At 37.0% G+C, this 122,519-nt stretch overlaps 1 protein-coding gene across 2 annotated transcripts; it reads right to left on the bottom strand.

Moving 5' to 3' along the window:
- Positions 1–33,163: 33,163 nt before the first annotated feature.
- LOC148122125 (complement factor H-like) lies at positions 33,164–116,106 on the bottom strand. 2 transcript variants are annotated; one of them, XM_087906449.1, is made up of 15 exons: positions 115,948–116,105; positions 81,998–82,168; positions 80,062–80,235; positions 73,957–74,151; positions 73,401–73,577; positions 48,692–48,874; positions 47,324–47,500; positions 43,529–43,702; positions 42,591–42,773; positions 42,328–42,507; positions 40,257–40,433; positions 37,505–37,684; positions 37,108–37,317; positions 36,349–36,525; positions 33,164–35,620 (listed from the first exon to the last, which is right to left on the bottom strand). In XM_087906449.1, the coding sequence occupies exons 1-15, from the start codon at positions 116,018–116,020 to the stop codon at positions 35,394–35,396; spliced, it is 2,658 nt and encodes an 885-aa protein (XP_087762575.1). In that variant the 5' UTR covers positions 116,021–116,105; the 3' UTR covers positions 33,164–35,393. The 2 variants fall into 2 exon arrangements, with proteins under 2 accessions (XP_087762575.1, XP_087762576.1); XM_087906450.1 differs by lacking the exons at positions 80,062–80,235; positions 81,998–82,168 and having other exon boundaries at positions 115,948–116,106.
- Positions 116,107–122,519: the final 6,413 nt, after the last annotated feature.

The following is a 122,519-nucleotide window of genomic DNA, read 5'->3' as shown; positions in this document are numbered from 1 at the left end:
TATATAGATCCTCCTGGAAATTGGAAGCAAACAAGATTGCAGCCCAAATGTTGTGACCATGGGTGTGGGGACAGGGGTGGAAGTGAGGGTGAAGTTTGGGGAAAGGGGAGAGGGGAAGAGGGAAGGGAGAAGCAAAGGACTGACAACAGCTTGGAGGAGTGGAAGAGTGGAGATAGACGAAGGGTGGATATAGGAGCAGAGAAGAAGATACCTACATTAATTGATCCATTTTAGGGTTGGCAAGAGACTTGGCTCTAGAGGGGACCCCAGGTTTCAATGGTGATGTCCCTAGTTAGGTCCTTGGACAGCAGAGGAGAGAATGCCTGAACTGTCCTTGCCCCACTATCACGCTGATGATTATCTCTAATATCACCATAGAATCTTCATCTGGCGAATGATGAGATAGAGACAGAGATTCTTTTTAATACAGGCAGCTAGATGCTGATGCAATTCAAGCACATTGCCTTTCTCCCAAAACCATAGGTTTCTATGGTTACCAACACAGTGTTCCCAGGCACTGGAAATATTCACAGTTATGCCCCTCTGAGATGCAAGGAGCCTCCTTGTCAAATCCACTGGTTTTTGTGATTCTGTGAAATGCATGTTTGGTAACTGTATATAAACTGGAACCTATGTGGGATGGGGAGAATGATGGGAGAACAAGAGACATCCAGAAAGCATTGGAAAGGGCATAAAAAATAAATGAGACTTGATAAAAAAGGGACTTATGTGAGTTAATTACTTTCATTTTTACCCTCTGCCCCTGTTAGATTTTCACCTGTTGTGATGATCCTTCTGAAGCCTGAGAGGTTTAGTGGGTTTATTCCCAACATTAACTTTGATACCTTCTAACTAAGAGGTGTCGCTTCTTCAAATTTAATCTTTATTAATTTTTATGTTATCTATAACTTTTCTTCTCCTGTGGAAACAAAAGCAAAACTCCTTCCTCAATGTAGCACATGTCCTGTTTTCCATTCTGAGGTCAGTACATCTTTTTAGTATATTCCCTTATTTAATTCCATTGTTTTTTCTACTATCCAATGTCTCTTTGCAGCTCTTATTTCTTTCTCCTTAGCATTTATTAACTAAAGTTAATAAAGCATTTTTCAATATATTTCTGTGGGTCTTTATCATCCCTTTCTGTTTATTTAACATATCCATTCGAGTTTTACTTGAACTGCCTTCCCTGAAGGATTGTGTGGCATACCTATAACACGCTTTATATTGTAATATGCAAAAATGGTTTCATTTTCTTTTGACATATACTGGAGTTTTGTCTGTCTTTATTTGTACAGGCATACCACGATGTCTATAATGTCTAGCAGATATGAAATTACCAAATCAGCCTTTTTTTAACTCAAAGAAGTTGCCTTAAAAACTTGAAATGGTGTGGTGTACATATTGTAGATTTTACTATTTTATAAAATGAAGCACTCCATCTGCTACATTTCAATCTTTTGTGTACTCTTTAGGTTGCTTTCTGCAGATATTGTTTTTTTGTTGTATTGCATTACATTCTGCTGGAGGACATGATAAACCCTTATGGGATTAAATGTCTGTTATATATATGGGATGATGCTGATTCGTGATAACATTTTGCAACTGAATAAATTATTGAGTCAAGTATAAATTCAGTGGTTTCAATATGAGAAACAACTCTTCTGCATATTGTGAATCAGTACTATATTGTGAGATTTTTCAAAATGTCTTAGTACCATGACATATAATTCTGACTTTTGGACAGAATCATAAGGAATTTGGTCCCCTTTACTTAAATTTTCTAATTTATAGCCTCCTTTTCCTGATTCCTTTGCATCAGCATAGAATGTAGGGGCTCCAGTTATTAGTGTGTCCCATACAATTCAAGAAAGGATCCAATTAGTTCTTTTTAGAAGTTGAATTACCTTGCTCTTGTGATATTTGCAGCTAATCTTAACAAAAAAAATTACTACAAACCTTTTAAAGGGTTCATTTCTGCTAATAATTTGTAAATTTTGTCATTATTTAAAGGTACTATAATTTCTGCTGTGTCTATTTCTGCTAATTGACAATGTCTCAATTTTCCTTTTAGAATTAACTCAAGAGAATTTAATTTTTACTCAGCTTATGTGGTAAAAAGATGCATTTGAAGAAAATATCTTCCCTCTTCATTAAAATTCCTTTAGGGTAATGTTTGGAGGGTAATATGACCAAAATTTTTCTTAAGGTTCAGAGCCACATGATCCACACGTGTCTTTTGCAATTTCTCTTCCATTAAAATCAATTCTTCCTCAGTTTCAGCTGATAATTCCCTAACACTATTGAATTCCTTGTCACCATCTAAGGTTATTTTTTTTAAAATTAATTGTATCATCAGGAAATATCCCAATAGTGTGCTGTGGAAGGGAAATGTCTTTTGGCAATCTTTAGAAGTCAATAAGTGTCTGTAATCATTTTCCCTTAATTTGAATCTTTTAAGGTTTAAATTTTTGTAAGCCTATTTTATAACCTAATTGGTTAAAAGAATCTCCTCTTTGTATTTTTCATGAGCAATTTGTAATCTCCAACAATGCAAAAGTTTCTTTAATTCTTCAAACATTCTAAAGTATTTACATTTGTTTCAGATAGTAAAATGTCACCCATGTAATAGCAATCTTTAGATTCAGGAAATTGTTCAGATATCATTTCCAATGTCTGACTTAGAAAATATTGGCACAAGGTAGGCCTATTTAACATTCCTTGTGGGAGAATCTTTCAGTGATATGTCTGAGAATTATTATAAGTAAGCACTCGGAAGACAAATCTTTTTCTATCCTTTTCTTGTAAAGGTATAGTTAAGAAACAATCCTTATATCAATAACTATGAGGCCATCCTTTAGGTAATAAGAAAGGGAAAGAAATTCTAGACTGTAAAGCGTCCATTGACTGAATCACCTTATTAATAACTCTTAGATCTGTTACCATTCTCCATTTTCCAGGTTTCTTTTTAACAACAAGTATATGAGAATTCCAAGGGTTTGTTGATTCTTCAAAATGCTGAGGATTTAGTTGCTCCTTTACCAGCTCTTCTAAATCCTGCAGTTTCTCTATTGTTAAAGACCATTTCATAACCTGTATAGGTTTGTCTGTCAACCATCTTAAAGTTAGGACTGCTGGTGCCTTTAAAATATCAACAGCTGTTATGCCTTTTTCTTGTACACCAACCTGAATGGTTGGTGACTCTTTATAATCTATTGCAATATTTTTCCCAGAAACAAATGTTAATTTATGGTTTGTTTTTAAGATTGGAGGACTATTGATCTGAGTATTTTATTGCTGTAACAAAGCATGTCCTCACAAATTCTTTGCTATTTTAGCTACCTCCAGTTTTAATATTTCTCTCTGTTCATCTGGCCCTATGCATTTGATCCATCCCATGCTCTGCTTTACCGGAGATGAAGTTCCAGTGCCTAAAAATTGAAGATTTACATCCTAAAGATGACAATTTTTAATGCCAATATTCCAATGAAATTATTGTTACATTTACACTTGTGTCTACCTGAACTTCAATGACAATGCCATTTATTCATATTTTTAATTTTGGTCTTTGTTCATTTATGGTAGGTTGCCAAAATTCTCATTTTATGGTTTCTCTTGATTTTTTTTCTATATTGCTTTTATATTTTCCAGAACAGTATGGTTTTTACAATAGGCATTAGGTTATTTAAATACCCTTGGAAGGAGTTTGCTTTAAGATGACAAAAAATGACTGAAATGAATTTGACATAGGTGTCTGAAAGGCAACTCACTTAGTCTCCTCATGGCAAAAGATTACCTTGAATATTCCTCATTGAGCTAAATTTATTAGTTCAATGCCTGCCTTTACCACACCTACCACAGAATCCAGAAGGGAAAGATGTTTTGAATGGAATTTTCTTAGAAAAAAATGAATTCTTTCTAGAAACTCCTTGTCTACAATGCCTTTATTTTAATTTTATTAATATTGTTGTTGTTGTTATTGTTATTTTTTTCTTTTCAAAGTTTATTAAAATATAAAATTTTCCATTTTCACCCCTCCTCCCAACACCCTCCCACTCCCCCCTCTCCCTCTCCTCCTCCCTCTCCATCCCTAAGAGCAGTCAGGGTTTTCTGCCCTGTGGGTAGTTCAAGTTCCTCTCCGCTCCCTCCAGGACCAGTCAAATGAAGTCAATCTTTTATTATTTTTTAAAAAGAGCTTTTCTTTTATAAATTTGTTTATCACCTATGCAGTGATGTGTGTGCATTTACACCTGCAGGCCATAAGAGGGCATCAGATATCATTGCAGATGGTTGTGAGCCACTTTGTGTTGCTGGGAATAGAATTAAGGATGACTGGTAGAGCAGTCTGGGCTCTTAACTGCTGAATAATCTCCTGAAGTCAATCTTTATAAGAAATCTGTAAAAGGTTCCTTTTGGTCATAAGGACCAAAAGCTATAGTATAGCTATAGTATAGCTATAGTAAAGTACTCAATTTTCTTTCCTATTTCTCTAGTTCTGTACCAATCATTCAAAGCTGCTACATGGCAGCTGTGTGGTCATCACATACAGTCTGCCTTTTAATAGTGGCATAATCTTCTTCTCCTCCAAGAATTTGACCTTGGGGATGTTCTTGAAGTCTGCCAAGAGGCCCTGCTCCCATGCTGAGGGGATCTAGAGAGGAAGAGATGGGAAGGCGCCAATGCAAGAATTCCTCCAACATCCTGAAAAGCAACATGATAACAGCAGAATCCAGTGAACATGCAACAGGAAGACTTGAACATCTAATCCCAGAAGAAGTAGAAGAAATTGACGTTAAACGTAACATGAAAATGATGGAGACTCTTAAACAGGAAGGGGAAAACTCCCTTGAAGAAATGGAAGAGAAGACAGACAAAAAGTTAGAAGAAATTAATAAATCCCTCAAAGAAACCCAAGAAAACCAAGGAAAAGCAATCAAACAGGTAAAGGTAACAGTTCAAGACTTGAAGACCAAAATGGAGGTAATAAAGAAAACACAAACCGAGGGATGGCTGGATGTGGAAAATCTGGGTAAATGAACAGGAACTACAGAGACAACAGAATACAAGAGGTAGAAGAAAGAATCTCAGGAGCTAAAGATACTATAGAGGAAATAGACTCATTGATTAAAGAAAAGAGCAAATCCAACAAATTCTTAACAGAAAACATCCAGGAAATCTGGGAAACCATGAAAAGACCAAACCTAAGAATAATAGGGGTAGAAGAAGGAGAAGGATTCCAGCTCAAAGGCCCAGACAATATATTCAATAAAATTATAGAAGAAAACATTTTCAACCTAAAAAAGGATATTCCTATGAAGGTACAAGAAGCTTACAGAACACCAAATAGACTGGATCAAAGAAAATAAAAATCCCCTCGTCATATAATATACAAAACACAAAACATCAAGAATAAAGAAAGAATCTAAAAGCTGCAAAAGAACAAGGTCAAGTAACATATACAGGTAAACCTATCAGAATTACACTTGACTTCTCTATGGAAACCATGAAAAGCAGAAGGTTTTGGATAGATGAGCTACAGACACTAAGAGACCATAGATGCAAGCCCAGATTACTATACCTAGAAATGTTTTCTTTCACCATCGATGTAGAAAAACGAGATATTCCATGACAAAAACAGATTTAAACAATATGTATCCACAAACCCAGCCTTACAGAAAGTACTAGAAGAAAAACCTCAACCAAAGGAAGGCAACAATACCCACAATAGCACAGACATCTGACAACTTTCCACCAGCATGACTTAAAGAAAGGAAACACACAAACACTACTACCACCAAAAAACAAAAAAACAAAAAAACCTGGAGTTAGCAATCACTGGTCATTAATATCACTTAATATCAATGGACCCAATTCGCCTATAAAAAGGCACAGGTTAAGAGAATGGATACAAAAACAGGATCAAACATTCTGCTCTTTATAAAAAAGACACCAAAACCTCAAAGACAGATACTACCTCAGAGTAAAGAGTTGGGAAAAGGTTTTCCAATAAAATGGACCTAAGAAACAAGTGGGTGTGTCTATCCTAATATCTAACAAAAATTGATTTCAAACTAACATCAATCAGAAGAAATGGAGGACACTCTATTTTTTTTTATTTATTAAAAATTTCCTCCTCCTCCCCTCCTCTCATTTCACTCCCACTCTCCCACTCTCCTCCCCACTTCCTTTCAGTCCTAAGAGAAGTCTAGATGCCCTGCCCTATGGGAAGTTGAAGGCCCTTCCCTCTTCATCCATCTAGAATTGTGTGCATCCATACAGACTAGGCTCCAAAAAGCCAGTACATGCAGTAGAATCAAATCACATTGCCATTATTATTGGTTTCTCTGTCAGCCCCCATTGTCAGACACATTCAGAGAGTCCGGTTTGATCACATTCTCGTTCAGTCCCAGTCCAGCTGGCCTTGGTGAGCTCCCATTAGATCAGTCACACCATCTCAGCAGGTGGATGTACCCTTCGTGGTCCTGACTTCCTTGCTCATGTTCTCTCTCTTTCTGCTCTTCATCTGGACCTTGGGAGCTTAGTCCAGTGCTCCAATGTCAGTCTCTGTCTCTATGCCCATCCATCGCCGAATGAAGGTTCTATGATGATATTCAAGATATTCATCAGTGTAGAAATGGGACAAGGACAGTCAATAGCAATAAGACAATGTAAAGAGATCAAGAGGATTCAAATTGGAAAGGAAGAAGTCAAACTTTCGTTAATTGCAGATGATATGATTGTGTACAAAAGTGACCCCAAAAACTCTACCAAAGAACTCCTACAGCTGATAAATACCATCAATTATGTGGCAGGATACAAGATCAACCCAAAATATCAGTAGCCCTCCTATACATAAAGGATAAAGAAGTGGAGACGGAAATCAGAGAAACATCACCTTTTATGATTGCAACAAATAGCATAAAGTATCTTGGGATAACACTATCCAAGGAAGTGAAAGATCTATTTGACAAGAACTTTAATATTAATCCACAAACCTATGAACACCTGATTTTGACAAAGAAGGTAAAATTATGCAATGTAAGAAAGAAAACATTTTTAACAAATGGTACTGGCATAACTGGTTGTCAACCTGTAGAAGAATAAAAATAGATCCAACCCACTGAATGGGAGCAGATCATCACCAACCCCACATCAGGCAAAGGTCTGATCTCCACAATGTATAAAGAACTCAAGAAAATAGACTTTAAAATTCTAATTAACCCAATTAAAAAATGGGTTACTGAACTGAACAGAGAATTCTCAACAGAAGGAGTTCAAATGGCCAAGAGACAATTAATGTCATGTTGAAATTCATTAGTAATCAGGGAAATGCAAATCAAAACAACTTTGAGATACCATTTTACACCTGTCAGAATGGCTAAAATCAAAAACACCAATGATAGCCTTTGCTGGAGAGGATGTGGAATAAGAGGAGGAACACTCATCCATTGTTGGTGGGAATGCAAACTTGTGCAACCACTTTGGAAATCAGTGTGGAGGTTTCTCAGAGAATTGGGAGTCAACTTACCTCAGGATCCAGCAATACCACTCTTGGGAATTTCTCAAGTGCCAGGTTTCTTGTTATCCCAGAAATGGCTCCCTTAATCAGAATCTTTCTCTTTGCTCCATTCTCTGTCCTTCCTCCATCTTTACTATCCCACTCCCTCAAGTTCTCCTCACGGTCCTGTTCTTCCCCTTTCCCTGTCTGCTATTTCTTCTTCCCCACCCCTATGCTCCCAGTTTTGTCAGGTGATTTTGTCTATTCGGTCTTCCCAGATGGAAATATGTATGTTCTTCTTAGAGTTCACCTTATTACTTAGCTTCTCTAGGATCATGAACTATAGGCTCAATATCCTTTGCTTTAGAGCTAGTATCTACTTATGAGCGAGTACACACCATTTTCATCTTTCTGGGTATGGGTTGCCTCACTCAGGATTTTTTTTCTAGCTCAATCCTTTTGCTTGCAAATTTAAAGATGTCTTTGCTTCTTTTTAAACAATGAGTAGTACGTAAATTTGTAAATGTACCACATTTTCGTTATCCATTCTTCAGTTGAAGGGCTTGCAGGTTGTTTCCAGGTTCTAACTATTACAAACAATGCTGCTATAAACATAATTGAACAAAACTCCTTGTAGTATGACTGAGCATATTTTGCATATGTGCCCAAGAGTGGTATTGCTGGGTCCTGGGGTAGATTGATTCTCTGTTTTGTGTATAACCACCATATTTATTTCCAGAGTTGTTGTACAAATTTGCATTCCCACCAGCAGTAGAGGAACGTTCTCCTTAGTCCAAATCCTCTACAGCATGACTATCATTGGTGTTTTTATCTTAGCCATTCTGAATAGTGTAAGATTTTATCTCAAAGTTTTTTTTTATTTGCATTTAACTGATAGCTAAGGATGTTGAACAACTCCTTAAGTGTTTTTCAGCCATTTGAGATTCTTCTGTTGAGAATATTCTTCTTAGAACTGTACCTCATTTTTTAATTGGATTACTTAGTATTTTGTTATCTCATTTATTGAGATCTTTATTTATTTTGGAGATAAATCCTCTCTCTGATATGGGGTTGGTAAAGATATTTTCCCATTCAGAAGGTTACCTTTTTGTCTTATTGACTGTGTACTTTGCTTTACAGATGCATCTCAGTTTCAGGAGGTCCCATTTATTTGTTGCTTTCAGTATATGTGGTGTTATATTTAGGAGGTGGTCTCCTGTGCACATGAGATGAAGACTGCTTCCCTCTTTCTTTTCTGTCAGGTTCAGTGTGGTCAGATTTATATTGAGGGCTTTAATCCATTTAGACTGGAGTTTTTTGTATGGGGACAGACCAAGTTATGGCAGCACCATCTGTCAAAGATATTTCTTTTTTCCATTGTATAATTTTAGATTCTTTGTCAAAAATCAGGTGTTAATAATTTTGTGGGTTAATATCAGGATCTTTGATTCAATTCCATTGGTCTACCTGTCTCTTTTTATGCCAATACCAAGTTGTTTTCATTACTGTAGATCTACATTAGAGCTTCATGTGAGGAATGGTGTTGCCTATAGTTATTGTACCTTTTTTTTTTTTTGCTGTCCTGGGATTTTTGTTTTTCCATATGAAGCTGAGTATTGTTTTTTCAAGGTCTGTGAAGAATTGTGTTAGGATTTTGATGGGGATTGTATTGAATCTATACATTGCTTTTCGTAGGATTGTCATTTTTTATGTTGATCCTACCTATTCAAGGGAATGAGAGATCTTTCCATTTCCTAATATCATCTTAAATTTCTTTCTTCAAAGACTTAGGGTTCTTGATACGCAGATCTTTCATTTCTTTGGTAAATGTTACCCCAAGATATTTTAATTATTTATGGCTATTTTGAAGGGTGATGTTTCTCTGATTTCTTTCTCAGCTTCTTTATCATTTGTATATAGCAGGGCTACTGATATTTTTGAGTTGTGTATCATGTCACATTACTGATGGTATTTATCAACTGTAGGAGTTCCCTATTAGAGTTTTTGGGGTCACTTATGTTTACTATTATATCATCTGCAAGTAGTGAAAGTTTGACTTTTCCTTTCCAATTTGAATTCCCCTGTTCTCTTTTTGTAGTCTTAATTTTTAGCCAGAATTTCAAGAACTATGGTGAATAGAAATAGAGTGAGTGAGCAACATTTTCTTGTTGCCAATTTTAGTAGAATCGTTTTGAGTTTCTCTCCATTTAATGGGGTGTTGGCTTTCAGTTTGTTTTATATTGCTTTTATTATCTTTAGATATGTTACTTATATCCCTGATCTCTCCAAGGCCTTTATCATGAAGGAGTGTTGCATTTATTCAAATACCAATTCTGCATCTAATGAGACGATTATAAGTTTTTTCTTTCATTGTACACACACACACACACACACACACACACACACACACACACACACACATATATATATATATATATATATATATATATCAATGGATTTTCATATGTAGAACCATCCCTGCATCTCTGGAATGAAGCCAACTTGATCATGCTGGATGATTTTTTTGATGGATTCTTGGATTCAATAGGCAATTTATTGAGTATTTTTGCATCAGTGTTCATGATTGGGATTGGTCTGCAATTCTCTTCCTTGTTTGAGTATTTGTGTGGTTTTGCTATCAGGGTACTGTAGTCTCGTTAAAAGTGTTTGTCAATGTTCTTTCTGTTTTTGTTAAGTGGAACAGTTTGATGAATGCTGTGGGACAATGGTCTTGTACTCTATAAGGATTTTTTAGTTGTACTGGTTTAATAAAATATTGATTGGCCAGTACCCAGGCAGGAAGTATAGTAAAGGTTCAGTCTGCAGTCATCACCAGACACAGAGGAAGCAAGATGAGAATGCCTCACTGATAAAGATACCAACATATGGGGCTAACACAGACAAGAATTATGGGCTAACTTAAGATGTAAGAGTTAACTAGAAGCCTGAGATAATAGGATAAAGAGTTTATAATTAATGTAAGCCTCTGTGTGCTTCTTTGGGACTATACAGCTGTGGGATCAGGAGGGACAGAAACCTCTTCTATAAGTTTTGATAGACTTCTGCACTGAAACCATTGAGTCCTGGGTTTTTTCTTTTTCTTTTTTCTTTTGCTAGGGTGCACGACTGCTTCTATTTCCTTACTGGGTATAGGTCTATTTAAATTATTCACCTGGTCTTGATTTAATTTGGTTTGTGGTACCTGTCCAGAAAATTGTCCATTTCTTTTACATTTTCCAATTCTTTGGAGTAGAGGTTATTGGAGTATGACCTAATGAGACTCTGGATTTCCTCAATGTCTGTTCTTATGTTTCCATTTTTATTTCTGATTTTTCTAATTTGGATGTTGTCTCTCTGCCTTTTGATTAGTTTGGATAAGGGTTTGTATATTACGTTGATTTCTCAAAAAATTAGCTCTTTGTTTTATTGATTCTTTGTATTGTTTTCCTTGCTTCTATTTTGTTGAGTTCAGCCCTCAATTTAATTATTTCATGCCATCTGCTCCTCCTTGATATGTGTGCTTCTTTTTATTCCAGAGTTTGGAGGTGTGCTGTTAAGTCACTAGTGTTAGTTTTCTCCACTTTGTTTATGTAGGCACTTAGTGCTCTGAACTTTCCTCTTAGGACCTCTTTCGTAGTGTCCCATAGGTTTTTGTATGTTTTGCCTTAATTTTCCTTGAACTCTAGGAAGTCTTTAATTTCTTTCCTTGTTTCTTCCTTGACCCACGTGTGGTTCTATAGACACTGTTCAATTTCTATGAATTTGTAGGTTTTCTGTGATTAGTGTTGTTTTTACCTTCTAACTTTAAACCATGGTGGTCCATTAAGATACAGAGGTTTACTCCAATTAATTTGTATCTGTTGACATTTGCTGTGTTACAGAGGATGTGGTTAATTTTTCAGAAGGTTCCATGAGGTGCCGAGAAGAAGGTATATTCGTATGTGTTTGGGTGGAATGCTCTGTAGATGTCAGTTAAGTCCATTTGTGTCATGACATCTCTGAGTTGTTTTATTTCTCCGTTAAGTTTCTGTCTGATTGACCTGTCTATTGTAGAGAATGGGATATTGAAGTCTCCTACTATTAGCATGTGGGTTTGATGTGCGATTTTAGCTTTAGTAATATTTTTCTTAAGTATGTGGGTATTCTTGTATTTGGGGCATCAATATTCAGGAATGAGAATTCTTCTGGATGGATATTTCCAATTATGATTATATAGTGTCCTTCTCCATCACTTCTGTTTGATTTTAAAATGAAATCTATTTTGGTTACTTATTAGAATAGCCATATCTGTTTGTTTCTTAGGTCCATTTGTCTGGAAAAACTTTTTCCACACCCTTTACTCTGAGGTGATGACTGTCTGTGTGGTTGAGGTGTATTTCTTGTATACAGCAGAAGGATGGCTCCCACAAAGCCAGTACATGCAGAAGAATCAAAACCCAGTGCCATTGTCCTTGACTCCTCAGTCAGCCTCCATGTCAACCACAATCAGAGAGTCCGGTCTGATCTCATGCTCGTTCAGTCCCAGTCCAGCTGGCCTTGGTGAGCTCTCATTCGATCAGTCCCCTTGTATCAGCGGGTGAATGCACCCTTCGCGGTCCTGACTTCCAGTGCTCCAATGTGGGTCTCCGTCTCTGTCTCCATCCATCGTCAGATGAAGGCCCCCTCTGATTTTGCTTTCCTTGCTCACGATCTCCCTCCCTCTGCTTCTCTGGAATATTTTGTTTTCTCCGTTGATAGTGAACAATAGCTTGGCTGGGTATAGTAGTCTGGGCTTACATCCATGGTTTTATTTTTTGAACCCGAATTGTATTACTTATATTGTTGTATTGTTTGTTTTATCTTGGTTTTCAAAACTCTTTCAAAAGAGTTTCAAAAAACTCTTTCAGGTTTTTTTCAAGCATATTTATCAATGCTATATTTTTAAAACTATTTCATTCTCTCTCTCTCTCTCTCTCTCTCTCTCTCTCTCTGTGTGTGTGTGTGTGTGTGTGTGTGATCTATGCACACATATGTGCCAGAGAGGGGCATCAGATCTGGAGCAAGTAACAAAGGTGGTTTTGAACCTCCTTTTGTGAGTGTGATGAAGAAAACTGAAAGAACAGCACATTCTCTTAATTGCTGACATATCTTCCAGCCCTATAATCTGTAAATTGAATTCATTTTTATTGTGTCATCTAACTGGCATTCTCAATGAGCATTAGTATGGGAGTACTCACTATGCAGGAGACATGCATATCATCTTGATTTTTTATGTTTGTATTTTTTGTGTTTGGACCTGGGAACTGGAGTTACATTGGTAATTAGATCCTTTGGTAAGGATATCTGGCTCATTTTTGTCTGGTGGGCATTTGGATCTGCATTTTCTGTTACCTCATCTTTAAAGGTAACGGAAGAGCTGGATGGTGCTTCTAGACCATTCTTGGAGTTACTCAGTGTTTATGCTCAATTGTTGTATCAGAAGAGGTCTGATATCAAATAGTGCAAGGTAAAGCTTCTCTTTACGTATATGTCTGTGTAGAAAGAAAGTAGTCACTGCCTCCTACTCTTACTTGAGCCTGTGCCTACACTGTGCACGATGTCACATTTTAGGTCATTTCCTATGTGCCTCAATCATTTGGTGTCTGGCAGACACTGTTCTTTTGGTTCATCCATCCTGCCTGGTTCTTAAAATCATAACCTTCCACTCCTCTGTATAGTCTCCTGAGCCCTGTTGCTAGTGGCTTGATGAAGACACTCCATTGAGGATTAAGTGTTACAAAATCTCTAAGATTCTGCTCATTGTCCAGTTGTAGATCTCTCTTTAGTCTCTATCTACTACAAAAGAAAGCCTCTCTTATTGTACTTCAGGAAGACACTGAACTGAGGGCAGAGCAGGATGCTCTTTGGAGTCATTTTAATCCTGAGAGAGGGAAGTGGGCATGGACTCTCCCTCCTAAACAATATGTTATCTAAAGCTGATACCTTTTGCAAAGGAAATCTTTGTTTTCTTCAATGGAGTCTCTTAGAGTATACTAACCACACTTAAATTAAACTTTATGTCCAGTAGTAAATGGCCAACTAAACCAAACTCAATGGTATTTTTTTCTAAGACTTTTGGTCTCATATTTATTTGTGTCTTTTTCCCATTTGGCCTTTTACCTTTATATATGGTTTCTCTATTCTCTGTGTTTTTTTCGGGGGGGGGGGTTATGTGTGTGTGTGAATGTATGCATGCTTGTATGTAAATATGAATGTATGTATGTGCTTCTTATATTTTTATTTCTTATATTGTATATATATATATATATATATATATATATATATATATATAATTCCTGCTTCTTTGTTTATTGCTTGTTTACTTTCTAAAGAGAAAGAGATAGAAATTGCATGGAGTTTGGTTGGTAGAGGTGTGTGAGGATGTGGTAGAAGTTGGGGTAGAGCAAATCAGGATCAGGATATAATTTATCAAAATATATTTTCAATTAAACAAACCAAGGATCCCAGTACAGCTACTGAGAGATTCAAGAAAGAAGGTGTGAATGATCATTGGGACACAAGAGTTCAGATGACACTGTCAGTGTCTCAGGAGGTAGGAGGAGGGTGAGTAGCATGCTCATTTGTGTGTACCAGGGGCTCAAATGCAAGTCCTCATGCAGTCAGTGTTGTGAAATGCTACCATACATGTAGATCTTTAGATGACAGGTGTTTTGGATTGGGATAAGGTGGCAATAAATACCAAATGACTTTTAAAGACTATTTTCTTTGTGTAGCACATGATCTATCCTTGAAAATGTTTTATATGTTCTTGCAAAGGATGTGTGCATTACTTTTGTTAGCCAGCATACTATCTGCATATCTGACAGATTCACTCAATTAATTTTATTATTAATATGAAGTGTGTCACTTTGATTTTATATGGCTGTGAAGTAAAACAATTTTGAAATTCAAACAAATTTGTCTAACATATCCTTGAAATCTAATGTTGTATTGTATTTCTGCTTATCTGTTCAATCGACATTTAAAATAGCAGTAAAGAAAAATGCAGTGGGTACCATACCCATTTTTACTTCTTCTGCCAGGTATATACACATGTTTCTTATATTAAGTTAGTTAAACACTTATCAAATTGATATATGTATTGGTTTTTATCATTACACAATGACCTTCATTTTCCTTTATTAGCTTTCTAAGTTCTATTTTGTCTGATGTGAGTCACATTCTGTCTTTTGACTCCTATGTCCATGCACTGTATATTTTTATTCCTCTGCTATGTCTTAATGTGGTTACTCCACAACTTTTAAATGTGTTCTTCATATCATCTCCATGATGATAAGGATAATGGATTTTACTGGTGATTGGATTGGTAGGTTCTTTTCTCACTACTGGGATTACTTCTATTGTAAAGAAACCAGTGTTTCATTGCCAAGATGCTGCCAGGAAGAAGCAGCGAGGAATGAAAAGGCAAGCCAGACACCAAATCTTATGTTATCATCTTAGATATGCTGTCCTTTAGATTCTAAAGTTTAGAGCTTTACAATGTGAGTGCTTTTTAAAGTTAACACCTGTGGCTTATGGTAACAGTAGTGCTGAAAGACAATTATCTTCACTAGTGTTAAACACAATTACTTTCGTGTATTATTTTTATTAGTAAGCATTTCCTTGATATTTGAATAATTGGTCCGGCATCTCTCCAAATAATGAAATAGAAAGGTATAAGATGATATGTTTAATTTTTACCTTGCTATTTATACCTATACTTTCATCTTAAAGATCCTGAACAATTGAATTATACATCCTTTTCTTAAAATAGCTGATTTTTATGATTCTAAACCTATTATGATAGTGATAGAGGTACTGAAATATAAACATTAATACTCTTCAGTTTACACTGGAATTTCATCCTAACTAGCCAAGTTACACTGAAAATTTTGTCAGTTTCAATCCATTGAAATAAGCAATGTTATATTTATCATAAGAAACCAATATGGAGCTTTTGAAATGTTGCCTGGTTACCTTGACCAAGAGGCACTATGGTGAGTTAATACCACCCATTTTCACAGTGTCATATTACATACATAGAGAGAGCTCAGAAATAAAAATAAAATCCTAGCAGTATTTGCTGAATAATTATCATCTTTTCACTGTCATGAACTTAATATGTACATCCACTGTAAACTAGAAACTGTTTTCTTTTTCTTTTGATTTTTCGAGACAGGTTTACTCTGTGTAACAACCCTAGATGTCCTGGAACTAGCTCTTGTAGACCAGACTGGCCTCAAATTCAGAGATCCACCTACCCCTCCCTCCCAAGTGCTGGGATTTAAGGTATGTGTCTCCACAACCAGATAGAAATTGTCATTAAAGATATTGAATAAAAACTCTTAACACTATACCCTCTTAAGATAAATACAGGTTTTTAAAAATAAATTTGACTGTATTTATTGTTATTTTCTTTCATTAATTTGGGCATAAAGCATGGACTTATTGCATCTTTTTCAGTTATACAGACTTTTTATAGGTTTATATCACTGACAGAATTCTATACCCAGTTAAATTTTAACTCCTTTGTATAATTGCTTGAATATTTCAATGTGTCAAATGAATGTGTTCAAAAATTCATACACAAAAAGTTTCTAAGATTTGTTTATTAATATAAAAGTAGTGTGCAGAAATTACTTATACTCATAAGTAATATTAAATGTGACAGTTTGATTATTACATATTTGTGAGAGAATACTAATTTTTAAGATGGAACAATATGCTTTCTTTTCAACATGAATCAAAACCTTTGATCAAAATGTATTGAGAAAGATTGGAAAGCTTTTAAAAAGTTATAGTTACAAATAGACACAGAAGTAATTGCATTTATTTTCTTGCCATTGGCTATTGTGCTACAACACAACACATTTTGTTTTTAAGGCACATAGGAGTTTTTAATGCACTGTTTTGCATTTCTGGCAGTTGTTTCTCAGGCTCCAAATTAATCACTGTATATCAACAGTAGTTTATACTTATGAGAAGAAATGAGTTAAACAGTACTTCAACCATAAATTGAAACTGGGTTAGTAATATGCATGAATATTTCTCAACAAAGGTTCATTCATCCAAAATACCCAGAACGTTTTATACAACTGGGATAGTTGATTCGACCATCAATGCACCTTGTACGAAGTGAAGGTGATTTATTTGCCACATTATATCCATATATACATAAAAATTCTACATATTCCCCTGATTTGAAATAGAGTTTTTGTTTATCTATCCATTTGAAAGTTATGTTATGTCTTTCCATGGTCTCTTCTGATATTACACATGGATCTGAAAAAAATCACCCAAAGTTTATTAATACATACACTTACAGATACTCCAGCCCAATTCTTCAATGTTTTAAAATCTTGTTTTAAACTATGACATAGAATTAGTTCATATTGGATAGCAAATGGTGTCAAACAATGTTTTTAATGAGATAATTAGATTTCAACAGAAAGCATTCCTAATGTCAATGAAAGAAGACACTTAGAATTCAGTAATGCAAGTTTGTTTGCATTTATTTAGGTTTTGGGCAAAGGCAAAAATTTAAACTTAGACCTGTACATGATATTCAGACCTAACATTCAGTGAGATGAGTATACTGAAATATACTACCCTTACCAAACCAAATCATAATTACTATCATAATATTCAATCACAAAGCTATAACTATGAATAGTGATAATTGTATTATGAATTTGATTTTTATAGTTTTAAAGTTATGTCTACCAAATTACCACATTAGATAAGTGACTAATTTGCTTGGAAAGCATCTCCTGCAACCACCACCTGGGGCCCTGGCCTTCCTTATGTTGCTAGAAAAGCAAGAGGACCTAATATCCAAGTTCATGCTGTCTCCAGCCAATTGTTTAGTGCTACCATCCTGGCTCACAGTGCATCTAATCATACACTACTGTAAAGGCTGGGACTAACTGCTACAGAGTGGTTACCAAATTCTCTGAACCACCCTCCAGTGCAGCATCAGGTCCCATGCCACTGTCCAGTCAGAGTCAAATCCTACTGTTTACTCTCTGCTTACGTTTCCAGGAAAAATAACTCTTGAGAGTAGCAAATTTGCTAAGAAAAGTTTCTGAGAAAACCCGCATCATCTTCTGTGTGCAACCATATGCACTGTAGGAATTTCACACAACAATCACCCTGTACCCTGTGCTGTCTCTACCACCCAACCTGAGCTAATGAGTGTCCAAGTTTCATTATAATTCAGAGAAACAGTGGTTCATGTTGTGCCCAAAGGTGCTAATTATGAATAATCCACTGGTGCTGCAATGAATTAACTCCTGCACTGTAGTTCAAGATACATCTCCTGTACAAAAGTGTTCATCGATGTAGTGCATGAAAAACTGATCAGACAGATGTGCACAGAAAAAAACTACAAGAAATATGAAGAAATTGGGGGGGCAACAAGATCTAAGAATAACAGGGATAGAAGAAGGAAAACTCCAGCTAAAAGGCACAGAAAATACATTCAGCAAGACCACTGAAGAAAACATTCCCAATCTAAATAAGTATATGCCTATGAAGGTACAAGTAGTTACAGAACACTAAATAGGTTGTCCCCAAAAAGATCCTCGTCCATGTAATAATCAAAACACTAAACATACTGAATAAAGAAAGAATACTAAGAGTCACAAAGGAAAAAGGCCAAGTAACAGATAAAGGCAGACCTATCAGCACCATACTTGACTTCTCAGTGGAAACTCTGAAAGCCAGAAAATCCTAGACAAGTGTTCTGTAGACACTTAATGAACATGGATGCAAAACCTGACTATTATGTCCAGCAAAGCTTTCAATCACCATCGATAGAAAAAACAAGATAGTCCATGAAAAAAAAAAGAATTTAAACAAAAACAATACCTATCCACAAACCCAGTCTTAGAGAAAGTAATAGTAGGAAAACTCCATCTCAAGGAAGCTAGTTGAACTCACAAAAACACGGGCAACTTATAGCCTCACACCAGAAAACCCTAAAAAAAGGAACACCCAAACTCCACCACTGAAAAATAACAAGAATTAACTATAATTGGTCATTAATATCTCTTAATATCAATGGACTCAGTTCACCTATAAAAAGACACAGTCTGACAGGATGGATATGAAAGCAGGATCCATCCTTCTTCTGCATATAAGAAACACACCTCAAAGAGAGACATTACCTCAGTGTAAAGGGTTGAGAAAAGATTTTCCAATAAAATGAACCTAAGAAATAATCAGGTGTAGCTATCCTAATATATAACAAGATAGAATTAAAACTAAAATCAATCAGAAGAGATGGAGAAGGACACTTCAACCTTATCATGGAAAAATCCATCAAGATGGAGTCACAATCCTGAACATCTATGCCCCAAATACAAGAGCATGCACATATGTGAAAAAAAATTACTAAAGCTAAAATTACACATCAAATTTTACACATTAATAGTATGAGACATCAGCATCCCATTCTCCACGATTGACAGGTCAACCAGACAGAAACTTAACAGAGAGATAAGAGAACTAACAGATGTCATGACTCAAATGGACTTAACAGACATCTTTAGAACATTCCACCAAAAAAACAAAAGAATATACCTTCTTCTTAGCATCTCATGGAACCTTCTCAAAAACTGACCACATATTAGGTAACAAAGCAAACAGCCACAGGTATAAAAGAAATTAGAATAATCCCCTGTATCTAATCAGATCACAATGAATTAAATTAAAATTAAACAACAACACTACTCACAGAAAGTCTACACACTCATGGAAACTGAACAATACTCAACTGAATCACGCCTGGGTCAAGGAAACAACAATTTTTCACAGACCTTGAAAAAACAATACTCAATACTTCTGTGGACTAGAAAAATCACACAAAAAAGCAAAGCAAAACAAAACAACTGAATAGCCAAAACAATACTGTACAATAAAAGAACTTCCGGAGGCATCACCATCCCTCAAATCAAGCTCTATTATAGAGGTACAGTAATGAAAACAGATTGGTATTGGCATAGAAATAGACAGGTGGACCAATGGAATTTGATCAAACACTCTGATAATAATCCACAAACCTATTAATACCTGATTTTTGAAAAAAATCTAATATTATACAATGGAAAGAAGAAAGATCTTCAACAAATGGTGCTGGCATAACTGGATGTCAACATGTGGAAGAAGGACAATAGATTCATAACTATCATGATGCACAAAATTCCAATACAAATAGATTAAAGACCTCAACATATATCTGACCAAACTGAACCTGATAGAAAAGGAAGTGGGAAGTAGCCTTAAATGCATAGGCACAGGAGAACACTTCCTAAATACAAAACCAGTAGCACAGACACTCAGAGCAACAATAAATAAATGGGACCTGCTAAAACTGATAAAATTCTGTAAAGCAAAGGACACAATCAATAAGACAAAAACACAGGCTATTGACTGGGAAAATATCTTCACCAACCCCACATCAGACAGAGGACTGATTTCCAAAATATATGAAAAATTTAATAACTAGACAACAAAATATAAAATAATTCAATTAAAAGTAAGGTATAGTTCTAAACAGAAAATTCTTAATAGAAGAATCTCAAATGGCCAAAAGACTCATAAGCAAATGTTCAACATCATTAGCCATCAGAAAAATGGAAATCAAAATGACTCTGAGATACCATCTTACCCTAGTCAGAATGGATAGATCAAAAACATGAATGATAGCTTATGTTGGAGAGCATGTGGAGTAAAGGAAAGATTCATCCATTTCAGGTGGGAATGAAAACTTATACAGTCACCTTGGAAATCGGGATAGAAATTTTTTAGAAAATTGGGAATCAACCTAACTCAAGACCCAGCAATAATACTTTGGGGCATATACCCAAAGAATATTCAATCACACTGTAAGGACATTTTCTCATCTATGTTCATAACAACAGTGACCAGAAACTGGAAACAACCTAGATGCCCGTAGCAAGAGAATGAATAAAGAAAATGTGGTACATTTACACATTGAAGCATTATTCAGCAGAAAAAAAAAACTACGACATCTTGAAATTTGCTTGCAAATGAATGAAACTAGAAAAAAAAAGCCAGAGTGAGTTATCCAGTTACAGAAAGATGAGCACAGCATGTACTCACTCACAAGTGGATATTAGACATAAAACAACAGACAACAGGCATATACTTCATGACCCCAGAGAAGCTAGGTAACAAGTAGAACCCTAAGAGAAACATATATAGATGCCCTTGGGAAGGGGAAATAGACAAGATCTGAAGCAAATTAGGAGCATCCGGGTGAGAAATAAAGGGAGGGTGGAAGGGGAGGAAGAGGGGAGAGGAGAACTTGAGGGAACAGTGGTGTGGGAGGTAATTCTGTCTATGTGTTGCTTTGACCAATAGCAAGGTAGAACTTAGCTTGGTAGGGAAAACAAAACTGTATGCAGGGAGAAAGAACGCAGAGTCAAGGAGAATCCATGTATGCTGGATGGAACTTTACCCAGTAAGCCACAGCCACATGGCAATACACAGATTAATGAAGATGGTCTAGTTTAGGATGTAAGACCTAACCAATAAGAAGTTAAAACTAATAGAACAAGCAATGATTTAATTAATATAATTTTTGTGTGGTTATTTCAGGTCTGGGCACCCAGAAAAGAACAAGCAAACTCCTACAACCGAACAGAATAATAAAGATGGGGAAGGACAAAGCAGGAGAGCAAGGAAAGGGATAACTTAATTGAGGGAGGCAATATGGAGCTAGCAAGAAACCTGGCATTAAAGAAATTCCCAGGAATTCACAAGGATGACCCCCAGCTAAGACCCTAAGCAATGGTGGAGAGAGTTCCTGAACTGGTATTGCCCTGTAGTCAGATTGATGATGATATTAAATGTTGTCTTGTGGAACCTTCACCCAGCAACTGATAAAAAAAGATTTAGAGATCCACATCAGGGCACTTGGCTGATCTCCTGAAGTCCAGTTGAAGAGGGGGAGGAGCAATAATATGAACAAAAGGGCCATGTCCCAGATGGAGATATCCATTAGACAGTCAACCTGAGACATAATGGGAGTCCACCAATCTTACCTCACAGTGGGGGAACCAGCATAGGATCAAACGATGCCCTTTGAATATAAGTGACAGATGTATGGGGAAGACAGTGGGTCACTGCTTATTGTATGATGGGGAGGGCCTTGGTCCTGCCTCACAGCATGTGCTAGACTTTGGTGACTTCCTTTGGGATCTTTACCCTCTTCGAGGAGTGGAATGGGAGTAGGGGGAAAGCTAGAGGGTGTGAAAGAGAGGAAGTACAGGGAACTGAGTTTGGCATATGAAATGAGAAAAGATATTTTTTAAAATAATGAATACACAAATAAATAAATAATATTTCTGTAGGAATTCTTAAAAATGGTCCACCAGAATCAACTTTATTGCCTCCTGGGAAAGTAAGAATAATTCAACCCATATATATTAGTAATGTACTGCATTACATCAATGGGATGAATGGTAAGTTAAGAAATCATTTCAACAGAAGCAGGGAAAGCATGTGAGAAACCTTGATGCATCTACAATGTTAAAAGTGACTGAATAGTTTAGCATATAAAAGAGAGTACAGTAGAATCATCAAATGCCATAAAAGTTTCTCGTACTTTTTAAAGTAGATTTTGAGGGGAGGCTATATGGGGTGTGAATTTGGAGGACTAGAAGGAGAGGAAATTATAAGAAAGATATATTGTATGAAACACTATTTTAAATTATGAAAAATGACTATGTGATCAGCAATAAAAATGCATTCATTCTCTCTAATCATATTGCCACAGTATCAGAACTTGAATTATTATAATAATTAATGAGATAAAATATAGAATTATTGAATTAAACGTAAATCATTCTTACTTGAGCACTATATATTTTTATACATGGTAAAAGTTAAATACTTAATCAAAACATGAAAATTGAAAACAAAACTGGTTAGGTAGTTCCTTCATTGTCAGTATACAAAATTGTCAATATTCATTGTCATTATATGAAAATCAGTTCTTTTTATAGACCAATATTTTCTGTCAATTAACAAAGCAACCTCATTATCACTAACATCTAAAACTTAATTTAGCAATGAATTAACAACTGAAGTGCAAGAATTTAACCATAACTATTAGTAAACTGGTAGAAGAATGATGAAAGACAAAAATCGAAAAATTTGCATGTTAAATTTTTAGAAGAATCAGTATCAGTATTAATATTAAAATGTACATCATCCCCATGCCAATTAGCATACTTCTTGAAACTCCAGTGAAATAACAATAAAATTTTCATATAAATGGATGGGAGATTCTAAAACTTCAATGGAAGTACAATAAAATGTGTAGACAGCTAGAACTTAAACAAAAAATCCAGGAGATATCATAATACCTTATTTCAAGATACACCAGAAACCCCTCAGTAGCCAGAGCACTGTGACGCTTGGATGAACAACAAAGTGAATGAGAAAAGAGATTTGAAAAATTGATCTATGTGTCTACAGTTAATTGATCTTAATAGAGTTAAAGTGATAGCATATTCAATAAATGATATAAGAATAATCAATATTCATATGGAGAGAATTAAAATTTGATTCCTATTTCTCCTTCTAGACAAAATCAACCCAAAGTCAATTAAAGACATAGATGTAAGAACAAGATGCTGAATCTACAAGAAAAAACAACAGGAAAACACCTCATTGGGTTTGGACACTTAATGTTTAGATGGGATCCCAAATCACAAGACAAAAAACAAATCTTGATGAATGGAGTTTATCACAATAAAATGCTTGTGTATATCAAAGAACATAATCAATACAATGAAGCAGAGACAGCCTATAGAACTGGAGAAAATTGTTGAGATTTTTGTTGTCAGGGGTCTATAGTTGTTTCCTATCTCAAAAATACAAATGGAATTGAAAATATTTTAAAAACAAAAAAGACCACCAAAACTGGGTAAAATAAAGAGACACTTCTGATAGGAATAGTATACATGTGGGTGAGGGGGGAATAGTTGCTTAGTATTATTAGCTCTCATTTCCCTGACAGATTTCCAATGAGATACTTTATCACCCACGTCTAATGGCATTGCAGAAAGGAACCCTTAAAAATTACAAATGTTCATGAGTTGTAGTGGAAAGGAAACTTGAAATCTATTAATGGGAATATGAGTTTGTATAGCTACTATGGACAATAATATGAAGATTTCACGAGAATCTAAAAATTAATCTTCCATATACTATTGCTATATCCCTCTTTGATATGTACCCAGAGGAAAAGAAACCAGCCTTCTCAACCTGCAAGTATATGTTTATTGCACATTGCCATGATATAGTAACTATGATGGGATAACAGTCTGGATCCCCACCAATTGATGAACTTATAAAGATAACGTAGTATATTTGTATGTCAAATATGGTTCAGACATTATAGATAATTTTTATTAATTTAGTTAGAAAAAGGCATTGGAGGACTTTAAGTGAAATGAGCCAAACACAGGAATACAAGTCCTTCATATTCTTTCCCACACAATGGAAGAAAAACTAAATTTCCTCTAGACTGCCTGACAGTGATTAGTAGAAGTTAGATCGTTTATCTAAGGGAAGGGGAGCTTCCTTGAGGGACATAGACTTAATAACTGCAAGGTGTGTAGAGGTGTGGTATATGAATAAGAATGGCTTCTGTATTGAATGATTTTCTGTGTCAAATAGACACATGACACAAGCTGGAGTCAACAGAGAAGAAGGAGTTTCAGTTGAGGAAAAGCCTCCATGACATCCAGCTGAAAAGCCTTTTCTCAATTAGTGATCAGTGTGGGAGGGACCAGTCCATGGCAGTCCTGGAGTTTATAAAAAGGCAGGCTTAGCAAGCCATGAAAAGTAAGCGAGTGAGCATAACCACTCCGTGGCCTCTACATCAGCTCCTGCCTCCAGGTTCCTGTGCTCACTTTCTTTGATAATAAGTAGAAATATGGAAGTGAAAGCCAAATAAACCCTTTCCTCCCCAACTTGTTTTACTAATGTTGTTTCATCTCAGCAATAGAAACCCTAACTACAGCAGCCTCCACTTACTTATACGTTGCTTATTTTCAGGGAGGTACTGCTTGAATAGGACTGGGTTGTGACTTTGTTGGAGTAGGTGTAACCTTGTTAGAAATGTATCTCTGGGTGTAGGCTTCAAAGTTTCAAAAGACCAAGGCAGGCCCAGTGTCCATAGCATCCTGCTGCCTTCAGAGTCAGATATAGAACTCTCAGCTATTTCCCCACTACAAAATCTGCCTGTGTGCCGCCATCCTCCCCCCACATGATGATAATGATCTAAGCTCTGAAACTGTAAGCACTTCCCGCTTAAATCTGTGAAAGTTCTTTATTAACAGAAAAATATGCATATCATGAAACTGAATCTCCTGTGATTTATAAAAACAAGGTACTTACGTAAACATGTTGGTGGCTCAGACCACTCTCCATTTCTACATGTTATTTTCTTTTTGCCCTTCAGTTGGTACAAGTTCTGGCACTGATATTCGACTGAAGAAAATGGTGCATATTCTTGTAATGGGAAGGAGGTGATGTCACCATTCTCAATAGGTGGAGGAGGCCCGCATTTCTGTGCTGAATCTAAGAAAATAACGTTGGAATATTTGAGACATCAAATCAAAGTACAGGCTTAAACAGAACCAATAAAAACACAGTTCTAAACAAGAGTTTAGTGATTTCTGGCTACAGAAATGATTCCTTGAAGAAATTTCAATCATATAAACTTAAAGTTACAAGTTCTTCCTTCCTTCTTACCTAAAGCACTTACTGAACTAAAGCCTTCCAGTGCTTGTCAATGTCGTAACAGCTTAACATACATATGAAATGTAGACAGGCAAGGTTTCTTTGTTTCAAATACTGGAGTATTTATTGCCCTATATATTTCTAATCTTGATTATCATTTTTCTAAACATATTAATAGACATATTTATAGATAACAATTTAAAGCTTTTAAAGTTACAGAAAGAAAATGAGGCATTTTTGATCCTGGATAGAGGGAAAAAAAGTATAGTTATTTATATGTTATAATTTTGCTAGTTAAAACAGGAATTTAGGGACATAATGTTTTCAGCAGACAACATAGGAAAAGGAATCACATTGAGAAGTCTACTTAAGAGATTCAGGACACAACTAACTTTACAACGCTGTGTTTCCCTTCTATACCACTGATTATCTGGGTGATCACAGGAGAAGACTGAAATCCAGTACTGATATTTTGTTCTGTTGAGTAAGATCGCAACAGGAGCATCATGAAACTGAAATGAATTCCAACATTGTTTAAAAGAAAAAAATGTGCAAGATCAAAAAAATATATTAGTGTGGAGGAAAGTGAAAAAAGTTGACTATAAGCAGCATGTATATGTTTTAGAGCTGATTAAACTCAAACTGTACAAGTCCCATGAAGACCATGCAGATACTTGTATTGAAATTGCTTAAAGAAAAATCCTGAAACACAACTTTATGAAATCAACACCAGCACTGGATGGAGATCCAAAAGAAACTAACTTCCACTCTACCATCATTCAGGTTATAGGAGGTGAAAGAAAATGAGTGTCAGTCTTGAATTCAATGTCCTGTGTTGCTAGTCTTTCGAATTAATAAATTTTACATTATTGAAGGTATCAAATTAAGGAAAGTAAGGAGGATTTATCTCCAACAGAGAATTCCTCTTAAGAAGTAGCAAAATTCATCATAGAAATAAAAATAATTAAAACTTTAGGATAAAAGTAACTTGTAAAATACTAGATGATCTTTCTGCATATAAAATTGTTTTTATGTTTGAGATAAAACCTGTCATTTGAGAATGGTGCTCAAGATATGTAACAGGAAATTCTAAAGGAATCTTTAAGTAAAACATGGAAAATGGGAACCTTAAATAAATTTTAAAGGTAAGTACAGTTCCTAGTTTTTCTTTGGAATATAAAATATTTGCATCAGTAAAGGAAAACTGATGCAACATGAACTCTAATTGTCTTAATAATAAAATCCTGGAGTTGGTATCAGGGTAATGCTAAAGATCAGAGAAGTAAAGGAGCCAGCCATTAGTTCTTATCTCTAAATGCTCTGAATGCAGAAATTTGAGTGGTGGACTGGGAAGTCGAAGTTTCTCTATAGATCTGATGTAAATTTATGCATCAAAAATACAGAGTTCATATTCAATAATGAGTGACTAATAAAGATAATATGGGAAGTTTCCTGAGAAACCGCCACACTGATATCCCCAGTGGCTGCACAAGTTTGCATTCCCACCAAGAATGGATGAGTGTTCCCCTCATTCCACATCCTCTCCAGCATGGGCTATCATTGGTGTTTTTGAGTTTGGCTATTCTGACAGGTGTAAGATGATATCTCAAAGTGGTTTTGATTTGCATTTCCCTGATCGCTAAGGAGGTTGAACATGACCTTAAGTGCCTTTTGGCCATTCGAAGTTCATCTGTTGTGAATTCTCTGTTCAGATCAGTACCCCATTTTTTAATTGGGTTAATTAGAGTTTTAGTGTCTAGTTTCTTGAGTTCTTTGTATATTTTGGAGATCAGACCTTTGTCTGATGAGGGGTTTGTGAAGATCTTCTCCCAGTCGGAAGGTAGCCTTTTTGTCTTACTGACAGTGTCCTTTGCTTTGCAGAAGCTTCTCAGTTTCAGTAGATCCCATTTATTCATTGTTTCTCTTATTGTCTGCGCTCCTGGGGTTCTGCTTAGGAAGTGGTCTCCTGTGCCTATATCTTGTAGGCTACTTCCCACTTTCTCTTCTATCAGGGTCAAAGTGGTCGGATTAATGTTGATGTCTTTAATCCATTTGGACCTGAGTTTTGTGCATGGTGATAGATATGGATCTATTTTCATTCTTCTACAGGTTGACATCCAGTTATGCCAGCACCATTTGTTAAAGATGCTTTCCTTCTTCCTTTGTATACTTTTAGCTCCCTTGTCAAATATCAGGTGTTCATACGTTTGTGGGTTAATACCCGGGTCTTCTATTCGATTCCATAGGTCGACTTCTCTGTTCTTATGCCAATACTAAGCTGTTTTCAATACTGTTGCTCTGTAATAGAGTTTTAAGTCAGGGATGGTAATGCCTCCAGAAGTTCCTTTATTGTATAAGAATGTTTTGGCTATCCTGGATTTTTTGTTGGTATGTATTCACTCATATGTAGATTCTAACCATAATTAAAGGTCTTTGAGCCTATTATTCATGATCATAGAGAAGCTAAATAAGAAGGTGAACCTGATGAAAATCATGTAGCTATCCGCCTGGAGATTGGAAATAGACTAGAGTCCCAGGTAACCTCGGGTGCATGGGGGGGGGGGTGGGAGGGTTGTTGGAAGGAGAGAGGGTTAGAGAGAAGGGAGTAGGGGAGGAATGGGGAAAGCTTGGTGGACTGGAATGGGGGGGAGGAAGGAAGGATGAATATGGGATCAGGGAAAAATATATTTCAACTAAAGGAGTCATTTTAGGGTTTACAGGAGACTTGATTATAATTGGGATCCCAGGTCCAAGGAGAGATCCCCAGATTCTTCTATGGATAGAAGAGAGGGTACCTGAAACGGCCTAGGCCCATAACCATACTGATGAATATTTTGCTTATCACCATAGAACCTTCATCTGGCGATGGATGGAGATAGAGACAGAGACCCACATTGGAACACTGGACTTAACTCCCTAGGTCCAAACGAGAAGCAGAAGGAAAGAGAACATGAGCAAAGAAGGAAAGATCAGAGGGAGACTTCATCCGACGATGGATGGCAATACAGACAGAGACCCACATTGTTGCACCGGACTGAGCCCCCCAAGGTTCAAATGAGGAGCAGAAGGATGAAGAAAATGAAAAAGGAAATAAAGACTGCGAGGGATGCGATCACCCACTGATACAAGGGGACGGATCTAATGAGAGTTTACCAAGGCCAGTTGGACTGGGACTGAACTAGGACGCGATCCAACCAGATTCTCTGAATGTGGCCAGATTCTCTGAATGTGGCTGGTAAGGAGTCTTTCTGAAAAGCCATTGACAATGACACTGGGACTTGTTTCCTCGGCATATACTGGATTTTGCGGATCCAGTCTGTCTAGACACTCACCTTCCTGGACCTGGAGGGAGTGGGGAGGAACTTGAACCTTCCACAGGGCAGGAAACCCTGACTGCTCTTAGGGATGGAGAGGGAGGAGGAGAGGGAGTGGGGGGAGTGGTAGGGTGGTGGGAGGATGGGCAGAAATGGAAACTTTTATAATTTAATAAAATTACTTTCAAAAAAAAAAAACAATGACATCTTGAATTTTGCATGCAAATGGATGGACATAGAAAACGCTTTACTGAGTGAGGTAAGCCAGACCCAAAAAGAGGAATATTGTATGTATTCACTCATAACCGGATTCTAGCCATAATTAAAGGTCTTTGAGCCTATTATTCGTGAACCTAGAGAAGCTAATTAAGAAGGTGAACCTGAAGAAAATCATGTAGTTATCCTCCTGGAGATTGGAAATAGACAAGAGTGCCAGGTATCCTTGGGTGCATGGGGGGTGGGGGGATTGTTGGAAGGGGAGAGGATTAGAGAGAAGGGAGTATGAGAGGAATGGGGACAGCTCGGGGTACTGGGATGGGGGGGAGGGAGGAAGGATGGATATGGGATCAGGGAAGTATATATCTCAACTAAGGGAATCATTTTAGGGTTTACAAGAGGCTTGATTATAAAAGGGATCCCAGTTCCAAGGAGAGATCCCCAGATTGTTCTCTGGACTGAGGAGAGGGTGCCTGAACCGTCCTTGGCCCATAACCATACCGATGAATATTTTGCTTATCACCATAGAACCCTCATGTGGCGATGGATGGAGATAGAGACAGAGACCCACATTGGAACACTTGACTTAACTCCCTAGGTCCAAATAAGAAGCAGAAGGAAAGAGACCGTGAACAAAGAAGGAAAGATCAGAGGGAACCTTCATCCGACGATGGATGGCGATACAGATGGAAACCCACATTGGAGCACTGGACTGAGCCCCCCAAGGTCCAAATGAGGAGCAGTAGGAGGAAGAACCGGAAAAAGGAAACCAGGACTGCGAGGGGTGCATTCACCCACTGATACAAGGGGACGGATCTAAGGAGAGTTCAGAAAGGCCAGTTGGACTGGGACTGAAGGAGCACGTGATCCAACCAGATTCTCTGAATGTGGCCGGATTCTCTGAATGTGGCTGGCACGGGGTCTTTCTGAAAAGCCATTGACAATGACACTCGCACTTTTCCTCTGCATATACTGGAATTTGGGGATCCAGTCTGTTTGTATGCTCACCTTCCTGAACCTGGAGGGAGGGAGGAGGAACTTGAACTTCCCACAGGGCAGGAAACCCTGACTGCTCTTTGGGATGGAGAGGGAGGAGGAGAGGGAGTGGGGGAAGTGGGGGGGGTTAGGAGGAGGGGCAGAAATGGAAACTTTTATAAATTAATAAACTTTGAAAAAAAATGAAATATATAATATTAATTATGGACTCCTCGATGAGATGAAATCCATATCTGACACCGCTTAGGTGACCAAGACCTGAGACTAGATAGAAAGGGACTTAATACTACTGTGAAACCAAATAATACTTTTGTAAAAACAAACAAAATAAAACAAAACTTTAGCAAAAAAAATCATTGATCTTAATAATAAAAACCTGGAAACAGATATTTGGGTTCAAGCTGAATATCACAAAAGCAAAGCAGCCAATCACAAGAAGGCTTTACCTCTACAAAATCTTCATACTGAATAATATAAGAGAATTCTATCATATTCAATCTTATAATCTTCTCTAGTGCTGACATTAAAGGCATGTACTACCCTTGCCCATCCCCCCATGACTAAATAGTGTGGCTGCTGGAATTAAAGATGCATGCCACTACTCTCTGGCCTGTATGGCTGAATAGTGTAGTTAGCTTTGCACTCTGAATTAATAGCAAGCTTTATTTATTAAAACCCAAATAAAATATCACTATATTTTCCATTTTGTCTAAAATAAAATTGACTATAACTAATATAAAAAAAACTTCATACAATAAATATAATAACTATAAATAATATATACAGACAATAAGTATAGCAACAATATCTGGTCCATTTGCATTTAAAAATTTAGAGAAAAAAAACCTCATTAACTATCCTATCTTGGTGAACACAAAGTCTTGTATATAAATTACTTTCAATCAGAACTTACAGTACTATCAAAAACTATCTTTTGATATCTCTCAATCTTATAGACTTTACAATTCTTTAATGAATTTCTTTTCTGAGTCTCATAAACGGGTAACACTCTAACTATAAGTATATAGTCTTCAACTACTTCAGAAACCCAAGAAAGAAATAATATTAGCTGAGTAAGCAGGAAGTACAAGCAAGTGAATTCCCCCCCCCCCAAAAAAATGTGAGAAATGACAGAAACAGCTGGCTGCCTGTACAGTCACCCAAAGATTCTCTGAAACACTGGGGCATCTATCTTTGGTCTACAGGCCAGCATATCCAACAGACATTTCTGTGAAACAGGATATTCTGAAGGGCTGTCCCTCTTTGTCTTGACAAGGCTTGGCAGTCACTATCTTTTGTGTCCTACTTGTCCAATTAGGAGAGTATACTGTCAGTATTGGAGGTGAGGGCATTTTATTGTACAGTGGCTTACTTTGCCACCAAAGAGTTAACTCCATGAGTAGTCTCTTCAATGTCTATTATTTTCTGTGAAGTAGATTGGAGCTATCATGGACAGACATGTCTCATTTATATAAAAAGAAAAGAAACTATCTAGTTAAAACATCTTAAATATCGTATTCTGTCAACCATTTTAAAAGTAAGGCTCTTGGTGTCATTGAAAGAGCACCTGCTGTTATGAACTGTTCTTCTACAACCTGAGTGATCGGTGACTACTCTCTGGAATATCCTATAATATTTTCCCCAGAAGCTTACTTTTATTTTTGATTTGTTTCTTAGATTTGGGAATATTAATCTGAGTAGTTCATTGCTCTAAGAAAACACTTCCCCAAAAATTCATTGCTGTATTAGTCACACATGGCTTTAATTTTCTTCTCTGTCATTCAGCCCTATTCATTCAACCCATCTTGTGTTCTGCTTTTCCTGAGAAAAAGTCCCAACCCCTAAAAGCAGAATATTTTTCTGTTGAGGAGATCAATGTGGATGCAAAAATTCTCGTGAAATTATTGTTACATCCACACCTGTTTCTACCAGACCTTGAATGACAACATTATTTATTTGTATATTTAATTTTGATTGTTGTTCACTTATAGAAGCTTGGCAAAATACTTGCTTTATAATTTCTCCTGAACTTTTTGTTCTCTCCTTTATAGCTGTTTTATTATCCAGAACAGTTTGATTTCTTATTTATGGTTTCTTACAATAGGCATCAATTCCTTTAATTGCTCTGGGAAGGAGTTTTATTTGCAATGTCAGAAAATGCCTGAACCAAATTTGGCATGGAGGTCTGTGAGAGTCCCCTCAAGGAGTTTCTTGATGGCAAAGGATTAGCATGAATGTCTCTTTTTAATCTATATTCATTACTCAAATGCTTGCCTTTGTCACACCTTCTACATAATTCAGCAGGTAAGGACATTCTGAATGGATTATTCTTAGAAAAAAGCAATGTTCTAGGAATACTCTGTTTATAATCCCTTTTAAGGTGACCTTGTTTGCCACAATAATAACACTTGACATTTCGATTTTTCCTAATGGCTTTGGGAATCGCCTCTCCTATCCAAGCCTAGTCATGAAATTCAGTAGTTATTGTATCTTGGATCCATTCTTCCAAAGGTGCTGACCTTGGCTTTAATGACCTGATTACCCTTTTGTATTGAGAATTAGTATTTTCAAAAGCTATATATTCAATTGTTGTTTATCTAGCTTCTGAATTTGGTGTCATTCTATTTATTTCTGACGTTAATCTTTGTAAGAAAAATGTGAGGTCTTCCTTTGGGCCTTGTACAACTTTAGGAAATGACTCAATTTCCTTTCATATTTCTTTGATTCTGTCCTAAGCATTCACAACTGCTGTGTGGCATCATATTAAGATTGAATTACTATAGTAGCATAATCTCTTCTTCAAGAAATTGATCTTGGGAGATCTCCTTACCTGTAGTTTTACTCAATTATTCTATGTTCTTATCCTCTTCTCTGAACCAGGTATCCCATTTTGGATCAGGCACTGAAACAACTTTAGCCAAGTCTATCCAGCCTTTAAGGATAATTCTATTACAAACTAACCTTGAGTTTACCATTTGCTTCAGAAAAGGAGAATACATGCCATATGAGACTATTGCTTCCTTGAATCTCCTTAAACCTAACATTGGCACAGAGACAAATTGACTATCATTTGGCAATTCCTGTAAAGTTACTAGATATATTAAGGATGGTTGATTGAAAACCTTAGGCTGTTCCTCTCTAACCTTATAATGCAATGCTGAAATTGGTACTCCTTTAAATTCCTCTGTCTTATTTGAATATCTTTGTGATCTGTTTTATTAAGCTTTGTTAAAGGCCTGTATCTTGACACTCAAACCAAGCAACTCTTAAATAGCTAAGCCAAGAATTAACAAAATGGCAACAAGGATAAGCAAAATGAGAATTAACAGCATATCAATTTCAGTTAAGTTTGTTATTCCTTCATTTACTTGTTACATTTTTTAAAACCATGCATTATATAGTCATACAGAGACATAACTTTACTGTAAATGTGCTTCCCATTTTCTTAATGTGTAAAAAACTCTCCCTTTTAGATAATTTCTCCCTTAAAAAATTCCTAGTTTTCTCAGCAAACATGCCACTAGTCATGATGAAGATTGTAGGATTATTTTTGCTCCATAGAATAGAAGAGTAAACGTTTGACTGGATTTTAAGATAGCTACCCAATTTGGCTGTAGTCCAAGAAGGGGTTTCAGGGACAGTCCATTAGGAGAGAAGACAGGTAAACCTGGACAATATGGGGGGTGGCCCTGGCCATGTGTAGCTCCAGCTTATGCCGGTGGCTGCAAAGCCACAGGAAAACAACTTTTTCATGAATTTGCATTACAAACATTGGATGCCAGATTATAATTGATTTTCATAATAAAAACCCAGAGATAAATATTGGGGTTCAAGCTGAAGATCAGAAAAGCAATATAGCCAACCACTAGAAGACTCTTACAAAATATTCAGACTGAAAAGAGAGTAAGTTCCTGTCTCGTCCCATCTTCTATTTCTTTCTAGTGCTGGTTTTAAAGGTGTGTACCATTCAGTACACACCCGGTACACAATGAGTGCCTGGCCTCTATGGTTAGCTAGTGTGACTGCTGGGATTAAAGGTATATTCCACCATTTCTTAGCCTGTATGTTTGACTAGTATGGCATGTTTTTCACTCTTATCTTCATGTAAGCTTTACTAAAACACAAATAAAACATTACTACACACAACCCATAGTGACAAAATGACTCCATATATTCTTCTATACTCATAAATCAGTGCCTTACTCAGCTGTCATCAGGGAAGCTTTGCCCTGCAGCAGTTAGGAATAAATACAGAGATTCAAAGACATTATATAGAAACCTTGGAACACTTCAAGGTTTGTCCTGGAGTGTCTCCATCAAATCCCTCCCAATCTGACTCAAGGAATCATGCAGAACAGAAAGTGGAAAAAGTATAAGAAAAAGAAGACATAGAGGATACAAAGAAAAAAATGCCTTCTAAACAAACAAGATTGATACAAACATGAATTCAAACATGCATTCAAAGAAACTGAGGCAGCATTCAAGAGCCTTGATGGGTCTTAAATAGGGTCTTAGATCTAAAAAAAGAAGGTGACATACACCCACATCCTCAACCTAGAAACAATCTCCAAATGATAAGCATTTGTAAATAAAAATTTAGATTTTTGCAAGAAAGTATCACATGAGAAGCAAACTATTCTTAAGGGTAGACTGCATAAAACAAACTCAGGCATCTTTGGATGTTCTTTGTCTATAATGTCCTTCTAGGGATTTTTTTTAAAACTCCATTTTATTTTTATTTTGTTTTTGATATTACTTCATTTTATTTATATTTTCCTTTTCTTTGTTTACCCTACAGGTTCTTTGTATATATTATGCTTTCTAAATTAGTGCATTTATGGGATTCCTGATTGTGTGTTTGAGTAGGGCTTTGGGTTTCTGTCAGTTTCTTGTATTTTCTTCTCTCCTTACCTTGAAATTTTTAATCTCATTTCAACGTGGTTGTTTTGTTTTATTATTTTTCCTCAAAGGCTGTTTCTTTTCTAATGAAATACAAAGGGGGATTTGTGCAGATGGGACAGGAAGTGGGGAGGAACTGGGAGGAATAGATAGAGAAAAAGTCATAATCAGGATATAATATGTGAGAAAATAATCTGTTTTGAACATAAGGGAAACATTGTTTCAAGAACAACATAGATATAAGGAAATGATAATCAAAGAAACTATCCCAATATTCCAACTGATTAAAGAAAATGAGGTATAAACAAGACCTCAGTTGAAAGGAGATTCTTTAACAATCTGTTTACAAATGTTTTCAGCCTACAGCAATGGTTTTCAAACTGAGTTTTCCAGGAATTCCAGAAAGACATAATAATGAAATCAAGATTTCCCCTCTAGTTATTTTTTTCTATGTAAGATCTCTAGAATGAACTCCTCAGTGTTAAATCATATTCATAAACCTAGTCCAGAAATATTGATGATGCTGGCCATGGAAACACACTCTGGAGACCATCACCCTTTTAGTTTAGCCAATGAGTTTTTAACTCCATCATTTTATTTCAAACGTAAGTGAACTTTATCTTGCTTTTAAAAGTTAGCCTTTGCCCAATATTAAATTTTGCTAGACCTTTTCATCAGTCCTCTGAAACTATAATAAATACACATTGAAAGTTCATCAAACTACCTTTGCATACCGGCTCTCCAACCCATAAGCTATTAGCACATGTCACAATGTTGGATCCATTCATATGATACGAAGGTGCACATTTAAATGCCACTTGTTCACCTGACCTATATGATTCTTTTTCATGATCTGTAGGGATGGCATTTTCAAACTTGGGTAAACTGTCACAATCAGTTCCTGAAAGAAAAACAATATGTCTGGTTTTGTCTTCAGGAAATTGTATGATATATAATATATGAAGCAATAGTTAGGTTCATAGAGACAATAAATACTTCAGGTTTCCCATTTGACTTAGTTACGTTAAATTGTTCTAAATTTACTAAAATGAATAATGTAGGAATGACACTGGATACAGAATACTGGTTACAATTATTGAAATATTTTCATTTTTACTTCCTTTTTTCTCTCATAAGAAAATATGATATTACCCCTCTCTATTTCACTCTCCTCTCTCTCTCTCTCTCTCTCTCTGCTCTTCTCTTCTTCTCCTCCCCCTTTCCTTTCATAATTAACTAAATAAATATCCAACTTCACTCTAAAAAATAAAGAAAGTATGATATATTTCTACTTTTTAGGTTCATCAAATGAAAGTTAACTATAGTTATTATTTTATAATTTTACAAAATATGTAGTTGTAGCAGCATTGCTGCTAAAACCATCACTGTAGTGATGAGCCATTAAACAGCGTGTTTGCGAAGTGTAAGGATGATAATAATTCAGAATATATGAAGTCAAAACAAATAATTGGGTTCAAAGTATAAGATTATGTTTTAACTGTACTGTGTTTCTTTGCCAGCAATAGTAAAGCCTTCTAATATGGTAGAATTATAGTTTACTTTCTTATTTGTGCCGCATATAGGTTGAATTAGACAATCTATTAAAAAAGAATAAAAATAAAACTATACTTTTGCAATTTGGTGGTTTGGGCCACTTTCCTTCTAAACATTTAATAAATGCAGGTCCATCAATAATTCCAAAACCTTCAGAACAATTGTATGTCACTTCTTCTCCATGTGGGTAACTGTCTTGTTCATGAGACACAACACCATGAGGAACTGAAGGTGGAGGACCACAAGGAAGTCCTAAAAATAGCACAATGAGAGGAACAGAGTGAAATAATTCCACATTGCACTAATTCAGAATTATAATATGCCAGTTCTTTGCGTAGTGGTACCAGAGGGAAATGTTAACAAGGAAGATGTGTCGTCACAGAAGAGGTGGATAGTGCATCTGAAGTCCACCTTCTGTTGTCTAGCATCTTTTATACTTCTTCAACACCAAGTAAGGACTTAACACAAATCAGGAGTGGCAAAAAGCATTAAAAAGGAAGAATCTCAGGAAACATAACATTTACTATGGAGGGAGGAGATGCTGAAGAGTTTAAAGCCTGATAACAAATAAAACACTACCACTAACATGAGCAGGTGAAGTCAGTAGACTGTGCATCGTATTTAAAAAGAGAAATGAAAGAGTAAAAGTAGATTTTAAAACAATCAATACATTTAACAAAATCAGGAAAGATTGAATTATGCAAATAAAAATTTATGGTAAAATATATAAATGATTATATGTGGCAATCTAAATCATTCATTCTTCTGGTTTCGATGACTGTAGGTTATTGGCAAAGATTCGTTCTAAAGCCAGAATTTTCATTCTATTCTCACCGACACATCGAGGTGGAGCATTCCACTTTCCCATGTTGCAGGTTACCCCATGCTCCTCAGCCATCCTAAATCCATCATCACAAACATAGCTGAGTGTAGTTCCGTGTTCATAACTTCTGGACTCAAATGTATCTCTCCTTTCTTCTGATGATCTGGGTAGATTAATAGATCCATGGTCTATTTCAGGTGGCCGAGAACATGGTATTTTCACTATATGAAGAACAGAAATGAAATAGTGAATAATAGATTAAAAGTTTACATTGGAAAATAAAAACAGTTTGAATTGTGTCTCCACAGTTTTTATGTTAAGCCCTAGTTTTTCAATATCCCCCCCTTCACTTGAGTTCTGTTCAGTATTTAAAGAAAGAATGTTATAAAATAAGGCATAGCTACTGACCAATGCAATGTGGTAATGACTGCCACGTTCCATTTCTGCACACCATCTCTTCTGTATCCTGTATTAGGTAATTGTCTTGACAAAGAATAGACACTTTTTCTCCATCCCTGTATTTCACTGTGGTTTTCAGCACTTGGGCATTTGGAATCTGTGGTGGAGGAGGGCAAAAATCCTCTGATCCTAAAAAAATATTCAAATTCAGAGTTCTTGAGTAAAGATAGTATTTTAAATTATTGCAGCAGTAATTTTAATCAAATGGCAAGTTAATTATGACTATATAATAATTATGTGTATTTTATACTTCTCACCTGGTACAAAAATTTCTTAACTATTCTTGTCTTTCTTTGAATTGTTGTCAGTTTTTTCTTTTAAGAAGCAAATTTGCAGTGTTTCTTAAAACTTATTTCAATTTTTCTAGCCTTTATGATATTTTAAACAAATTATAAGCTGAAATATATTAAATTAAGGTCACATGGAGATTTCTTTGGAGCTGTGTGTGAATTTCTTTGATGTAATATATTGGATAGATTAAAAGTCCTGAGAGAGTGTACTGATGAAAATGATACTTACATTTAATTAGTATACTAGTGACTTTTCTCATGGCTGTAACAAAATGCCTGACAAGAGCAACTTTAGAAAGGAAGGAAGGAAGGGTTTGGCTTAGCTCATCATGTTGTGCAGTCTTGGCAGCCTAAGTGTGGATCAGTTAGTCGTACTCTATCTATTGTCAGGACATGCACAGAATTAATGCAGATGTTTGGCTTCCTTTTTCTTTTCATTTATCCCAAGACCACTGACCATAAAATTATGCCACCTACATTTAGAGTGAATTTTCCCATCTCTGTTTACCTAAACTAGAAATGTTCTCTCAGTTATGCTTAGAAGTGTTTTTCCTAAGTAATATAGATTCTTTCAAGTAAACAATAAGTATTAATCATTACACTTTGATAAACAATTTGACATTGACTCTTGGTCAATGAGAGTATACTGTATGCTCACAAATGTTTCAAAGTTTGTTATTCAAATAGGGTATCCTATTTATTGTGAACTAGTTAGAGATGTGAAATTTGCTGACATGCATCCAGTATAATGAGCAGTTAGTACTGGCATTAACACCCTTTGAAAAGTTTTTTTCTAAGTCACTACAAAGTCAAGACACTTCAGATTCATCTTTCAGATTCATAATGTGACAGTGTGCTTTATTAGTGATTATTAATGATCTTTTTTTCTATTTCTGCTTAAGAAGAGTAGAAGGATGAGAAAGAAATGAATGCTTGTGTAGTAAATATATTTTCCACATTCTTTAAACAACTAGCTAGTTGTATAGTAAAGAAAAACAATTACCACTTTACTTCACATTATGATCAAAATGAATTCAAACATGATAAAAAACTAGAGGCAACTTCAGTGTGGCACGTGCTATCCATTACAATGTGTGCAATAGTTTTGATTTTGAAATGGTATGGAAGTACTTTAAGTGAATTTTAGTCTTTAATAAATAGTTTAAAATATTGAGTGAGGCAGGCATCCTAAACAGCAGAGATAAATACAAACAAGGAAGCAAAATAATGGAGTGAACGCATTGTCCATTTATTTGGAATTGGAGGTATCATATAAGTCATAATTTTCTAAGTTAACAAATTTATTGTTATAAGAATAAATAAATTATTAGATTGATAGTCCACATAATCATACAGAAGTTCATGGTGATTAATCATAGGCATAGGAAGGGCATATCACATTTATTGTGATAAAATAATTAAATATTATGTAACTCTGAGAGTCATGAACAATTAAGACAAGGGTGTAAATTCATATTGATTAACTTTGCTTGTGTGTTTTAAACTACAGGCCACAAACAAATGTGATAGTAATTTCTAAATCATTTTATATATTGAAAAGCCTTTTTCCAGGATATCTTTTATAATACAGTGTATTCCTTCCTATATGACAGGATACCTTATTCCATGAAATCTCAAAACATGGACACATAAACACTAAACACTACCTGCATGATAGCAATACCAGTTGACATGTCAAAGTGGATATGGAAAAATCTTACAAGGCCCTTTCCCTACATCAGAGGTTCTCAACCTGTGGGACACAAACCCTTAGGGGTCAAATGACTCCTTTTCAGGGTATCTTAAGTCCTTCTAAAAACACAGATATTTACATTATGATTCATTACAATATCAATATTACAGTTATGAAATTGCCATAAAAATATTTTATGCTTAGGGGTAAATACAACATGAGCAATTACATTAAAGGGTCATAGCAAATAGAGGATTGAGAAGTACTGCCTTAGGTAAAGAGCTACAGGCAATTAATGTCTATCTAGAATAGGAGAATTAATTTTCTCCAGGGATGTGTGACTCAACAAATACATTATCGAATCTCAATTTCTTAGTCCTAATCATCTATCCATAGGAAAAACAATAAATGCATTCATCAGGCTGAATTTATGTTTAGAAGTTTTTTATTTGTGTGTGTGTATAATGCATATATTTGTGTATATGTATATATATTACAAACACATATGTGATTATGTGTGGAGAAGAGGTCATGGAATTGGACAGGAAGTAGAGGGGACACAGTATGTGTTTGGGTGAAAGGGGCAAGATAGAAATGATTCGGGATTCACATAAGAAATTCTGAATAACAATTACTGTGTTTTAAGAATTCAAAGCTATTATTGCAGGCAAGAAAAGACTAGAATGATCACTAGAAGACAGTAAAAACAAGAGCTTACTTGTACAGTTTGGTTCAGGATCCCATCTTCCATTGATGCAGATTGACTGTTTATATTCCTGCTTTCCTTTGCATTTGTAATTTATCCTTACGTTATGGTTAAATTTATTCTTATTGGAGGGAGTTATTTCCATATCAGTTGAGTATGGTGCTTTACACTTCTCCAGTTGATCTGGTGCTATGTGAAGATAATTCGAGGACAAATTTAAAACAATTACAAGAAGTGAACTGCTATAATAAAATAGTTATATCGTTAATGTACAAATGGAACTATTATTTATACCTATAAACTCTGCCAACCAAAATTCTCTGGTCACCATACAGAGTGTCCTACAGTGATTGAACTAGATTTCATTTCTTTTACAACTCAGATGCAGGTATATGGGTACCAGACAACTGCAACAGCAAAGGAAACAGACATAGGACCAAACTAGTCCTTCTGAGTGTGGGTGAAAGTTGTATGGCTGGGGCAGACTGTGGGGCCACTGGTAGTGGCACCAAGATTTATTCCTACTGCATGTACTGACTTTTTGAGAACGTATTCTCTTTGGATGTAAACCTTGCTCAGCCTAGATAAAGTAGGGAGGGCCTTGAACCTTCCCCAAAGCAATGTGCCTTACCCTCTCTGAGGATTGGATAGGGGTGGGTGGGAGAGTATGTGGAGGGAATGGGAGGAGGGGAGTGAGTGGAAGCCTTGGATTGGTGTGTATAATAAAAAAAGATAGTTTGTTTTCTTTTAAAAATAAATAAAAAATAAGAAAAAAGACTGGTTCACAGGAAGACAAAAATGCTATAAAGGTAAGTGAAGAAAGACCAATAGTCATTGGGACATGTTGGCTGTGTTATTGATTTGTTTCATAAGAATCTATTACGTGTGTAGAGAAAGGTATAGGCATGGAGAAGACTAAGAATGTATAGTGGCAGAATAAAAATGTTTGTTCTATAAGCTTAATGTTGCAGCACAGCTTGTGATAACTGAGGGGTCATATGAAGGTCACTGTAGGCAGACTAACCATCAGAACAAAGCCTCAGAAATCTGAGCACATGATAAAATAGAATTTTGTAACAGAATGGAGAATTGTTTTCAATTTTGATAGGTCTGACTTTTATGACATATTAATTTATTTGTTAAATAGTTTTAAAACAGATATGTAAATAGGTCTTAAAGTACTGAAGGTAGAGATTTAAAGAAATGTGTTTACTTAGCAAAACTCTAATAATTAATTGTAGAATAATTGATTTACATGGCAATATTTTTTTGAGTTGGTCGATGTTCTGCATATGGGGAGCACATGACTAAATAACACAGGTATAAGTACCCTTTACAAAGGATTCCATTTTTCTCTGACACTAACCAACACTTAAAATTCTAATGAACAGTAAATATTGGGTATCAAGGATATTCTGAAGTAATGACCCAGGAACAGTCTAAGTAAATCCTCAGCTTCAGAGAAAAGTGAATGTAGGCGAAAGATACTTTTAGCTACTCGCTAAAGATTCAGTCACCAAAAGAACGACAGTATGTGTGTGTGTGTGGGGGGGCTTATTAGAGAGGGAAGTCACCCATGGGATAATGTTGTCCATCTAACCCTAGACTTTTTGGTTCTATAGCCAATGAGAGGACCGACAGCACCACCCTAGTGACAGTGACTTCAGCTTGCAGCCTGTAGAATAGGTAGAAAATTAATAAAAGTTCTGGAAAAGGAAAGTTTGTTATGGGAGAGTAGGGAATGGCTGCTTTACACACTTGATTTCTTAGTTTTTCAAGCTATGGAAGGAGATTGCCATATAATAATACCTATGCTATTTGTAACATTGTCATTTCTTTTATGTAAATAAAAATTTATAACTAAAAACTAGATTTAACTTAAGGTAAACAACCATTTACAGATTATATTAATACTTTCCATTTATGTATACACACATTAAATTATACACAACAAAAAATTTGGATACATATCATTTAGGACTAAATTGTTCCAAGAAGATTTCTAACTAAAAATATATGGAGAAATAGCACTTGCAAAAATATTATACGTTATGAAGTATCAATCTGATGCACATAACCTTACCAACACACTGAGGAAGCTGGGTCCAGTTTCCACTAATGCATGAAACTGACCCATGTCCAATCATTGTGAAGTTTTCTGTGCAGTTGATGTTCACTTTATCTCCATGATGGTAGGGAGGAACAGAAAATTGGACAAAGCCGTCCTTAAGTTGAGGAATGTCTGAACATGTTTTCCCCTCCTCTGTAGATAGAAGTTTCACAAATATTTATGATTAAGACATCACATGAGAAACAAAAGTCTCTAAGTATTAGCATTTTTATTACCGACACACATCGGCAACGTTGTCCACTTCCCATCAACGCACTGGATTTTATTGGGTCCTTTCAGTAGAAATCTAGGCTTGCAATCATATTCCACCTCTTCACCATGATCATATCTTTCTTTCTTTGTTTCATTGAATTCCCCATTGAGGAGTTCAGGAGGTTGATCACATGATCTCACTTGACCTATTGCAGAATATTTTGTACATATAAATGAAAGTGTCCATCTTGCAGTCTAAAAATCTAGTTAATGAAAAATCTTATAAGAATTTATTCATCATATCACTTTTTATAACTTTTTATTAAATAAATATTATCTATACTAGCTCACATTTCACAGTTGTAACATATCTATTGAAATAGCATTGAAAGTGTATTAAAGGTGGTACAATGTCTGGTAAACCTGAAAGCTTGAAAGTGCATGAAAATTAACTATCAATTGTAGTTTTGTCAATTATAGTGATTTTCACACTCTCAATATTGTTTAACATAAAGTTGTTCATTTGTAAAACATATTGGCACTGTAGAAAGCATATGATTAATGCTTTCTTTTCATTATTTTTTAGTAAATACTATTGAATTAATCAAAATCTGCTTTCATATAATTTAGACATTCTCTATACAATGTGAGGAAATGACTATGTTGCAAAAATATCAGAATAAGAGGTAACATAGACAAAATGAAAGTTATCTTTGTACTATAAGCTATCATGTCTAATGTTTACATACATTTGGAACACATTTTAAGTTAGGGACTAATCTTGTAAGAGATTGTGTGCTGTTAGCTACATAACAAACAGCTTGATCACGGTTGTCTATGGATATGGTTAAGATTATATATACATATAATTACATTTAGATACAATGTAAGATGGAGGAATATTAAGAGAAGGAAACTAAAACTCTCATTTTTATTTACCCAACGTAAAACAGATACTGACCTTTACATGTTGGGAAACTAGGGGACCATCCAAAGTGGTAACATTGCACTGAATCTGGTCCAACTCTGTATCCTCGTTGGCAAGAAAATTTCAGCAAATCTCCAACTTTATATTTGTCTTTCTTGGGTTCAACAAATAAGTATGGTTGTAGAAGGGGAATGTGGCATTCTCTTTCTTGAAATGTAAAATAATTAGAGTGCATATTTAATTGAAAAGTAGTTTTATCTCTCTCATATACACTCACATGAAAACATTAGTAACCCTCTTGCTTATAAAAATGCTGCATATTACATTTTGTATAGCCCCCAAATTCACATTGAAGTCTGAGAAATGTTTGCTGATGTAATATATTTGTTAAAGAATTGAATAATATAGCTTATTTTTACTAGATATGAATTTCTGCAAAGAATTATTAATGTTAAGTTCACAACTACCATAACTACTCCATTCTGACCACACGGAATCATTCTTTTATAGTTGAAACTAATGCTATACCATATATTTATAACATTTTCAAAGTTATTTCAGTCTAATATATTTGAGAAAGTAGAACAGGCAAAATAATTTCTAATGTATTTGAAGTTAGGAAAATAAAATGAGTGTATTTTAAAATATAAAAGAGCATAAGAAACATATACAAAACCTTAACATTAGAAGAGTGTTTGAATATTTACAACACACTAAGTTATTTTGTTGTACTTTCAACTCTTATTACTAACTGTTAGTCATTCTGACTCAAATTAAGAATGTGTAACATTCTCCATTACAGTTAATTTTTTAAAACTTTTTGACATTGTTAATTGTTACAAAAATAAACATTTCTTTTGTTTGAAATCTCCCTAATTTATAAAATTAAAGATTGCAATTTTAAAAGTATGGTTATATATAAAATTCTTACTTTCAAGAATCAAGTGTTAGAATACCATTAGCAACAGAAATTAAATGGAAGCTTTAAAAGTCATATCTAAAGCAAATAACCAAAACCTCACATTGGGCCTGGCAATAGAACACACAAGAATGGCATAAATATTAGAATGTCTGGAAACACTTCCCACATAATTCCTTTAATATTGATTATTTTAGATTAGTAGAGAAAAATCAGCCTTTAGAAAACTCACAGCTATTAAAAGTCTGGGGTCACTCAGATATTCACCATACCCATTAATAAATTCTAATAAGAAGAGGGTTTTTGGTTAGTAACCAGTTACCAAGGGTGTGGAACTAGATTGTGAAAGTCTTGGAGTTTATTGTATGACAGTTCATCCGAGATTAAAATATCTCATCTTGTGGGGAAGCTTCTTTAGCAGGTAGGTAAAGAACTTTAAATAGGTTCAGGAATTCCCTGAAGGTGGGCAGATTCATTAGGCCCCTTACTCCCAAGTAAACAAGCCAAGCTGATGAGTCATTCTCAGACAAGGCAAGTTGCAAAGAAGATACTCAGACAAGCATAGATGCAAAATAGAAGACTTCATAGAGACCATATCAGCTGCCTGGAAGAAGCAAAAACAAGCCCATCTGCCTGGAAGAAGTTTAAATCAACCGAGTCACTTCGAAAACATTTTCCAACCTGTTTAGCTACCTGCAGGCTGTTCAGTGTATTCTACGTTCCATGCTTCTGTGGGTAGTTACCTAGGCTGGGTGGGCCTTGGTGATACAGCTGTCTTTGAGACATTTCTATTCTTATAAGTAACTCTTCACTCATATTTCAGTAATCCCAATAAAACTCATTGGTCATAAAGCTGGGCTTCGGTGGTATCTGTATGTTGATCTGTCATGAACTCCTTATCTGGAATGTCTGCGTGGATGCCTATATAACATCTCCACAGGAAAACTTTTGTCACATTCATCAATAATTTCATAGCTTTTAAAATTTTATATGTGTAATGCTAAGACCAATGCTGAGGTCGAGGGATAATTATTTTCCAAATGAAGTAATTTCTCTTACACTTACATTCTATTTGAGCACTGTATTGTAGAAAGCCTTAATTTCATACTCTTGAACTTTTTATAATCAGAAGGAAATTAATTGTTACCATTTGTTTAGTTTGAATTTTTTATTTGTGGGGAATTAATTGTTTATGATACATCTTCATATGTCTCCTAGACTAATCTCAAATTCAAGATGTTCATGCTTCTACCTCCCAAATTCTTGGATTACAGGTGTATATCACCTTGCCAGGTATAGACATTCTTAATCCCTTATATTTGAGTTGACCCTTGGTACTGCAAATCAAATTTCTAAATTTCTGATGCTATCCTTTCTGAAGGGATTCTGGCCAGCCTAGGCATGGCAAACATGGCTCTGTCAGGCCTTGCCCTTCTATCTGTTCCCTCTGCTTGACTATAAACCATTAGATTGCATTCCTAAACTACCCACCAAGGTCTAGTCCTTTTTTGGCCTCTTCTTCCTTCTGAGGCTGACTACTAAGTTCCAGCTATCAAAGTATCGATGTCCAACAAAAAGCCCCCTTTTGCTTACCTAAATAACAATCCCAAATAAAATTGTACACCTCATCATGAAGTGTTTAAACTTTCCCACTTTCACAACAGAATTAAGGTTTCAGTTCTCACAGAAGGGCAAACGTGTATCTCTTCAAATAAATGGTCATTCATCAACAAATTACATTCTGAGATAAGGGAAAGAGCACAAGGCCTGAGTCAGCCCCACAATATCTCAAGCATAGTTCCTGCCACCCCCTTGAATCTTACCCAAGTATGTCCAAAGATAAAGCCTCAATCAATTAAAAATATACTATTGAGTAACCAATAATGTTTAAGATGACCTAGCTATCTATGAAATTCCTCTATTCATGCCAAAAAGGAGCCAGCACGCTCCTCTCAGCATAATTGCCATTTCAGACAAGTGAATGATTCTGCATGAATTCTGAAACATTAATAATTCTCTTTGCTCTTGCTTACTATTTGAGTCTGGAGTCTTCCTTCAATGTTTCCTCAGACCTTACAATCCTAACAACAGGTTCCCCTTCTACCTTTATAAATCACCATTTTCCCTATGTCTCCTCTCTATCCAGAAGCAGTCCTTTGTCCTGAGCCAATACTTTCCTTTTGCTTTCAATTTTTTTCTCTTCCAAATTGTCCATCTCTTTCCTTTTTATTCTTCAAATCTGAGTGATATAGTTTTATACTTCAAATCAATAATTCTGATACTGGAGACCTAATTTAAATACCTAAAGGCATGTTTATATGATAATGAAACAATTATATGTTAATCATAGATCCTTGATATTCTCAGATCAAAAAAGGAATAATTAGTTTATTTTTGCCTGTTGTTTATTTGTTTATGGAAACAGAGACTCAGCATGTAGCCCAACATGATCTCAAACCTAAAACCTCGTGTTCCAGGCTCATAAGAACCACAAGAATGTGCTATCTATATCTGATGGACACATTATTTAAAAAAAAACAGATTATTAAACTGCTGAGATGGCTCAGTCAGTGAGAGAGCTTACCTCCATGCTCAGTGACAGGAGTTCAATCCCTGGGACTCACATGAGGAAAAGAGAGAGCTGACTCACAAGTTCTCTGACTTTTTCATGTTTAATGTGGTGTGCATATCTCCATTGAGAAGCATAAGCACTCTTTGTAAACATACAGGTTAAACAAATGAATGCAATGAAATACTAAAAACAAACAGGATCATTCTTAGTCCTCAAAAAATGCTTTTCCCAGTTCATATTAAAACAGAAGGAAGATTCTGGGAAGTTCATGTTTTAAGTAATACATAAATAATTATTTTTGCTATGTAAAAAAATATTCAGAAAAAAAAGTACTCACCATAGCATGAGGGTTTCTCAGACCATCCATCAGTTGTACATATTATGGAGCCTTTAGTATCTTTATGTCTATTTTCATATCCAACATGGCATTCATAGTCTAATTCATCATTGATTTTAAACCATGTGCTATTATTTTTAGTCCCAGCATTCTCAAATACAGGCCTATCACAAGACTCTAAAACAAAGTAAAGTAGAAGATTTTATTTTTAATGTGTCAGTGGACAATCTGAGCAATTCCCATGAGAACAAAAGTGGTTCCAGGTTAGTATTTGATAACAATTAAATACTATATAAAAACAACCTTAGAAGACCAACAATAAATCATTATCCTGAAACAGTTATTAAATGAAAATATACTTCTATTAGCTTTTACTGTCTTAGTTAAGTTTTATAAAACTTTATTTTAAAAATAGTTTCTTAGCTTATTTTTCTTATACTTATCAAATATTATAAATAAATAGACAAGTGCAAATGTATTTAGCTTATGAAGTGCAATAATAGTTTGTGAATTAAAATAGTATATTTAGTAGTTTATATGCAACATAGAATCTAGAAAAATAGATTAGTTAAATTTAAACCTTGTGCATTTGTTATATCGTATCTGAGGTATTTTTCTTTCACAAAAAGAAAATCCAAAAAATCTTGCTAATTATAATTTAATTTACATAAATCTTACATGGTAATAATTTTAATTGTTTTATCTTTAAATAGATCTTGTAAAAGTACAATAAATGAAAATTAGAAATTGTGAAAGCAGTAAATATCATAAACCACACTTAACATTTATTTTATGTTAAATAGCTCTTTAAAAAATAGCACTGGCTAGCTTTCTGATAAGTAAGATAAGCTGAATTAATTACTCTTAGAAAACCTCCATTATCTGTGGGTCCTAAAACACCAAGGTTTGGTGCTACTTATAAGCATTTTCTTCTTTCTTTTCAATATCATGATATTTGGAAAGAATTTCCAAGAGGGAGGCCTTCTGAAATTGACTTTAACTGATAATGTCAAATACATACTATAATGTTATCACATATTCTGAGATATAAACATACATACATCTTCACCTAGAAATTTACTTTTATTTCTAGGAACAAAGTCTTTGATATGCAAGGAAGAACATCTTTAAAATGGAGCTGGTCAAAAAACCTTCACTATGTTTGAAAGTATAGGGTATTTTGAAGCATTTAACATGGATATGAGCTGAAACTCTACAATACAAAAATGAGTCCAAAATGAAAAACTAATAGCACATTTTTTTGAAGTTTAAAACTCATCATGAACTAACACCAGCCACTTATAGAAGAATAAAGCTAAACCCTTATACATCACCAGTATAATGGCAGCAATAAAATGAAGTACTCACTGATGCATGAAGGTTGAGCTGACCAACCACTTTGGAGGCAGGTAATTGTTCCTGATGTCTTTCCGTTCGATGTTACAAATCCCTGTTTACATCTATACTGTGTTTTTCTATTTAGATCATATGTAGAATGAGATTCAGAAAGAAACCCATTCTCAATTTCTATATCTGAATATGAGCATGTCTCTAAACAGAAAAGAAGTAAAAAGGTTGAGAGCATGTTATACAATAATGTTTTAAAAATAGTCATTAATCACTTGTACATGGACATTTGAAATAATCAAAATCATTCACATTACTGAAGCAAGGAAAACAAATAAAAGGTTTAAAGATATACCATATATTGTCTGAAATGTTTTCTAACACATCAAGATTTAAATCACTCATAATTCCATCTAAAATGTATTACTTTTTTTGTTCAAGTCTATCCACAATTCTACAGAAAGGCAGAACTATGAACAATAAGTTTTTTTCTTGCAGTTTCTTTAAATCTGAGAATAATTAGCTCTCTTGGGCACCTAGACTTATTTACCCAGCTAGGGTTCCTGAAGTATGGTGAAATTCTTGGAAAATATCTATCTACACAGTTAAAACGGAATCCAGTGCCAAGAATTTGAAATGCCTTTGTAACCTCCTGACTAAAATACAATGGATGAACATTACATTTCTTTTCCTACTTAAAACTCTTGTTTCCTACTTAAAACTCTTGGAAAGTCATTCCAATTTGCTACTAATTAGTTGATATAATCATCAAAATAAAAGGAAAAGCCTTTGATGGTTTATAAATTTTTTTGTGAAAAATATTCTAAAGCAATGATTAATTTTGTGGGCTGATGAAAGTATCTCTCCAACTGAAAGATATCTAAGAAAGAAGCAGTAGTAGACCAAAAATAAATCTGTACAAACTTACAAATACCATAATATATATCCAGGGGAGCCACGTAAATAAAAGTTTGCACAGATGAAAAAAAATAAAATAAAATACAATGGATGTGCATTATTCAAAGAAGATCATGAGAACCAAACAAAAAATTAATCTTCTCATGACATGATGTCCTCTAAGTCTTAAATAACTGGACTTGAAAGCATAAAAGTAAATTTTTAAATTTCACTTTTCTTATCAGTTGAATAATATTTCATTGTGAAATTGTGAAATTTACCAGATAAAAACATATTTCATAAAAATAATAATTAAAGAGAAAATATAAAAGTATATTTCCAGTTACTAGATTTCGTCCCAGAACACATATTTGCTTGCTTATGGATAAGTAGGAAATCAAAGAAGAAAACACTACATGTTTTATATAAATGTCAATAAAAAATTTAGATAATATATTGGGAGATAACAATAAATAGTGCAGAGACAGAAACTTCATCAAACAACTGAAAAACAATAAAGTTTAGAATGCAATGAGGATTAAAATTCAATAAAAGTTTTCACTTTCTTAACTTGGAAAGGAACTAAATACTAACAAAAGCACAAACCCTGAAAACTACAAAAGGTAAACAGATCATGTAGAAGCCAAATGAGAGAAAAGTAATGGAGTTGTGAGCTTTTAAAGAAATGTAATAAAATTGTAAATAAAAGCAAAGAAAAACAGAGTGCAAGATACAAAGAAGCAGTGAGCAAAGAAATATAGTTGAAAACTACCAGTGCCTGCTAGTAGGGCACAAAGAACACTGGAAGAGAATGCCAGAGTAGGTAAAAACTAATGATGTCTATTAGCCTTAACGATTGGCTCTATAAAAGGAGGAGTTATTCAGAAAATCACACAATGAGAATTATCCTGACCAGAAAAAAAATGGATATTTAACTGAATTTAAGAAACAAAGGCCACTGTTCTCAAAGAGATTGGAGTCACTGGACCTGTGGCTTAGAAAAGCAGAGAAGAGAGAAAACATTGAGCAGAAAATAGCAGATCCCTACCACCATTCTCCCTTAGCTTCTCTGGCCAGATGTCAGCACACTACAACAAAGTACAAGACTCTGTGATGCAAGACAGCAGCAGAAAAAAAAAAGGATCGCAAATTTTAAGGTCAAAGGTTCCCAGAATGCCTGCCATGTGCAATATTTAAATTGAAAAAGTGGAACATTTCCTTATGATCACCCAAATTCTTTAATAAGATCCCAGAAGATCCTTTATTGTGTAAGATAGCCAAAACAATCTTATACAATAAAGGAACTTCTGGAGGCATTACCATCCCTGACTTAAAACTCTATTACAGAGCTACAGTATTGAAAACAGCTTGGTATTGGCATAAGAACAGAGAAGTCGACCTAAGGAATCAAATAGAAGACCCGGATACTAAGCCACAAACCTATGAACACCTAATTTTCGACAAGGGAGCTAAAGGTATACAATGGAAGAAGGAAAGCATCTTTAACAAATGGTGCTGGCATAACTGGATGTCAACCTGTAGAAGGATGAAATTAGATCCATACCTATCACCATGCACAAAACTCAGGTCCAAATGGATTAAAGACATCAACATTAATCTGTCCACTTTGAACCTGATAGAAGAGAAAGTGGGAAGTAGTCTACAAGATATAGGCACAGGAGGCCACTTCCTAAGTAGAACCTCAGTAGCACAGACAATAAGAGAAACAATAAATAAATGGGACCTGCTGAAACTGAGAAGCTTCTGTAAAGCAAAGGACACTGTCAGTAAGACAAAAAAGCTACCTTCGGACTGGGAAAAGATCTTCACCAACCCCTCATCAGACAAAGGTTTGATCTCCAAAATATACAAAGCACTCAAGAAACTAGACACTAAAACTCTAAATAACCCAATTAAAAAATGGGGTACTGAACTGAACAGAGAATTCACAACAGATGAACTTCGAATGGCCAGAAGACACTTAAGGTCATGCTCAACCTCCTTAGCGATCAGGGAAATGCAAATCAAAACAACTTTGAGATACCATCTTACACCTGTCAGAATAGCTAAACTCAAAAACACCAATGACAGCCTATGCTGGAGAGGATGTGGAATGAGGGGAACACTCATCCATTGTTTGTGGGAATGCAAACTTGTACAGCCGCTTTGGAAATCAGTGTGGCGGTTTCCCAGGAAACTGGGAGTCAAACTCCCTCAGGACCCAGCAATTCCACTCTTGGGAATATACCCAAGAGATGCCCTATCATACTACAAAAGTATTTGTTCAACTATGTTCATAGCTGCATTATTTGTAATAGCCAGAACCTGGAAACAGCCTAGGTGCCCCTCAATAGAAGAATGGTTAAAAAAGGTGTGGAACATATACACATAAGAGTTTTACTCAGCGGTAAAAAACAATGACATCTTGAATTTTGCCTGCAAATGGATGGAAATAGAAAATGCTTTACTGAGTGAGGTAACCCAGACCCAAAAAGAGGAATATGGTATGTACTCACTCATAAGTGGTTTCTAGCCATAGTTAAAGATCTTTGAGTATATAAATTGTGATCCTAGAGAAACTGAATAAGAAGGTGAACCTGAAGAAAATCATATAGTTATCCTCCTGGATATTAGAAGTAGGCAAGATTGCCAGGCAAACTTGGGTGCACGGGGGTGGGGGGTGGGGGGTGGAAGTTCGGGGAGATGGTTAGGGAGAGGGGAGAAGGGGAAGATCGGGGATGGCTTGGGGGAATGGGAGGGGGGAGGGAGGAAGGATGGTTTTGGGAGCAGGGAAGTTTATATCTCAACTAAGGGAGCCATTTTAGGGTATGCAAGAGACTTGATTCTGGAGGGGTTCCCAGGCCCAAAGAGAGGTCCCCAGATTATACTCTGGGCAGCAGAGGAGAGGGTGCCTGATCTGGCCTTGGCCCATAAACATACTGATGAATATTTTGCATATCACCACAGAACCTTCATATGGCGATGGATGGAGATAGAGACAGAGACCCACATTGGAGCACTGGAAGTGAGGACCGCGAAGGGTGCGTTCACCCACTGATACAAGGGGACTGATCTAATGAGAGCTCACCAGGGCCAGCTGGACTAGGACTGAACGAGCATGAGATCAAACCGGACTCTCTGAATGTGGTTGACATGGGGGCTGAAGAGCCCCCAAGGTCCAAATGAAGACTGAGAAGCCATTGACAATGGCATTGGGTCTTTTTTTTTTAAAGTAATTTTATTAAATTATAAAAGTTTCCATTTACGCCCCTCTTCCCAACACCCTCCCACTCCCCACCCCTCTCCTCCTCCCTCTTTGTCCCTAAGGGCAGTCAGGGTTTCCAGCCCAGTGGGAAGTTCAAGTTCCTCCCCCCTCCCTCCAGGTCCAGAAAGGTGAGTATCCAAACAGACTGGATCCCCCAAATCCAGTATATGCAGAGGAAACTAGTCCCAGTGTCATTGTCAATGGCTTCTCAGAAAGACTCCAGGCCAGCCACATTCAGAGAATCTGGCCACATTCAGAGAATCTGGTTGGATCACGTGCTCGTTCAGTCGCAGTCCAGCTGCCCTTGGTAAACTCTCATTAGATCCGGGCACTGGGTCTTGTTTCATCTGCATGGACTGGCTTTTTGGGACCCTGGCCTGTTTGGATGCTCACCTTCCTGGACCTGGAGTGAGGGGGAAGGAACTTGGATTTCCCACAGAGCAGGAAACCCTGACTGCTCTGGGAAATGGTGAGGGAGGAGGAGAGAGAGTGGGGGGAGTGGGGGGAGCGGGAGGGTATTGGGAGGAGGGGAGGAAGTGGAAAGAGTGTTTTCGGATACTTGAATAAACAAGTCTAACGGAAAAAAAAATCCCAGAAGAGGTTTATTGATATTCTGAACACACTAGCTAGAAAGAAAAAGCTCCCAAGCCTGTCTCAATAAATTTCAAAGGACCAATATGATCAATGAAACTCAGTTTTACTCATGAAGATATCCAATCCTAATTATTAGCAGCAAGTGGTTTTAACAAGGTACTGATTCTTTATTCAAAGATTTTGGTGGTTGTGAAAGAAAATACACTGTGGCAACATCTTATTTCCCCAACAAAAATTCTCAGAAAAGCATTTGGTAATGCTCATCCCTTGGCTCTAAGCATCAATGGATAAATCACACAAACAAATCCACAGGATGCAACAGAGAACATGGAAGAAGCTGGTTGCACTCAACAGACACATTGAAAAGTACAGTAGCCCGATATCAGTTACCTGAGGCTCTCTTAAGATATTAGAAAAAGAAGAAATTAAAGTGGGTAAATGTGTTTGGGAGGGTGTGTCACATCCTAAACTGAAATAATAAAGCAGAAAAGCAAAAGGAATGAAGTTTGTAATATGTTAACACATTCGTACATAAAATAAACTTTACACATTGATACTATAAAAAGACCCATAACTTAGGAACATTTAAACAAATTTCCCAGTGAACAGTAGAGACAGCACAAATTACCAATATCAGCAATGATGGGAATTATATCACATTTTTAAACCTATTTTATTTTATTTTTTTAAAGTAATTTTATTAAATTATAAAAGTTTCCATTTCCGCCCCTCTTCCCAACCCCCTCCCACTCCCCCCACTCCCTCTCCTCCTCCCTCTTCGTCCCTTAGGGCAGTCAGGGTTTCCTGCCCTGTGGGAAGTTCAAGTTCCTCCCCCCTCCCTCCAGGTCCAGGAAGGTGAGTATCCAAACAGACTGGATCCCCAAAATCCAGTATATGCAGAGGAAACAAGTCCCAGCATCATAGTCAATGGCTTTTCAGAAAGACTTCGGGCCAGCCACATTCAGAGAATTCGGCCAAATTTAGAGAATCTGGTTAGATCACGTCCTCGTTCAGTCCCAGTCCAGCTGGCCTTGGTAAACTCTCATTAGATCCGTCCCCTTGAATCAGTGGGTGATAGCATCCCTCGCAGTCCTTATTTCCTTTTTCATTTTCTTCATCCTTCTGCTTTTCATTTGAACCTTGGGGGGCTCAGTCCGGTGCTCCAATGTGGTTCTCCGTCTGTATCGCCATCCTTCGCCAGATGAAGGATCTATGGTGATAAACAAAATATTCATCAGTATGGTTATGGGCCAAGGCCGGTTCAGGCACCGTCTCCTCTGTCCAGAGAACAATCTAGGGATCTCTCCTTGGACCTGGGATCCCATATACAATCAAGTCTCCTGTAAACCCTAAAATGACTCCCTTAGTTGAAATATATTCTTCCCTGATACCATATTCATCCTTTCTCCCTCCCCCCCATCCCGGTCCACCGAGCTTTCCCCATTCCTCCCCTTCTCTCTAACCCTCTCCCCTTCCAACAACCCTCCCACCCCCCCCCATGCACCCGAGGTTACCTGGGACTCTTGTCTCTTTCCTACCTCCTGGCGGATAGCTAAATAATCTTCATCAGGTTCATCTTCTTATTTAGCTTCTCTAGGATCACGAATAATAGGCTCAAAGACCTTTAATTATGGTTAGAATCCATTTATGAGTGAATACATACCGAGTTCCTCTTTTTGGGTCTGGCTTACCTCACTCAGGAAAGCGTTTTCTATTTCCATCGATTTGCATGCAAAATTCAAGATGTCATTGTTTTTTACCGCTGAGTAAAACTCTAATGTGTATATGTTCCACACCTTTTTTAACCATTCTTCTATTGAGGGGCACCTAGGCTGTTTCCAGGTTCTGGCTATTACAAATAGTGCTGCTATGAACATAGTTGAACAAATGCTTTTGTAGTATGTTCGGGCATCTCTAGGGTATATTCCCAAGAGAGGAATTGCTGGGTCCTGAGGGAGGTTGACTCCCAGTTTCCTGAGAAACCGCCACACTGATTTCCACAGTGGCTGTACAAGTTTGCATTCCCACCAACAATGGATGAGTGTTCCCCTCACCCCACATCCTCTCCAGCATAGGCTATCATTGATGTTTTTGAGTTTAGCTATTCTGACAGGTGTAAGATGGTATCTCAAAGTTGTTTTGATTTGCATTTCCCTGATCGCTAAGGAGGTTGAGCATGACCTTAAGTGTCTTCTGGCCATTCGAAGTTCATCTGTTGTGAATTCTCTGTTCAGATCAGTACCCCATTTTTTAATTGGGTTAATTAGAGTTTTAGTGTCTAGTTTCTTGAGTTCTTTGTATATTCTGGAGATCAAACCTTTGTCTGATGAGGGGTTGGTGAAGATCTTCTCCCAGTCAGAAGGTAGCCTTTTTGTCTTACTGACAGTGTCCTTTGCTATACAGAAGCTTCTCAGTTTTAGCAGGTCCCATTTATTCATTGTTTCTCTTATTGTCTGTGCTACTGGGGTCCTACTTAGGAAATGGCCTCCTGTGCCTATGTCTTGTAGACTACTTCCCACTTTCTCTTCTATCAGGTTCAAAGTGGACGGATTGATGTTGATGTCTTTAATCCATTTGGACTTGAGTTTTGTGCATGGTGATAGATCTGGATCTACTTTCATTCTTCTACAGGTTGACATCCAGTTATGCCAACACCATTTGTTAAAGACGCTTTCCTTCTTCCATTGTATACCTTTAGCTCCCTTGTCAAAAATTAGGTGTTCATAGGTTTGAGGGTTAGTATCTGGGTCTTCTATTCGATTCCATAGGTCGACTTCTCTGTTCTTATGCCAATACCAAGCTGTTTTCAATACTGTAGCTCTGTAATAGAGTTTGAAATCAAGGATAGTAATGCCTCCAGAAGTTCCTTTATTGTATAAGATTGTTTTGGCTATCCTGGGTTTTTTGTATTTCCATGTAAAATTGATTATTGTTCTCTCAGGGTCTGTGAAGAAGTTTGATGGGGAATGCATTGAATCTATAGATTGCTTTTGGTACAATTGCCATTTTTACTATGTTGATTCTCCCAATCCAAGAGCAGGGGAGGTCTTTCCATTTTCTGGTATCCTCCTCAATTTCTCTTTTCAAAGGCTTAAAGTTCTTGTCAAATAGGTCTTTCACTTCCTTCGTTTGAGTAACCCCAAGATATTTTATGCTATTTGTGGCTACCGTGAAAGGTGATGTTTCTCTGATTTCCATCTCCGCTTCTTTATCCTTTGTGTATAGGAGGGCCACTGACTTTTTGGAGTTGATCTTGTATCCTGCCACGTTACTAAAGGTGTTTATCAGCTGTAGGAGTTCTTTGGCAGAGTTTTTGGGGTCACTTATGTACACTATCATATCGTCAGCAAATAACGAAAGTTTCACTTCATCCTTTCCAATTCGAATCCCCTTGATCTCCTTATGTTGTCTCATTGCTATTGCTAGAACTTCAAGCACTATATTGAAGAGGTATGGAGAGAGTGGACAGCCTTGTCCTGTTCCTGATTTTAGTGGAAAGGCTTTGAGTTTCTCTCCATTCAATTTGATGTTAGCTGTCGGCTTGCTGTATATTGCTTTTATTATATTTAGGTATGATCCTTGTATCCCCAGTCTCTCCAACACCTTTATCATAAATGGGTGTTGAATTTTGTCAAATGCTTTTTCAGCATCCAACGAAATGATCATATGGTTTTTTTTCTTTCAGTTTATTTATATGATGGATTACATTGATAGATTTGTGTATGTTGAACCAGCCCTGCATCTCTAGGATGAAGCCTACTTGATCATAATGGATAATTTTTCTAATGTGTTCTTGGATTCTGTTTGCCAGTATTTTATTGAGAATTTTCGCATCGATGTTCATGAGTGAGATTGGCCTGTAATTCTCTTTCTTGGTTGTGTCTTTGTGTGGTTTTGGTATTAGGGTGACTGTAGCTTCATAAAAGGAGTTTGGCAGTGACTCTTCTTTTTCTATATTGTGGAATACATTAAGCAGTATAGATATTAGCTCTTCCTGGAAGTTCTCGTAGAATTCTACATTGAAACCATCTGGTCCTGGGCTTTTTTTGGTAGGGAGATTTTTGATAACAGCTTCTAATTCTTCATGACTAACAGGTCTATTTAGATTGTTCACCTGTTCTTGGTTAAACTTTGGTATATGGTACTTATCTAAAAAAATGTCCATTCCTTTTACATTTTCCAACTTTGTGGCATATAAACTTTCATAGTAAGATCTAATGATTCTCTGAATTTCCTCTGTGTCTGTGGTTATATCCTCCTTTTCGTTTCTGATCCTATTAATTTGCAAGTTCTCTCTCTGCTGTTTGATTAGTTTGGATAGGGGTTTGTCAATCTTGTTAATTTTCTCCAAGAACCAGCTTTTTGCTTCATTGATTCTTTGGATTGTTTTCTGTGTTTCTATTTTGTTGATTTCAGCCCTCAGTTTGATTATTTCCAGTCTTCTACTCCTCCTGGGTAAATCAGCTTCTTTTTTTTCTAGAGCTTTCAAGTGTGTTGTTAAGTCTCCAATGTGTGCTTTCTCCGTTTTCTTTAGGTGGGCACTTAGTGCTATGAACTTTCCTCTTAGCACTGCTTTCATTGTGTCCCATAGGTTTGAATACGTTGTGTCTTTGTTTTCATTATATTCAAGGAAGACTTTAATTTCTTTCTTTATTTCTTCCTTCACCCAGGGGTGATTTAGTAGTTGACTGTTCAACTTCCATGAGTTTGTTGGCTTCCTGGGAGTACCATTGTTGTTGAATTCTAATTTTAATCCATGGTGATCTGACAAGACACAGGTGGTTACTAATATTTTTTTGTATCTGTGGAAGTTTGTTTTGTTACCAAGTATGTGGTCAATTTTCCAGAAGGTTCCATGAGCTGCAGAGAAGAAGGTATATTTTCTCCTATTTGGGTGGAGTGTTCTATAGATGTCTGTTAAGTCCATTTGATTCAGTACCTCCAATAAATCTCTTATTTCTCTGTTAGGTTTCTGTCTGATTGACCTGTCCATTGGTGAGAGAGGAGTGTTGAAGTCTCCTACTATTAGTGTGTGTGGTTTGATGACTGCCTTGAGTTCTAGAAGAGTTTCTTTTACATATGTGGGTGCCTTTATATTAGGGGCATAGATATTCAAGATTGAGACTTCTTCCTGATAAATTGTTCCTGTTATGAGTATGAAATGTCCATCTCCATCTCTTCTGATTGATTTTAGTTTGAAGTCGATTTTGTTAGATATTAGAATGACCACACCCGCTTGTTCCTTAGGTCCATTTGCTTGGAAAACCTTCTCCCAACCCTTTACTCTGAGTAGGTGTCTGTCTTTGTGGTTGAGGTGTGTTTCTTGTAAACAGCAGAATGTTGGATCCTGTTTTCGTATTCAATCTCTAAGTCTGTGCCTCTTTATAGGTGAGTTGAGTCCATTGATATTAAGTGATATAAATGACCAGTGATTGATGACTCCGGTCATTTTTTTTTGGGTAGTAGAGTGTATGTGTTTTCCTTCTTTGAGTTGTGCTTGTGAAGGGTCGCTAGATGTCTGAGTTAATGTAGGCAGTGTTGGGAATGTTGGATTCCTTGGGTTGTGATTTTCCTTCTAATATTCTCTGTAAGGCTGGATTAGTAGCTACGTATTGTTTAAATTTGTTTTTATCCTGGAATATTTTGTTTTCTCCGTTGATAGTGAACAATAGCTTGGCTGGGTATAGTAGTCTGGGCTTGCATCCATGGTCTCTTAGTTTCTGCAGTACTTCTATCCAGGACCTTCTGGCTTTCATGGTTTCCATAGAGAAATCTGGTGTAAGTCTGATAGGTTTACCTTTATAAGTTACTTGACCTTTTTCCTTTGCAGCTCTCAATATCCTTTCTTTAGTCTGAATGCTTTGTGTTTTGATTATTATATGACGAGCGGATGTTTTTTTCTGATCCAGTCTATTCGGTGTTCTGTATGCTTCTTGAACCTTCATAGGAATATCGTTCTTTAGGATGGGAAAGTTTTCTTCTATAATTTTGTTGAGTATATTTTCTGGACTTTTGAAATGCAATTTTTCTCCTTCTTCTACTCCTATTATTCTTAGATTTGGTTTTTTTATTGTGTCCCACAGTTCCTGAATGTTTTGTGATGAGAATTTGTTGGATTTGCTGTTTTCTTTGGTCAGAGTGTTTAATTTCTCTATGGTGTCCTCAGAGTCTGAGATTCTTTCTTCTATCTCTTGTATTCTATTGGTTATGCTTGTTTCTGAAGTCTCTGTTCGTTTACCCATATTTTCCATAGCCAGCCGGCCCTAGGTTTGTGATTTCTTCATTGACTCCATTTCAGTTTTCAAATCTTGAACTGTTTCTATTACCTGTTTGATTGTTTTTTCTTGGTTTTCCAGAATTTCATTTACGGATTTACTCATTTCTTCAAACTTTTTGGTATATTTCTCTTCCATTCTTTACTCATTTCCTCAATCTTTTTGTTATACTTATCTTCCATTTCTTTACGGCAGATTTTCACCTCCTGTTTAAGTTCCTCTATTATTTTCATAAAGAAGCGCTTAGAGTCGATTTCTTCTATTTCTTCTGGAGTAGGGTGTTCAATTCTTCTAGTTTTGAGCTCCCTGGATTCTGGAGATGTCATGTTGCCTTTCAGGTTGTTGGAGGAATTCTTGCATTGGCGCCTGCCCATCTCCTCCACTCTGGATGAAACTCTTCAGCACTTTCTGGATAGAACTCCTCAACACTCTCTGGGTAGGACTTCACAGCACTCTCTGGATAGAGCTCCTCAGCCTTCTCTGGGAAGAGCTCCTCAGCAGTGCAACAGGGCTAGCTGGTCTTCCCTGGACCCAGAAGACAAAGGGCCCGCAGCAGTGGGGGGAGTGGAGGGGTCCCTTGGAACACCGAAGACCCTGCCGCAGAAGCTGAGGGGTGAAGGGCTTTGCTCTGTTCCTGGACAGGCAGGCTGCCCAGGCGAGCACCCACTCAGCTCTCTGGGAAGTGCTCCTCAGCAGTGCAACAGGGCTAGCTGGTCTTCCCAGGACCCGGGAGGCAAAGGGCCCGCGGCAGTGGGGGGAGGGAGGGGTTCCTTGGAACACCGAAGACCCCGCTGCAGAAGCTGAGGGGGGGGGCTGTGCTCTGTTCCCGGACAGGCAGGCTGCCCAGGCGAGCACCCACTCACCTCTCTGGGAAGAACTCCTCCTTAAACCTATTTTAAAATACCAATCAGAATATTATGGACATTCATGTCAATTAATTAGACAAAAATTAATGCAGTTTAAAAACCACAGATTATACAACTCACTCAAGAAAAATGTTTAAGATTAATATAATTGCTTCGGTATAAAAAACATGTACCTAAACATTTACAAAATAAAACAGGGCCTTTCTGCTGTATACAACAGAACAATCCTAGAGGAAAGTGAAGGTCTAAATAAATATACTGGTATATTGTAGTCATCAATATAAAAATTAAATTATGCTATATCAATTGTCTCTAATTTCATTCCAGAAAACCTTTTTATGTTCATAAGCAAGATAATGTTAAAAGTCACATGACAAGGGACCATAGGTGTGAAACAATACTTCAAAATGTTCAATGATCCAGATATTTTAAAGCAAATGTAAGCATTACAAAATATGTTAATTAATAGAAATATCACGCTTCTCCAGAACTTTTGTTTAATGTTTGACTATTTTAAATTCAATTGTTCAGAAAGTAGGGTATTGCAGGTTTAATGTTATAAGATATTAAGGCTTATATAATGCAGTAGTCACTAAAGATATTTTTGATGCTGGTAAATATACAAAAACATACAGTGGAAGAGAACAGGGAGTCAGTAACAACACATAGAATGAGTGCATATTTAGCAATTATTAATTTCTATTTCATAGAAGATAATCTTTTTTATTGTTTTATTAAAAATTTCCACCTCCTCCCATTTCCCTCCTCCTCCCACCCTCCTCCTTCCTCTCGCTCTCCAGTCCAAAGAGCAATCAGGGTTCTCAGCCCTGTGGGAAGTCCAAGGTCCTCCCCTCTCCATCCAGGTCTAGGAAGGTGAGCTTCCAAAACAGACTAGGTTCCCACAAAGCCAGTACATGAGGTAGAATCAAAGCCCAGTGCCATTGTCCTTGGCTTCTCAGTCAGCCCTCATTGTCAGCCACGTTCTGAGAGTCCAGTTTAATCACATGCTCCTTCAGTCCCAGTCCAGCTGGCCTTGGTGAGCTCCCATTAGATCAGCCCCACAGTCTAAGTGGGTGGGCGCACCCCTCGCGATCCTGACTTCTTTGCTCATGTTCTCCCTCCTTCTACTCCTCATTTGGACTTTGGGAGCTAAGTCCAGTGCTCCAATGTGGGTCTCTGTCTCTATCTCCATCCATCACCAGATGAAGGCTCTATGGTGATATGCAAGATATTCATCAGTGTGGCTATAGGATTAGGCCAGGTCAGGCGCCCTCTCCTCAGCTGCCCAAGGAACAAGCTGGGAACATCTGCTTGGACAGCTGGGAACACTTCTAGAGTCAAGTCTCTTACCAACCCTAAAATGGATCCCTTAATTAAGATATCTACTTCCCTGCTTCCATATCCACCCTTCCTCCATCCCTACCATCCCATTCCCCCAAGCTCTCCCCAATCCTCCCCTTCTCCCTTCTCTTTCCACATCTCCCTACACCCACCCCACACCCACCCCTGTGCTCCCAACTTTTGCCTGGTAATCTTGTCTACTTCAAATATCCAGGAGGATAACTATATGTTTTTCTTTTGGTTCACCTTCTTATTTAGCTTCTCTAGGATCACGAATTATAGGCTCAACGTCCTTTATTTATGGGTAGAATCTACTTATGAGTGAGTACATACCATATTCATCTTTTGGGGACTGGGTTACCTCACTCAGGAAAGTGTTTTCTATTTCCATCCATTTGCAAGCAAAATTGAAGATGTCATTGTTTTTTACAGCTGAGTAGTACTCTAATGCAAATATATTCCATGTTTTCTTTATGCATTCCTCCATTGAGGGGCATCTAGGTTGTGTCCAGGTTCGGGCTATTACAAATAATGTTGTATGAACATAGATGAACAAATGATTTTTTAGCATGACTGGGCATCTCTTGGGTATATTCCCAAGAGTGGTATTGCTGGATCCTGGGATAGGTTGACCCCGAAAAACCCGGGAAAGCACTAAACTTATTTCCAAAGTGGTTGCACAAGTTTGCATTCCCACCAGCAATGGATGAGTGTTCCCCTTACTCCACATCCTCTACTGCAAAGGCTATCATTGGTGTTTTTGATTTTAGCCATTCAGATAGGTGTAAGATGGCCTCTCAAAGTTGTTTTGATTTGCATTTCCCTGAACGCTAAAGAGGTTGAGCATGACCTTAAGTGTCTTTTGGCCATTTGAACTTCTTCTGTTGAGAATTCTCTGTTCAGTTAGAGTCCCATTTTTAATTGGGTTAATTAGCATTTTAAAGTCTAGTTTCTTGAGTTCTTTATATATTTTAGAGATTAGACCTTTGTCTGATGCGGGGTTGGTGAAGCTCTTCTCCCAAACAGTAGGTTGCCTTTATGTCTTAATGGCAGTGTCCGTTGCTTTACAGAAGCTTCTCAGTTTTAGGAGGTCCCATTTATTCAATGTTGCCCTTATTGCCTATGTTACTGAGGTTATTTGTAGAAAGTGCTCTCCCGTGCCCATGTGTTGTAGACTACTTCCCACTTTCTCTTCTATCAAGTTCAGTATGTTTAGATGAATATTGAGGTCTTTAATCCATTTGGACTTGAGTTTTGTGCATGGTAATAGATATGGATCCACTTTTATTCTTTTACAGGTTGACATCCAGTTATGTCAGCACCATTTGTTGATGATGCTTTCTTTTTTCCATTGTATACTTTTAGCTCCTTTGTCGAAAATCAGATGTTCATAGGTTTGTGGGTTAATATCCGGGTCTTCTATGAGATTCCACAGGTCGACTTCTCTGTTTTTATGCCAGTACCAAGCTGTCTTCATTATTGTAGCTCTCTAATAGAATCTGAAGTCAGGGATGGTAATGCTTCTAGAAGTTTCTTTATTGTATATGATTGTTTTAACTATCCTGGGTTTTTTGTTTTTTCATATAAAGTTGATTATTGTTCTCTCAAGGTCTGTGAAGAATTTTGTTGGGGTTTCAATGGGGATTGCATTGAATTTATAGATTGCCTTTGGTAGAATTGGCACTTTTCTATGTTGATCCTAACCCATCCAAGAGCATGGGACATCCTTCCATTTTCTGGTGTCCTTTTCAATTTCTTTCTTCAATGCCTTAAAGTTTTTCCCAAATAGATCTTTCACTTCCTTGTTTAGAGTTACCCCATGATACTTTATGCTATTTGTCGCTATAGTAAATGGTGAAGTTTCTCTGATTTCTATCCCTGCTTCTCTATGCTTTGTGTATAGGAGTGCTACTGATTTTTTTGAGATAACCTTGTAACCTGCCACATCACTGAAAGTATTTATCAGCAGTAGAAATTCTTAGGTAGAGTTTTTGCGGTCACTAATGTATACTATCATATCATCTTCAAATAACGAAAGTTTGACTTCTTCCTTTCCAATTCGAATCCCCTTGATCTCTTTATGTTGTCTTATTGCTATTGCTAGAACTTCAAGAACTATGTTGAAGAGATATGGTGAGAGTGGACAGTCTTGTATTGTACCTGATTTTAGTGGAATGACTTTGAGTTTCTCTCCATTTAATTTGATATTAGCTGTTGCCTTGCTATATATTGCTTTTATTATATTTAGGTATGATCCTTGTATCCCTAACCTCTCCAAAACCTTTTTCATAAAGGGGTGTTGAATTTTGTCAAATGCTTTTCTGCATCTAATTCAATTATCATATGTTTTTTCTTTCAATTTATTTATATGATGGATTACATTGATAGATTTTTGTATGTTGAACCAGCCGTGCATCTCAGAGAAGAAACCTACTTGATCATAATGGATAATTTTTAAATGTGTTCTTGGATTCTGTTTGCCTAAATTTTATTGAGAATTTTTGCATCAATGTTCATGAGTGAGATTGTTCTGTAATTCTCTTTACGGTTTGGCTCTTTGTGTGGTTTTGGTATCAGGGTGACTGTAGCTTTATAAAAAGAGTTTGACAATAACTCCTCTGTTTCTATTATGTGAAACATATTAAGGAGTATAGGTATCAGCTCTTCTTGGAAGTTCTAATAAAATACTGATTTTTTTGGTTGGGAGGTTTTTTAATGACAGCTTCTATTTCCGCACGACTTATAGGTCCATTTAAATTGTTCAATTGGTCTTGATTTAATTTTGATAAATGGTACTTATATAAAAAGAAGCCCATTTTTTTTTACATTTTCCAGCTTTATGGCATATAAGCTTTTGTAGTAAGACCTAATGATTCTCTGAATTTCCTCAATGTCTGTTGTTATGTCCCCCTTTTCATTTCTGATCTTGTTAATTTTCATGTTCTCTCTCTGCCTTTTGATTAATTTGGATAAAGGTTTGTCAATCTTGTTGACTTTCTCAAAAAACCAGCTCTTTTTTTCCACTGATTCTTTGGATTGTTTTCTGTCTTTCTGTTTTGTTAATTTCAGCCCTCAGCTTGATTATTTCCAGTCTTCTACTCCTTCTGGGTGAGTCTGCTTCTTTTTTTTTCTAAATCTTTCAGCTGTTCTGTTAAGTCTCTAATGTGAGCTTTCTCCTTTTTTTTTAATGTGGGCACTTAGAGCTATGAACTTTCCTCTTGGCACTGCTTTCATAGAGTCCCATTGGTTTGAGTATGTTGTGTCTTTATTTTCATTGAATTCAAGAAAGACTTTAATTTCTTTCTTTATTTCTTCCCTGACCCAGGGGTGATTCAGTAGTTGACTGTTCAGTTTCCTTGAATTTGTAGGCTTTCTGGGGGTAGAATTATTGTTAAATTCTAACTTTATTCTATGGTGATCCGAGAAGACACAGGAGGTTACTAATATTTTTTTTTGTATCTGTGGAAGTTTGCTTGTTACAGAGTATGTGGTCAATTTTCGAGAAGGTTCCATGAGATGCTGAGAAGAAGGTATATTCTTTTCTATTTGGGTGGAATGTTCTATAGATGTCTGTTGTCCATTTGATTCATTACCTCCACTAATTCTCTGTTAGGTTTCTGTCTGATTGAGCTGTTCATTTGTGAGAGAAGAGTGTTGAAGTCTCCTACTATTAGTGTGTGGGGTTTGATGTGTGCCTCGAGTTCTAGTACTGTTTCTTTTACATAAGTGGGTGCTTTTATATTAGCGGCATAGATATTCAGGATTGAAACTTCCTCCAGATGAATTGTTCCTGTTATGAGTATAAAGTGTCCATCTCCATCTCTTCTGATTGATTTTAGTTTGAAGTTGTTTTTGTTAGAAATTAGTATAGCCATACCTGCTTGTTTTTTAGGTCTGTTTGATTGAAAAAAACTTTTCCTGATCCTTTACTCTGAGTAGATAGCTGTCTTTGTGGTTGAGGTGTATTTCTTGTAAACAGTTCAATGTTGAATCCTGTTTTTGCAACCAATCTCTTAGCCTGTGCCTTTTTATAGATGAATTGAGTCCATTGATATTAAGTGATATTTATGACCAGTGGTTGTTAACTCCATTGTTTTTTTTTTTGTGTGGTAGAGTTTGTGTATTTCACTTCTTTGAGTTGTGCTGGCGAAGTGTTGCTAGATGTCTGAGTTTATGTGGGCATTGTTGGATTCCTTGGTTTGTGATTTTCCTTCTATTACTTTTTGTAAGGCTGGATTTGTGGCTACGTATTATTTAAATTTGGTTTTATCCTGGACTATTTTGTTTTCTCCATTGATGGTAAATGAAAGCTTGGCTGGGTATTGGAGTCTGGGCTTGCATCCATGCTCTCTTAGTTTCTGCAGCACATCTATCCAAGACCTTCTGGTTTTCATGGTTTCCATATAGAAGTCAGGTTTAAGTCTGATGGGTTTACCTTTATATGTTACTTGACCTTTTTCCTTTGCAGCTCTTAATATTCTTTCTTTATTCTTTATGCTTTGTGGTTTGATTATTATATGATGAGGGTTTTTTTTTCTATCCAGTCTATTCAGTGTTCTGTATGCTTCTTGTATCTTCATAGGAATATCCTACTTTAGGTTGGGGAAGTTTTCTTCTATAATTTTGTTGACTATATTTTCTGGGCCTTTGATCTGTAATTCTTTTCCTTCTTCTACCCCTATTATCATTAGGCTTGGTCTTTTTATGATGTCCCAGATTTCCTAGATGTTTTGTGATGAGAATTTGTTGGATTTGTTGATTTCTTTGATCAATACGTTTATTTTCTCTATAGTGTCTTCAGCATACTAGATTCTTTCCTCTATCTCTTGTATTCTGTTGGTTATGTTTGTCTCTGTCATCTCTGTTCATTTACCTAGATTTTCCATATCCAGCTGGCCCTTGGTTTGTGTTTTCTTCATTGCCTCCATTTCAGTTTTCAAACCTTGAACTGTTTCCATTATCTGTTTGATTGTTTTTTCTTGTTTTCCTAGGGTATCTTTTAGGGATTTATTCATTTCTTCAAATTTTTTGTCTTTCTTCTCATCCATTTCATTAAGGGATTTTTTCCACATCCTGTTTAAGGGATTCTATCATTTTCATAATGTCTATTTTTTCTACTTCTTCTGGATTAGGGTGTTCAAGTCTTCCTGTTGTAATTTCGTCGGGTTCTGGTGTTATCATGTTGTTTTTCAGATTGTTAGAGGAATTCTTGCATTGGTGCCTGCCAATCTCCTCCTTCAAATGCTCTCTGATGGATCTTCTGGTACAGGATCAGGGCCCCTTGCTGACCAGGAACCTGGCAGGCACAAGGACTAGCTTGCTGCTTGCAAGCATAGTGAAACAAAGAAACTCCTGCCTGGTTGTACTCACCACCCAGTCCACAGAGCCTCAGCCCCAAAACAGGCTGAGTTGGGGGATCTTATGACCTTATAGAAGGAAAGGGGTACCTGGGAGCAAGCTGGGATGGGATAAGAAAAGAAAGGCAGTAGCTGGGGAGAGAATCCCCTACAGAATGACCAGAAAGTTTAGGGGTTTGAGGGTTGTCTGTGTTCCCTTTCCAAGGATTCTGCTGGCAGGTCAGAAACACACTCACCTCTCTGATGGATCTTCTGGTACAGGATCAGGGCCCCTTGCTGGCCAGGGACCTTACAGAAAAAAGGACTAGCTTGCTGTGTGTAGGCTCAGTGAAACAAAGGAACTCTTGCCCTGTTGCACTCACCACCCCGTCCAAGAGCCTCAGGCCCAAAACAGGCTTAAGATAATATTTATCAAATAAAACAGTAACGTTTAGGCATTTAAATGCAAAGTAATAAACTTCAACATTTTTCTCATGCTGATATAATTAACACAAATATTGATCATTTACCTAAAAGTAAAATATGAACTAGAAAAACATCTGCTTTTGACTTAGTCAATGACATTTTGGTTTACAGAAAAAAGAAACAATTATTGAAATTTTCTTGTTTGTTGAAGAGCATTAAAACAAAAACTTACTATCATTGAACAATGGAGCCACCGTTAGTAGTGAGACATTTTGTCTACTACCTTATTGATGCTGGCATTTTGTCTGACGCTAGCTGTTCATTCTGTCAGAGCGAGAGGGTTGGGAATGCTCTAGTGGATGAACACACACAGAATAGCTAAGGGACAGTACACATATGACTTTCTTTAAGAAAAAAAATTGGGTGGGTGGGGACAAGAGGCAGATATGGACGGAGTTTGGGGAGAAAGCTGAATATGGTCAAAATATATTGTGTGGAATACTCAAAGAACTAATAGAAACAAGAATCGTGAAAAGTAAACATTTGTTCTTGAAAGACTTATAGAATGTAAGCAGAGCTGAAAAAGTGAGGAAACATATGGGAAGAGCACTAGCTTACAGAAGGCTAACAGTCACAGTATACTAAGTAGTCTCAAAATTCAGTACAAATAAAACAAACAACAAAGAAAAAGTGGACAACATTTTGAAGAACCATTTTCAGAGAATAAATGCAGATGGCAGATGAGCAGAGAAAGGATGTTTTTCAGCTTTGTTCCCTGAGACCTAAGATGTCACTAAAGGCTTAGATTTCCAGGATATGAAGAAGCTAGTTTCAGAGAGTCTGCAAGTGTTAATATGGAAGTCACAGTTGTAGATAACATACATCTACAAAGGATCCAGCAAATCCATCCTGCAAAGGGAGAAAAGCAAGTAAAGCCCTCTCCAGCTGTAAAGCCTGTAAAACCACAACAATAACTGGCAGAAAAAGATATCATTGCTTTTTAAACATTGTTTTTATTGAGGTAAATATTTTTCTTCAGTTCCATCCCTTCCTCCCCTCTCCCATGATCCCCCATGCTCCCAATATATTCAGGAGATCTTGTTTTTTTTCTACTCCCCATTAATATTAGATACACATATTTCTCTCTTAGAATCCTCTTTGTTGTCTAGGTCCTCTGTGGTTGTGAACTGTAGGCTGGTTTTTCTTTTATTTGTATATAAAAGCCACTTATGAGTGAGTACATATTATATTTGTCTTTCTGGTTCTGGGTATAGCAGCATTATTTTCAATATTCAGAACCTGGAAACAACCTAAATGCCCCTCACCTGAAGAATGGACAAAGAAAATGTAAATTTACACAACAGAGTGCTACCGAGCAGAAAAAAATGACATCTTGAAATCTGCAGGCATGGATGGATCGAGTAAGACATTCTTAATTGTGAAATAGTGAATTTATATATCAGTGGTAACCAATGACTGTATAATTTGGTCTAAGTCCCAATAAATAAGCAAGAATTCATACCTAGTGCAATAAACCTAGACAACTACCCTAGAGGAGAACCTATTATTACCTCTTCACAAACCAGTACTGTTTCTAATGGCATTGTAAATATTTATACTTGTACACACAGATATATGCTGCCCTGACAGGGTTCATGAGAAGTCCCATAAAAGATCAAACACCAGTCACATGTGCAATCATCAAGAGCAGTTATTAAAAATTATCACCATGTAGGCATCTGACCACCTGACAAAGTGACAAATGGCAACCCTGAGAGAAACTTTCAGGCTCCTTTAAATGGAGTTAGGAAAATTACAAGGAGGAGGAATTAGTCTGGGGATTGATTGGTGTATTTTTATAGGTTGGTATAGTATTGATAGGTGGCTCTAATGGTTAGGGACACTCTAACAGCAGGGCAGGGAAAGCTATCTTTAGCAAGCAGATGGTTCTGGGATGCTTGTTGATTAGTTGTCCCTGAATTGTGGTTTTTTTGAGAGCTGTTTGCTCAGCTCCAGCCAGTTCCAGTAAACTGAAACTAAGGTCTGGACTTTGGCAGGGCTACTAGGAACCTGTTACCACACTGGTTTGTCTCCCTAGCCCTCTCACTCCCACCCATTATCAAAGAAGTTTTACTTTTTTTATAGCAAATTGAGATTAAGTAAGAAAAACACAATAGGTCAAAATGCAGAGAACAACTGACTGTGAGTTGAAAATCCCAGTTAATTCATCTTCAAGACAATCAATACACCTAAGACCTAAATATATTATAGAAGAATAAACAGAAAGATTGTGAGTGTCAGAGAACCAGGATGTCTGCTATGAAATAGTGTCTTTTTATATATGACAGGGAAACTACACTCACAAAATCTCAGAAATAAGGTTGTTCAGCACAAGAGAAGTGGACATGCCAATGCATGTGGATTTCAATCACTAGATGAAGAGTTATAGATAATTAATGTCTTCTGGCAGAGGAAAATAAGTTTTCTCTTGGAATGATTCCACCTAATAAGTTATCCCATCTCAAGTGACCAGGCCTAAATATATGTACATTCAAGTATCCCTAAAAGGACTCGGTAGGGTGTGAGTGTGTGCATGTATGTATGTGTGCGTGAACAATTATAGTCAAAAAAAAAGATGAGGTCATGATTTTAGAAGGGAGGAAAGGAGAGGTGTATGTAGGAGAAGAGAGACAATAAAATGATATAAATACAGTACTTGCATATGAGAGATGAATTTTTCAATAAATTAACACATTCCTAACTCTCACCAGAGAAGCTTCTATTGGCAGTTGATTTCATTTAACACAAATATCTACAAGTGACCAATATGCCGAGAATGGAACTGTAATATTCAGTCTTAAATGGGATATCTTTATCACATTCTCTACTGTCAAGTCTCAAAGAATGCTGAAGAAGAAATGACAGGAAGAGCAGAAGACTCAGAAAATGTACATGGCTACCAGGAAGCAGCATTTTTCAGACACAGCAAGGAAGATGAACATATGAATTCTAAATGGTTGTGAGAGCAATCACGAGTTCTTGCATGGAGGGTGGAAGTGATGGGCATAGGATCCCACCCCTAGCAGCTGCTGTCAAAGGGAGAATAAGTTCTCTTTATGAGCATACCCAAGATGAATCAGCCACGCTCCAGTGTAACACCACACGTGCAAGAAAATAGAAACAGCAGAAAGTGTTCTTAGTGTGTTAGAAGAAGTGAGTAGAGGAGGAAGAGTAGAAGTAGGAGGAGGAGGAAGAAGAAAAAGAAACATCATAAATTGTACATCATGGATTGTTTTAGAAAACAAAAGGAGCTGGAGAGGTGGTTCAGCAGCTAAGAACACTGGTTGCTCTTCCAGAGGTCTTAAATTCAATTCTCAGCAACCACATGCAATGGAATCTGATGCCCTCTTCTGGCCTGCAGACATACATTCAGATACAGAACTCATACCCATAAAATAATAATTAAGTATTGAGAAGAAAAGAGGACACAAGTTAGGTGAGTAGTAGAAGGAACACATATCAGAGAAGAGTTGGGGATAAGTGAATATGCTAAAACATTTTATGAAATTTAAAAGACCTATAAAAAGGAAATTCTCAAAAAATTAAAATTTTAAAAATGGTCCTATGTAAGCAAAAGTAATTCGCAAATTTGGGTCTCATTGTGTTAAAGTTACTAAAAATTACTACTAGAAACTTATAAGATGAGTCATGTCATACAAGAAAATCTTAACAAATTTAATAAAGGATCATATTCTAGACATGTAAAGGGTTATAAAATAAATTATAAAACAAAACTTGCAATTAAAATGAAATATTCTTATGTAATTGCTATTTTTAGTTCACTAGGAAGATAAAGTATATATATACACACTTCTAATCTGATATGTTTAGATTATAAAATCTCACTCTCCTGATATTTAGAGAGAAACAAGTCAAATAAAACTTGTTTATTGTTGTTATGGATGCAAAATGTTCCAAACATCCTGAAAATCCACATGCCATATTCTTACAGACTGAATCATGCACGTGTCAAAGTACTTATTTAAGAAATACATTATAAATTTATATTCAATGACTTATCTTTAAATTTCATAAGTGGCTCAAAAGTTGTCAAGATTTTAAAATGGTACAAACAGCTAAATTATTATGTATCTATGTAGAGTTGTCTCCCAACAATAAAATCAGTTACTATACAAGCCATAACATAGAAAAATAACACAGATATTCTACTGAAAATTTATGAAATTGTTTGAAAACATGATACAAAATTATTTTGATATGAAGTGATAGAAACACAATACAGCAGTAACAAAAAGAAAAGTTATTACCTATGTTGGTGGAGTTGAAGACAAAGGGAACATGAGAAATTCCTGACTAGATTAAAACTAGTTCTAGCTTGATGGGGTGGTATTCATATAAGCACAATCATTTCTCAATTTCACTTACCTGAACTCTAAACATATTTGAACTATTCCTGAATAGAAATGATTTTTCACAGATAAGTCCTGTGAAAGTGGACATAGAACTGCCAGTTGTTTTTTTTAGATGTTTATTTGGAGAAAAAAAAAGCTAAAGCAATTTAGCCAAATGGGATATTTTCACAATGAAAAGATGCAGAAATGTGAAAAACCAGAAAATTAATAAAGATCAGCACATTTAACAAAGACCCTAGAAAAATTTGTAAGATTAAACTATGACCAAAACCAGCATGGTAGAAATGCTACCAAATAAGAACTCAGTACAAATTTTAATATTAATTACATAAAATTTTAAATCACAGATGATAAAATTTCTTAAAGATTAAATACATAATGGACAGTATCAAAATATAATGCTAACGAATTTATTCTTCAGCTAAATCGTACAATAGGAGGCAGTTGTCAAACATTCAAAATAAGATTAAACTTTTAAGTATACATTGCATTTATAAATAAGAAGTCTCAATGTGTTTATATAATTATTTCAGAATTGTTATGAAAATTCAAGATAATGTCATTCAAATCTAACCAAGGTTATTTAAAAGAACTTGGGAATCTATATTAAATTAAAGAATAATGCAACTCAGACTGATTTTTAGAATCCTTAATATTGCAGCAAAGTAATTACAAGTGCATTGACTTAAAAATGCATTTGAAAATTGTTGGCTGCAAATTGATTTAGAATTATATTTTTAAAACCAAAATGATAATGAAAGGAATTCAAATCCACATTATTATGATTATCATTTTACAGACATTCATTTTAAAAATAATGTATGACACCACACAGTCACTTACAAGAACATATCACATGAAGTAACCATCAGTACAAACATATTAGCCCAGAAATAGGAGAAAACATGAAAACTAGACAATATATAATACCTCAGAATTCCCTTCAACATCACAAAGGATTCAGAGACAATTATCATTACTTTAAAATTGCAAGTTAATACTTGAATATATGAACTATGTGTGTGGCTATTATCATATTTGTTTAATTTTAAGCTATATTTTGTAATTGTTTTTAGCTAAATGACAAAGTAATTTCAAAGTTAAGAGTACTATAAAGTCAACAAAAGTTTACTGAGTATTTGGTTTTAATGTATGTAGTTGTGTTTGCTTTGATATATACTTATCAGGAATCCTTAGTATTCACTTACACACACTTGAAAAGAAACATTTTGACACAGTTAATATAGATGGCATAGGGAGTCAAGAGCAATATGTGATCTCAGAGCCAATTACTTACTGACACGAATGCATCTGGGTTGAGGAGACCAGCCATTCTCTGTACATGTAACCGTGTCTTGGCCATTAGGAAGACTGTAGCCATGGTAACACTGGATTTTTACAGACTCGTCCTGTCTGTAGGATCTTTCCTGTTGTATAAATTTCCCATTCTCTACTGAACTGGTGTAACATATCTCTAAGGACCACAAATTTAGCATAAATGTTAAATTAAAACAAAAAACACTCATTTATTTTTTAAAATTAAAGTTTATCTTTACAATCAGTAAATAAACATGTATGGCATTCAAAAATAAAACCAAAACCAAATGTATCAAAAAGTAACATTTATCTTAGTTTTTATGAATGAAATCTGAAAGCAAAAAAGGTTTTCTCATATTCTCTATTTTTTATGTCCAATCCATGAAGATCTGCTAATGAAGAACAGGAACTAGTCTTTATGCTCACAGATTCCTCTGTTTCTTGTTTTTGTCATGAGAGACTTAACTGTAATTATGTAGGTGTTGTCTTTCTAGTCTCTGATAGTTAAACATGATTTAATACAGACATTGACTTACTGCGGCATGAAGGTGCAGGCTCCCACCCTTGTACAGTGCAGTAAATGTAGTTCCCGTTTCTCCCTGAAGGAGTCATAAATCCGCTGTTGCAGTAGTAATAAACATATTTTCCTGTCGGTAATGGGAAGTAGGACTGGTGTGCATATGTACCAGATAGATATCCATTTTTGATTTGTGGAAAACCACAAGGTGGAACTTGCAATAAAAACAGAAAGACAGAAAAACACTCATATCAGAGATAAACCACTTGATCAGTGAATTAGTTTCTATTAATTACAATAACTGCAAGTCTAGAGAGTGTTCGGAGAAGGAGATGAATAGGATCCAGACTGCTGAGGAATGTGAGGAGGTCTTTCCTCATGATTTCAGGTTATGCCTGGCATGTCACCAGAGAAGTGGGTCAGGAATATTTATTAATATCCAGTGTAATAACAGCCTATTTATAACTTTTATCAGACCTGAAATCTAATGTGAATATGGATACAGATAGGCCAAACCTGAACAGAATGGAAGACGCACGCCCAAAATAAACTGTCTTGACTTAAGTGACACTGTGCTGTCTGTGTGTTTTGAAGCCATTGAAATCCTTCAAAGCAACCATCTCCAGCGAAGGTTGCATAATTTCCCTATTCTCATGTGAGTTGGACTCAGAATGTAAAGAACTACCATGTCCAACACAACTGTGAGTAAATCATAGATGGGTTCTGGACCCCCACTGGCTCTTTAAACAGTAAATCTAGAAAAAGATAGGTTTCATCAAGCAATCTATGCAAAGAATTATCTGTAAGAAACTGAGGCCTCTTGCCAAAGCCTTGTGAGTGTGACTTGTTGGACATAGGACATATAGTCCAACCAAAGCTCCTGATGACTGAAAGCCATGACAGTCTCTGAGAGCACCACAGTAATACAGACTAGTAGCCAATCGTCTTCAAATATGACACATATAATGGGAAGCCAACAAAATTTTGCTATGAAGCAAATATTTTTGATTGATATTGCTACAGTGCAAATAAATACCTAAAATTAAATCTTATGTCATTCTTTCCCAACAATTTAAAAAGTCTTTGAACATGATTCTTAATTTGAAAAATGTACATATGCATATATACATAAATTTGATTAGCAGTGAATTATGAACTTAATTTTTCTAAAATTTGTTTTTAATATTACCTAAAATCTTAAATATTAATATTACTTAAAACTTAAATGTTACTTAAAAGAAAAACCAGGCCCACTGCCTACAGATCTTCTTTTCTCTCTGTTCCCTAATTACAAACCTACTACTCTCATTCCCAGCTAGAAGGAGGACACCTGTAGCAACCTTTCCCCCCCCTGCTTCCATTCCCTGTAGAACCCACAGAGTTCCTCTTCTAATTTCCCTCCTCTTACTCATTGCTTTGTCCCTGTCTCCTCCCCAAGAGGCACACCCTTCTGACCCAAGTGTTCCTGCCAGGGCAAAAAGTAGACTTGAAGGCAGACCCAAGCCTATCCTGTTCCTGAGATTCAATCCTCTAGTCTTTTCCCCAGCTCTCTAGAAGGAGAAATGCTACTATCTCCCTTTCTTCTCTGACCCCATCAATCCCCACTAGATCACTATGCTCTTCTCTCCCTAATTTTCCTTCCCCAAACTCATCCCAGTATCCCAGCCTCCAATACCAATAAGAACTCACTGGAAACACACCAGTTGAGGAAGACAGGGAGACCAGTAAGCTAACTGAAGACCTTCACCATTCCTCCTTATCTACAAACCAACTCTTCAGTGTCCTCTGCATTGAGACAGAACATCAGCTGCAGCCTTTCTTCCCCTCTGCCTACATCTCCTGTGGCTCTCACAGACTATCCACTTCTAACCTCCTTCTCCCTACTTATTGCTTATTCTCAGTTCACATTCCAGTTGGTACCCTCTGCTATACCACAGGCCTTGCTTGCCAGACAACCAGGAAGGCTGCCTAAAGACTTCATCTTTTCTCTCTTTCCCCACAGATCCAATCCCCCAGGCTCAAGTCCAACTCTGTAGCAGAACACCTGTGGCAGATTTCTATATTATCCCTCAGCTCCATCTCCTGTAGATCCCACAGATCTTCCCCTTCTCTCCTCCTTTCCACACACTTTGCTTTGTCCCAGCCCCCTAAGCCCTGCTAAGCCAAGTTCCCTGTGAACATACCAGCTGAGCAGGCCAGGGTAATCAGCAGAACACAGCCATCACACTCTCCAAAACTCCTTTGAGTAAACAGAAACCAAGGAACAAACCACCCATGCAGCAAAGACAAATACAGAAATCAGAACCTAACTTATAATCATCCTAAAACCAGATGCATAGATGCAAGCATAGAAATACAATTAATAGGCAGGGCAATAAGTCTCCACTAGAGTGGGGTTATCTTATCATGTGAGGCCTTGAATATTCCAACATAGCTGAAACACAAGAAACTGAGCTTAAAATCACCTGTATGAAGATAATAGAGGTCCTTAAGGAAGAAATGAAAAATCCCTCAAATAAATCCAGGGAAACACAAACAATTGGAGGAAATGACTACATACCTTAAGGGATCCAAGAAAACACAAACAGTGGAAGCAAAAAAACAAAACTGCTCAGGAACTGAAAATGGAAATAGAATTAAGAAAATAAAACACAAATGAAGGGAATCCTGGAAATGAAAAATTTAGGAATTTGAAAAGGAACTGTGGAGGAAAGCTTCACTACCAGAATATAAGAGATGCAAAGGAGACTTTCAGGTGTTGAAGGTAGGAAAGAAGAAATGGAAACATCAGTCAAAGAAAATGTTACATCTAAAAAAACTCCTAACACAAAACATGCAAGAAATCTGAGACATTGTAAAAAGACGAAATCTAAAAATAACAGAAGAAGGAGAAAAATCTCACCTCAAAGGCCCAGAAAATATTTTCATCGAAATCAAAGAAGAAAAAGTTTCTGACCAAAAGACAAGGTGCTTATAAATGTACAAGAAGCACACAGAACACCAAATGACTGGACCAGAAGAGAAAGTCCTCTTGCCTCATTATAATCAAAACACTAAATGTACAGAACAAATAAAGAATAAAAAAAAAGGCACAAGGGAAAAAGACCAAGGAATATATAAAGGTAGATCTATTAGAAATACCCTTAATACCCTGACTTCTCAATAGAAACTCTAAATATCTGAAGGGCTTTCATATATGTGCAGCAGTCTCTAAGAAACCACAGGCACCAGTTCAGATTACTATTACCAACAATATTTTCAATCACCACAGTTGGAGAAACTAAGATATTCCATGATAAAAATAAATTGAAACATTATCTACCAAGGAAACCAGACCTACAGAAGGTGCTAAAAGAAGAACTCCAACCCATGACATTAGCTATACTCATGAAAACAGAGGAAATTAATAATCTCAAACCAGCAAAGCCAAAAGAAGGGGAGCGTGTGTGCGTGCGCACACACAAACACACACACACACACACACACACACACACACACCCCTACACTCAAAGAGAAAGAGACCATTAACAATGACAACAAAATAAGAGAAATTAACAGTCATTGGTAATTGATACTTTCAATATCAATGGACTCAATCCCCTCTCCTCAAAAGCCACAGATGAAGAAAATAGACTCAAAATCAGGACCCATTCTTTTGTTTCATGCTAAAAACACACATCAATATCAATGGTCATAACTAGGAGAAATATATTCCAAACAATTGTTCCTAAGAGACAAGCTGGTGTGGCCATTTTAATATCTTACCAACATAGATTTCAAACCAAAATAAATCAAAAGGAATGGAGAAGTACACTACATAGACATCAAAGGAAAATTTTGATGACATTTCAATTCTTGATATTTATGTCCCAAACACAAGCACACTCACTTTTGTAAAAGGAGAACTACTACAGCTGAAATCACATAATGACTGTCACACAGAGAAAATAGAGGGCTTCCATACTCCATTTTCACCAAAGGACAGGTCATGCAGACAAAACCTGAACAGAGAATAACGGACATAGCAGGCATTATAAATCAAATATATCTTACATACTTCCATAATATTTCTCCCAGAGGGTAACTGTGGGGATCCACACGTGTTTGAGATCCGCCATTACAAGATGGCGCTGAGAAGCGTGGTAAACAAGATAAGCAATTCTATTTCTGGCGAGAGTCTTGCCTTAGTTTGCCTAGCAACAGCTTTGCACCAATCCTAGCCTGACTAGTGTCCTGTTAGGGGGGAACATCTTTTCAACCTGCATATAAGCCGCCACTCCTCCCAGCTCGGGGCCCCTCACTTCCAGCTCTCCCTCAACCAAGCAGTCTTCATTAAAAGTGTGATCAGAGAAGAATCCTCGTGTCGGTGGTCTTTCTTCCCCTGCTGGTCAGGGGGCGCGCCACAGGTAACTTCTTCTCAACTACTCATGGAACTTTCTCCAAAATTGGCCACATACTCAGAACCAAAGCAAGACCCAATATATACAAGCAAACTGAAATAACTATATGCACTCTATGATGGATTGAAGCTGAATATAAAAACAGCAGAAACAACAGAAAGCTTATAGACTCATGGAAACAGAACAACTCTGCATTGAATGGTTACTGGTTCATGGCAGAAATAAAGAAAATAAAGACTTCCTAGAATTCCATAAAAATGAATACAGAGCATCCCTAAGTTTATGGGATACAATGACAGCAATGCAAAGGAAGAGTATATAACAGTAAGTGCCTAGAAAAAATTGAGAGATTTCATACTAGCAACTTAACAGCACACCTGAAAGCTACAGAATGAAAAGAAATAAGAACACTCAAGAGGAGTAAACAGCAAAAAAAAAATAATAATCAAACTGAGGGTTAAATTCAATAAAATGAAAACAAAGAGGACATAACCAAGAATCAACCAAAAAAGGAGTTGGTTCTCTGAAAAAATCAGTAAGATAGGAAAACCTTTCTCCAAACTAACTAAAAGTCACACAGAGAATATCCAAATTAACAAAAATCAGAAATGAAAAGGGGATAATAACAATAGACACCAAGAAAATCCATAGAATCATATAGACACATAAAAAAATCTGAACTCTACAAAATTGGAAAATCTCAAAGAAATGGGTAATTTTCACAATAGGTACCTCTTTACCAAAGTTAAATCAAATAAAATAAACAGTTTAAATATGTTTGTAACCATTAAAGAAATAAACACAATTTTTGTGAAATAAAGGAAGGAAAGAAGGAAAGAAGGAAGGAAGGAAGGAAAAAAGGAAGAAAGGTAGAAAGGAAGGAAGGAAGGAAAGACGGACAAAAGGAAGGAAGAAAGGAAGGAAGAAAGAACATATCTAGTGGAATCTGCTATACTTGTAGACCTTATTCAGTCATCATCAGAGAATCTTGATCTGTCAACAAATGGGAACAGATGCAGAGACTCACAGCCAAATATTAGATGGAGAGTCTAAATTTGAGCTCTCCACCAAACCTTCCCCACTGAGCCCAGGGACTAACACAGGTGGAAAGAGTATAAGACCCAGAAGGGATGAAGGACACGAGGAGAACAAGGCCTTCTCTGTCATATAAGCAAGGCTCATATGAGCTCACAGACACTGAATTAGCGGCACAGGGCCTAGGTAGGTCTACAACAGGTCCTCTGTGTATATATTATAGTTATTAGCTTTCAGTTTTTTATGGGAGTCCTGACTGTGACAACAAATGAGTCTTTTACTCTTGTGCATGCTCTTGGAACTCTTTTTTTTTTTTCCCTTTGGGGCTGCGATTTCCAACTTTGACACGATAGTTTTTGCTTCTTCTCAACTATAATTTAATATGTTCGGTTGTTATCTCTTGGAAGCCATTTCTTTTCTAGCGAGAGACAGAAAGGGAGTGGATCTGGTAGTGAGGGAAGTTAGGGAAGAATTAGGATGAGTGGAGGGAGAGGAGTTATCATAATATATTGTTTGAGAAAAGGAAAAAATATTTCAAAAGGAAAAATATAGTGTCATTTAAAATATTACTTACTTTTAAAAGGTTGGACACAGACAAAAAAGTCAAACATTTACTACTTATCTTCATTTGTCCATGTTTAGAAAAATAATTTCAGAATTATGGGGATTAAAGGTGTGCATAAACTTACAGCCACATCTTGGAGCAGGGACCCAGCCAGTATTTGTACACGTTACAACGGTTTCCCAGGTTAAAGGATGAAAGCCATTATTACATGTGTAGCTGATTTGATCACCAGCTCTGTGTTTAATCCTTTTAGGTGTGTAGTCACCATTTGTAATAGAAGGCATTTTGCATGTCATTTCTGAAATGAAACATATATAAATTATGAGGAATCTTTAATTCTCAATTCTCATAAAACTTAATAATAGGAACATTAAATGGCAGATACAATTTACTTGCACTGATAAATGTAAAAATGACATTGAAATGAGCATATCTGCATATGCTTCAAATATCAGTATGACTTCCTCTCTCTCCTCCTGATGTATCTGTGCCTCTCTGATAGTAATTATTCTCTATTGAAACCATCACATATAGTGCTTCATGATTCCATAACTGGCAGTAACTTCATAAACTGGCACACCTTCCTAGACCTGGATGGAGAGGGGAGAGCCTTGGACTTCCCACAGGGCAGGACACCCTGACTTCTCTTAGGACTGGAGAGGGAGGGGGAGAGGATGTGGGGGTAGTGTGAGGGAAATAGGAGGGGGGAGGAGATGGAAATTTTTTTGATGATATGAATGCATTTAATGATACTGAGCACCACAATATAAAAAGGTCTGGGTGTGGAAGCTCACACCTGGGAGTTGAGGTAGGAAGACAAGCAGGTTACAGTGACTGTCAGGCCAACCAAGGTAACATACCCAGACCTTGTCTCAAAAGGCTGTAAAATGATACATTTTGTGTCATGTGTACTTTATTATGATTAAAAACTGAAGTGAAAATGTTACCATAATTATACAGATTACAAATAATATCAGACTAACTTCTCATGAAGACAGGAGATGGAAATTTTTAATAAATAAATAAATTTTTAAAAAAAGCCCACAGACTTAAACTTTTAACATTTGACTTGTAATTGTGTTTGAGAAGTGTTTAAAAGGAAAATTAAATGTAGGGTCTCTCCTCACTCTCTCACTCCCCCTTCTCTCTTTCTCTCTTTCAAAAAAAAAGCAAGCTTAGGAAGTGCAGAAGCACACTTGGGGAACCACACATATTTCTCAGCTTAAAAACAAATGAATGCCAAGGAAGAGATTTTAGTCAAGTGACTAAGTGGTCAGGAGAAACATAAAAGCCTTAGTTTTCAATGCAGTAGTCCTGTCACACTAAATAACATGTAAGAGACTTAAATTCTCTGTATCCTGCACTTAATTCATTTAAGGCTGGGATGATTTTTTTGAAAAGCTTTTCTTAAGTATGAGACAAAGACTTAATATAAAATAACACTTTATGGGTTGTATTTTGATGCTTTAGTGGATAAATGATTTATTTAGGAGGACACCTGGAATTAAATTCATGGAAGAGGTTTAATGCTAGGGTACTACTGCAAATACTACTTCTCTGATAAGAAATCACAAACACCATGAAAATAAATGGTTGGGCTCAATGCCATCAGCTAAACATTGGTCTGTGTGACTATCTGTTGTGGAATATTTCTTTACACTGTGTGAAGCCGTGCTACTGTGATTGGTTTAATAAAGAGATGAATGGCAGGAAGAGATTAGGTGGGACTTCCTGGGACAGAGAGGAGTTTGAGAGTAAGAAAGCAGAAGTTGTCAGCTGAGGTAAAGAGAACATGCAGGAGGAGAGAGAAAAGCTGTGAATCACATGGCCACATGTAGATGAATAGAAATGGGTTAATTCAAGTTATAAGAGCTAATGGGACAAGCCTAAACTTAGACCAAGCTTTCATAATTAATAATAAGTCGTCATGTCATTTTTTATATAAGAGGGAGAGGAGAGTTGGCAGTCCAAAGAAAAGCCTGACTACAGCCCTCATTCTTTTCCACTCATTGGACAACTTCTTAAATATTAAAAGACTTAGAAAATAACAGTAACTTCACCTTTACAAGAAGGCTGAGGACTCCATCCAGAAGCTGTGCAGACGGCATCTCCTCTTTCTTCATACACAAAACCTTGCTGACAATGATACTGATACCTTTCATTCTCCTTGTAAACTGTTTTTGTAGATAGAGCTTTTCCATTTTTAACTTCTGGTGCTGTGCAGGAGATTTCTAAATGCAAGAGAATAATTGTATCATGTTTCCTGTGAATATGGTATGTACTCACTCATAAGTGGTCTAGCCATAGTTAAAGGTCTTTGAGTATATAATTTGTGATCCTAGAGAAGCTGAATAAGAAGGTGAACATGAAGAAAATTATATAGTTATCCTCCTGGATATTAGAAGTAGGCAAGATTGCCAGGCAAACTTGGGTGCATGTGGGATGGGGGCGTGGAAGGACAGGGAGATGGTTAGGGAGAGGGGAGAGAGGGAGCATAGGGGATGGATTGGGGGAATGGGAGGGGGGAGGGAGGAAGGATGGTTATGGGAGCAGGGAAGTTTATATCTCAACTAAGGGAGCCATTTTAGGGTATGCAAGAGACTTGATTCTGGAGGGGTTCCCAGGACCAAGGAGAGGTCCCCAGATTGTACTCTGGGCAGCAGAGGAGAGGGTGCCTGATCTGGTCTTGGCCCATAACCATACTGATGAATATTTTGCATATCACCACAGAACCTTCTTATGGCAATGGATGGAGATAGAGACAGAGACACATATTGGAACACTGGACTTAACTCCCTAGGCCCAAATGAGAAGCAGAGGGAGGGTGATCGTGAGCAAGGAAAGCAAAATCAGAGGGGCCTTCATCTGACGATGGATGGAGATAGAGACGGAGACCCACATTGGAGCACTGAAAGTCAGGACCACGAAGGGTGCGTTCACCCACTGATACAAGGGGACTGATCGAATGAGAGCTCACCAGGGCTAGCTGGACTAGGACTGAATGAGCATGAGATCAAACCAGACTCTCTGAATGTGGTTGACATGGGGGCTGACTGAGCCCCCAATGTCCAAATGAAGACTGAGAAGCCATTGACAATGGTACTGGGTCTTGTTTCGTCTGCATGGACTGGCTTTTTTGGGACCCTGGCCTGTTTGGATGCTCACCTTCCTGGACCTGGAGGGAGGGGGAAGGAACTTGGATTTCCCACAGAGCAGGAAACCCTGACTGCTCTGGGAAATGGTGAGGGAGAAGGAGAGAGAGTGGGGGGAGTGGGGGGAGCGGTAGGGTATTGGGAGGAGGGGAGGAAGTGGAAAGAGTGTTTTCGGATACTTGAATAAACAAGTCTAACGGAAAAAAAAAAGAAAGAAAAAAGAAAAAAAATAGTTTATGAGCTTATTATAGTAAGTACCAGTGAGTTATTGTTAAAATATTATTACTATAATAATGCATGTTTATCCTGAGAATTGTAATTGGTATTGTCTTCATGTTTAAAAATAGTCTTTTGTACTTAATTGTTCACATAATGTATAGGTTCTGAAGTTTATTATAACAGGGAATCAGGTACAAAATAACATATTAGAGTAATCTATTTGAAGAGTACAGAACATACCTATTGGCTTAAGGTGCTGGGGACTATGGGAATATAAAAAGTAGACAACCTAGGAAGGTTTATTTGAAACATAATCCCCTGTGCATAATCTGAACTACATGTTCCAGTATTCTTTTCCTATTGGATGTATAATTCACTATATGAAAAATAGCAAAACAGTCACATATAAAATAAAATGGAATGCAATACAAAAAAAAACTGTTTTTGTAGATAGAGCTTTTCCATTTTTAACTTCTGGTGCTGTGCAGGAGATTTCTAAATGCAAGAGAATAATTGTATCATGTTTCCTGTGAAATGAACTCTGCTGGGCAAGTCAAATTTTCACAAGGATAGTGTTTTTTTTCCTATTAGGTCAATCAGTCAAACCAGGTAACCACACAACAATTGCTTTGACCTGATAGCGTTCCTAATCATGTATCTGCTGTTTCAAACATTAATTTTTGAAAATTAAAAGTGTATTTAATTATTTTTAAATTATGGTAAATTAGCCCTAATGAAATAAATGGCAGTCTATAATAGTTCTCAGATTTTTGTGAAAATGAAAACAGACATAGGCTTGCAGGTTGATATTTTTATTGAATAGTATAGAAAATAACACATCTTCTGATTATTGACAGTAATTTTCAAGACCATGTTTTTCGAGGAAATCAATTAAAGTCACTTTCCATTTGATCTTTGAAAAGTCACAGGCTTCTGCTTTGCTGTCTTCACCATGCATACGACTTTTTTTAAAAAAAACCAAAGAAAGAAGCCTAGAGACATCATCGCCACCATTTGAAACACACTTCCTTTAATATATACCACTCTGACTCTGAGGTACTGGCAACTGGTCTCACAAAACCTGTCCTCCAATGTTTTTATTTATTTTTTTTCTAGTTTGTAACCAAATAAACTTTCAAATGGTCACTTTGAAATATTTCATTCTTTTCCAAATCAAGCTGAGTTATTTAAGACCCCTGTAAACAGTAACTGTTCTGGCCTATGCTCATTCTCTTACTGACTGCTCTCCTCTGTTCAACTGTTAGCAACTTCCTCTAAGAGAAAACATTCTGCCTAGGAGAGAAGCTCCTACAGTAGTGCTGCTCAACCATCCTAATGTTGCAACTTTTTATCACAGTTCTTGACCTTATGGTGACCTCCAACAGTAAAATTATTAGTTTTGCTACTTCATAACAATAATTTGTGACTCTTAAATTTTCATGTTAATATCTGATATGCAGGTGGTCTTGTGACTGCTGTGAAAGGGCCATTTGACTCCCAAACAGGTTATGACCCACAGGTTGAGAACCATTGTTCTAACAGGAAGAAAACCATCCTATTTTCCAAGCAAGTTCATTAACCTCGGGAAGTAAACAATTTAAATGCTTCAGGAAGTCCTTGAAATTGAACACATTGACTAGGCCTCTCTTTCCCCTTGCATACAGAAGCACTAATGACCGCTGTAAATACTTTTGGGTCAGATGAGCTTCTGAGAAAAGCCTCAGATCACTGTGCATTGTGCTCCAGCTTTGTATCTGGGGCAGGCTTTAGATGATGCCACTTATCTTTGAGTCACTTCTTCCCCCGGACCGATAGTAAACTCTTTAGTTCACAAGGTGGACTTTGGTGGTAGATCTGTTGTCAGTTTCCTATCTGGAGTAAGCAGATGTTTGCTTTAATCTCCTCAGTAATGGTGTTATGCATCAACATCCTGTAGTGGAGCTTTTGTAGCAGCTGATGAGGCTCAGGACATCACTGTGCCTTAGACACCTTGCTGTCTTTTCACCTTTGCCCCCTGGCCTTCTGAGATCCTCTATGCTTGCTCTTTTTAAGGTATTTGCATCTGAAAATACCTTACTCTCTCTTGAAAACTAATCTCAAGGATCGAAATTTCTAGGATTCATTAGCCATAGACTTTGAATTATAGGCACATAAATAACACCCATGCAACTGCAATGTGTAGAGTATGTGGCACACTGAATGTACCAATCAACATATCATTATTTTCCTGAAGAATTTGTGTTGTTAGAAAGACTTGTTAGCTCCAAATGTCCTGGAGGAATGAAATGATCTAATTACAATCTCAAAACATAAAGAAAATTAAAAGAGAAGGAAGCATTGCTTTCTTTGGTGTAAGGTAGACAATGCTAAAAATGATGGAACTATTGAAAATGTTAGATAATATTAAAAAATATAGTACAGGTATGGTGTCATGTGCCTATGCTCTCAACACTCATAAGGCAACTTCAAGAAAATTACTGTAAGGTAGAACCTACATGGATTGCATATCAAATTCTGACCAGTCATGACTGTCTTTGTGAGAGGCTGTCTCAAAACCAAAGAAACAAAGAACAAAAAAAAAGAAAGAAAAAGAGAGAAACAAATTCAAAGGAATATTGATTCACAATTTATTATATCAGTTTGCTATAAGTCAAAGTTTTATTTAGTGGATTCAATTCAGATAAATAAAACTAACAGTAAACTTGCAAATATGTGTTTGTGTGTCCATGTGTGTGCGCACATGTGTGTGATATCATTTCTTAACAATATCAATTAAAATTGGATTTAATGTCTTAAAAATTAAAACCTGAAACAAATATATAACACTTTCTAATAATATTAATTAAAATTAGAATGCCATCATAGAGCATGATTGGCAAGATATAGTAAACCTTTGGATTCCGAAACCTTTGTAAAATTCTGCTCTGGAAGAACAGATTCTGCTCTATTCAGCAGAAAAAAAAACCTACAACATCTTGAAATTTGCTTGCAAAAAAATGAAACTAGTAAAAAAAAATCGGGAGTGAGTTAATCCAGTTACATAAAGATGAGCACAGCATGTACTCACTCACAATTGGATATTATATATAAAACAACAGACAACGGTCATATAGTTCATGACCCCAGAGAAGCTAGGTAACAAGTAGAACCCTAAGAGAAACATATATAGATACCCTTGGGAAAGGGAAATAAACAACATCTGAAGTAAATTAGGAGCATCAGGGTGAGAAAGAAAGGGAGGGTGGAAGGGGAGGAGGAGGGGAGAGGAGAACTTGAGGGAACAGCGGTGTGGGAGGTCCTTCTGCCTATGTGTTGCTTTTATTGATTAATGAATAAAGAGACTGTTTTGACCTATAGCAAGTTAAAACTTTGCTTGGTAGGGAAAACAAAACTGTATGCACGGAGAAAGAAGGTAGAGTCAAGGAGAATCCATGTATGCTGGATGCAACTTTATCCAGTAAGCCACAGCCACATGGCAATACACAGATTAATGGAGATGGTCTAGTTTAGGAAGTAAGACCTAACCAATAAGAAGTTAAAACTAATAGAACAAGCAATGATTTAATTAATATAATTTTTGTGTGGTTATTTCAGGTCTGGGCACCCAGAAAAGAACAAGCAGACTCCTACAACCAAACAGAATAATAAAGATGGGGGAAGGACAAAGTAGGAGAGCAAGGAAAGGGATATCTTAATTGAGGGAGGCAATATGGAGCTAGCAAGAAACCTGGCATTAAAGAAATTACCAGGAATTCACAAGGATGACCCCCAGCTAAGACCCTAAGCAATGGTGGAGAGAGTTCCTGAACTGGTATTGCCCTGTAGTCAGATTGATGATGATATTAAATGTTGTCATAGAACCTTCACCCAGCAACTGATGAAAAAAGATATAAAGATCCACATCAGGGCACTGGGCTGATCTCCCGTAGTTCAGTTGAAGAGAGGAAGGAGCAAAAATATGAACAAAAGGGCCAAGTCCAAGATGGGGATATCCATGAGACAGTCAACCTGAGACATAATGGGAGCCCACCAATCTTACCTCACAGTGGGGGAACCAGCATAGGATCAAACGATGCCCTTTGAATGTAAATGACAGATGTATGGGGAAGACTGTGGGTCACTGCTTATTGTATGATGGGGAGGCCCTTGGTCCTTCCTCACAGCATGTGCTAGACTTTGGTGACTTCCTATGGGAAGCTTTACCCTCTTTGAGTAGTGGAATGGGAGTAAGGGGAAAACTAGAGGGTGTGGAAGAGAGGAAGTACAGGGAACTGTGATTGGCATGTGAAATGAGAAAAGATTTTTTTTAAATAATGAATACATAAGTAAATAAATAATATTTCTGTAGGAATTCTTAAAAATGGTCCACCAGAATCAACTTTATTGCCTCCTTGGAAAGTAAGAATAATTCAACCCATATATATTAATAATGTACTGCATTACATCAATGGATGAATGGTAAGTTAAGAGATCATTTCAATAGAAGCAGGGAAAGCATATGAGAAACCTTGATGCATCTACAATGTTAAAAATGATTGAATAGTTAAGAATATAAAAGAGATTACAGTAGAATCATCAAATGCCATAAAAGTTTCTCATACTTTTTAAAGTAGATTTTGAGGGGAAGCTATATGGGGTGTGAATTTGGAGGAATAGAAGGAGAGAAAATTATAATAAAGATATATTGTGTGAAAAACTATTTTAAATTAAGAAAAATGGCTATGTGATCAGCAATAAAAATGCATTCATTCTCTCTAAACATTTTTGCCACAGTATCAGAACTTGAATTATTGTAATAATGAATAAGATAAAATATACAATTATTGAATTAAAAGTAAATCATTCTTACTTGAGCACTATATATTTTTATACATGGTAAAAGTTAAATATTTAACCAAAACATGAAAATTGAAAACAAAACTGGTTAGGTAGTTCCTTCATTGTCAGTATACAAAACTGTCAATATTCATTGTCCTTATATGAAAATCAGATCTTTTCATAGACCAATATTTTCTGTGAATTAGCAAAGCAACCTCATTATCATTAACATCAAAAACTCAATTTAGCAATGAATTACCAACTGAAGTGCAAGAATTTAACAATAACTATTATTTAACTTGTGGAAGAATGATGAAAGACAAAAATAGAAAAATCTTGTATGTTAAATTTTTAGAAGAATCAATATCAGTATTAATATTAAAATGTACATCTTCCCCATGCCAATTAGCATACTCCATGAAACTCCATTGAAATACCAATAAAATCTTTATACAAATGGATGGGAGATTCAAAACTTCAATAGAAGTTCCATAAAATGTTAGACAACTAGAACTTAAACAAAAAATCCAGGAGATATCATAATACCTTATTTCAATATACACCAGAAACCCCTCAGTAGCCAGAGCACTGTGACACTTGGATGAACAATAAAGTGAATGAGAAAAGACATTTGATAAATTGATCTATGTGTCTATAGTTAATTGATCTTAATAGAGGAAAACTGATAGCATATTCAATAAATAATACAAGAATAATCAATATCCATATGGAAAGAATTAAAATTTAATTCCTATCTCTCCTTCTAGGCAAAAATCAACCCAAAGTCGATTAAAGATATAAATGTAAGAATGAGATGTTGAAATTACAATAAAAAATAACAGGAAAACACCTCATTGGGTTTGGATACTCAATGTTTAGATGGGATCACAAGACAAAAAAACAAATCTTGATGAATGGAGTTTATCACAATGAAATGCTTGTGTATATCAAAGAACATAATCAATACAATGAAGCAGAGACAGCCTATAGAACTGGAGAAAATTGTTGAGTTTTTTGTTGTCAGGGGCATAGTTGTTTCCTATCTCAAAAATACAAATGGAAATGAAAATATTTTAAAAACAAAAAAGACCACCAAAACTGGGTAAAATAAAGAGACACTTCTGAAAGGAATATTATACATGTGGGTGAGGGGGGAATAGTTGCTTAGTATCATTAGCTCTCATCTCCCTGACAGATTTCCAATCTTATATACCTTATCACCCATGTTTAATGGCATTGCAGAAAGGAACCCTTAAAAATTACAAAGGTTCATGAGTTGTAGTGGAAAGGAAACTTGAAATCTATTAATGGGAATATGAGTTTGTATAGCTACTATGGACAATAATATGGAGATTTCACGAGAATCTAAAAATTGATCTTCCATATACTATTGCTGTATCCCTCTTTGATATGTACCCAGAGGAAAAGAAACCAGCCTTCTCAACCTGCACGTAAACATTTATTGCACATTGCCATGATATAGTAACTATGATGGGATAACAGTCTGGGTACCCACCAACTGATGAACTTATGAAGATAACATAGTATATTTGTATGTCAAATACGGTTCAGACATTATAGATAATTTTTATTATTTTAGTTAGAAAAAGGCATTGAAGGACTTTAAGTGAAATGAGCCAAACACAGGAATACAAGTCCTTCATATTCTTTCCCACACAATGGAAGAAAAACTAAAATTCCTCTAGACTGCCTGACAGTGATTAGTAGAAGTTAGGTCGTTTATCTAAGGGAAGGGTAGCTTCCATGCGGGACATAGATTTAGTAACTGCAAGGTGTGTAGAGGTGTGGTATATGAATAAGAATGGCCTCTGTATTGAATGATTTTCTGTGTCAAATAGATACATGACACAAGCTGGAATCAACAGAGAAGAAGGAGTTTCAGTTGAGGAAAAGCCTCCATGACATCCAGCTGAAAAGCCTTTTCTCAATTAGTGATCAGTGTGAGAGGGACCAGTCCATGGCAGTCCTGGAGTTTATAAAAAGGCAGGCTTAGCAAGCCATGAAAAGTAAGCTAGTGAGCATAACCATTCCGTGGGCTCCACATCAGCTCCTGCCTCCAGGTTCCTGTGCTCACTTCCTTCGATAATAAGTAGAAATATGGAAGTGAAGGCCAAATAAACCCTTTCCTCCCCAACTTGTTTGACTAATGTTGTTTCATCTCAGCAATAGAAACCCTAACTACAGCAGCCTCCACTTACTTATACGTTGCTTATTTATCAGGGAGCTACTGCTTGAATAGGACTGGGCTGTGACTTTGTTGGAGTAAGTGTAACCTTGTTAGAAATGTATCTCTGGGTGTAGGCTTTAAGGTTTCAAAAGACCAAGGCAGGCCCAGTGTCTATAGCATCCTGCTGCCTTGAGAGTCAGATATAGAACTCTCAACTATTTCCACACCACAAAATCTGCCTGTGTACCACCATGCTACCCTCACATGATGATAATGAACTAGGCTCTGAAACTGTAAGCACTTCCCACTTAAATGATTTCTTTTATAAGAGTTGCTAGGGTTATGGTGTCTCTTCAAAGCAAGAAAACATAAACTGATCCAACAGGTATGGAAATATCATGCTGGCATGATATTTTATGGACATCAATAAATACATGCTAATAAAACAGAATAATAAAGAATAAGTTGCATAATTATATTTGTGAACTATTTTTATATAAAAGGAATCTAATAATCTTGTTTTCCTCACATGCTGATATTTGGCAGTGAAGCACTAAGCAAAAGGGTGCTTTTAATCTGTGAATGTTCTTTATTAACTGAAAAATATGCATATTATGAAACTGAATCTCCTGTGATTTATAAAAACAAGTTATTTACTTAAACATTTTGGTGGCTCAGACCACTCTCCATTTCTACATGTTATTTTCTTTTTGCCATGCAGTTGGTACAAGTTCTGGCACTGATATTCGACTGAAGATAATGGTGCTTATTCTTCTAATGGGAAGGAGGTGATGTCTCCATTTTCAATAGATGGAGGAGGCCCACATTTCCCCGTCTAATCTAAGAATGACAACATTTGAATGTTTGAGAAATCAAATCAAAGTACAGCCTTAAACAGAACCAATGAAAGCACAGTTCTAAACAAGACTTTAGTGATTTCATGCTGCATAAATTAATCCTTGAAGAAATTTCAATCAAATAAACAGTTACTATTTTTTTTCTTTCTTCTCATCTAAAGTACTTATTGAATTGGAGTGTGCATGTCTGCTCTGAAGCCTTCCAGTGCTAGTAAATATCTTAACAACTTGTGAACATACAGATGCTAGTGTAGACAGTCAAGGTTTCTTTGTTTTTAAGACACTGGTGTATTTATTGCTTTGTATATTCCCAATCCTCATCATAAATTTTGCAGAAACACACATTTATGGACAAGAAATTAAAGCTTATAAAGCTACAGAAGGCTAATTAGGCTTTCTGATTTCCTAAAGTGGACAAATATTTATTGGTATCTATAGGTTATACTTTTGCTAGGTACAACAGGGATTCTAATATATAGTAAACAATATAGGAAGAGGGAAGACCGAGAATTCTAGTTAAGAAATTCAGGGTGCAACTAGCTGTACAATGTTTTATACCATTTGTTTTTCTTTTGGGTGTCTGATTGTCCAATGAGATCATAGGAAAAGACTGAAATCAAGTACTGGTTGTATAATCTGTTGAGTAAGATTTCAACAGGAACATCATTAAACAGAACTGATTTCCAATGTTGTTTACAAGAAAAATAAAATGTTCAAGATCCAATGAAAATGTTATACCATGAAGGAAAATGAAAACAGCTGGGTATAAGGCATAATTATGCATGTTTAAGAACTGAGTAAACTCAAACAGAACAAGTTGTGAAGCTCATGCAGACACATGCATGGAAACTGCTTAAAGAAATTTTTTTTAAATGAATGAAGTCATCACTATCCACATTGGATGAAGATTGAAAGAAAGTGACTTCCCATCTACCACCATGGAGGCCATAGGAGATGAAAGAAAATGAGAGTCAGCCTTGAAATCTTTGCCCAGTGGTGTTAGCCCCTTCAAGGTAGACACTATCAGATAAAAGAAGATAAAAAGGATTTATCTCACACAAAGAGTTCCTCAGAAATACTAACTACCTGAATTTATTGGAGAAATAAAAATAAAAATTAAGACTTTAGATGAAAAGTAACTGGTAAAATGAGGGTTATATACTAAATGATCTTTCTGCTCATTAAATTATGCTCATGTCTGAGGGGAAACCTAGCATTTGAGAATGGTGTTCAGTATGTACGAACATATGAAGCAGAAATGTTTCATATGTAGCAGAAATCTTTAAGTAAAACATGGCAAGTGGGAACTATAAATCAATTATAAGGTTTAGTGCAGTTTTCAGATTCCATTGAAGTATAAAAATGCCATAATTAGTAAAGGATGACAAACACACACACACACACACACACACACACACACACACACACACACACTCACATACAAATACCTAGGGTGACTTCAATAACAAGTAGTTAGGTGATGTGGGGTTCCCCTCTGTATGATGTGAATACCATTGGTTAATAAAGAAACTGCCTTGTCCTGTTGATAGGGTAGAATTTATGAAGGCAGGGAAAACTATACTGAGTGCTGGGAGAAAGGAGACATGTAGCCCCACCGGAGACAGATGCTGGAACTTTACTAGGTAAGCCACTGCCAAGGGGCAATACACAGATGCATAGAAATGGGTTAATTTAATATGTAAGAGTTCTATTAAGAATTTAGAACTAATGGGCCAAGCAGTGATTTAAATAATAAATTCTGTGTGATTATTTTGGGGCTGAGCAATCAGGAAACAAACATGCAAACTCCTACAACAGTTAGGAAACAGAGATAGCATACTCAAATTATGTACTCAAAACCAAAAAAAAAGATGCTTGCCAGAAAATATTGAGAAATATTTCTTAAAGAAAAAGGAAAAGGGAAATAAGACTGATAAACTGAGGAAGCATACAAAAATCAACAAAAGAAAAGATAAATCAAGCATACTAGTAATTGTTTCACATGGAAATAATCTGAAATAAAATTTGAGTAGTGGACTAGACAGTTAATGTTTGTTTATAGATATGATGTAAAATTTTGCATCAAAAATACATAGTTCACATTCAATACTAAATGACTAATTGAAGTAATTTGGGAAATTTCTGTACTCATAAAATTAAGTCTTGACATGTACTCATAAAGTCTTTTATTTTTAAATCAGTATGTAAGAAAAAAGGAAATCCCATAGCGCCTCACCCCTTATTACATGTGGCAGATATCAGAGCTTGTCCTTGGCTCTTGGGAGTAGAAAACCTTGGCTTTGTCCCTTCCAGGCTTCTGCATCTGGGAGAGTGGGCTCTGCTCCTCACCTGGGCAGCACAGTAAGCAGAGTTGGTCCAGTGGAAGAAGTAAGTGAGCATGCCCTGAGGGAGGGAGAGGAGAACTTGCCCCATCTCTTGCTGTTTGCTGACTTCTGTGAGCTATCTGGGCAGTGCTGGAGAGATCATCTTGGTAATGAGGAAGAAGAGTTGGCTGGCTGACCAACCCAGAACCAGAACAAGAAGACCACAAGAACCAGAAATCTGAGATGACTCCACCCCAACCTCCATTCTATCTATGAACTGCTAGAGCACATGAAGGTGCCATTTTTGCAGATCTAAATCTGCAGGATCTCAATGACACAGGGTAACAACAAAATGTCTAAGAGGAGGCCCAGTATCAATAGCATTGCAGAAGCCAGAGGCCTTGAACAAGACCAACCAAATACTCCAATAAAAAGTAATAGAGTACAGATCTAAACAGAGAACTCTCAACAGAGAAATCTAAAATGGATGAAATACATAAAAGGAAATGTTTAACATCCTTAGTCATCACAGAAATGCAAATCAAAACAACTTACTGGTGTTAGAGATTTCATTTCTTACACCTGTAAGAATGGCCAACATCAAAAACACTGATGACAATTTATGCTGGAGAGGTTGTGGAGAAAGAGGAACATTCCTGTATTGCTGGTGGTAATGCAAGCTGGTGCAACCCCTCTGGTGTGGCAATTTCTCAGATAATAAGGAAACAACCTTCCTCGAGACCCATTAATATCACTTTTAAGTGTATATCCAAAGGATGCCCAATCGTACCACAAGAACATGTGCTCAACTATGTTCATAGCAGCATTGTTTGTTATAGTTAGCACCTGGAAACAACCTAAATGCCCCTTGACTAAAGAATGGCTGAGGAAAATGTGGTACATTTACACAATGGAGCACTACACAGCAGAAAAAAAACCTGACATCTTGAAATTTGCAGGAAAATGAATGGAGCTAGAAAACCTTATTTTGAGAGAGTTAACCAAGATACAGAAAGACAATTATGTGTACTCACTCATAGGTGGTTTTTTAACATAAAACAAAGAAATCCAGCCTACAAACCATAATCACAGAGAGCATAGAGAACAATGATGACACTAAGAGTGACTTACATAGATCTAATCTACATGGGAAGTAGAAAAAGACAAGATCTCCTGAGTAAATTGGGAACTTGGGGACCTTGGGGGAGGGTTGAACTGGGGAGGTGACAGGCAGGAAGGGGAGCAGAGAAAAACGTAAAGCTCAATAAAAGTCATTTTAAAATGAGGTAAAAATAAAAGGAGAGTCAAACCAGGCCTACTCCCTCCCCTGTCTACCTAGGTAAGTTTATCTTCAGCTTCCACCCTGAGTCCCTTCTTTTCCATCTTTTCCTTCAAGAGGAATATACTGTCTCTCTTTTCTTTCCACTTCTCCCTGTCCACACTCTCCCCTCTCTTTCTGTTTCTCTCTCTCTCCCCTTCACTTCCCCCCTCTGCCTCTCTCTCTGTTCTTCTTCCCTTCTCCCCTTCCCCCTTCATAACCCACTAAATAAATATCCAACCTCACTCTGCATGGCAGGTCTCTGTCTTTCACCCACCAAGAGACTCCCTACCAGGGACAGGCGGCCTTTGGAGACCTGAGGCATAGTCTCCTAGTGTAATCATCTGTCTGTCTCTCCTTACAGGACTGGCTGTCCCATCAGGGTCTTTCCACCACCTCACGACTCCCTGCCTGGGACTGGCCCTTCGTGGCCCACTGCAGCCACTTGGGGAATTGCACCATCCCTGCCTAGTACTGTCTGCTCTTGGGACCCACTGCCTGCTGCCTTCAGCCACTTAGGGAACTGGTGCAGCCCACTTGGAGACCTGCAGTATTTTATATAACCACAACAACCAGGAGGACATAACCCTCTGAATCAACTAAGCAGGGCTCACATGTGCTTACAGAGACTGAAGCAGTAAATACTTGGCCTGCAAGGCTCTGCACCAGGTTCTCTGCCTACATGTTAGGGTTTTTAGCTTGACATTTTTTTTTGTGGGACTCTTAACAGTAAGAGTGAGTGTGTCTCTAATATATTTGCCTGTTCTTGGGATACTTACCCTCCTGTCATATTGCCTTGTTTAGCCTAGTTATGAAGCTGTCTGTCTTGTCTTATTGTAGATTGTTTTGGCATGCTAAGTTATTGTCTTGGAGGCCTTTTCCTTTCCGAAGGGAAAAGGTGGGGAGTGCATCTAGAGTACAGGGGAGAGTGAGAAACTGGGAGGAGTAGAGTGAGGGAAGCTGTGGCCTGGCTGTAGTATATGAGAAAAAAAATCAGTTAAATAAAAAGGAAACTTAAAAAACTGTAGAGGCCCCAAAAATGTGAGCTTATTTCTCTTTGTCTGAAGGTTAGAGAGACTGTTGACAAGTATGGCTACACACACTGATCTAGAGTATATTTACTTGGTGTTTTGGACATTAAGATGGCCCAATACGTAGACCTTACCAAAGGTCAGAGAATTCAAACATATTTCTGCTCCTTTTTTTGAATTAAGAGATTTGACCTAGGGAGTTACTGCCTTCAGGATATTTGGTATAAAATGGGTTCACTGCCTAAACAACAGAATGATTTTCTTATTAATTAATGGCTTGATGTCTCAAGTATTGAAGCAAGCAACTTTTGCAGTTGTCCTTTGTATCATATAAAGGCAGTCTTTTGCCTCCCCCCTCTATTGTATTGGGGTATAAAATCCACTCTTGTATGACTCAGGGAACCGTGCAGAATAGGAGCCAACAGAAAGAGAGTAAGAACCAGAAGGGATAGAGGATGCAAAACCAAGGCCCTTTAAATCAACAAGATTGATGTGCATAGAAACTAACAGACTGAGGAGCACCAGATGGGGTCCTAAAACTGAAAAAAGAAGGTGGCATAAGCACACATTCCTAACCCAGAAGCAATCTCCAATTGATAACTACTTGCAGATGAAAATCTAGAGTTCTCCAAGGAAGTATTAAATGAAAAACAAGCTACTCCTAAGGGTAGGCTGCATCAAACAACTCAAGGGCATATTTGTAATTTCCTTGTCTCGTAATGTACCGTCATGTCTTTCATTTTTCTTTATTTCTTAAATTCCATCTTATTTTTAATTTGCTTTAATTTTTATTTTGTTTATATTTTTCCTTCTCTCTTTTTACCCTACAAGTCGTTTACATACAGTTTCCATTACCACTTTGAACGATTCCTGAGTATGCAAATAAGTGAAGCTTTATTTTTGTATCAATTCTTGTGTCTTATCTTCAGCTCTTTTCCCTTAAACAGTCTATTTTGTCCCATTCTTATGTGTTTATTATTTGTTTTGTTCTTTTATTCTTCCTTAGAAAGCTTTTATTTTCTAATGACAGACAGTAAGGCTATGTGTTCAGATGGGACAAGAGGTGGAGAGGAACTGGGAGAAGTAGAGGAAGAAAAAAAGAGTAAGGATATACATGCGAGCAAACTCTATTTTCAATATAAGGAGGAAAACGTTGTTTCAAGATTATCAAAGTTATAAGGAAAAGATGATCAAATAAAATATTCTAATATCCCAACAATTAGAGAAAATGAGATATATAGAACATATCAAATGAAAGATTATTCTATAACAATACATTTACAAATGTTTAGAGTTTACAGCTATATTTTCCAAACTGAGTTTTCCCAGAATCCCTGAGGAAAATTACAGTGGACTCAAGGTCTCCGCTCTAGATGTTTTTCTGCTTAAGATCTCTAGGAGGAGCTCCTCAGTATTAATTACGTTCACCAACCTGGTCCAAAGATACTGATGATTTTGGACACAGAACCACATTCTGGAGACCATTACTCCATTTGCTTAGCCATTGGGTTTTCAATTTCATGATTTTATTTTAAACATAAATCAACTTTGGCTTGATTTAAGAGATAATCTTTGTCCATCATTAAATTATGCTAGACCTTTTTAATCAGTCTTCTAAAACTATAATAAATATATGATGAAAGTGCATCAAACTACCTTTGCATACCAGCTCTCCAATCCACATGCGATTTACACATGTCACAATGTGGGACCCATCCATTTGATAAGATCATGCACATTTGAACATCACCTTTTCACCTGACCTATAAGATTTTTTTTTGAGAAAATAAACAAGGTTGACAAACCCCTAGCCAAACTAATCAAACAGCAGAGAAAGAACACTCACATTAATAAGATCAGAAATGAAAAGGGGGACATAACAACAGACACAGAGGAAATTCAGAGAATCATTAGATCTTACTATGAAAGTTTATATGCCACAAAGTTGGAAAATGTACAAGAAATGGATTGGTTTTTAGATAAATACCGTTTACCAAAGTTAAATCAAGACCAGGTGAACAATCTAAATAGACCTGTTAGTCATGAAGAATTAGAAGCGGTTATCAAAAACCTTCCGACCAAAAAAACCACAGGGCCAGATGGTTTCAATGTAGAATTCTACCAGAACTTCCAAGAAGACCTGATACCTGAAGTCCTTAAGGTATTTCACAATATAGAAACAGAAGAGTCATTGCCAAACTCTTTTTATGAAGCTACAGTTACCCTGATACCAACACCACATAAAGACACAACCAAGAAAGAGAATTACAGGCCAATCTCACTCATGAACATCGACAAAGAAATTCCCAACAAAATCCTGGCAAACCGATTCCAAGAACACATTAGAAAAATTATCCATTATGATCAAGTAGGCTTCATTCCAGAGATGCAGGGCTGGTTCAACATACACAAATCCATCAATGTAATCCATCATATAAATAAACTGAAAGAAAAAAACCATATGATCATCAGATTAGATGCTGAAAAAGCATTTGACAAAATCCAACATCCCTTTATGATAAAGGTGTTGGAGAGATTGGGGATACAAGGATCATACCTAAATATAATAAAAGCTATTTACAGCAAGCCGGCAGCTAACATCAAACTGAACGGAGAGAAACTCAAAGCCATTTCATTGAAATCAGGAACAAGACAAGGCTGTACACTCTCCCCTTACCTCTTCAATATAGTGCTAGAAGTTCTAGCAATAGCAACATAAGGGGATCAAGGGGATTTGAACTGGAAAGGAAGAAATTAAACTCTCGTTATTTGCAGACGATATGATAGTATACATGAGCGACCCCAAAAACTCTACCAAAGAACTCCTACAGCTGATATACACCTTTAGTAATGTGGCAGGATACAAGATCAACTCCAAAAAATCAGTTGCCCTCCTATACACAAAGGATAAAGAAGCAGAGAGGGAAATCAGAGAAACTTCACCTTTCACGATAGCCACAAATAGCATAAAATATCTTGGGATAACTCTGACCAAGGAAGTGAAAGACGTATTGACAAGTACTTTAAGTCTTTAAAGGAAGAAATTGAGGAGGATACCAAAAAAATGGATAGATCTCCCTTGCTCTTGGATTGGGAGGGTCAACATAGTAAAAATGGCAATTCTACCAAGAGCAATCTATAGATTCAATGCAATCACCATCAAAATCCCATCAAACTTCTTCACAGACTGTGAGAGAATAATAATCAAGTTTATATGGCAAAACAAAAAACCCAGGATAGCCAAAACAATCTTATATAATAAAGGAACGTCTGGAGGTATAACCATCCCTGACTTCAAACTCTATTACACAGCTACAGTATTGAAAACAGCTTGGTACTGGCATAAGAACAGAGAAGTCGACCGATGGAATCGAATAGAAGACCCAGATATTAACTCACAAACCTATGAACACTTGATTTTCTACAAGGGAGCTAAAGGTATGCAATGGGAGAAGGAGAGCATCTTTAACAAATGGTGCTGGCATAACTGGATGTCAACCTGTAGAAGAATGAAAGTAGATCCATATTTATCACCATGCACAAAAATCAAGTCCAAATGGATTAAAGACATCAACATTAATCTGACCACTTTGAACCAGATAGAAGAGAAAGTGGGAAGTAGTCTACAAGACATAGGCACAGGAGACCACTTCCTAGGTAAACGCCAGTAGCACAGACAATAAGAGAATCAATGAATAAATGGGACCTCCTGAAACTGAGAAGCTTCTGTAAAGCAAAGGACACTGTCAGTAAGACAAAAAGGCTACCTTCTGACTTGGAGAAGATCTTCACTAACCCCTCATCAGATAAAGGCCTGATCTCCAAAATATAGAAAGAACTCAAGAAACTAGACACTAAATCTCTAATTAACCCAATTAAAAAAAATGGGGTGCTGATCTGAACAAAGAATTCTCAACAGAAGAACTTCGAATGGCCAAAAGACACTTAAGGTCATGCTCAACATTCTTAGCGATCAGGGAAATGCAAATCAAAACAACTATGAGATACCATTTTACACCGGGCAGATTAGCTAAACTCAAAAACACCAATGATAGCCCTGCTGGAGAGGATGTGGAGAGAGGGGAACTCTTATCCATTGTTGGTGGGAATGCAAACTTGTGCAGCCACTGTGGAAATCAGTTTGGCGGTTTCTCAGGAAACTGGGAGTCAACCTGCCTCAAGACTCATCAATTCCACTCTTGGGAATATACCCAAGAGAAGCCCTATCATACCACAAAAGCATTTGTTCAACTATGTTCATAGCTGCACTATTTGTAATAGGCAGAACCTGGAAACAACCTAGGTGCCCCTCAATAAAAGAATGGTTAAAGAAGGTGTGGAACATTTATACATTAGAGTTTTACTCAGCGGTAAAAAACAATGACATCTTGAATTTTGCATGCAAATGGATGGACATAGAAAACGCTTTACTGAGTGAGGTAAGCCAGACCCAAAAAGAGGAATATGGTATGTATTCACTCATAAGTGGATGCTAGCCATAATTAAAGGTCTTTGAGCCTATTTTTCGTGATCCTAGAGAAGCTAAATAAGAAGGTGAACCTGAAAAAAATCATGTAGTTATCCTCCTGGAGACTGGAAATAGACAAGAGTCCCAGGTAACCTCGGGTGCAAGGGGGGGGTGGGAGGGTTGTTGGAAGGGGAGAGGGTTAGAGAGAAGGGAGTAGGGGAGGAATGGGGAAAGCTTGGGTGACTGGAATGGGGGAGGGAGGAAGGATAGATATAAGATCAGGGAAGAATATATCTCAACTATGGGAGTCATTTTAGTGTTTACAAGATTCTTTATTATAAAGGGGATCCCACGTCCAAGGAGAGATCCCCAGATTGTTCTCTGGATAGAGGAGAGGGTGCCTGAACTGGCTTTGGCCTATAACCATACTGATGAATATTTTGCTTATCACCATAGAACCTTCATCTGGCGATGGATGGAGATAGAGACAGAGACCCACATTGGAACACTGGACTTAACTCCCTAGGTCAAAACTAGAAACAGAAGGAAAGAGAACGTGAGCAAAGAGGGCAAGACCAGAGGGAAACTTCATCTGACGATGGATGGCGATCAGACGGAGACCCATATTGGAGCACCAGACTGAGCCCCCCAAGGTCCAAATGAGGAGCAGAAGGAGGAAGAAAATGAAAAAGAAATCAGGACCGCGAGGGGTGCAATCACCCACTGATACAAGGGGATGGATCTAATGAGAGTTCACCAAGGCCAGTTGGACTGGGACTGAATGAGCAAGTGATCCAACCAGATTCCCTGAATGTGGCCGGATTCTCTGAATGTGGCTGGCCCGGAGTCTTTCTGAAAAGCCATTGACAATGACACTGGGACTTGTTTCCTCTGCATATACTGGATTTTTGGGATCCAGTCTGTTTGGATACTCACCTTCCTGGACCTGGAGGGAGGGGGGAGGAACTTGAACTTCCTACAGGGCAGGAAACCTTGACTGCTCTTAGGGATGAAAAGGGAGGAGGAGGGTGATTGGGGGGAGTGGGAGGGTGTTGGGAGGAGGGGTGGAAATGCAAACTTTTATAATTTAATAAACTTTGAAAAAAATGTTGCAGTGCTAGGGAAAAAAAGCCTCATAGATGGTCCTAATATTGTTCTGTATGGTGCATTGCCGTTCTGTGCAGTTATTTCTAGAGGCCGGACTTTACCAGCTAAACGTGAAGCTCTGACTCGGACAGCATCAAGCCAGAGAGTTTTCGTGATTTTCCATGCATCAGGCTTACCAACTATTACTATTTACAAATGGAAACGTTGTGAGTTCTTCGTTTGAGGTCCACACATAATAAATTCCAATACTTATTTTCTTCCAAAAAAAAATACCAGTTATGGCCTATGGAGCGCATGCTTCTTTCACTATGGCTTTATTAGAATCCTTTACAGAGCTCAATCTTACACCCAGTGACTGGGTACAGCTTTACAGAGCTTGTCTCTCAGGGGGAGATTATTTGTGATAAAGAGATGATATACAAAAAATTACAAAAAAACCACACAAATAATGCCATCACGGGTTTCCCCCAGCATAACCTTGAAATGTTAAATGATAAAAGACAGTATACTGGTTTAACAACACAGATCACATATGATCCTACAATTTATGCTCAGATAGCTGCCTTGACTATTAAAGCTTAAAAAACTTTACCTAACAAAGAGGCAGGAAAACAGCTTTCTAAGACCCTTCAAGGATCTTCAAAACCTTATTCTATATTTATTGACCGCCTGCTACAGATGAAAATCACATTTTTGAAAATATGGACTCAGCTATGTCGGTCATAAAAACAATTAGCCTTTAAAAACGCTAACAAATTTTGTCAAAAGACTATATACCCCCATAAAAATAACAACTTAAATAATTTTATCCGGTTATATGATGGCACTCACGTGCTAAATCAGGTAATTGCTTCTGCCCTTAAAAAAAGATCAAGACAGAGCAGTTCTTCCCAGAGAGGTGAGTGGGTGCTAGCCTGGGCAGCCTGCCTGCCTGTCCGGGAAAGGAGCACAGCCCTTCCCCCCCAGCTTCTGCAGCAGGGTCTTCGGTGTTCCAAGGGACCCCTCCCCTCCCCCCACTGCTGCGGGCCCTTTGTCTCCTGAGTCCTGGGAAGACCAGCTAGCCCTGTTGCCCTGCTGAGCAGTTCTTCCCAGAGAGGTGAGTGGGAGCTCACCACTGCCCAGGAAGAGAGCACAGCCCCCCCCCAGCATCTGCAGCGGGGTCTTTGGTGTTCCAAGGGACCCCTCCCCTCCCCCCACTGCTGTGGGCCCTTTGTCTCCTGAGTCCTGGGAAGACCAGCTAGCCCTGTTGCCCTGCTGAGCAGTTCTTCCCAGAGAGGGCTGAGGAGCTCTATCCAGAGAGTGCTGTGAAGTCCTACCCAGAGAGTGCTGAGGAGTTCTATTCAGAAAGTGCTGAGGAGTTTCATCCAGAGTGGAGGAGATGGGCAGGCGCCAATGCAAGAATTCCTCCAACAACCTGAAAGGCAACATGACATCGCCAGAATCCAGGGAGCTCGAAACTAGAAGAATTGAACACCCTACGCCAGAAGAAATAGAAGAAATTGACTCTAAGCGCTTCTTTATGAAAATAATAGAGGAACTTAAACAGGAGGTGAAAATCTGCCGTAAAGAAATGGAAGATAAGTATAACAAAAAAATTGAGGAAATGAGTAAAGAAATGGAAGAGAAATATACCAAAAAGTTTGAAGAAATGAGTAAATCCGTAAATGAAATTCTGGGAAACCAAGAAAAAACAATCAAACAGGTAATAGAAACAGTTCAAGATTTGAAAACTGAAATGGAGTCAATGAAGAAATCACAAACCGAGGGCCGGCTGGCTATGGAAAATCTGGGTAAATGAACAGAGACTTCAGAAACAAGCTTAACCAATAGAATACAAGAGATAGAAGAAAGAATCTCAGACTCTGAGGACACCATAGAGAAATTAAACACTCTGTCCAAAGAAAACAGCAAATCCAACAAATTCTCATCACAAAACATTCAGGAACTGTGGGACACAATAAAAAAACCAAATCTAAGAATAATAGGAGTAGAAGAAGGAGAAGAATTGTATTTCAAAGGTCCAGAAAATATACTCAACAAAATTATAGAAGAAAACTTTCCCATCCTAAAGAACGATATTCCTATGAAGGTTCAAGAAGCATACAGAACACCAAATAGACTGGATCAGAAAAAAACATCCCCTCGTCATATAATAATCAAAACACAAAGCATTCAGACTAAAGAAAGGATATTGAAAGCTGCAAAGGAAAAAGGTCAAGTAACTTATAAAGGTAAACCTATCAGACTTACACCAGACTTCTCTATGGAAACCATGAAAGCCAGAAGGTCCTGGATAGAGGTACTGCAGAAACTAAGAGACAATGGATGCAAACCCAGACTACTTTACCCAGCCAAGCTATTGTTCACTATCAACGGAGAAAACAAAATATTCCAGGATAAAAACAAATTTAAACAATACGTAGCTACTAATCCAGCCTTACAGAGAATACTAGAAGGAAAATCACAACCCAAGGAATCCAACATTCCCAACACTGCCTACATTAACTCAGACATCTAGCGACCCTCCACAAGCACAACTCAAAGAAGGAAAACACATACACGCTACTACCCAAAAAAATGACCGGAGTCATCGATCACTGGTCATTAATATCACTTAATATCAATGGTCTCAACTCACCTATAAAGAGGCACAGACTTAGAGATTGGATACGAAAACAGGATCCAACATTCTGCTGTCTACAAGAAACACACCTCAACCACAAAGACAGACACCTACTCAGAGTAAAGGGTTGGGAAAAGGTTTTCCAAGCAAATGGACCTAAGAAACAAGTGGGTGTGGCCATTCTAATATCTAACAAAATCGACTTCAACCTAAAATCAATCAGAAGAGATGGAGATGGACATTTCATACTCATAACAGGAACAATTCATCAGGAAGAAGTCTCAATCTTGAATATCTATGCCCCTAATATAAAGGCACCCACATATGTAAAAGAAACTCTTCTAGAACTCAAGGCAGTCATCAAACCACACACACTAATAGTAGGAGACTTCAACACTCCTCTCTCACCAATGGACAGGTCAATCAGACAGAAACCTAACAGAGAAATAAGAGATTTACTGGAGGTACTGAATCAAATGGACTTAACAGACATCTATAGAACACTCCACCCAAATAGGAAAGAGTATACCTTCTTCTCTGCAGCTCATGGAACCTTCTCGAAAATTGACCACATACTTGGTAACAAAGCAAACTTCCACAGATACAAAAAAATATTAGTGACCACCTGTGTCTTGTCAGATCACCATGGATTAAAATTAGAATTCAACAACAATGGTACCCCCATGAAGCCAACAAACTCATGGAAGTTGAACAGTCAACTACTAAATCACCCCTGGGTCAAGGAAGAAATAAAGAAAGAAATTAAAGTCTTCCTTGAATATAATGAAAACAAAGACACAACGTATTCAAACCTATGGGACACAATGAAAGCAGTGCTAAGAGGAAAGTTCATAGCACTAAGTGCCCACCTAAAGAAAACAGAGAAAGCACACATTGGAGACTTAACAACACACTTGAAAGCTCTAGAAAAAAAAGAAGCTGATTTACCCAGGAGGAGTAGAAGACTGGAAATAATCAAACTGAGGCCTGAAATCAACAAAATAGAAACACAGAAAACAATTCAAAGAATCAATGAAGCAAAAAGCTGGTTCTTGGAGAAAATTAACAAGATTGACAAACCCCTATCCAAACTAATCAAACGGCAGAGAGAGAACTTGCAAATTAATAGGATCAGAAATGAAAAGGGGGACATAACCACAGACACAGAGGAAATACAGAGAATCATTAGATCTTACTACGAAAGTTTATATGCTACAAAGTTGGAAAATGTAAAAGAAATGGACATTTTTTTAGATAAGTACCATATACCAAAGTTGAACCAAGACCAGGTGAACAATCTAAATAGACCTGTTAGTCGTGAAGAACTAGAAGCTGTTATCAAAAATCTCCCTACCAAAAAAAGCCCAGGACCAGATGGTTTCAATGCAGAATTCTACCAGAACTTCCAGGAAGAGCTAATACCTATACTCCTTAATGTATTCCACAATATAGAAAAAGAAAAGTCACTGCCAAACTCCTTTTATGAAGCTACAGTCACCCTAATACCAAAACCACACAAAGACACAACCAAGAAAGAGAATTACAGGCCAATCTCACTCATGAACATCGATGTGAAAATTCTCAATAAAATACTGGCAAACCGAATCCAAGAATACATTAGAAAAATCATCCATTATGATCAAGTAGGCTTCATCCCAGAGATGCAGGGCTGGTTCAACATACGCAAATCTATCAATGTAATCCATCATATAAATAAACGGAAAGAAAAAAATCATATGATCATTTCATTGGATGCTGAAAAAGCGTTTGACAAAATTCAACACCCTTTTATGATAAAGGTGTTGGAGAGACTGGGGATACAAGGATCATACCTAAATATAATAAAAGCAATATACAGCAAGCCGACAGCTAATATCAAATTGAATGGAGAGAAACTCAAAGCCTTTCCACTAAAATCAGGAACACGACAAGGCTGTCCACTCTCTCCATACCTCTTCAATATAGTGCTTGAAGTTCTAGCAATAGCAATAAGACAACATAAGGGGATCAAGGGGATTCGAATTGGAAAGGATGAAGTGAAACTTTCGTTATTTGCAGACGATATGATAGTGTACATAAGCGACCCCAAAAACTCTACCAAAGAACTCCTACAGCTGATAAACACCTTTAGTAACGTGGCAGGATACAAGATCAACTCCAAAAAATCAGTGGCACTCCTATACACAAAGGATAAAGAAACGGAGAGGGAAATCAGAGAAACATCACCTTTCACGATAGCCATAAACACCATAAAATATCTTGGGGTTACTCTAACCAAGGATGTGAAAGACCTATTTGACAAGAACTTTAAGCCTTTGAAAAGAGAAATTGAGGAGGATACCAGAAAATGGAAAGACCTTCCCTGCTCTTGGATTGGGAGAATCAACATAGTAAAAATGGCAATTCTACCAAAAGTAATCTACAGATTCAATGCAATCCCCATCAAAATCCCATCAAACTTCTTCACAGACCTTGAGAGAACAATAATCAAGTTTATATGGAAAAACAAAAAACCCAGGATAGCCAAAACAATCTTATACAATAAAGGAACTTCTGGAGGCATTACTATCCCTGACTTCAAACTCTATTACAGAGCTACAGTATTGAAAACAGCTTGGTATTGGCATAAGAACAGAGAAGTCGACCTATGGAATCGAATAGAAGACCCAGATACTAACCCTCAAACCTACGAACACCTAATTTTTGACAAGGGAGCTAAAGGTATACAATGGAAGAAGGAAAGCGTCTTTAACAAATGGTGCTGGCATAACTGGATGTCAACCTGTAGAAGAATGAAAATAGATCCATATCTATCACCATGCACAAAACTCAAGTCCAAATGGATTAAAGACATCAACATCAATCTGTCCACTTTGAACCTGATAGAAGAGAAAGTGGGAAGTAGTCTACAAGATATAGGCACAGGAGGCCACTTCCTAAGTAGGACCCCAGCAGCACAGACAATAAGAGAAAAAATGAATAAATGGGACCTGCTGAAACTGAGAAGCTTCTGTAAAGCAAAGGACACTGTCAGTAAGACAAAAAGGCTGCCTTCTGACTGGGAGAAGATCTTCACCAACCCCTCATCAGACAAAGGTCTGATCTCCAGAATATACAAAGAACTCAAGAAACTAGACACTAAAACTCTAATTAACGCAATTAAAAAAATGGGGTACTGATCTGAACAGAGAATTCACAACAGATGAACTTCGAATGGCCAGAAGACACTTAAGGTCATGCTCAACCTCCTTAGCGATCAGGGAAATGCAAATCAAAACCACTTTGAGATACCATCTTACACCTGTCAGAATAGCTAAAGTTAAAAACACCAATGATAGCCTATGCTGGAGGGGATGTGGAATGAGGGGAACACTCATCCATTGTTGGTGGGAATGCAAACTCGTGCAGCCACTGTGGAAATCAGTGTGGCGGTTTCTCAGGAAACTGTGAGTCAACCTCCCTCAGGACCCAGCAATTCCTCTCTTGGGAATATACCCTAGAGATGCCCAAACATACTACAAAAGCGTTTGTTCAACTATGTTCATAGCAGCACTATTTGTAATAGCCAGAACCTGGAAACAGCCTAGGTGCCCCTCAATAGAAGAATGGTTAAAAAAGGTGTGGAACATATACACATTAGAGTTTTACTCAGCGGTAAAAAATAATGACATCTTGAATTTTGCATGCAAATGGATGGACATAGAAAACGCTTTACTGAGTGAGGTAAGCCAGACCCAAAAAGAGGAACACGGTATGTATTCACCCATAAGTGGTTTCTAACCATAATTAAAGGTCTTTGAGCCTATTATTCGTGATCCTAGAGAAGCTAAATAAGAAGACGAACCTGATGAAGATTATTTGCCTATCCGCCAGGAGGTAGGAAATAGTCAAGAGTCCCAGGTAACCTTGGGTGCATGGGGGGGGGTGTGGGAGGATTGTTGGAACGGGAGAGGGTTAGAGAGAAGGGAGTAGGGGAGGAATGGAGAAAGCTCGGTTGACCGGGATGGGGGGAAGGGAGGAAGGATGAATGTGGGATCAGGGAAGAATATATTTCAACTAAGGGAGTCATATTAGAGTTTACAGGAAACTTGATTATATATGGGATCCCAGGTCCAAGGAGAGATCCCCAGATTGTTCTCTGGACAGAGGAGGGGGTGCCTGAACCGGCCTTGGCCCGTGACCATACTGATGAATATTTTGCTTATCACCATAGATCCCTCATCTGGCATTGGATGACGATACAGATGGAGGCCCGCGTTGGAGCACCGAACTGAGCCCCCCAAGATCCAAACGAGGAGCAAAAGGAGGAAGAAAATGACGAAGGACTGCGAGGGATACTATCACCCACTGATACAAGGGGTCGGATCTAATGAGAGTTTACCAAGGCCAGATGGACCGTGACTGAACGAGCATGTGATCCAACCAGATTCTCTGAATGTGGCTGGATTTTCTGAATGTGGCTGGCCTGCAGTCTTTCCGAGAAGCCATTGACAATGACACTGGGACTGGTTTCCTCTGCATATACTGGATTTTTGGGATCCAATCTGTTTGGATGCTCACCTTCCTGGACCTGGAGTGAGGGGGGAGGAACTTGGACTTCCCACAGGGCAGGAGACCCTGACTTCCCTTGGGGACAAAGAGGGAGGAGGAGAGGGAGGGGGGGAGTCGGAGGGCGTTGGGAGGAGGGGCGTAAATGGAAACTTTTTATAATTTAATAAAATTACTAAAAAAAAAAAGATCAAGACTGAGCTAAATCTAAAAATTGTTTTCAATATAGATGATCAGGACACATTGAAAAAAATTGCCCTAAGGGTAAAGGGATGGTTATTCAGCCCCCTCCCCCTCCAAAAGCCAAATATAATGACACGTGCCTTCAATCCCAATTCTTTGAAGGCAGAGACCTACAAATCTCTAGGAGTTCAAGGCCAGCCTGGTCTACAAAATAAAATACATAATGACATCCACTTCTCCCTAAAATACTCCTATCTTTGTTATTAAAAAAAGTCTAATAAATGGAGATTACTATAAGGTCTTAAAACAATAAATGGTTATATAAACATTGAACAAAAAAATCCAGATACAACTTCCTTTCATGAGTTGATAATTTTTCCTTCTCAACATAGTCCTACTAAAATTTTTTGACAAAAAGGACCCATTCTATGGGTACATAAACATATGTCACCTATAAAAAATGTTATCTCATAACCATCAGCTATGCTACATGTTATTCAAAAAGGATATAAACTTGATTTACAAACCTTTAAAATGTTGCCTAATGAGGTCATTACACCATATACCCAGACAAAAATAACTTGGCTACAAAATTTTGCTGAGGATTAAACCTTGTTTTTATGCACTAATCCCTACAAGTTTGATAATCATTATCCTTCTGATAAGTTGGTTGCCTTCTTCAAAAATCATCTGATATGTTTTCCTAAAATTATTTCTTTACAACCTCTGACCGGGACAAAAAATATATTTACTAATGGTTCTTCCACCAGGAGAGCTATCATGGTCTCCCTTCCTGACTTTGATATTCAGCCTGTTGATGCCACATCTGCTCAAATGACTAAATTGATCGCTATACAATGGCCTTAAAAAATATGCGGACATTCCATTTAACCTTTTTACTGACAGTCAATATATAAACAAAATTCTTACACCTTTAAAAATTACATCTTATATTGCTTCTGTATCTCAAATCCAGATACAGTTATTAACTATTCAAACTTTGCTTTGGGCCCGATCTGTTCCCATTTACATAGGACATTTACGAGCTCATAATGACCTCCCTGATCCCTTGAGCAAGGAAAATGCTTTGGCTGATCAGCTTACTCACCAAATTTATACAATGAGTCAAAAATCTTATAGAGCTACAAAAAAAGCTCATAATCGTTTGCCCAAACTCGCATAAGGTACCATTGCCCGCAAACTGTACCGAGAGGGTAACACAAAATCGGATGATACAATTGTACCTGACTTTCAACAAAGAGTTAACACTAAAACTTCTCTAATTGTTCCATAAAATAAAAACACAAGGAAAAAGTCCCTTATAATGAGGCCACAGTTACCCTGATACCCAAATCACACAAAGACTCAATAAAGAAAGAGAATTACAGACCAGTTTTCCTTCTGAACATAGTTTGAAAAATACTCAATAAAATACTTGCAAATCTATTCCAATAACATCTAAAAATCACCCAGTGTGATCAAGTAGGCTTCGTCCCAGACAGGGATGGTTGAACACATGTAGGTCAATAATTATAATCTACTATATAAACAAACTAAAAAAAAAAAAAACACGTGATCACCTCACTAGTTGGAAAAGAATTTGAAAAAAAATCCAATTCCAGAGATTATGAATAAAGGGGACATAAATCAACACAACAAAGGCAAATAACATCAAACCCCTATCTTGCTTTAATTTAAGCAGAGCAGCAATTCTGTTAAATCAGGAACAAGACAAGTTTGTGCACTCTCTCTATACCTATTCAATACAGTACATGAAATCTTAGCTAGAGTAGTAAGACAACTGATGTAGATCAAGTGGACACAAATTGGAAAGAAGTCAAAGTATCTTTCTTTGCAAATGGTACCATTGTATACATAAGTGACTCTAAAAATTCCACTGGGGGAAATCCTACAGCTGATAAACAATTTCAGTAAAGAAGCTACATAAAAATTAACTCAAAAAAGCATACATGCATTGATAAATGGTTGCATAAAGAAATCACAGAACAAATGGATCACAATAGCTTCAAATGATGTAAAATATCCTGGGGTAAATAGCCAAACAAGTGAAAGACTTGTATGATAAATCTTCAAGTCTTTGAAAAAAGAAATTGAAGAAAATATCAAAACATGGAAAGATTACCATGCTATGGATCAGTAGGATTAATAACCTACCAAAAGGAATCTATATTTTCTATGCAATCCCCATCAAAATTCCAACACATTTTTTTCATAGATCTGAAAGATAAATATATTATGTATTCACTAATATTTTGGTATTAGTCATTAAATAAATAATAATCATGATATAATATGTAGATCCATATAGATTCAGTATAGAGAAAAAGATTATGGTAGAACACATGGATTTCCTTGTTCCAAAGGGGAAATAGAATAGATTTTATGGGTGAAATTGGGGGCAGGGTCAACTGGAACCGAATGATCAGGTGGGAAGGGAATGGAATGCAAGGAGAGACAGCTAAAATTGAGGGGCATTTAATGGGTGATATGGATATTTACTGTACTGGAATCTTCCTAAAAGATATGTGTGTGATCCTGATGAAGTTCCTAAATTGTATGGGTGGAGTCCCATTTCTTGTCACCCAGTGAAGCTTCAGTTTTGGATTGGTTTATATCCAATTGAGTTATTGTACTAGTGGGTCCCATGGACAGTCCCTAACAACCCAAGCTGTTAAGGCAATAGGTTCCTCTTCCCAAACTGATGAAAAGGTACCATTGGTTAAGGTAGCACCCACACCACTCACTGATCATGGAGATGACAAGCTAGTGCCTACATAAAACCTTCATCCCTATGTCTTATTGACTCTGTTAGAGGAAATTGCTCTCCAGGATATCAAAAGAAAAACATATACACCATCCCAACCACAAAACCCTTGATATACAATACTGTCCTGCCTGCCAAATATGCCATGGCAATAGTGGCATGCCACTTTTAGGAGTCACCAAACAATGTCTGATTTTTTATAAAGACTCAGATGGAACTCATATCAATACTTCTGGATGACAAGAGCCAGAGACTAGATAGCCCAGAGATAAAACATAAAATCAAATATACAGTTCTTAAATAAAATAATAAAATGATTCCTAATGGTATTCTGTTATACTGGTAGATCAGTGCCCCCAATCAACTGAATAAATCTTATATGAATCCAGAGATTGTGATTCCTCCAGAAGTTCTTTTAGTACAGGATTGTTTTGGCTATCCTGGGTTTTTTGCTTTTCCATATGAAATTTAATGCCATTCTTTTGAGGTGTGAAGAATTGTGTTGGGAGTTGCATTGAATCTGTAGATTGCTTTTGGTAAGGCTGCCATTTTTACTATGTTAGTTCTATCTACCTAAGAGCATAGCAGATCTTTCCACTTTCTGGTGTCTTCTTCAATTTCTTTCTTCAAAGATTTAATGTTCTTGTCATACAAGTCTTCCACTTTTTTGGTTAGAGTTACTCTGAGATATATTTGGACTTGAGTTTTGTGCATGGTTATAGATATAGATCTATTTTCACTCTTCTTCTTGTTGGTATCCAGTAATGCCAGCAGCATTTGTGAAATACACTTTATTTTTTCCATTTGATTTTTTTACTTCTGTGTCAAAATTCAGGTGTTCCCAGGTGGTGGATTAATATCTGGGCCTCTAATTTAGTTCCATTGATACTCCTGTCTGTTTTTATGCCAGTACCAGGCTGTTTTCAGTACTGTAACTCTGTAGTAGGATCAAAGACCTCAACATAAAGCCAGCCACACTGAACCTCATAGAAAAGAAAGTTGGAAGTAAGTACACTTGAATGCATTGGCACAGGAGACCACTTCCTTAATAGAACCCCAGTCGCACAGACACTGATAGAAACAATTAATAAATGGGACCTCCTGAAACTGAAAAGTTTCTGTAAAGCAAAGGACATGGCCAATAAAACAAAAATGACAGTCTACAGAATGGGAAAAGATCTTTAATAACCCCATATCAGGCAGAGTGCTGATCTCTGAAATATAAAAAGAACTCAAGAAATTGGTCATCAAAAAAAAACCTAAAGCTAAAACAAAAAACAAATAATCCAATAAAAAATGGAATACAGACCTAAACAGAGAACTCTCAATAGAGGAATTTAAAATGGCTTAAAGAAACTTAAAAAAAATGCTCAACATCCTTAGTCATTAGAGAAATGCAAATCAAAACAACTCTGAGATTCCATCTTGGACCTGTAAGAATGGCCAAGATCAAAAACACTGGTGACAACTTATGCTGGAGAGGTTATGGGGTAAAAGGAACACTCCTATATTGCTGGTGGGAGGGCAAGCTGGTACAGCCTCTTTGGATGTCTGAGTAGGGGTTTCTCAGAAAATTAGGAAACAACCTTCCTCAAGGTTCAGTAATACCACTTTTGGGTATATACTTAAAAGATGCTCAATCTTGTCACAAGCACATGTGCTCAACTATGTTCATAGCAGCATTTTTTTTTGTCTCAGCCAGAGCCTGGAAACAACCTAAACGCCTCTCGACTGAAGAACAGATAAGGAAAATGTGGTACAATTATCCAATGAAGGACTTCATAGCAGAGAATAATAATGACATCTTGAAATTTACAGGCAAATGGATGGAGCTAGAAAACATAATTTTGAGTGAGGTAACCCAGACCCAGAAAGACAATTATCATATGGACTCACTCACAAGTAGTTTTTAAACATAAAGCAAAGAAAACCAGCCTGCAAATCACAATCGCAGAGAACTTAAAGAGCAATGAGAACCCTAAAAGAGACATACATAGATCTAATCTACATGGGAAGTAGAAAAAGACAAGTTCTTCTGAGTAAATTTGGAGAATGAGCACGGGGACCTTGGGAGATGGTTGAAGGGAAGGGGAGAAGCAAGGAAGGGAGCAGAGAAAAATATAGAGTACAATAAAAATCAAAAAAATTTAAAAAATCTCATATGAAATCTGAAACATGAAACACAGGTCCTCTCTGGGGCTCTTATTCTTCTGTTGCCTTGCCTTGTCCAAAGTCAGTGTAATACTTTTGTTTTACTGTATTATATTTATTTGGTTATATTTTGTTCTTATCTTTTAGAATCCTGCTCTTTTTCTAATGAGACACAAAAGTGAATTTGGTGGGGAGGGAACTGGGGAGGAACTTGGAGTAGTAGAGGCAGAGGAAAAATGTAACCAAGATATATTGCATGGGAAAAGAATCTCTTTTTCATAAAAAGAAAAAGAATACATTTAAAGAATAGATAGATGGATGATAGACCGACAGACATATAGACAGACAGGTGAGAAGACTGATAACAAATCTTCATCAAATTGGCTGCAGAAAATGCCAAAAGACAAAGAAATGTTCTATTGCACAAAGCTTTTAAGTAATAAACAAGAATATCATAAAAATAACAACATCAAATTTTCTTGGAGGTATCCATCAGAAATTGAGGAATCATGTCTGAGGCAGCCAGCAAGAGTTCCCCATTTGAATTCCCAGGGAAACAGAGAAAAACTGTGAGACTGGCCAAAGCAAGTTTATCATGAGGTGGGAATGGTGAACATTTGGAAATTTCAGATAACTATTTTAATTATTTTAGTTGTTTTCTGCTGGAAATTATGAGCATCTCATTTGTTCATATGGTCTCCTTTTGTTGTTGTTTGTTCTATTACTTACCAGTCACTTCCAAGGGGACTCTCAGGGGTGAAGTCCAGATAAGTGCCATAAACTAGCTACTGCTACCTTAGATTAATGCTGGACATCTGGAGCCTGCAATAGTGCTTTTCTGTTTGTGTGTCCGTCGGTCAACTTTTTATGTACCCGGTATTTGCTATTTATTCTTTTATTTTCTTCCTGTACATGGTGTAAACTTAATTCAAAAGGAAAAGTGGGACTATATATAGTAAGTCATTATCCAGACTCTACTGAATACCAGATATACAGTATTTATGGTCAAATTGAATAGACTTAGCAGATGTATATAAAATATATGCATATGCATATTATATAGTTATATATGTATGTTACATAATATATGTCTGTAAAAATATATACACATATACATACGTATATATAAGAATAAATATACATACACGTATGAAGAAACAATTAATGAAAAAAGAGACTATGACTCAGAGAACAAAGAGGGAAATATGGGAAGGTTTGAAAGGAGAAAAGAACAGAATAAATATAATTGTTTTATAATCTCAAAAATTATAAAAGTATAAAAATTTGAAAAAAAAATTTCTGTCATTTGGCAGAATGGATTTTTATTTTTAAAGGAATGCTTACTCATGATTACAACAAAAAGTCATAACACAGCAAAATAAGTTTAAATCTCTGAAATAATGTTACAAAATTTGACCACAAATAGTAAATAAAGATTTCCTGAAAACAGGGTCAAGCACAATGACTAAATTCCACAATCCTATTCTTGTTTAAATCATTATTTGTGATTCTGTGGGTTTAGTGACTTTATGTGGTGACTTCATGAAGCATCACGGGAAAGCTGATAATTCCTTTTTAGACACAATGTTAATACAGATATATTATACTCTCCTACTTTCTATATACATTGGAGAGATCAGAAATGAGCAATTTGTTGGCACGTTAGTGGTTTATTACAAAAGTAACAGAAGTCCTCATTGTCTCATTAAAAATATTTACATTTGATGAATCATGATTTAATTGAACTTGAAAAAGCTAGTCATTTTAATGACTAGGAAGTTAAAAGTTATGAAATCTGTGAAGATGAAATCAACCTTGCCCAGTCTCAGAGGTGTATAAAGTCTGTCAGGAGCTTTGCCCTGGCCAGTGGTTTTGTTTAATTTAATTATAAGTTCATTTTGAAAATTCATCTTACTATGTTTAAAATTTACACACTTTTAAAATGAATTTTTTCTCTCAAAATTATATTTAGAGGCTATATACAATTTGTAGTTTAAAAAAGAGGGAAAATCCCCTTTACTCAATTTTTCTCTTACTGATTATCAAAAGGTATTTCCATAGATAGGTTGTATTTTATCATTCAAAATGTTTTCTGTCTTCATTAAAATATTTTTATACTTTATTTTCAGTTTGCAACATTTTATTAAAAATTAAAATGAATTAAAAATATTCTCATGTACATACAGAAGATAAACACATTTGACTAGGAACTACAGAAATCAATTTTTTTCCACTTACCTTTTTCTCCTTTGGCAGTATAGAGCCCTAGGATTAGAACATTGCCTAAGAGCAATACTCTAGACCACCCCATTTTTTAAATCTTAGAGGTCTCCAGTAGTGGGGTTTCTGGGAGTCTTGTCATTAACAGTACTGTTCATGACTTTGAATTTCAGTGTATTACCAGCAGCTAGTTTCGTAAATTTCAAAGGTCATAGAAGGAGGAACAAAATAAACCATGTTTAATCTTGTTTACACATTAATACTCTAAGTTAATCATTTTACAATTATTAAATAATAAAATACCATTCAATTTATTTGTGCCAGTATCCTATTCAATCCGTATCAATATGAAATCAAGTTATTAAGCAAGGAAGATAAAAGATTAATTTTTTTTTTTGCTTTCTTTTAGGTATCATAGCCGGGCAAGGACTGTTGGTTGATTCTCTTCTTTGAGACCGACAAGGTGATTTTTGATACCATGAATGCTAATTCTCAAAGAGGAGGCTTTCAGGGCAGCTCTAGCTCAGGGTTCTTTAAGTCAATGACAAAGTACATTGTATCTTCACCAATATGAACTAATCGTTTTCCTTTTGGGGACAATCAAGTACAATCAATAGCACTAGTTTATAATATTTTGAATGTTGTAAGATAAGCCTAACCAAAAACTCAAAAGAGTGTGCTTTTCTTGCTGATTATTTGTGTGTTTGTTAGTTGGTTTTAGTTCTTAAATATCCTGTAACTGTGTCCTTGATCATCTTCTGGGGAACTGACCTTTGGTGGGTTTTCTGAGGGTCATGGTCTGCAATGGGCTGAGTGGAGATTCCCTGCATATATGTTAGGCATTTCTATGATCCATTTATCAGTTGAAGGACTTTTAGGTTGTTTCCGTTCACATGATGCTGGAGCTGAGAGTCCTATATCTTGACTCACAGGCAAGAAGAAGTTGACTGTCATACTGAGGGAAGCTTGAACAAAAGAGATCTGAAAGCCTTACCCCACAGTGACATACTTCCTCCAAAAAGGCCATACCTCCAAATAGTGCTACTACCTTTAGGGACTATTTTCTTTCAAACTACTACTTTATACTCCCTGCTCCCAAAAGTTATGTAGCCATGATATAAGGCAAAATAGATTTATACCTAATGTAATTTTTATCATTACTAAGGAAAAGTATAAGTTAAATTATTTAATCTTTTACTCCCTCAAAGGCCCCAGAAGGGAATAAGGTCACCTAAGGACAGGGACAGCTAGCTGCATGGACATTGACCCAAAATTCTTATGTAACTTGGACATTCAACTTTCGTCTACAAGCATAGTATTATCTGACAGACATTTCTGAGTAGCAGGGAATTTTGAAGGACTTTCATATCTCTTCCTAGCAAAGTTTGGCACTCACTATTTTTACATCTTGTTTGTCCAATTAGGACAATATATTGTCAGAAACTGCCACAAGGACAGATTCTTTGACCAAATGACGAACTTTTTCATAAAGAAAACTCCTTACAGAGAGGTTCTTTGATGCCCATTATTCTCTTTTGAATTAAATTGGTTCTATAAGAAGCAGATGTGTCTCACTGTCATAATAAATGTTAGACTATTAAACATATTATATGTCAAATTCTGTTAGGCTTTGTAGTGTCTGAAGGATGTCTGTCTATCTAAATATATCTGTGTATGGCCTACAAAACAAACCTAATATCTCTACTATGTTGACTATTGTAGATGACTGTTAGTTTACATTTCTTAGTTATACATTGCATCTTTAAAAGAGCTGCACAAATATAATACCTCAATTAGGAGTAGAAAATACATACAGTGTAACAAAATTAACTTCAAATTGTACAGACAAGCAAAAATCTATACCAATATAAAATATTTTGAGATTAGTGGTTGATTTATGGATTAAAGTAGATTCAATATTCTACCATTTTATCTCATAATTTCTATATCACATACCGTTTTTCCCTTTAGAAAGAGATCTTTGAATTCTTTAGTTTTGTTTTACTATGAACATTTTATGTCTTATTTTGAATTCTTTAGTTTGACTTGTTTTACTATGACCAATAACAACTTGTGTCCAACCCCACTCTAAAAAATGACAAAAATCTGTAATTCATTGTATTACCCCAAACCACCTATATCCCATCTCTTGGGAATGTGTATATCATTCCCTATGCCACAGGAGCTTTTTCTGCTCCATCAGCCCATAGCCTTTGAGATACCAGCCCACTGGGGCGTGGTCTATTTCTCTTTAAAAAGCAGCTGAAGCCCTCCTCTCGCTCTCTTGCTCCAAACTCTGGTTGCAGCTACAAGACTCTTTCCTGGCCATGTAGGATGGCGTTCTATAAGTTTTTCCCCCTCAAATAACCCTTTTAATAATAATTCCAAACTGGTGTGGGATTGTTTTGCTCTTTATCTGGTGCCCAACTTTTGGTTTCAGAACCACTCCCTCCATCCCCTCATCCCTCTATCCCCTGGCTCAGCTGCCTGCTGCCAGCTTGGCTTGGCATGGGCACTCACTCAACTGCAGCCCTCCTCAGTGCATGGAGTCAGCAGCTAAAAACTCCACACCTCCCAGGATCCATGGGCCCAGACAGTCTCTGCCTGTCTGGTTTGATCTTTCCTGAGCAGTTGCTTTCCTAAGGACAGTGCTTGGGCAGTACAAGTCAGAGCACAAACCTTGCCACATCCTGTGGAAGCGCTGTTTGAAATCCCCACCAAAGCGTTTGCATTTGCACCATGACCCTTTGTCCCAGCAGAACAGCATAGGGAAACTGGGTGGGCAGTCAACCATTCTCACAGTGGCTGTGTCATGACCACCTGTATCGGGTTGGAGCAGGGCGGGTTCCTGGGGTGAGTGGTGCTGTTTATCAGCTGCTGGAAGCTCCCTGGATTTTTGTTCTTTGTGCCTGGACTCTGGGTTTTCTTCCTCTGTGTACATCTAATTTCTCCAGTACCACAGGATCTATCCTGACATGGTTCCAATGATTCTGGTCACGACTCAGATACAGCGCCACCTGCTGGTTAACAGGTAAAATGGCAGGTTTCATTTTTTTAATAATCAACTCAAATTTATTTAAGCATAGGAAAAAGTTATTTGATGAATTTATTAATTTTTTTCCAACTGTCTGAAATTTATTAAATTATAAAATTTTGCATTTCCGCCACTCCTCCCAACACCCTCCCACTCCCCCCACTCCCCACCCTCCTCCCTCTCTCTTCATCCCTAAGAGCAGTCAGGGTTTCCTGCCCTGTGGGAAGTTCAAGTTCTTCCCCCCTCCCTCCAGGAAGGTGAGTATCCAAACAGACTGGATCCCAAAAATCCAGTATATGCAGAGGAAACAAGTCCCAATGTCATTGTCAATGGCTTTTCAGAAAGACTCCAGGCCAGCCACATTCAGAGAATCCGGCCACATGCAGAGAATCTGGTTGGATCACGTGCTCGTTCAGTCCCAGTTCAATTGGCCTTGGTGAACTCTCATTAGATCAGACCCCTTATATCAGTGGGTGATCGCACCCCTCGCGGTCCTGATTTCCTTTTTCATGATCTTCCTCCTTCTGCTCCTCATTTGGACCTTGGGGGGCTCAGTCTAGTGCTCCAATGTGGGTCTCCGTCTGTATCGCCATCCATCGTCGGATGAAGGTTCCCTCTGGTCTTGCCTTCTTTGCTCACATTCTCTTTCCTTCTGCTTCTCCTTTGGACCTAGGGAGTTAAGTCCAGTGTTCCAATGTGGGTCTCTGTCTCTATCTCTATCCATCGCCAGATGAAGGTTCTATGGTGATAAGAAAAATATTCATCGGTATGGTTATAGGCCAAGGCCAGTTCAGGCACCCACTCCTCTGTCCAGAGAACAATCTGGGGATCTCTCCTTGGACCTGGGTTCCCATTGATAATCGAGTCTCTTGTGAACCCTAAAATGACAGCCTTAGTTGAGATATATTCTTCCCATATTCATCCTTCCTCCCTCCCCCCCATCCCAGTCGCCTGAGCTTCCCCATTCCTCCCCTACTTCCTTCTCTCTAACCCTCTCCCATTCCAACAACCCTCCCCCCCCATGCACCCGAGGTTACCTGGGACTCTTGTCTATTTCCAATCTCCAGGAGGATAACTACATGATTTTCTTCAGGTTCACCTTCTTATTTAGCTTCTCTAGGACCACGAATAATAGGATCAAAGACGTTTAATTATGGCTAGAATCCACTTATGAGTGAATACATACTATATGTCTCTTTTTGGGTCTGGCTTACCTCACTCAGTAAAGCGTTTTCTGTGTCCACCCATTTGCATGCAAAATTCACGATGTCATTGTTTTTTATCGGTTAGTAAAACTCTAATGTGCATATGTTCCATACCTTTTTTAACCATTCTTCTATTGAGGGGCACCTAGGTTGTTTCCATGTTCTGGCTATTACAAATAGTGCAGCTATGAACATAGTTGAACAAATACTTTTGTAGTATGATAGGGCATCTCTTGGGTATATTCCCAAGAGTGGAATTGCTGGGTCCTGAGGGAGGTTGACTCCCAGTTTCCTGAGAAACCGCCACACTGATTTCTACAGTGGCTGCACAAGTTTGCATTCCCGCCAACAATGGATGAGTGTTCCCCTCACTCCACATCCTCTCCAGCATAGGCTATCTTTGGTGTTTTTGAGTTTATCTATTCTGACAGGTGTAAGATGGTATCTCAAAGTGGTTTTGATTTGCAGTTCCCTGATCGCTAAGAATGTTGAGCATGACCTTAAGTGTCTTCGGGCCATTCGAAGTTCATCTGTTGTGAATTCTCTGTTCAGTTCAGTACCCCATTTTTTAATTGGGTTATATAGAGTTTTGATGTCTAGTTTCTTGAGTTCTTTGTATATTTTGGAGATCAGACCTTTGTCTGATGAGGGGTTGGTGAAGATCTTCTCCCAGTCAGAAGGCAGCCTTTTTGTCTTACTGACAGTGTCCTTTGCTTTACAGAAGCTTCTCAGTTTCAGTAGATCCCATTTCTTCATTGTTTCTCTTATTTTCTGTGCTACTGGGGTCCTACTTAGGAAGTGGCCTCCTGTGCCTATATCTTGTAGACTACTTCCCACCTTCTCTTCTATCAGGTTCAAAGTGGACAGATTAATGTAGATGTGTTTAATCCGTTTGGACTTGACTTTCGTGCATGGCGATAGATATGGATCTAGTTTCATTCTTCTACAGGTTGACATCCAGTTATGCCAGCACCATATGATAAAGATGCTTTCTTTCTTCCATTGAATACCTTTAGCTCCCTTGTCGAAAATTAGGTGTTCATAGGTTTGTGGGTTAATATCCAGGTCTTCTGTTGGATTCCATAGGTCGACTTCTCTGTTCTTATGCCAATACCAAGCTGTTTTCAATACTGTAGCTCTGTAATAGAGTTTGAAGTCAGGGATGGTAATGCCTCCAGAAGTTCTTTTATTGTATAAGATTGTTTTGGCTATCCTGGGTTTTTTGTTTTGCCATATAAACTTGATTATTGTTCTCTCAAGGTCTGTGAAGAAGTTTGATGGGATTTTGATGGGGATTGCATTGAATCTATAGATTGCTTTTGGTAGAATTGCCATTTTTACTATGTTGATTCTCCCAATCCAAGAGCAGGGAAGGTCTTTCCATTTTCTGGTATCCTCCTCAATTTCTTTCTTCAAAGACTTAAACTTCTTCTCAAATAGATCTTTCACTTCCTTGGTTAGAAAAACACAAAGATATTTTATGCTACTTGTGGCTATCGTGAAAGGTGATATTTCTCTGATTTCCCTCTCTACTTCTTTATCCTTTGTGTATAGGAGGCAACTGATTTTTTGGAGTTGATCATGTATCCTGCCACATTTCTAAAGGTGTTTATCAGATGTAAGACTTCTTTTGTAGAGTTTTTGGGGTCGCTTATGTACACAATCATATCGTCAGCAAATAACGAAAGTTTAACTTCATCCTTTCCAATTCAAATCCCCTTGATCTCCTTATGTTGTCTTATTGCTATTGCTAGAACTTCAAGCACTATATTGAAGAGGTATGGAGAGAGTGGACAGCCTTTTCGTGTTCCTGATTTTAGTGGAAAGGCTTTGAGTTTCTCTCCGTTCAGTTTGTTGTAAGCTGTTGGCTTGCTATATATTGATTTTGTTATATTTAGGTATGATCCTTGTATCCCTAACCTCTCTAAGACCTTTATCATAAAGGAGTGTTGAATTATGTCAAATGCTATTTCAACATCTAATGAAATGATAAATTTTTGTATGTTGAACCAGCCCTTCATTTCTGAGATGAAGCTTACTTGAACGTAATGGATAATTTTTTTTTGATGTGTTCTTGGATTCTGTTTGCCAGAATTATATTGAGAATTTTGGCAATGAAGTTCATGAGTGAGACTGGTCTGTAATTCTCTTTCTTGGTTGTGTCTTTGTGTGGTTTTGGTATCAGGGTAACTGTAGCTTCATAAAAGGAGTTTGGCAATGACTCTTCTGTTTCTATATTGTGTAGTACATTAAGGAGTATGGGTATTAGCTCTTCCTGGAAGTTCTGCTAGAATTCTGCATTGAAACCATCTAGTCCTGGGCTTTTTTTGGTAGAGAGATTTTTGATAACA

This window comes from Myodes glareolus, chromosome 5, assembly GCF_982192425.1.
Source record: "Myodes glareolus chromosome 5, mMyoGla1.1, whole genome shotgun sequence".
NCBI classification, from domain to species: domain Eukaryota; kingdom Metazoa; phylum Chordata; class Mammalia; order Rodentia; family Cricetidae; genus Myodes; species Myodes glareolus.
The sequence above is the reverse complement of the archived record's forward strand: the minus strand, read 5'-3'. Positions and strand labels throughout refer to the sequence as shown.

What these genes read in the sequence shown, in the direction of transcription:
- LOC148122125 (XM_087906449.1), bottom strand. Translation starts at nt 116,020, where the DNA reads ATGGGGTGGTCTAGAGTATTGCTCTTAGGCAATGTTCTAATCCTAGGG. An exon ending in GCCTGCACCTTCATGCCGCA is followed by an intron (nt 73,578 to 73,956) that starts GTAAGTCAATGT and finishes TGTGGTCCTTAG; the next exon opens with AGATATGTTACACCAGTTCA. An exon ending in AACGTTGCCGATGTGTGTCG is followed by an intron (nt 42,508 to 42,590) that starts GTAATAAAAATG and finishes TTCTATCTACAG; the next exon opens with AGGAGGGGAAAACATGTTCA.